Below are 138,212 nucleotides of genomic sequence, written 5' to 3' on the forward strand. Positions count from 1 at the left end.
GACCTCTGGAACTTTCTCCCCACCGGGCCCTCCCCGGCCTCGGGGCTCTGCTGAGCGGGAGGGTGGCCCTGCGGGGCTCAGTGACCCGAGAGGTGGTGACCAGGGCAGCCAGATGGCCGCCCTGCCGGTGGCTCCCCTTGGCCCTTTCCCGGACCCCGTTCTGCAGCGTGAGGGGCAGAGAGGGGCCTAGCCTTCATGCCCCAAGGCTTCCAGAAAGTTCTGTGGGCTACATGTGTCCTGGAGCTTTGAGAAGAACCGGGCCAGGCTGCAGGTCAGCTGGTCTTCTGCCCCAGGCCCTGGGGTCGGCTGCGGAGGTCACCGCCAACCACCCACAGCACCACCGGTCTGCGCCCGGGGGGCCGCCACGGGAAGTCTGCAGGGCTGAGCAGCCCGGCGGCACCGGCGTGGCCCAGCGGTGTGGGCCTGCGCAACGCTCTCTGCAGTTCTGGGGGGGCTGGTGGCCGGCTTGGACCCCAGGGGCTCCCGAGGGTCTCGGGCTCCCGTCCTCAGGCTTGCTTCCTGGCTTCGGGGGCAGGGACTCGTCCCCTGTCCAGCTCCCCGGCCAACGGACAGCAGGGGCATCGTCTGCTTCCTCTCAGTGGTCTTTGAACTGTTCGCCTTATTTCTACGTCCAGAAATTTCTCTTAATTTCCCTAGGAACTGTCACCTAGGATTACGATTAATGCTAATTAGGATTAGGCTCCGGCCTTGCCTAGCCTCCAGCCAGTCATTTGTGACTGACACAAATCCTGAACAACCAAATACTCACACTGGCCTCCCAGAGTCCAGAGAGAGGCTGTCCGGGCTCGTGCGTGGGCAGCCCCGTGCCGCAGGGGCCCTGCGTCCTCCCGTCTTGCCTTCTGCTGTGCCTGCCTTCTTCCTGCAGGGCAACACGTGGTTCAACACGGCTGCTGGAGTCAGGCCATCACACCTGCATTCCGGCTGACAGAAAGGGGGTATAGGAAAGAAGGGTGTGGCTCTCCCTTTATGGTCAAGTATCAGAAATGACACAGGCCACCTCTGCGTATGTCCCATTGCCTAAGACTGGGAGGTGAAGTTCTCATCTGGGTGCCAAGTGCTGGCTAAACCAGGGGTCGATTACTAAGAAAATCAGGGAAAGGTTCCCCCGGCCCAGGCCCTGGACACAGTAGGGCTCACGCTGCCCCCGGGCCCTCCCCAGCCGGGCCACAGCTGCGAGCAGTGCTGAGGGCAAAGGGCACCCTGCCCAGGTCTGGGCCACCTGCCCCACGCGAGCCTGCCAGGCTCTTGGGGACCCCTGCCAGCCACACCCCACCCCTGCTCCTCCCGCCACCCCCGCCCTGCACACAGCCGAAGCCACCAGGGTCGGGCCACGGTGCACCGGCACCATCTCTCACTCGCCCCTCCGTCAGCGGGGACACTGAGGCACAGGGAGTGTCCCTGGTCGGTGGCACGTGCAGGGGCCTCGTGGCCCTGGACTCCCTGGCCGGGATGGAGGTGGGGCTGGGCAGGCCGCAGATGGGTCTGCGCAGCTGGGGGGGTTGGTTGGCATTGGGCAGCCGGCAGGCAGGTGGGGTGGGGCGGCACTTCCAGACCCCAGCCTCGCCCAGGGGTGCCGTGGACGGGCCCTGGGAGGGGGGTGCCGGAGACCCTCCTCTCCGTGGGCACGTCGGCGAGGGGCGGAGTGGCCGGCGGGTGAGGGCCCGGCGCTGCCACGTGCCGGCAGTGGCTCTGCTCTTGGGGGGCCGGAGTTGGCAGCCAGGCCCAGGGCACCCGCCTGGTGGCTCCACAGAGGAGGAGCCCGACAGTGGGGGCGAAGGCTGCTCCCAAGAGCCCTCCGTGGTGTTTCTCCCCCAAGCCCCAGTGGCGGGCGGGACACGGGGCAGGCGGGGGCTCTAATTCTGTGGGCAACTCGCTGGACGTGGCTGAGTAAAAACACGCCAGTCCTCAGTGACTTTCCCGCCGAGGAACCTGGCCCCATAAAAGCGGAGAGGCGGAGCTAGCACCGCGGGCCGGGCGGTGGGAGCCTCGGGAAAGGTCCCCAGGGTTTGTGATCAGAGCCCCAGACCCGTGTGGGAGTCTCCGGCCACCAGGACAGCCTGTGGGGTGCATCTCTGGGGCCGCTCTGTGCCGAGGAGGCAGCGAGAGACGTCTGATGCATATTCCACGCACCTGTCAAACCAGCGCAGCTGAGAGGCAGCTCCACGTCAGATGACCCTGCAGGCCTGGCAGCCCCTCGGCAGGGAAAGCTGCAGCCCGCGAGCCCAGGGAGGGCCCGGCCTGGGGGCCTGAGGGGGCTGAGGGGTTTGAGGGGCCTGAGGCGTTTGAGGGAGCCTGAGGGGCCTGAGGGGTTTGAGGGGTTTGAGGGGCCTGAGGCGTTTGAGGGAGCCTAAGGGGCCTGAGGGGTTTGAGAGAGCCTGAGGGAGCCTGAGAGAGCCTGAGGGGCCCGAGGGGTTTGAGGGAGCCTGAGGGGCCTGAGGGACCCTGAGGGATTGGAGGGTCCTGAGGGGGTTGAGGGGCCTGAGGGAGCCTGAGGGGTTTGAGGGAATCTGAGGGGTTTGAGGGGCCTGAGGGGTTTGAGGGGCCTGAGGAAGCCTGAGGAGTTTGAAGGAGCCTGAGGGGTTTGAGGGAGTATGAGGGGTTTCAGGGACTGAGGGGGTTGAGGGAGCTGAGGGAGCCTGAGGGGGCTGAGGGGGCTGAGGGAGCCTGAGGGGGCTGAGGGGGCTGAGGGAGCCTGAGGGGGCTGAGGGAGCCTGAGGGGGCTGAGGGGGCTGAGGGAGCCTGAGAGGACTGAGGGAGCCTGAGGGGTTTGAGGGAGCCTGCGGGATTTGAGGGAGCCTGAGGGAGCCTGAGGGGGCTGAGGGGCCTGAGGGAGCCTGAGGGGGATGAGGGAGCCTGAGGGGGCTGAGGGGGCTGAGGGAGCCTGAGAGGACTGAGGGAGCCTGAGGGGTTTGAGGGAGCCTGCGGGATTTGAGGGAGCCTGAGGGAGCCTGAGGGGCCTAAGGGAGCTGAGGGAGCCTGAGGGGGCTGAGGGAGCCTGAGGGGGCTGAGGGGGCTGAGGGAGCCTGAGAGGACTGAGGGAGCCTGAGGGGTTTGAGGGAGCCTGAGGGAGCCTGAGGGGCCTGAGGGGCCTGAGGGAGCCTGAGGGGTTTGAGGGGCCTGAGGGAGCTGAGGGGCCTGGGAGAGCCTGAGGGGTTTGAGGAAACCTGAGGGAGACTGAGGAGGCTGATGGAGCCTGACGGGGCTGAGTGGGCCTGAGGAGGCTGAGGGGGCTGAGGGAGCCTGAGGAGACTGAGGGGGCTGAGGGAGCCTGAGGAGGCTAAGGGAGCCTGAGGAGACTGAGGGGGCTGAGGGAGCCTGAGGACACTGATGGGGCTGAGGGGGCTGAGGGAGCCTGAGGAGGCTGAGGGAGCCTGAGGAGGCTGAGGGAGCCTGAGGGATTTGAGGGAGCCTGAGGGGGCTGAGGGGGCTGAGGGAGCCTGAGGAGGCTGAGGGAGCCTGAGGAGGCTGAGGGAGCCTGAGGGGGCTGAGGGAGCCTGAGGAGCCTGAGGGGGCTGAGGGGGCTGAGGGAGCCACAGTGGCCTCAGCCAGGGGTTTGGGGAGCAAGCAGGGACCCTGCTCCTCAGAACAGCTGTGCAGCAGCCTCACAGGTTCATAGGTGGGGAAGGGGGCGGGGCCCCAATGCCTTGTCCCCGCCCACTGCCAGTTCCACCCTCTGCTCTGCCCCACTCACTACCCCCACCTTGCTCCTCCCTTGGCCCCGCCCACCCTCCCCTCCAGCCTTTGGCCCCTCCCACCATCAGCTCCACCCTGCCCCACCCACCACCATTGGCCCCACCCACTGCCCAGGCTCTGGCCATCACCATGTTGAGTGGCAGGCCTGGGAGCGCAGCTCTCCAGTTCACAATCATCAACATCACCGTCGCCATCACCACCATCATCACCATCACCACCATCACCACCATCACCACTATCATCACCATCACCACCATCACCACCATCACCACCATCATCACCATCACCACCATCACCACCATCACCACCATCATCACCATCACCACCATCACCACCATCACCACCATCATCACCATCACCACCATCACCACCATCACCACCATCACCACCATCACCACCATCACCACCATCACCACCATCACCACCATCATCACCATCACCACCATCACCACCATCACCACCATCACCACCATCATCACCATCACCACCATCACCACCATCATCACCATCACCATCATCATCTTCACCATCACCATCGTTACCATCGTCATCATCACCATCGTAATCACCATCATCACCTTCACCATCGTCATCATCACCAGCAGCCCAGCATCTTCCCAGCACCTTCTCGCCCACAGGATCAAATGAAGACTGTGACTCCCAGGCCTGTTTCTTTGGCTGTGCTCCTCCCTGGGGCTAGGGGAGCTGGAGCCAGGGCCAGGAGCTGGGTATCTGTGCTGCACACCTGCGCCTGCCCTGGCAGAGGTGCCAGGCCCTGGGAGGCTACCAGGGCTGGGAGCTCCCAGTGGAGCCAAGTGTTTCCATGCGGCCCAAGAGCCCTGGAGAAGTTCCCAGTCTGCTGTTTCCACTTAGTCTGAAGAGAACAGAGTCCAGCAACGTGTCCGTCTCAGCCAGACCTGCATGTGACCAAGGACTGGAAGACAGTGGCGCTCGGACATACGCAGACCTGCACTTCTTGGATCATTGCACTCAGCACCTCCCATGATCACCTGGTGTCATCGTGAACCTGGGCTGTGCCACCAACGTGTGCCCGTCCTCTGCCCTCAGAAAGGCAGGCTCAGGGGTCTCGGGATGCCCCTGCAGTCCCAGCAGCAAGCCCCAGAGCCAGGCCTGTGTCCTGCCCTCGCTCTCCTCCAGGTGGCGTGGCTGGGCCTCTTCCCCAGGGCTTTGGGCTCCCTGGGGAGGTGAGTGTGCCCCCACCCAGCCTGTCCCCTGCCCACCCCCTAAATCCCCAGCCCAGCCTCAGTGGTGGCAGCAGGAGGAAGAATTCCTCCTCTGAATTTTGGAGCTTCTGGCCACAGGGAGGGTGGTGGGTGCTCAGCCGCCCGGCGGCCCTGGCTGGAGACGTCCACAGAGCAGGCACCTGACAGCCTGCAGACCATGCCCCGAAGGGGCTGCACAGAGCAGGGTCTCCCAGAAGTCTTGGCACTGGTGCCAGGCAGGGGTGCCCAGAACCTGAGCTGCCTGCCCACCCCCGACATGGGCCTCGTTTGCTTGGCCTCTGATTCATGAGCCTGGGGTCAACGCCAGACCCCCTTCTCCAGGAAGCCTGGCCCACCGGGCCTGGACGCAGTGGCATCTGCTTGTCCTGCTCCAGGCAGGTGGCTGAGAGCCTGCAAGGGACCGCACCTCCTGCTGAGGTCCTCGTGTGCCCACAGGGGGGGGGGCCGTGCCTTGTGCCCACCCCGGGCTCCCGCCTGGCCTGGAAGCCAACCTCTGACCCCCCCACACACACACACACCTGGCGCAGGGAGGGAGGGGCCTCGGGCGTCCTCGGCGAGCCTGGCCGCCCACTCTCGGCCCCTCTGGAGCGGGCACTCCGGCAGCCTCCGTGGGCGTTGCCTTCACCCGCAACGTTAGAATGCTTTCCCACAGAAAAAGGATTCAGGCCTCGCCCAAGGAATTGGAAATAAATTAAAAGAAATGGATACAAGAGGAAAAATAAGTGAACCTAGGAGTACTGTTTCCCCCAAAGTGGTTGACTTATCACCTGCTACTGAGAAAATTGACAAAATACCAGGTCACAGACCGGCAGAGCTGGCAGTTCCTCAACTGCTTCTCAGAGCCCTGGGTTCCCAGGAAATGCCCCAGAGCCAAGGGGGCGGGGGCTGCAGGGATGGTGGGGGGCGCAGGGCTGGTTTAGGGGTGCAGGGCTGGGAAGGTGCAGAGCTAGTTTGGGGATGCAGGGCTGGTTTTGGGGTGCAGAGATGGTAGGGGATGCAGGGCTGGGGGGGTGCAGGGCTGGTTTGGGGGTGAATGGCTGGTAGGGGATGCAGGGCTGGTGGGGGTGCAGGGCTGGGAGGGTGCAGGGCTAGTTTGGGGGTGGGACTGGTGGGAATGCAGGGCTGGTTTTAGGGTGGGGCTGGTTTGGGGGTGCTGGGATGATTTGGGGGTGTGGGGCTGGGGGTGGCACAGGGCTGGTTTGGGGGTGTGGGGCTGGTTTTTGGGTGCTGGACTGATTTGGGGTGTGGGGCTGAGGATGGCAAAGGGCTGGTTTTGGGGTGTATGACTGGTTTGGGGTGCAGGGCTGGTTTGGGGGTATAGGACTGGTTTGGTAGTGCGGGGCTGGCGATGGCACAGGGCTGGTTTTGGGGTGCGGGGCTGGGAAAGGGGCAGGGCTGGTCGGCCTGACCCAGAGCCCTCCCAGCTGCACCAAGGCAGCTCTGCCTCCCTCTTTATAAATAGCCGTTCCATCAGGTGAACTTTCTTTGAAGTTGAGGCCTGTGGACAGGCAGCGTCAGGAACACCGTTGGGGCCGTGGCCTGCGGTGCCGAGGCTGCCTGTCCCAGATACCGGCAGGTGCGGAGACCCCAGGCTGGGCCAGCCAGTGGACTCCAGAGCCGCCGAAGGCGAAACCTGCCCAACCTCTGGACGCGTCCCGGGGACCAGGGGTGCCGTGATCTCAGGCCCTCGTCCTGGTTGCTGAGACGTCCCCCCAGCGAGACCCTGGCACTGCCTCTTGGGGGACCGGGGAGGCGCTTGGTCCCGCCCGGGCTCTCCCCCTCCCCCACCCGCCCACCTCCTCCCTGGAGGCTGCACCCGGCAAGCAGCCTGGGGCAGCGAAACTCTGTTGGAACCCTGGGTCTCTCTGAGTGGCACTTCTCTGCCTGCCTGCAAGCCTGCACCCCTGCACCAGAGCCTGCGCCCCTGCACTGAGCCCGAGGGAGAGGAGAGGAAGAGCCCACACGCCCGCTCAGCCTGCGGGCCTCTCTGCGGGAGACAGAGAAGAGCTGCTGCTGCGGGCAGCGGGGGTGTTGCAGCTAATTAATCCACGCAGAGCAGTGCAGGGACCTTAATTAGCTGCATCCCGTTCCATCGGGAGGAAGTTTGACTGGGGTCAGGAGGGCGGTGGAGGCAGGGAGAGCAGCCGGGCTCCTCCTCGGGGACAGCCCCTGCAGGGCACAGCCAGCTCAGGGACCCTCCTCCTTCCCTGCAGGTGAGCAGCCCGAGAATCTGGACTCCAGGAGGAAGTGCCCTTTAAATGTCCTCTGGTTCTAAGACGCAGGACTCTGGGTTTGCCCAGGCCTTGGGGACCCCAGCTCCCTCCAGGGTGGCTGCCACAGGGGGGCCGGCACCAGCCTGGTGGTGACGCCCCCATGGGGGTGGGAAAGATCAGCCTGGAGTTGGGGAGCTCTGTCTCCAGCTCTGCCCTGAGCCGGGCCTCGACCTTCAGCCCTGAGGTCTTCCCGGCCAAGCCCTGGCGTGTCCCCCCGCCCAGCCCAGTGGTCCAGGCCCTGGCTGGGGTCGGTTGCCGCGGTGGCCTCCCCAGCCGTCCCTGGCCCCCCTGAAGGAGCTGCTGGTGTGCTTGGGGGCCCACCAGGCCCGGCTCCCCTGTCTTGGGCCCTTTGGCCGTCACAACTGAGCGCTGGGCACTGCTCCTCCCACTGCCTGGATGGGAAACTGAGGCTCACAAGGTGGAGGAGGCTGCGCACCCAACCTGGGGGGCGGCCTAGCTCGGTGCCCTTGCTGCATCGATTGCCCCAGGCCAGGCGGGGACTCAGTTTCCCCTGGGGTGAACTGAGGGCCAGGCCAGGCCCCACGGAGGGAGGCTGGAAGAGGTCCTCATGGGGAGCAGGCGGGTGGCCAGGAGCCCCCAAACAGGCTCTTCCGGGGGTGCTTACCAGGCCCTGGGGGGCCGTCTCGGGGTCTAGAGGATGACCCACGGGCCAAGCCCAAAGGTGCAATGAGAGCAGGCAGGGCTGGGGGCTTCGCCTCTCCCCGCGGTGCCGCCAGCCAGGCACTCCGCAAGTGAGTCTGAGCCCCGCCGCCGCTCGAGGCAGCCCAGACCGGGGCTGGACTGGAAGGCGGAGCTGGCATCCACCGCAAAACCTCGGGCCGCCGCTGCACGAGGGAGGAGACAGCTCCCACCCAGCCGGCCGGGGCTTCCTGCGGGCTGGCCGCCTTCCCCGAGCGGGACCCTCCACCGGAGGCCAGGCCCACGCTGCTCTCACGCCTGCACAGCCAGAGCGCGGCCTCCACCGGCCTGCGTGGGCCAGGGGCTCAGGGGCCGGTCCCCGAAATGCGCACTCGTCACAGCCCTGGCGGCGAAGGAGCCTCTTGTCCCCCCCTACCCTCGAGGAGCCCTTCCTTCAGCCACGGCGGGGAGGTGTCCCGTCCCCGGGCTGCCCTGCGCTCGCCGCCGCGGTGGAGAGTGGCCGGACTGGCCGCCCTCTGCGAGGGGCAAGGGGGCCTGTTCTCGGCCGTGGGCTCCCGTTCAAGGCCGGGACGGGGGCAGCCAGGGCGCCAGGGCACAGGCAGAGGTAGGGACAGGTGTGCAGGGAGCAGCGAGGCGTCTTTGCGGTCCCCTTGGGCCAAGGACGGAGTCGGGTCGTTATTCCAGTTGTCCCTTCCCCAGGTGTCACCCTGCAGCACGTGCCCGCTGCGACACCCGAGGGTGGATCTGCTCAGCTTTTGTTTCCTGTGCGGCTGGCAACACGCCCGGGAGACGTTTGCTGGGTTTAATGGGATTGGGGACAGGACAGCGGTCCTGAGTGGGACGTCTCGGGCTCTGTCCCCAGTGGCAGCCCGCTCTGGGGTCCCTGCAGACCCGTCGTGTGGCTGGGGGCCTGGCCTGGGTCTCCTGGCCTCCAGCACGGGTGTCCAGCCGCAGGGTCTCTGGACCTCTGGCAGCCCCGGCGGTCTGCGTGCGATTCCGTTTTTGCAGAACCCAGAGCTGTCCTTCCCCGGGATGCTGCTCGCTCACCTGCCCTGCTGGCTGCCCTGGGCCAGGAGTGGTCCTCACGGGCCCCAGCCCCTCCGCCACGGCCCCTTACCCAGAGGCGAGGCCAGGCACTTGGGGTGCTCGCAAGGCTGCGCCTCCAGGTGCAGCCAGTTGCCGGCCGCCCCTCCCCAGGGGCCCAGCCCCCTCCTCAGGTAGAGCCTGGACCCCCCCCACCAGCACAGGGCATGGGGTGTTGGGGCCCCGGTGCCTGGGCAGCTGCTGTCCCGGGCTCGGCTTGGTGCCCACAGCTGAATAAGGAGCCCCCGGCCCCCTCGGTAGTGGAAACGGCCGTGCCCGGCGGGGCTTGGCCAGCGGGAAGGGACGCGTGCCAGCCGCGGCCAGATTTGTGTTTCCAGCGCCGGGGAAACACATTCACACTCTGCAAACGGACGTCGGGGTAATTATCCCCCCAGGCCTGGGATGGGGTCCAGGACCTCCCCGGGAACAGGACAGGGACATGTCGAGCGCTCCAGACTGAGCTGGCGCCGGGACAGCCGGCAGGGAGGGAGGTGGAGGCACCCCCATCTGCTGGAAGCAAGAGGAGGCCGGAGGCGAGGGGCGCAGGGAGGCCGGCGGGAGGAGCCCAAGGGGAGCGTGGGCAGCTCAGCGTCCGCCCCGGGGAGGCCAGAGGCTCGGTCCAGGCCTGCGTGTCCCTGAGCCCGCCCCGCCCAGGTGGCCCCCCCATGTGAAAGGACGGTTGGAGGCTGACGGAGGAGCTGTTTGTGGACATGGCGTTGTCGGGGGGACGCGGGCAGGTTCGCAGGCCTGTCCTGACCAGACGCAGTCCCGGGGCGGCCTGGGGGGCGCGGCTTTCCTCCAGGTGGGGGCTCGAGAGGCCGCCTGGTGTTGGGCCCCCGCACGGAGTCGGGGCGCCGGGAAGCTGTGATGCGGCGGGGAGACCCCGCACTCGTGGTCAGGCGGGACCAGGCCCCTCTCGCTACCCAGGCGACCGTGGCTTTGCCATCGGGGTGCACACAGAGGGTGCCACAGAGCAACAGCGTCGCCCCAGTCGCCGCGGCACTCCCCTGGTCTGCAAGTGAGAGAACACACCGGAACCGTGGAACCCCCCAGAGCTATGCCGGGGCTGCACTCAGAGACCCAGAGGAAGGGGGCTCGAGTCCCCTCCCGCCGGCACCCGAGAGCTGCCTGGTCCACAGAGGCGTGTCCACCGGGGTCCCCGACAGTACACACCAGCGCCGTGCTCACACACAGCCCAGGTGTGCACACACGCTCTGTGTACACCCACACCCCAGGTGTGCACACACGCCATGCACACACACCCCTGTGCACACACACACTATACCCACATACCTCACACACACCCGTGCACACACACACTATACCCACATACCTCACACACCCCTGTGCACGCACACACTATACCCACATACCTCACATACACACCCCTGTGCACACATACCTCACACACCCCTGTGCACACATACCTCACACACACCCGTGTGCACACATACCTCACACACCCCTGTGCACACATACCTCACACACACCCCTGTGCACACATACCTCACACACCCCTGAGCACACATACCTCACACACACCCCTGTGCACACACACCTCACACACACCCCTGTGCATACATACCTCACACACCCCTGTGCACACATACCTCACACACACCCCTGTGCACACATACCTCACACACACCCCTGTGCATACATACCTCACACACACCCCTGTGCATACATACCTCACACACACCCCTGTGCACACACACCTCACACACACCCCTGTGCACACATACCTCACACACCCCTGTGCACACATACCTCACACACACCCCTGTGCACACATACCTCACACACACCCCTGTGCATACATACCTCACACACACCCCTGTGCATACATACCTCACACACCCCTGTGCATACATACCTCACACACACCCCTGTGCATACATACCTCACACACCCCTGTGCATACATACCTCACACACACCCCTGTGCATACATACCTCACACACCCCTGTTCATACATACCTCACACACCCCTGTGCACACATACCTCACACACACCCCTGTGCATACATACCTCACACACACCCCTGTGCATACATACCTCACACACCCCTGTTCATACATACCTCACACACACCCCTGTGCACACATACCTCACACACCCCTGTGCACGCACACACTATACCCACATACCTCACATACACACCCCTGTGCACACATACCTCACACACACCCCTGTGCATACATACCTCACACACACCCCTGTGCACACATACCTCACACACCCCTGGGCATACATACCTCACACACACCCCTGGGCATACATACCTCACACACCCCTGTGCATACATACCTCACACACACCCCTGTGCATACATACCTCACACACCCCTGTTCATACATACCTCACACACCCCTGTGCACACATACCTCACACACACCCCTGTGCACACATACCTCACACACACCCCTGTGCACACATACCTCACACACACCCCTGTGCATACATACCTCACACACCCCTGTGCATACATACCTCACACACACCCCTGTGCATACATACCTCACACACACCCCTGTGCACACATACCTCACACACACCCCTGTGCACACATACCTCACACACCCCTGTGCACACATACCTCACACACCCCTGTGCATACATACCTCACACACACCCCTGTGCATACATACCTCACACACCCCTGTTCATACATACCTCACACACCCCTGTGCACACATATCTCACACACACCCCTGTGCACACATACCTCACACACACCCCTGTGCACACATACCTCACACACACCCCTGTGCACACATACCTCACACACCCCTGTGCATACATACCTCTCACACACCCCTGTGCACACACACACCCCTGTGCACACATACCTCACACACCCCTGTGCACATATACCTCACACACACCCCTGTGCACACATACCTCACACACACCCCTGTGCACACATACCTCACACACCCCTGTGCATACATACCTCACACACACCCCTGTGCACACATACCTCACACACACCCCTGTGCACACATACCACACACACACCCCTGTGCACACATACCTCACACACACCCCTGTGCACACATACCTCACACACACCCTTATGCACACATACCTCACACACCCCTGTGCACACACACACCCCTGTGCACACATATCTCACACACACCCCTGTGCACACACACACCCCTGTGCACACATACCTCACACACCCCTGTGCACACATACCTCACACACACCCCTGTGCACACATACCTCACACACACCCCTGTGCATACATACCTCACACACACCCCTGTGCACACATACCTCACACACACCCCTGTGCATACATACCTCACACACACCCCTGTGCACACATACCTCACACACACCCCTGTGCATACATACCTCACACACACCCCTGTGCACACACACACCCCTGTGCACACATACCTCACACACCCCTGTGCACACATACCTCACACACACCCCTGTGCACACATACCTCACACACACCCCTGTGCATACATACCTCACACACACCCCTGTGCACACATACCTCACACACACCCCTGTGCATAAATACCTCATACACACCCCTGTGCACACATACCTCACACACACCCCTGTGCATACATACCTAACACACACCCCTGTGCACACATACCTCACACACCCCTGTGCACACATACCTCACACACCCCTGTGCACACATACCTCACACACACCCCTGTGCATACATACCTCACACACCCCTGTTCATACATACCTCACACACCCCTGTGCATACATACCTCACACACACCCATGTGCACACATACCTCACACACACCCCTGTGCACACATACCTCACACACACCCCTGTGCACACATACCTCACACACCCCTGTGCACACATACCTCACACACACCCCTGTGCACACATACCTCACACACACCCCTGTGCACACATACCTCACACACACCCCTGTGCACACATACCTCACACACACCCCTGTGCACACATACCTCACACACCCTGTGCACACATACCTCACACACCCCTGTGCATACATACCTCACACACCCCTGTACATACATACCTCACACACACCCCTGTGCACACATACCTCACACACACCCCTGTGCACACATACCTCACACACCCTGTGCACACATACCTCACACACCCCTGTGCATACATACCTCACACACCCCTGTACATACATACCTCACACACACCCCTGTGCACACATACCTCACACACACCCCTGTGCACACATACCTCACACACCCCTGTGCACACATACCTCACACACCCATGTGCACACATACCTCACACACCCCTGTGCACACATACCTCACACACCCCTGTGCATACATACCTCACACACACCCCTGTGCACATACACCTCACACATCCCTGTGCACACATACCTCACACACACCCCTGTGCACACATACCTCACACACACCCCTGTGCACACATACCACACACACACCCCTGTGCACACATACCTCACACACACCCCTGTGCATACATACCTCACACACCCCTGTGCACACATACCACACACACACCCCTGTGCACACATACCTCACACACCCTGTGCACACATACCTCACACACACCCCTGTGCACACATACCTCACACACACCCCTGTGCACACATACCTCACACACACCCCTGTGCACACATACCTCACACACCCCTCTGCACACATACCTCACACACACCCCTGTGCACACATACCTCACACACACCCCTGTGCACACATACCTCACACACACCCCTGTGCACACATACCTCACACACCCCTGTGCACACATACCTCACACACACCCCTGTGCACACACACCTCACACACCCCTGTGCACACACACCTCACACACCCCTGTGCACACATACCACACACACACCCCTGTGCACACATACCTCACACACACCCCTGTGCACACATACCTCACACACACCCCTGTGCACACATACCTCACACACACCCTTATGCACACATACCTCACACACACACACACACACACACAAGCCTGGGCACACACACACACACCCCTGTGCACACATACCTCACACACACACCCCATGCACAGACAGCCATGTGCACACACGAACCACACACACAGAGGTGACCTCTGCTTCATGCTGCCCTCTACAGGCCTCTGGGCCTGCAGCCGCCCCCTGTGGCAATGCCTGGCCCGCCAGGGCTCCTGTCCTGCCTGCCGCTGGGCCTCAGCCAGCTCTGGCCCCAGGGAGACCCTCCCGGAGGTTGCAAGGCCAGGCGGCCATCCGTGTCCCACAGCTGTACTGGTGAGGGGCTGAGCCGAGAAGGGTGGGGCCTTGCCCAGAGTCCCGTGGCTCACAAGTGCCCCAGAGGGACCCTGAGATACCCAGCGAGGCACATGCCTGGAGGGGGTCGCTGGGGAGGGCCCAGCTCTGCTCAGGGTCTGCAGGGAACAGCTCTGCCTGGGCTGCCCACGCCAGCAGGGGCCCCACGCCGTCCACGCCCCCGAGGCAGTTGCGCACTTTCTGGGGAGACCAAATCCAGGAGGGGCCCCTCCCTCCCTTGGAGGACCCTGGGAAGCTTCTCGGGCAGGGCCAAGCCCTGGTCTGGGCAGGACGGGCCTGTGAGTGCCCAGTCCCTCCTGCAGGGTATCCAGTGACCTCTACCCATGCCCTGTGGAGCGGCCGGGAAGCCACCCTCTGCCCGGGGGAGACAGACACCCACAAACCAGCTGCGTGAGCCCCTCGTTGAGAGCCTTGCACCCGGCACTCCCAGAAGAGAAGCCCCCAGGGGGTCTGGAGGGCACCAGAGTGTGGGGGTCTCAGCAGACATGACGAGCCCGGGGATGGGGGCTCGGGCCTCTCGTGAGCCAGGATCTCACCTGGGGCTTTGGGCCACGCCCGGCGAGGTGCCTCCACTGGTCCAGAGGGGCCCGGCTGAGGGGTCTCACGGCACCAGCAAAGCTCCACCCAGAACTAAAAATGGGGAGGTCTCCTCTACTTGGGGCAGGTGTGGGCACCAGGGAGGGCGAGGTGGGTGCCTCGGGGGTGGGGAGGAGGAGAGAATGTCCCTGCAGGACGTGCTGCTCTCCTTGGAGGCCACCGCACGCACGGCTGGGTCTGCATGTCCCGGCTCAGCCTCTGCAGCTCTGCCGCCCGCAGCCCCCCCCCCGCCCTGCCCCCACGGGGACGCTGCGCCTGTCCCTCCCCAGAGCTGCATCGACCCTCGCTGGACGCAGAGGTGGCTTCTGAAGTGCTCAGGCTGGAAATCACTGGCCGGCAGTAGCCAGCCAGGACAAAGGGCTTTTCTGTGCAGTGGCCTGTCAGGACAGAGCCGCAGGGCCGCTGCTGGGGGGCTGGGCCGGGTGCGCCCATTGAGAGGTGGATTGAGAAAGGGCCCACCTTGCTGGTGGGTGGGGCGGGGAGAGGCGTGGAGCAGGGTTATGGGGCAGGGGCTGGGAGCTGGGTTTCCCGGGGTCTCTCCCGGGGCTACCGGGTGGGACAGAGGGTGCAGCAGAGCAGGGACCCTGATGGCCTGGCTGACGGGGCAGGAGGAGGAGGGAGCCGCGTGGGGTGGGGGCGGTGCCTGCAGACTCTGCGCCCCCTCAGCCCACGATGGCCCCCCATCCGTGGGCACCAGCCAATGCCCCCCCCCGTGCTCCCACCTTTACTGGAATCCTTATTTATGCTGACAGTCGGTTGCCATGGCAATGTCCTTGGGACAGGTGGAAGGAGAGAGGGCAGAGGAGAGGACCTGTCCCTGCAGAGATGACTGTCACTCTGGCCAGCGACAGTGTGGGGCTGGCAGTGACTTTGGCGGGGGTGGGGAGGGGCAGGTGTCTGCCAGGACCCCCCTCCACATCTGCACCCCCAGGCACCCTCGGGGGACTCAGGCTGGAGAGTCTGGCCCCAGCGCTGGTCCCCTGGGCCTGTGACTTGGGAGTTTTCATTTCCTTTGAAACTGCAATTCTGGAGCAGCAGGAGGGGCCTGGGTCTGGGGTAAGAATCTAATTCAGCAGTTGATGGCTGCTGGCTCCCATTCCGGAGCTTTCCAGGGGCGCAGGTGGGGCGGGAGGGGCTGAGCACATTAATGAGTTAGGCCTGATTAATCTTGCCGCATTAGCAAATCTGCCGGAGAGGCCGGCAGGGCCGGACAGATGTGTGTGAGCGTGCGCACTTGGCCAGGGCCCCCGCGCACCACGCTGACCCCAGCCTGGCCTCTGGCTCCGGGACCCACGGCTGTGGCCTTGGCTGGGCTCTTGGGGTGAGGTCACCTGTGGGAGCTCCCCAGCGGGAGCCACCACCCTGAGCTGGCTGAGCGCTGGGCACAAAGCCTCAGTTGCGGCCAGAAAAAGCGAAGCAGGAATGGAAAAGACAGAGCCGGCCCAGCCCGGCGCTCCAGGCTACTTGAGGCGCCCACAGCCCGTCTCCCCGAGTAGACTCGGGGCAAGTTCCCGCACGTCCCCAAGGCCAGGACGCCAGGACTGAGCCCCGGCCAAGGGTGCAGCCCCTGCCTGACCCTCCATGTTCACCGGGGGCCAAGTGGCTCTAAGTCCGGCTCTCAGCCTGTGGTCTGGGGCTCCCTGTGTCAGAGCTGCCTGGCGACGTTTGTTCGCAGTCACAGATGTGGGGCTCACTCCAGAATCCGGACTTTAGCAACCTCCCCAGCTGACTCCCTGGTCCCCCGGCTGCATTCCTGTGTGCCCTCCTCCCTCCACCCTGACCCCAGCCTAACACTCTGCCTCAACCTTTTTTTTTTTTTTTTTGAGACAGTCTCATTCTGTCGTCCCAGGTAGAGTGCTGTGGCGTCATCATAGCTCACTGCAGCCTCCAACTCCTGGCCTCAAGCCATCCTCCCGTTCCAGCCTCCCAGAGTGCTGGGATCACAGATGAGCTGCCGAACCCGACCCATTCTGCCTCAACTTTAACCTCAGGGATGAGACCGTGAGCCTAAATGCAAAAGCAGGTGGGCACACCCCCCAAAGGAGTCTCTGGCTGTGTGGAATCATGGGACGTGGCCCCCCTCGGTGTTGAGGGATGTCATGGGACGTGGCCCCCCTCAGTGTTGAGGGATGTCGCCGCCGTGTCAGCCAGTGACACCTGTTCATGCCTCACCACCCCATCCCCCGCCACCCCGGGTTGCCAGAGTAACTGCTTTGCCGGCTGCTGAGGCTGAGACCATTGGAAAAGAGACGTCTGGAAGGGGTTGCAGGGTGGCCGGCCTCTGTTAGCAATAAAAAAGTGTGGAACTGGCTCTGCAAATTGCATTGTTCTGTGGCAGCACGAGTCAGGGGTTCTGTTCAGGAAGGGCGCGTCCGACAAAGGCTTCAGCTGCAGGAATCGCAGCCCCACTGCCCTGCCCTCGCCTCTCCTCCCTGGGTGGGGAGGGACAGCCTGGGAGGGTGCCAGCCAGCAGGCACGCAGACCTCCAGCCCCTCTGCCCTGCCCCCCACGTCGGGCCCCCCATGTCCGAGTAGGGGCCGGTCCTGGCTGCAGAACCCCGGCCCCGGCAGCGCAGGGATGGCCGCTGGTCTGACGCTCCTGCAAAGCAGCGGCATGCTCTCCAAGCCCAGAGAGCTGCGGCCGGCCGCACAAAGCCCTCCTCCTCGGAGCACCTGCCCTCCCTGAGGGTGGGGTCCTCCCTGGGGACACGCGGGGCGTCTGTCTCCACCTCAGTGCTGGCAAATTCTTCAAGGACGGTCGGAGCACCTGGCCCCGAGACCCTCTGTTGCTGGGCCCCCACATGGAGCCGGGACGGGGCGCCCAGCTCCCCCACGCAGCCACGGGGCACAGGGGGAAGGGGCTGGACCCTGAGCCCGGGCTGGACCTTGAGACAGAGAGAGGCCGCGTGGCGTTAGCGCCCTTTTCCTCCCCAGAAGGCAGCCAGGGCCTGGCCCCCACTGGGCGCTTCTTCCCGGACAGCGGACGGAGGCCACTCTCCTGAACGGCTGGCGCGGGAAGGCGACCCGGAGACTGGAGATTTCCCAACTGCAAACGCTACCCTCGGGCGGGGGGTGGAGTTAGCCAGCTCCCTGGGGGGCGCCCCCTCCCCCAGGGCTGGGGACCAGACGGGGTCAGACCGCCCGGATCCCGCAGCGGCAGGCTGCGATCACAGGGTCCCCAGCCCCAGCTCCGCACATACAAAGCCCGGGAGGGCAAGGAAACTTTACCCCGCGCGGGGCCAAGCACGGCCGCCTTCTCCCCCTCCTCCCCTCCCTCCGCTCCGTCCTCCTCGCTCCCCTCCCCCTCCTCCCAGCCGGCTGGAGGCGGGCAGGGCCGGGCGGGGCCGCGCCACCGAGCCCACAGCCCTGCGCTCCGGCACCGCTGCGCCGCGCCCGGGAGGAGCTGCGAGCCGGGCGTGCGGACCGAGCGGCCCGCGAGGCGGGGGCATGAAGTTGGGCGCGCGCGGGCCTCGGAGGGAGGGCGCGGCGGAGCCGGGAGCCGCCCGCATCTAGAGCCCGCGAGGTGCGTGCGCCATGGAGCTCGGGGGCCCCGGGGCGCCGCCGCCGCTGCCGCCGCTGCTGCTGCTTCTGGGGGCCGGCCTCCTGCCGGGTAAGTTTGGGGGCGCTGGGAGGCCCCCTGTCGCCCCGGTCCCGGGCAGCCCCGGGCGCCCGGAGCCAGAGGCGGGAGAGGCTCCTGACTGCGGTCCCGGCCACGGGTGCGCGCAAAGGGGCGGCTGCGGAGGCTCCCCCATCCCCGGGACGCACAGGCTGCCTTGGGCCAGGGCTGAGGCAGGGGAGAAAGGAGTTAACCGGCCGCCAATGGGGGAGAGGGGCTTGGTGGCCGAGGGGGAGTTCCAGCTGCTATTTCAGGAGCTGGACCCAGGAGCCCAACTTGGGTAGAGGTGGGGCCCATTTCTCCCTTTCCCCATCGGCCACCTTTCCCTGAAGACTCCCCCTTGCCCGCTTCTAGCTTACATCAGAGGACTGTCCTCTGCCCTGGAAGGCCCCCACCCCTCCTTTTCTGCTCCCCCAGGCTCAGAAGGGGAAGTTCCAGCTTTGCCCCCCATCTGGGCAACCACCCAGAGCCCCCACCCTGTCAGGGGCTTTGAGGGGGAATTTAACCCCTTGGGTTCCCAGGGCTGCACCTCACTGGTCAAAGGGCCCAGGAAGAGCAAGGTCGGGTGGGCTCTGGGCTGGGAGTCAGGGGCCCCAGGGGTCTAGGACTGACCCCCCCAAGGTCCTGTCTGTGGGGTCTCCCTTCACGCTCCCCAACTGCCCAGGGTGGTGCAGCCCCAAGGGAGGCTGGGAGGTCCCAGACCATGTGGGCAGGTGCTGACGGGGCACGGATGGTGGTGGCCGGGCTGCTGAGGGACTCCTCTGCAGGCAGCTTGCTCGGTTTCTGCCCACGAACATGGAGCCGGCGGCGGCTCCGAGGGTGCTGGGCCGGTGGTCAGGCTCTGCCTTAAACCCCCTTAGGCATCAGACGATGCCGTCACACAGTTATCGGCTGCAGGACACAGGCTCTCTCAGTGGCCCCTTGGTGGCCTCATTCCCTCCCTCCACGGCCCTGCCGGGGCCCCACACCCTCTGCCCGGTGCTGGCCGCTGGAGGTGCAGCCCGTTCCCTGGAGGTCGCTAGCTGCTGTGGCCACGGCAGAGCCGGTCGGAGCCGTGGCCTGGTTTCCCGGTGAGGAGCCGGGGGCTAGGAGGGCCTGCCCTGGCCTGAGGTGTCTGGAAAGCCTTCCCTGAGGCCGTTCCCTTTGCACCCCAGGGTAGAGGGGAAACTGAGGCCCGGATGGGGCAGAGAAGGCCACGGGGTGGGGTGTGCCATGTCCTGGGGTGGAGGTGGAGGCAGGGAGGTGGCTGCGTGTGGCTGGCATGAGCCTCGGCAGCCTGGGTGGCCCGAGCCTGAGCGTCCGCCTTCCTCTCCTACAGTGGGCGGCCACGTGGAGACCCGCGCCCACGCGGAGGAGCGGCTCCTCAAGAGACTCTTCTCCGGCTACAACAAGTGGTCGCGGCCAGTGGCCAACATCTCGGACGTGGTCCTGGTCCGCTTTGGCCTGTCCATCGCACAGCTCATTGACGTGGTAGGTGGGGCCTGGGCCGCCACCCAGGGACTGAGGTCGCCAGCAGGGAGCCCAGAGTCTGGGAAGGAGCCGCATGCCGGCGGCTGGGACGGGCACTGCCAGCTCCGGCCCACTGAGCCCGGCAGAGGATGGTCTGTGTCCCACCCGGCCCTGCCCTCCCCTCGAAATAGATTCACAAGTGGCTGGGTTCTCAGCAGTGAGTCAGGGCACCTTCAGGAGTAAAGAACAGAAGAGGGCACTGAAGGTAGGGGGCAGGGGGCAGTGCCTGGGCTGGTGAGCAGCAGAGTATGGGGCTTTTGTGGGGCAGCTGCGCAGACAGCCCCACAGCGCCCTGGCCGCACCCCTGAGCTCGGGTCGGACCGGAGGCCTCTCGTCTCCTGATGTGGGGCTCGGGGTCTGGGCGAGTCTCAGCCAGGTGCTGTGTGCCTGAAGTGCTCACCTGCCTGGGACCGGGCCTGGGAAGCTGCTGAGAGGACTTCGGCGTCCAGCCAGAGTCCCCTGTAGCGAGGGCCAGTGTTTGTGGAGCCCTGGGTGGGGGCAGAAATGGAGAGACAGCTTCGAGGCTCGGAGAACCAAGCACAGTGGAGATGATGGGCTGCCAACCCAGAGCCTGAACCAGCCCACGGAAATCAAATCCCGCCCTCCTCGCCCTCTGCCCATGCTTATGGCTAGAGGCCAAAGCCCTGGTGGCTGCGCCCCCCCCCCGGGGGGCTGTGTCTCTGGAGGGGCTGGGTGAGGGCCAGTGGGGACAGTTCTATGTTTTCTGGCCAGCCTCAGTCGCTCCAGATAGGGTGGGGCCATCCTTGGTGTACCTGCTGGGGGGGGGGGCGCATAGCCTGGGGGTCCCGCTCCCAGAGTGTGGGCTCCAGCCTGGGTGGGGGGGGGTGGCCTCAGGGGTCTGGAAGGGCTGGATTCATCCACACGGTGCCCGGCCAGCTCAGCCCCCGAGCCCAGTCCCAGCTCCCTGGTCCCAGGCGGAGCCCAAATCTGGGGAGGGGATTTATCCCCCGGGGCTGCAGACAGCCCCCCAGGCCCACCCACACCTGCCAGGACCTCAGCCTTGGTCTGCTGGCAGGGGAGGGGCCGTGGTCCAAGAGAGGTCCTCTGTCTGGGCGGGGCTGCACCCGGGCTGGGCGTGTTCTCGTCTAGGAAATGGGTGGGAGCTGCTTCCCCGTCCCCGGCTGAGTGGGCCACATCAGGGGCTCTGGCAGGTGGGGACTGTGCCACAATCCCACGCGCTGACTGCCCGAGGTGGCACCGGGCTGTGCGTGGAGACTGGAATAGCCCACCCTGCCGGGAGCCGCCTAGCTCGACACCCTCAGGTGTCCTGGAACTGGCCCGGGAATGGCTCCCGGAGAGTGTCCCTGGCTGGGGCGCAGCCAGAAGAGAGCGCAAGACGTCAGGCCTCATCAACTCTGCTGAGGTTTGCAAACACGGTGCAGAGCGGCGGCTGGCAGAGGCGGCCGTTGGCGGCTGTTCAAGGCTCCGGGTTTGTGCGCCAACACCCGTGGCCCCTGTGAGCTCGCTGGGGCTCGCTCCCCTGTCCCGCACTGCTGCGGTCCCCGGTTCACCCCGAGACGGTGAGGACTGGAGCACACCTGGTGCCAGGACCGTGAGGGCCCTGGGGTAGCTCCCAGCCTTGCTCTCTGCCCTGGAGCTGGCTGAAGACACATGTGAACATGCACACGTGTGCATTGACAGCTCTGAGGTGCTGGCTCACGCATGGCCACACCTGTGGTAGCAAGGGCATGTGTCCCACTCTGCCGCTCCCACCAGCGGCTGGAACCTGGCTCCCCCCACCTTGGTGCCCGCCCACCTGTGCCCACTCTGTGGGCTTGTGTTCCAGTGGCCGAGGTAGACGCTGTCACGGGGGGTCTGTCCAGGAGGGGCTCCTGTGCTGTGTGGGTTCAAAGCCCAGCATGGCTGCCACGGAGCCTTAGGATCCTCCTGGGTGTCCCGACCCGCGGGGCTGGTGCCGAGTCCTCCTGAAACACCCCGACATGCTTCGGTGGACACGTGGGAGCACTCAGGGCACGTGGAGACCTGTCCTGTGGGACTGAGGTCTCACAGGGACAAGGTTGTGCAGGCTGCACAGGGCCAGGCAGCAGCTCCGTGCTCTGCTCCGAGTTCCACCTACACCCAGGCGGCCGGTGACCTGCCCCGGTGGCTCCGCTGGTGGCAGGACCTAGGGCAGGGCCTGGGGCCCTTGGGGGACGTCGGTGCTGCCCTCACGGGTTGGGGCCTGTCCCGGGGAGCCAGCGAGGGCGGAACCGAGGGCTGTGCCTGGGGACAGGAGTCCCACTGCCACCCCGTCACGTTTCCCACTTGACCACTGAGATCTGTTTGTCTTGAGCAGCTTTTCTAAGGGAGCCTTTGTCCCTGGTCTGGGCTGAAGAGACAGTTGGGCTATGGGGCGGGGGGGAAGCCACGTTGCCAGGATGCTGCCCCCAACGTCCTGGACCCTCCTCCAGCAGGGGGACAGCCCCTGCCCCTTGGACAGCTGCAGGCACCTGAGGGCACCTGTGCTCCCCAGACTGTGGGGAGGGAGGTCCCTGCCCCTGCTGGGTGCCCGGGGACAGGGTGTGGCTGTGGACTCCCGGCACCCACAGAATGGGGGATTCCTGTCCCTGAGGACCCTGTGCCCTGCATGGACCCCATCAGGAAAGGGAGGGGTGGATCTGTTCTCCTGGCCCAGCTAATGGGGTACTCATGGGGTGGGGTGGGAAGAGACTCCCAGGGTGGGTGGTGCAGCCCCGACAGTGAGCAGCTGGGTCTCCCAGTCCCACCTGCCCTGGCCAGCAGGGCCCAGGGCCTGCCAGCAGGGGAACCGCAGGAGGGAGCAGGTGCGTGATCACTGGGGGCCTGGTATGCAGAGGGGCTGCCTCTGGGAGGGAGGTGGGCGGAGGCCTTCAAGGAGGTCAGGGAGGGGTTCCTAGGAGCAGCCTGGAGCTCCCGTCCCCACCTCCCCGTCCTTGAAGGCAGCCTAACCTGCTTAGCTTCCTTCTGGAGGGGCTTGTCCCCACCTCCCTGGGGCCCTCGGGGCTTGGTTGCCTCCAGGGACGAGGCAGTGCCTCCCTCCTGGGGTGGCTGGCTGCGTCCAGCCCGTCCTCGTGCTGGTGGCTGCGGACAGAGTGAGGGAAGGGAGAATGTCCTGTCCTGGGGTCACACTCTCTGTCCTCTGTGCTCAGGACGAGAAGAACCAGATGATGACCACAAACGTGTGGGTGAAGCAGGTGAGTGGGGGACGCCGCCCTGCCCCTCCCCTCCCCCCCTCCCCTCCCCCACCCCTCCCCCTCACGGAAACCGCCCTGCAGGAGTGGCATGACTACAAGCTGCGCTGGGACCCCGCCGACTACGAGAATGTCACCTCCATCCGCATCCCCTCGGAGCTCATCTGGCGGCCAGACATCGTCCTCTACAACAAGTGAGTGGGGGGGGGGGCTGGCGCGGCCGGAGGGGAAGGAGCAGGGGCAGAGGAGGCCTCGGGGTATCTGAGGGGGGAAGGCCACGGGTGTCCTGGGGCTGAGGTCCAGAGCTGCGGTCACAGGGGTGCCGTCCCTGCCTGGACGGGCCTGGGGCACTGGGGTGCCGTCCCCGCCTGGACAGGCCTGGGGCACAGGGGTGCTGTCCCCGCCTGGACGGGCCTGGGCACTGGGGCTGGTTCTCCCGGCAATGACTGTGGCCCTTTGGGCTGGAGTGATTGTCACAATTGGCCCCATCGGGGGCACGTCTCTCCCTACACGGCCGTCAGGTTTGGGGGAACGGTGTGGCTGCAGGGTGCTCTGGGGGCGTGAGGAAGCCCCGGGGGTGGACGCCCCCAGGCCACCAGGGCCGGTACCTTGCAGCAGGCCGGGCGCTCGGCTCAGCCAGGCCCACCTTTGCTCCTGGGAGCTAGGCTGGGGCCACTCAGGTGCCAGGTCTCTGTGCTCTGAAGCCAGAACGGCATGTCCAGGGATTGCCCGGCGTCCCTCACCTTGGCCTTCCCGGGGACGACCCTTGCCAGTGTCCCTGGCCCGTCCCAAGGCCGGGGACAGCCAGCTCTCGGTGCTGAGTCCACCCGGGCAGGAGTCCCCGGCAGGCGGGGCCGGGCTGCGGCTCCTCACGCTCACAAAGCGGCGAGGGACACCCTTCCGCCCGGCCACCAGCTGCCACAGCCCCTCCAGGCCCAGGGCGTCCTCCTGACCTACAAACGCTCCTGCCTGATGAAGAGCGACCGCGCTCCTCCTCCAGCCTAATTGGTTGTAGAAACGGCAGCAGGAAGAGCCTCGGCCCAGAAAGGTCTGCGGAGGTTCTCCAGGGAGCCTTAGGGGGCGGCCAGTGGCCTTCCCGCAGGACGGGCTCTCGGTCCCCTGCAAGCCGCCTGTTCTGACTCGGGGCCCCCGGAAGTCTCCCTGGCAGCCCAGACTGCCCCCACCTCCAGGACCTAGCATTGAACACTCCTCCCTGTTTGACCCGTGAGAGCGTGTGTGTTTCAGGGAACTGTGAACTCTCTGGGTGGGTGGGCCAGCCCGCTGACACGCTCTGGGATCCGGTCTGCAGCCCCCAGGACCACAGTGCGGGAGAGCATGGGCTGCCGCCACCCTGGCCCCCTCCCTGCAGGGCCTGTGGGGGGCAGTGGGTGGACCCGGCTTCTCTGCATGCCTAGGGGTGGCGCCGAGGCCCATGGACAGGACTTGGGGCTGGGTGGGGGCTGGGAAGACCCCAGAGCAGCAGCTGATGCTGGTGTCCGGCCATAGCCCCCAGGGAGGCCCGTCTCTGGGGCAACAGGCAGCTGTGCTTGGGCACGGCCGGGGTTGGGCCTCAGCCCTGCCCCTGGCTTTCGGGAGCCCCTGGTTCAAGGCCCTGCTGTCCACTTGGGCCTCCCTAAGATTGGCCCTTTGGGGCAGGAGCCCAGAAACCCCGGACCTGGTGCGAGGGTGGGTGGGCCGGGGTGTCCCAGGGCCTCTCGCCTCTCACGGGCTGCTCCCCTCGGGCGGCATCGTGGCCCCCCAGGACGGGCTCCTCAGGCCCACCTGCCCCCAGGCCGAGGTCTGTGCAAGTTCAGACCCAGCTCAGGGCCCAACAGTCCACCAGGCGCCTGCACCCGGAGGGCTGGGCGTGGGGTGTGGGACGGGAAACTGCTGGGACAGCGCGGGAGCCTGTGGAGGGAGAGGCCCCCACGACAGTGACGCCCGTAGAAACTGCCGCGTCCCGGTGCAGGGGGGTCGCCCCTTCCGCCCTCTCGGGGGCCCTGCCAGGGCAGGACCCTTCCGCACAGGGGCAAAGCAGCACAGGGCCCTGGCTCCCGTGCCCCGCCGGGTCTTGGCCACACCAGGCGGCCCCACCAGCCCACGGGTGGAAGACGAAGGTCCCGGCGCCAGGGCGGGGGAGACCGGGCCCCAGCCCCGCCACCCAGACCTCCTCCTTCCTCAGGAAGCGTGCGGGGCGGGCGCGAGGTGCCGCCTGGCTCAGAAGCGCGTCGTGGGGTCCGAGGCGGGGTTCAGAGGGCGAGCCCGGCCAGCGGCCTCCTCGGGGCACCCCGGGAGGGCGTGTGGCCCGGCGTGGGGCGAGGGGGGCGGCGGGGCGCAGAGTGCGCCGGGAGGAGACGGACCGTCCCCATCGTCTGCGTGGGCCAAGGGCCCTGGTGCGTGCGGACCCTCCTTGGGGCTGGAAGGGCGTGTGCTGCCCAGGATGCAAAGCGCCGGAACATTCCCCCTTCCTGGGGTGGGAGTCGGCCGAGACCCGACCCGAGGGCCTTGTCCAGAGCGGCCTGGGCCTCCCCACCCCCCAGTCAGAGGCTCAGGCATCCTCTGCCGAGTGTCTGGTGAACGGAGAGCTCCCCCTGCCCCAGGAGAGCACTTTGTGCCTTAGAAGCACAAGGCTCTGATTTGGGGGAGGCGGGACTGGGGGGCCTGATTCTACACGACAGAAATAGGCGGCAGGGCCTGGCCCCCGCCCAGCCGGCGCCACCTCTGCCCTGCACCTGTGCTCTCGTGGGATCCCCCTCCGTCCGCGTGGCCGTGCCGTAAGGCGTTGGCCGAGTCAACAGGGAGGGCAGAGGCCGGGCTGGGCCCCGGGGGAGACTGTTGGGGGCCAGGGCTCGGTGACCCTGAGGGCACCACAAAGGGAAGGCCCCTGCGGGTCCCTGCGGCCCCGTGGCCTGTGCAGGTCGGGACCTGGCGGGCGGGGCAGGGAGTGGGAGTGCAGGGCAGCAGGGCCATCCCTGCCCAGGACCGCGGGAGCCCTGGCCTCCGAGCTGGGCCTCGGGATGAGGTGAGGCAGGACAGGCAGAGGCCAGGCAGCTGGGGTGAGGCAGGAGGTGCCGGGGGCAGGTTAGGGGCTGTGCCCTGGATGTGCCGCAGCCGCCATGGTGCCAGGTGGGCGCTGGGCACGTGGTGCCGTCACGGGCAGGAGTCGGCCTCAGCTCATTAGTGCAGGACTTGGTTCCCCTCCGTGTTTCTGAGCCAAAGCCAGCTGGGCGGTCTGCGGGTGCTGGCCCAGGTCGGAGTGGGCAGCCTGGTGCTTGTGGGGAAACTGAGGCATAGAGTGGCACAGCAATGGCCCAGGGCACATGGGGGGGGGCCTCAGGCCCAGCACTTCCTGCGTGGGGTCCTTCACTCCGTGACATTCAGGGCCAGGCTGGGAGCTCCGCTCGCCAGGAGCAGTCACCTGCCTGGGCTTGTGGACAGGACAGCCCTGTCCCTGGGGCAGAGGGAGCGGCAGGCGGATGAGCAGATGTGGCCCTGGCGTCCTCGTCCTCACCATGCAGGGACGTGGCCTCTGGGCCCTTGGGGGTACGTGGCGGAAGTCAGGGTGAGGGATCCCCACGGCGGCCCGGGAGCTGCTCAGGGGTGCAGGTGCCTGGGGACACCCTGGGCCGTGAGGAAGAGCCAGGAGGCGGCCAGGGTCCCGGCTCCACCCCACAGAGGCCAACAGTCACCACGGAGGGTGACCTGCCTGCCGCGTGTCAGGCGTGGCACAGACAGACCCCTTCCGTGCCCTCTGACCACTCGCCACCCCCAGTGCAGGGAGAGCAGACCAAGCCACACAGGTGAGTGCTCACCTGGGGCCAGCGCCCTCCCCGCGTTTCCCCGTGCTCGGCCCCGAGGCGGGCGGCGTCCCCCGCCTTTCCGTGCTCGCCCATGGCTCGGGGGCACGGCCGGGTGGGTGCGCCAGCAGGTCTAACGCCCTCCCTTCTCGCTCTCCCCGCCCAGCGCGGACGGCGACTTCGCGGTCACCCACCTGACCAAGGCCCACCTGTTCCACGACGGGCGGGTGCAGTGGACGCCCCCGGCCATCTACAAGAGCTCCTGCAGCATCGACGTCACCTTCTTCCCCTTCGACCAGCAGAACTGCACCATGAAGTTCGGCTCCTGGACCTACGACAAGGCCAAGATCGACCTGGTGAACATGCACAGCCGCGTGGAGCAGCTGGACTTCTGGGAGAGCGGGGAGTGGGTCATCGTGGAGGCCGTGGGCACCTACAACACCAGGAAGTACGAGTGCTGCGCCGAGGTCTACCCCGACATCACCTACGCCTTCGTCATCCGGCGGCTGCCGCTGTTCTACACGGTGAACCTCATCATCCCCTGCCTGCTCATCTCCTGCCTCACGGTGCTGGTCTTCTACCTGCCGTCCGACTGCGGCGAGAAGGTCACGCTGTGCATCTCCGTGCTGCTGTCACTCACCGTCTTCCTGCTGCTCATCACCGAGATCATCCCGTCCACCTCGCTGGTCATCCCGCTCATCGGCGAGTACCTGCTCTTCACCATGATCTTCGTCACCCTGTCCATCGTCATCACCGTCTTCGTGCTCAACGTGCACCACCGCTCGCCGCGCACCCACACCATGCCCGCCTGGGTGCGCCGCGTCTTCCTGGACGTGGTGCCGCGCCTGCTGCTCATGAAGCGGCCGTCCGCCGTCAAGGACAACTGCCGGCGGCTCATCGAGTCCATGCACAAGATGGCCAACGCCCCGCGCCTCTGGCCGGGGCCCGAGGGGGAGCCCCCCGTGCCGGGCGGCACCCACAGCCGGGGCCCGCCGCCCTCCCCGGCCTGCCCTGCCCCGCCGCTGGACGCGCCCGCCGCACCCGAGCCTGCGCGGGAGTCGCCCTCCGACGCCCTGCCTGCTCCGCAGCCCGCCGAGGAGGCTGAGGAGGCCGAGGAGGCCAGCCCCCGCCCCCGCAGCGCCCGGGCCCCGGGGCTCGCCAAGGCCAGGTCCCTCAGCGTGCAGCACGTGCCGGGCCGCGGCGAGGCCGTGGAGGGCAGCGGCCGCTGCCGGTCTCAGAGCATCCAGTACTGCGCCCCCCGGGACGACGCCGCTGCCTTCCAGGCAGAGGCCCCAGCGGCCAGCCCCCCGGCCTCCCGCGGGGCTCCCCCAGCCGAGCTCCCACCCCCAGACCAGGCCTCTCCGTGCACCTGCACCTGCAAGAGGGAGCCACCGGCAGCGTCCCCAGACGCCACGCTCAAAGCTGCCCCCGTCAGAGCGCCGGCCCTGCCCCTGCCGCTGTCGCCGGCGCTGTTGCGGGCGGTCGAGGGCGTGCAGTACATCGCAGACCACCTCAAGGCGGAAGACACGGACTTCTCGGTGAGTCCCTGCACCCTGCTGCGGGAGGGCCCGGCCCACTGGAGCGAGCGGGTGGATCTCTCCACGGCTGGCGGGTAACCGGGAGCCTGGGTCCCGCCCTCGGGCTGTGCAGTTTCGGGGTGTGCACCCCGGTTTCACAGCAGAGCCTCTTCCCAGCAGTGCCGTCCTGGGCTGGGGGGCAGGCGGCCCACGGTGGCCGGAGGGGCGTGGATGGCAGTGCCTCCCCTCCGGCGTCGGATGGGGCGAGCTCAGCAGCTGGCAGCGGGAGTGCCCGGCACCGTCTTCCAGCAGGACACAAGGGCTTCCTCGGGGTGTCCTGGGGGCTGGTGCCGCAGGGCTTCCTTGGGGCGTCCTGGGGGCTGGTGCCACAAGGGCTTCATCGGGGCGTCCTGGGAGCCCCTGCACAGCGCGCCGCTTCCCCAAGTGCAGCGAGGCTGCGGCAGCTCCGCGTGCCCCGTGCTGGCTTGTGGCCAGGAGCACAGCCCTCCGGGGGCCAGGACCAGGAGAGCACAGACGTGATGGAGCTAGGTGGTCTTCGAGGCCTGGGAGGAGGAGAGACGGGGGCAAGGACACTGTCCCACCCCTGGGAGCCCCTCCGCCGAGCTGGGGGGGAGCTGGGGAGCCCCGGGTGAGACGCTGCCCAGGGTGTGCGGACCTAGAGCCGGCTCTCCCGGCAAGTGCGGCGGGGGCTGGGCCAGCCCCCCTGCTGCCCACCCCACACACCCGAGTGTCAGCAGGACAAAGGCTTTAGGGACAGTGGGGTCCCTCTGCTCCGTCCTGTCACACAGAGGGGGTCACACAGCTCTCGGGGTCGCACCCCCAGGTCAGCCGGGCCCTTGAGGGTCTGGGAGGGCTGGCCGGGCGTCTGGGGCTCCACCTGGGAGGGGTGGTGCGGGTGGCTGGGCTGTCGTAGCCGCCCACCTCGGGCCTCTGCGGTCACCTGTGATGTCCACTCAGCACCGGTCCTGGCCGTCTGCCCCTCGGCCGGTGCCAATGCCCCCGCCGACCCTCCTCTCGTCCCCGGCTCCCGTGTCCCCGAGGACCGGCCCTCTCTGAAGGGGCCGGAGCCCCCCACATCTGACGGCCTGGATGGGGGCTCCCCTTCACACCCGAGGAGGGAGGGAGAGGCTCGCCCTCATGATCACCCCACTGACTCCCGGAAAGCTGTGAAGCCATTCTGCGGGTTTCTGGAACATTCCAGGGTCTTGAGACGAGCCTGGGAGAGGCTCTGGGACGCGTTTTGCTGTAGTCTGAGCCCGTGAGAGGTGTTTGTAGAAGTTCAGTCAAAATTGTAACAAAACCCGGCCGTGCGGGGGCCGCCTTTATCTGCCTGGCAGGTTGCGGGTCACGCGGCCGCGGGGGACAGCAGGGAGGGCTTTGGTCCGCGCCGCGCTTCATCTTGGGCGGGAGCTTTGGGCAGGGCGGGGAATCAAAGCAAACTGGAGAATGAGGCGCAGGAGGCCGCGCTGCCTTCCCGGGCGAGAGTCCCAGCTGGGACTTTCCATTTATACGCGGCCAGGTTTCCCCTAAATAAACCGGCCGTTTGGTTTCAAAGCCACCAGCACACCTGTGAGGACTTCAAAGAATCCGAGCGAGGCCGGGCGCCGTGGCTCACGCCTGTAATCCTAGCACGCTGGGAGGCCGAGGGGGGTGGATTGCTCAAGGTCAGGAGTTCGAAACCAGCCTGAGCAAGAGCGAGACCCCATCTCTACTACAAATAGAAAGAAATTGATTGCCCAACTAGAAATATATATATAGGAAAAAATGAGCCGGGCACGGTGGCCCATGCCTGTAGTCCCAGCCACTCGGGAGGCTGAGGCAGGAGGATGGCTTGAGCCCAGGAATTGGAGGTTGCTGTGAGCTAGGCTGAAGCCATGGCACTCTAGCCCGGGTGACAGAGTGAGACTCTGTCTCATAAATAAATAAATATAAATAATAACAAATCCAAGCAAGTGCCCCAAAGCGAGAAGCCAGGCTCTGCCTCCAGTCCCTCAGTGGCCTGCCACGTGGGCTAGCCACGTCCTCACCGGGCCACTCCCACATCCACGGGCCTCAGACTGGGGGCGCCCCCCGTGGCCCACCCTGGGGGCAGTTCTGATGGAGCCCAGGGCGCAGTCGAGGTCCTTGGGGACAACTGCCGCCGTCCACACGGGACAGCCGGGGCGCTGGGGACGCGCGGTGGCCCTGGGGCCTCGGAGCCGGGCGGGGCGGGGATCCGGACAGCAGCTGCGCAGGGGTCTCCTGCCCCGCTCGAGCCGCCTCTGCGCATGCGTGCGCAGGGGGTGCCCGCGCCCACGGTCGGGCAGGAGGGTGAGAGGACGGCAGCGAGGACCTGCCCCGGCAGTACCAGGTTCCAGAAGGTTCTCTGGCTGCCCGGGAGGCCGAGCGCCGTGCGGGTGTGACCCGAGTCTGCTTGGTCTGCTTGCAGGTGAAGGAGGACTGGAAGTACGTGGCCATGGTGATCGACCGCATCTTCCTGTGGATGTTCGTCATCGTCTGCCTGCTGGGCACCGTGGGCCTCTTCCTGCCGCCCTGGCTGGCCGGCATGATCTAGGCGAGCCAGGCCCCCGCGCTGGCGCCCGCAGGACGAGGCAGTGTCCACGTCGGCGGGCCCGGGGCTGCGCCGGCTCCTCTCGGGACTCAGAGGGGCTGCACGTGCCCCCATCTTCCGAGTCTGCTGAGAGGCGGCCCGGAAAGGGACGTGGCCTCCTGGAGACAGGAAGCGTGGGCGCCGGCCGCGGTTGAGCTGCGGCCCGTGGACCTTGCTTCTGCCCACGGGGACAGTGTCGTGTCCTACCCAGGTTCTCCGGAGCCCGCGACACTCAGACCTCCCGCTGGCCTGCAGACAGGCTCTCGGCAGGTGACTGACCCAGCAGGGCCCCGTAGTCCCCGGACCAAGAGACCTCCCACCCTTTCCACCCCAAATGCCCTCCCTTGGCTGGGGCCTGGCCGCCGCTCCTGCCCGCCACCCCGCACCCCCCGCCCGCCACCCCGCTCCCCCCACCACCCCGCTCCCCCCACCAGCCCGCACCCCCCCACCCCTGTCCCGCCCGCTCCCGCCCGCCACCTCGCACCCGCCCGCCACCCCGCTCCCGCCCGCCACCCCGCACCCCCTGCCCGCCACCCCGCACCCGGCCGGCCAGGTCCTCCAATGCTCGGGCTGCCCTCTGACCCCATAGAGGCCAGTCAGCGATGCTCATCTCACGCCAGGAGTTTAGGTTTGGGGTGAGTTGGTGAGGACCCAAGTTTCATGCCCTGAAGAAGGGGGCTGTGTGGACCTGGCCCCCTGGGAGGAGGACCTGGTGGAGGGTGCCACACAGGTGAGGGGACGCCAGTGCTATGGGCGGGCAGTGGCAGGCGGCCAGTGCCAAGCGCTTCGTGGGGCCCGGAGTCCCGCCAGGCCCTGGGGGCTCTCGTATTCTGTGGTTTCCCAGGGCTGTGAGGGAACCCGGGCAGTGCCAGGCCTGGGCTCGGGGCTCCCCCGGGTACCCCGTGGGTTTCTGCCCCTGCTCACATCCCAGGACAACCTCTCTGGGGCGCCAGATAGACTCGAGGAAGGACTTCCTGCACAGCAGCTGTGGGGGGGCTGAAGATAGCTTCCCTGGAGACGCTGGGACCCTCGGGCTGGGAGTGGGACCCCCTGTCGGGCTGGGACCCACAGCCCAAGAGTGCTGTGGGGGGAACCTCATCCTCCGGGGCCAGCAGAGCCTCAGGCAGTAGAGGAGGCCCGGCGTGTCGCCTGGCGCTGGGGACAGAGTGCCCGTGGCCTCCCGTGTCCCGGGGGTTGGCACATGATTCCAAGCATCCAGAGGAAGCTTCCTACTGAGGGGCCCAAATCCCGCCTCTCCCCAGACCCCGTCCAGCCCCATCCCAGAGCTGGGGTCTGCGTCCGCTGCGCAGGGCCTGGGGCTCCAGGTGGCTGCGGGAGTCGAGGAATAACTCAGCGAGCTCAGAGCGGACGCACTGGATACCGCCACCACCTCGCGGGTCCGTCCCCTGGGCCGTGCGGTGGGGGAGACTCTCGAAGCTGCTGCTCACCGTCCTGGGGCGCCTGAGAAAGGGGCCCTGGTGGAGGCTCCGGTGCCCGGGGTGGTCACAGACCCCAGGCCACTCCCGGGTAACCCCAGCCTCCCCGGGTCCCCAGGGCATCGCTGAGCCTGGATCCGCCCCTGGCCGCCAGCCTGGGCGGGAGCTCGCGGGACGCTGGGAGATACCCCAGGCGGGCAAGTTCCCCCAGACCCAGGGCCCAGCGGGGCCTCAGGGAGGAGGGAGACGGACGCGGATTTCAGAGGAGCTCCGGCCGCCACATGTGTGGGCGGCCAGGATGTTCTTTTCTGGGTCAGGAGGGTGCAGAGGAGCCGGGCACTCCTGCAGGAGCAGCCGCTCAGCGGGGTGAAGACTCCTTCCCCTCTCCTGGGTTTCGTGGGGCTTATTTGAGAGTTAGAAAAGTATCAGAGTCCAAAAGAACAGCGACCGCCCCGCCCCGAGTTAGCCGGGCAGTGCCGTGGGCACCCGGGCCCAGTGCTGCTTTTCTAGATTGAAGTAGAATTTCCACGTGGCAAAACCTGTGGTCTTAGGCCGCAGTGGGGACCCCACGGACCCAAGACCCCACTCGAGGCATAGGACGCCCCCAGGACGCCCCCGGCCCCTCCCGCCTGCACCCTGGCGGCGGCTCTGGCGCTGCTGTTCCCGCCGCATAAGCAGAGCCACGCCGCCAGTCTGCTCTCTGGCTTCTCACGAAACACGTGTTGCTGTGACTCGTCCGTGGTTCTGTGCGCGTCAGTAGTTCATTGCTGTCTGTTCGTGTGTTTTAAAGCGCTGCAGTGTTCTGTCTGAATAAACTGAAACCTTATTACCGTCACCTGTCCAGGGACTGTGTCCAGTTTTTGGTCATCAAGGATGAATGCATGTGCGGTGTGCATGCGTGTGCGTGTGTGTGTGCAGACGTGGGCGTCTGTTCTCACTTCTCTGTATTAATCGTGGTTTTTTTTTCTGTGTATTTACTGTTTTGACACTTGCCCAGAGCCCACCTTTCCTGGGCAGACCCCTGCTCAGGGCTGTCCCCCGCTCGGTGACTCGAGGCCCCTGCCTGGCTCACAGCCGTGGGAGTGACGCACGGGTCAGCCCTGCTGCCCGCCCGCCCTGCCGGCCCTTCCTGAGGAAGCCCCGACCGGGCCCTGGCAGGTCACTCGCCCCTTCTGCCTCCCGCGGCTCCCGCGTGGCCCTGCTGGGGTGACGGGCCCTCCCGGGGTGCACTGAACGTCCTTCGGTGGCACCAGCCCCTGGCGCCGTCCCCCGGCCCCCTGCGAACCACGGCCGGCCCGGAGCAGTGTTGGGCGCACACCTGTCCAGGGCTGCAGGGCGGCAGGCGCGTGGGGAGCGGCAGCGTCACAGTTTCCTCGGTGGCTGCTGCTTTCCCTTCGCACCGGAAGTGTTTGCGCCGGTCACCCCACATCCTCGGCCGCCCCTGGGGTCGCGGGCCCAGCTCAGCCTCGCCGGCCCGGTTCTGTTACAGGCAGCCACCTGCGGGTTTCTCACCGCGGCCACGGAGCAGAGACTTCACGTCTGGCCTTTCGTGGGAACCGTTTGCCGGCGCCGGGCCACGTGCCCGGCGCACACAGACTCACACCGCAATAAAGGCACCTTGGCTATGCGCCGCGTCTGCAGTTTTTATTCCGGCCTCTTCTGTTTCGATCTGCAGAAGGTGCTGGTCGCAAGGCACCAAAGTGACCTCCTGCCCCTCGGCTGGGCGCACACTGCCTGGGGGGGGGGTGCCCAGCAGCGGAGTCGCCCGGCCCCGAGGTTTTATCGGGTCTTAGGAGATAATGCCCGGGGCCTTCCCTGCGGGCTAGTGTTTGCACTCCTGGCTGCAGACGGAGCTGCCGTCGCCGTAATCCTGCTGACATTTGCTGGCATTTGCCTGGCGGGGCGGTGCGCACACAGCACGCACGGGCCCTGCCGGCGCGGCTCGTTTTCTTCCGCTGTCTGAGCGCGCTGCACAGCCAGCACCGGTCCCGCCAGCCGCAACCCCGCCCTTAGGGAAGCTGACGCCTGTGACCAGCTCCGCCTGGCGAGGCCCACGCAGGGCGTGCTCTTGCGCCGCTTCCTTCCCCAGCCTGTGTGCGGCTGTGTCCGTCCCTTTGCTACCCACGGCACGGCTCTGCAGGCTCCCGCAGCGTGCACACACACCTGCCGTGGGCGGTCCAGTTGTTTCCAGGTTGGGGCTACGGTGAACACATTTGGGCACACAGACCTGTGTCTCTATCAGACACAAACCCGGGGGCACACGGCTCGGGGCAGGACGTGCTGTCGTCTGTGCTCAGCCGGAGCCGTTTGCTGACCTGGGCTCAGTTCTCCTCCCTCTGCCGGGCTCCAGCCACCCCGTCCCCCCTGCCGAGGGGCTGGACTTTCGCCAGCCTGGAGGGAAGACGGTCTCTGCTGTTTAAGTGGCACAGTCAGGTGGGACCTCTTGTCTTGTGTTGATCGACTATTCAGGTGTCTTGGGTAAAATGCCTGTTCTCATCTTTTGTCAATTTTGGGGATCTTTATTATCGATTTCTAACTTCATTCCTTCGTAGCCAGAGGATTGTTCTGTTTGATTTCAATCCTTTTGAATCTGCCGCACTGGTTATCAGGCCGAGCAGATGGGCTTAGCTGATGTTCCACACACACCTCGAAGGGGTGAGTCCTCCGCTGCGTTTCAGGGACTGTTCCGGAAATGCCCGCCAGGTCGAGCCGGCCGCGGCTGCCCACGTCGTCTGTGTCCTGCTGACTTCGGGCCACTTTCCCTGATGGTCCTCGGGAGGGAGAGTCCACGTCTCGGGGTAGCTGTGGACCTGGCCACCGCCCTGCGGCTCTGTCTGGTTTTGCCTCGTGTGTCTGGAAGCTCTGTCGTGTCATGGCCAGAGGGCTGTCCCCGAGGTCGCTCCCGGGCCACGTGCCGTCCTCACGGTGGCCGACTCCAGGTTCTAAGCGGCTCTCGGATGACAGCGCAGACGCTGCCGCTTTGACAGTGTTCACTCCGCCCCAACGGCGGCATTTCGTCATCATGGGAGGGTTTCTTGCACACAACACGGCTACCGCATGGCTGGGTCCAGAACGTCCCCGTCACCCCAGAAAGCTCCTTGGTGTCCCTTCGTAGCCAAACCCCCCGTGCCCCAGGAAACCGCTGGTGTGGTTTTCATCACTGCAATCACGTTTGTGTGTTCCGGAACTCGTGTAAGTGGAATGCGCCCCTTCACGTAAGGTGCTCTCGCTGCCTGCGATGTTTGCAGGTTGATCCAGATGACATGTGCCTGTGATTCATCCATTTTTATGGGTACTCCACAGTGTGCTCATTGGTGACCATTCAGATTGTTTCCAGTTATGGCCGAAGCTACAGTGAACGTGCACGTACGAGTTTTTGTGTGAACCTCTGCTTTTGTTTCTTTGGGCAGTTATCAGCAGCACAATTCTGGGTCAGAGGATGGTTGCGCTTTTATCTCATGCGGAAGCAGCACACTGTGTTCCGGGAGGCCGTGCGGCCCTCACATCTGCTGACATCCGCACGCTCGGAGCACTAAGCCGCCGTGCACAGCCAGGCCCTGGGGGCCACCTCCCAGGCCACCCAGTATGCCCCGGGCAGGACAGCACCTTCTCCCTCTCTCGCTACACAGAGGACCCCTGCACACGCCTGTAGGCTGCTCAATCCCAGGGCGCTCGGCCTGCCCCCCCTAAGAAAGCCTGCCCAGCCCCTGACGCACCGGCCTGTCCACCCACAGACTCCGAGACCCCTCCTTCCCGGAGCAGGGCCCGGGACAGTGGCCAGGGCCACGCAGCAGGGAGCTCGAGGCACCGGTCCCCGTCCCCAGGCGTCGCTGTGCACGGCCCGCAGTGTCTGGAGCCGGAACCGCAGGGCCGTGGAGCAGGAGCAGCCGGACTCGAGGCCCGGACAGCCGGGCCCAGCCCGCCCGGCAGGACGAAGCCCAGGTGCGGCGAGGCAGAGCTGCTCCGGGGGCCCCTGGCCTTGGCCGCCAGCATGACAAAGTGGGCGACGGGTGGGCTGCCCACCTCTCCTCGGGCCTCCCACCACTAGAGCCTGACCCTGGTGCAGCCCACAGCCACGTGCACCTGGGAGACACAGGAGGTTCCTCCACGGCCCAGGCCACGCCCAGCTAGGGCCAGAACGGGGAGTAAGTGCCTCTCGCCTGGGGCCAGGGGCTATGAGTCTGGCTCCACTGGGGTCTCCTGGGACCCTGGGAAAACCCACCTCACTGGGCCTCAGTTTCCCTCCTGTGGAGGGATCAAGGCTGCCTGCCGCAGGTGTCTCCCAGGCTGGTGGGACCCAACAAGAGGGACCCTCGGACGGGTCACCCAGGGCAAAGGGGTGGTGGGGACAGACCCCGAGCAAAGTGGCTGCCCCGAAAGAGCCAAGGAGAGCCAAGGACGGAGCCTGAGGGGACCTGCCTGCGGAAGGTGGCCCCTGCCTGGGGAGCCCGCAGCCCAGCCCGGAGGCTGAACTTCCGCAGAAGCCCACTGTCCTGGACGGACGAAGGTGACTGGGCCTCCCTCCCACCCCCCGACTGCCAGGGCGACATGGCACCATCCAGCAGGACCCTGAGGACATCCTTGGCCACCACCTGCCACAGCGAAAAGACCTCTAGGGGCATCTCAGGGAGCAGGCTTGTGAGAAAAACCAAGGCGTGTCCTGGTGGGAGCGCAGCCAGTGGGTGTCACTGCGGAGGGGACAGAGTGAGGACAGAGCGCGGCCAGCGGGTGTCACTGCGGAGGGGACAGATCGCGGCCAGCGGGTGTCACTGCGGAGGGGACAGATCGCGGCCAGCGGGTGTCACTGCGGAGGGGACAGAGCGCGGCCAGTGGGTGTCACTGCGGAGGGGACAGGAGGCAGCTGGGCGAGGCGGGGACGAGCGTTTCGCCCAGGCTCCAGCCTGCTTCTGAAGCTGCTCTGCTGGCCACAGTGGACCCCTGCACCTGCACGTCCTTCCCGGCCACAGACCCAGCACAGAGGCCATCGGCTCCCTGAGAGCCCAGGCTGGTGGAGCCACACAGCTGGTGTCCGTGAGGCCAAGCTGGGATCTTCCCGCCTCAGTTTCCCCATGAGTGACATGGGTGTGTAAAGGGCGGGACTCCCGGGCTACCAAGGTCGTCAACAGAAGTGCTCAGAGGCACCGGCCAGGCACACAGCCACACCGAAGTCACCCCAGGACAGCCCAGGACACCCAGGGCCTCGTGGCACACAAGGTCCCTGGGTCACAGGACTGAGGCCCCACAGGGTCGCTGCCCGGGCCACACCCACAGACTTACTGAGGGGCAGGGCAGGGTCTCGGGTCCCCTGATAAAATTGTCCCCAGTGGGCTGGGCATGGTGGCTCACGCCTGTAGTTCTAGCACTCTGGGAGGCCAAGGCGGGCGGATTGCTCGAGGTCAGGAGTTCGAGACCAACATGAGCAAGAGCAAGACCCCGTCTCTACTAAAAGTAGAAAGAAATTAATTGGCCAACTAAATATATATATAAGAAAATTAGCTGGGCATGGTGGCGCATGCCTGTAGTCCTAGCTACTCAGGAGGCTGAAGCAGGAGGATTGCTTGAGCCCAAGAGTTTGAGGTTGCTGTGAGCTAGGCTGACGCCACAGCACTCACTCTAGCCTGGGCAACAGAGTGAGACTCTGTCTCAAAAAAAACCACAAATTGTCCCCAGTGGCTACAGCTTCACGATGTGGCTTTCCCTGGATCCTGGGATAAAATCTGAGCGTGAGGAAGACCCGGCCCAGCCACATTCCTGCAATTCTGGGAGCCTTGGACCAGCCTTGGCGCTGGGCTCCCTCCTCCAGGTGCCTCCTGCCCCCTAGGGGCTCTTCCTCCTCCGTGCCCTCCTCGGGGAGCCTCCTCCACCCCACCACTTAGTGCCTGGGGTCCCCTTCAGGGTCACACCTGTGCTGGGTGAGCATGCCTGTGCGGGGTGGGCGAGCGCACCTGTGCTGCGTGGGCGTGCCTGTGCGGGGTGGGCGAGCGCACCTGTGCTTTGTGGCCACACCTGCAGAACCATCTGCCCCCACTTGTGCAGTGAGTGCCAGAAGGGCAAACACAAAGCGCCGGCCACTGGAGAAACGGACGACGGTGGGAACAGCCGTGGTGGCGCTGAAGGACCTGGCCGCCCGCTCCACTCGGGGTCTGCGGGGAGCTGTGTTTGCGTGAAGGGCACAGACTAAGGTGGAAATGGGGTCCCCGAGCTGCTCTGGCCCAAGGAAATAGAGACCCTACCTGTCCCCCTGCAAAGAGCAACCAACCAGATCGGGCTCGGAGGTGCGGAAGACACAGGCTGCAGCCACCTGCACAGATGGTGGCCCCTGTACTCTGCCCTGAAAGGGGATGGAAATGGGACGGGTCTAAGACCGCAGGAAGCCAGCCCAGCGCTGAGCCCGGCCGGGAAGCGTGCAGGGTGGCTGGACGCACTCACGCCACGCCTGTCGCAGCAGCGCTGAGCGAGCTCCTTGAACGTCTATGTCCATAGGCCTGACATCGCCGGGAGAGTGTGACTCGCTGGCGTTGTGTGTTCAGAGACGGGGTCTCGCTCCGTCACCCAGGCAGGGTGTGGTGGCTTCTCACAGTTCACTGCAGCCTCGGCCTCCCGAGCAGCTGGGGGGCAGGTGCCACCACCATGCCCGGCCGTCACCTTTGTCACCGAAACCGTTTTAACTTAAGGAGAAATCACACTGTGTACATTGCAGTTCAGGTTCATGATTAAAGATGCTCCGTATCTGTTACTGGATGGAGGAATCTTCCCAAATCTCTCTGGAGGCTGGTCACAAAGCTGTCACTGCCCGTAAATCTAGGACACAGGCAGCTCTGCCTCGTCACGTCAAAGCGCAGAGGAGAAGGCCCCTCACGGGAGCTACCATGGGGCTCCCGCACAGAGCTAAATGCTGGCCAACCCTGGGCCACATGGACAGAGACCCACACGTGGCTGCAAAACCACGCCAATGGGGACGGCCGCACCCCACCCACAGGAGATGTTACTAATCTGCAGAACTCCGATGTCCGACGCAGCAGGCTGAGCTGAGGCTGCCAGTCGCTGACACAGAGCGTAGGGGCCACGCCTCGCACGGAGGCTAGAGCCTTGTCCACCAGGCTGGCCACCATCAGGTCAGCCCCTGGGGGGACATGGTGGGCCTGACCTAGAGACACAGACTTGTCCCTCGAGACTCAGGAGGACACAGCGCTGGGTGGCGGGGCGGAGGGGAGTGTGGCGGGAGCCGCAGGGCGGGGTCTGCCGGGCGGCCGGGCAGGGGTCCGCTTCAGCCCTGGGCCCGGCACCTGCCCTTGCCCAGTATCTTGCACATTGGGGGTGCAGCCGCCCCCGGCCCCTGCCCCAGGCCCGATGGTGCTGGGAAGATGCTCGGCCATGTGCTCCAGCTCAGGGGGCACAGAGACAGGTGGGCTGCACCCCTCAGCCCCCACCACGGGCCCGGGCCCTCACCATCCCTCTCTGCACCGACACCCCCAGGCCGTGCAGCTTGTTTCCACCCCCAAGGAAGACACTGTGACTGACGAGTTCCCCTTTGCCACACACGGCGGGGTTGCCGCCCCCACGCCCCACACGCTGAGGACCGGCAGTGGCCCCGTTCTTGCCCCCCTTGGGCCCACAGAACTGCAGCTGCCAGCTCGGCCCTCAAAGCCCCAGCGCGAACTGGCACAAAGTGAAGGGTGAAATCTCATTACGCGGGTGCTTATCAGAGCTGCCAGCAGGCCCCGGGGCGCAGGCTCCAGCCCCTTCCAAGGCCTGATTCCAGTCAGCTGCTCTCCATCCTGCCGTTCCGTCCTGCCGTCCCTGCCTGCCCCGTCACTCCCGTGTCCCCAGCAGACCCCCAGCAGACACAGCCCGAGGGGCTCACTCACTGGGGCCTGAGGTGAGACCCGCCCCCACACCCTTGGGGCAGAGACCCCTGCTGGGCGAGGGTCCACCTCTCAGTCCCTCCCTCCGGGAAGGGCTCAGCTCTCAGGCCCATAAAGTGAACCCCCAGGCCCAGCACCTTGCACCCTCAAGCCACAGACACCCTTGCACAGGGGCCGGAGGGATTGGGGTCCCACAGCCCTGCCACATCCTGGCCGTGACCTTGGACAAGCCTCAGCACCTTGGCCTGAGAAGCAGGACTAACGCCAGCCTGCCAACCTCGTGGGGACCGTTCTGTGGAGGTGCAAGCCCTGCCCAACGTCATTGGTGTCCCCATGATTGGGGGGGAGAGAGCAATCAGGGCAGAGTGCTGGGCAGGCTGCAGAGGGAGACACAAGGACGCTCCTGGGTGCGGCCTGGCCTCCCTTGTGGTCCCCACACCTCTGGGACAGGGAAGGGGACAGAGATGGTCCTGCTACCTCTGGGACATCACTGACAAAGAGGTCCCCACCTGCCCTTGCAGAAGATAGGGCCCAGCAGGGCCAATGCCAGGGGTCCCCCTGGTGCCTGTTCACCCAGACAGAAGTGCCCCAGATGGCAGGGCCAGGGCGACTTGGGGATGTGCGCTGTTCTGGGGACACAGAGTCCCCCACGGCCAGGTGCACTGCAGGTGCTGGGAGGCAGGAGCTGACACGGGCCATGTGAGCAGCCACTCTCCCCTCGAGGGGGGAGCACACCCAGCCGTGAGAACCCCAGACCCGAAGGCTTCGAAACAAGCAAGACCCTACAGCGGCCACAGAGGGAACTGGGGACCAGGCTGGAAGCCTGTGAGGGCCTCCCCAGAAAGCGCGACGAATTGAGCGAGGATTATCTTTGGGGAGTAAGAAGCATGTATCCCTCACAAACCCTCAACACGGATGAATTTCAAATGCACTACCCTGAGTGAAAAAAGTCAACCCCACGCTGCGACTGTGCACTCCTGTGTGTGACATTCCGGAAAGAGCGAAACGGGCAGGGAATGGGCAGGTGGTTGCGGGGTGGGGGCGGGGCTAACTGGGCCGGTGATGCTGTTCTCTGCACCCATTGTGGCCGTGTGACAGGACGGAGTGCCTGTGCTAAAACTCACAGGACTACGCTAGCGAAAGGTGACTTTTCTGCATGTGGATTACGCCTCGATAAACAAACACCAGGCGCAGCGGAACACCCACCAGCAGGGCGCGCAGTGCCAACACCCGTGTTGGCAGAGATGTTGGGTCAGGCCCCCCTACCCCGTACGCTGCTGGTGGGAGCACAGACTGTACAACCACTTTGGAAAATAGCTACATCGGCCGGGCACGGTGGCTCACGCCCGTAATCTTAGCTCTCTGGGAGGCCGAGGCGGGAGGATCACTTGAGGTCAGGACTTTGAGACCAGCCTCAGCAACCCTGTGTGGATTCAACCTCAATGTTCAAGACGTTTCTAAAGGTAGCGCCGTCGCCGTGTCCGGAACGTCCTGCGGCTGGGCCTGTGCCAAGGCTCCCCGGGCACCGTCGTGGCCTCGCTCCATAGAACCAGGTCAGCACGTGGGCTGGCTGTGAGACCGGCCAGGCTGAAAGGCCACAGGGCACTGACGCCTGGGGGGGGTGTCTCCTTGCCCCTTCTTCTGCAGGAAGTGCACACCGAGCGCCCTCTGACTGCGGCCTGCGGGGGACTCAGCGGTGGGGACCTGGTCGCTTGTTGGGGACACACGTGTTAGCGGGGCAGAGAGGACAGGGATGCAGAGACTCTGAGGGGGCTGGAGGTGGGACACAGGGCTGGTGCAGGGGAGCGGCCAGCCTGGGCAGGGCCCGGGGACCACCTGCAGTCCCAGCAAAGGGGAGGGAGGGCAGGCCCTCACCTGCCCTGGGGTTCTCCTGCACCAGGTAGCCGAAGCCCCGCCCCTCCAACCCTCTCCATTTCATCTGGAGCCAGTGCCCCTGCAGCATGGACGGCCTCACGTTGCTCACTGCAGGAACAGACAGGGTGGTCACGACAGACACCGGCGACCAGCCAGCCTCCTCCTCAACCCTACTGCAGCAGGGGGCCTGAGGAGGACGCGGACACGGCCCCACTTGGGGGGAATCTCGGGGTGGTGAGACCCCGTCTGGCGGCTGAGGAGAACCTGGCCTCCCACAGTCCAGGATCCCCCAGGTGGCTTCTGTGAGGAGGCCCCTGCCGGGAGGGAGGCACCGGCCAGTGGCCAGGAGGGCACAACCACCCACTGGTGCCCAGAGGCGTGGAGCCAACGCCGCATGCAGCTGCCCACCCGCGCAGGCCTTAGCAGCTGACCCGGATTCCCCAGCCGAGCCCAGGCCTCAGGAGCAGCAGCTGCCCAGCTGCGCATGCCCCCCAGCTGCCAAGGGCATGCTAGGTTGACGTGTCCACGGCAGGGAGTTTGTGTGGAGAATTCCAAATGGGAAGTGTGCGTGCGTGCACACATGTGTGCAGCTGTGGCTGTGCTGCCTGGGCCCTTGTGCTCGGGGCTGACTCCTGCAGGCGGGGGCAGGAGCCCTGAGCCGACCCGGGGCTCTGGTGGAAGCTGGGGCTTGGGCGGGGCTCTGGGGCGGCTATTTTGGGTGCAGAGCTGGGCTTCTTTGGCTGCCCTACTGAGCGCCGGGCTGGGGGCGCTGGGCGGACAAGACGCCCCATTCAGAGCGGGACGCAGCTGAGCCGGGTCTCTGGGTCCCCAGCTGGGGCTGGACGTGTCTGGCCGGGGTGGAGGCTCCGCAAAGCCAGCTGTGGGCCGGCTCTCCTGCCCCTCCACGCTGCCTCCCCCAGCTCCCTCCTTGGGGGACAGGCCGTCATCCCGGGAAGGGCAGCCCCAGCCTCCCGTGCTGGGCTCAGTGCCCCCGGCCCAGCCCAGCCCTCCTTGGGGGCCTTGTGAGGCACGGCCCCACCGTGCTGGACCCTGAACTGGACGGAGCGAACACCTGCCTTCCCTGAGCTCAAGTGGTTCTGTGGACTCCCCTAGTGGCTCCGGTCACCCTGGCACCACAGGCTGCCACCGCGACCAGTTGCCCTCTCATGCTCAGGGGCAGCTGGGTGGGCCAGGTGCCACCCTGGAAGCAGTTCCCTTGAACCCAGAGCCGCAAAGTGTGCCCTCTGACACGGAGGTTCCCCTTCCACAGCGACCCACGCAACCTGTCTCAGGGAGAGCCTCGCAGTAGACACCCCCGGCGCCTCCTGTCAGTTTCCTTTGGGGGTGCCACAGATGACGCTGCCCGGAGTCGCCCTGACGGGAAACCACCTAAGGGTCCCAAGAAGCGGCCTGTCGACGGGTCCCTGGTGCGCGTGGCGTGGGCTCCCAGGGACAGGCACGGAGCGCAGTGCTCTGCGTGAAGCACAGCTGGTGCAGAGGAGCCAGATGTGACTGGCGGAAGCTTGGGGACAGCAGGTGGCAGAGCCTCCGGGGGCAGCGGGCGAGAGGTGCTCACGGCCGCTATGTTTGTGCCGCTGGAAACCACGTGGAAAAGGCGCCGGTGCTAACGCCAAGCAAATGTTGATGTGACAGAGAATTACGTGGACAAGCAGGTTAGTAACTGTTTTTTAAAAACAGAACAAAAACAAAAGCATCCCAGAGGGCAAGGGTGGAAGATGGCAAGGCCAAAGGTCAAGACCAGACACCCCACCACCCTGTCTGCCTCGTAGGAAGTCAGGACGTGGGGACCAGAGGCTGGAGAAGGGGCCACACCAGCCCCCCCCCCCGCGTTCGCGTCCACAAAGGCTGCCGAGGGGCAGCAAGACCTTGCCTGCCTGCTCATGGGGGCCAGGCTATGGGGATCAGGCCTCGCTGCAGGCCAGAGGACTGCCAGGCTCGTGGGGTCCCGGCCACCCCAACCTCAACCCAGAGGCAGCAGGGAGACCAGAGACCTGGCTGAGGTAAGCAAGACATGCTGGTGAGAGTGGGAGGCGGCTGGATCTGGGGGCACTAGCGGAGGGTGTGGGGTGTGTGCAGTGGGCAGGGCGGCCGAGGGAGGGTTGAGTAGCCCGGGTCCCTCTGGCAGCCTCGAGGGCTGGGGCAGCAGTGGACCCAGGGAGTGGAGCTCAGATTCAGGATGCAGAGACCAGGGTGACCCAGTGATGTCACTGTGGCAGGGAGTGGTGGGGGTGTGTTGGCCACCAGGGACCCAGTCCTCCTGCTGTGCCCAGGTCTTGGGCAGGAGGTGGACAGAGCACCCCCCAGCTGGGCCCAGGCCCCCTGTGCACTGAGACCCCCAGAGGCCTAGTGACTGGGCAGCCAAGCTCTCCTGCCACCCCACCCTGGCATCCTGGTCCAAAAGACCTGAGCGGATGCCACAGTGGCCACAGGTGAGTCACCGACCTCTGCCTGCCCGCAAGACAGTGTCCCTCACACCCCTGGGTGCTCTGTCCATTCTGGTCCTGCTGTGGCCACAAGAAGGCTGGAACTTGTAAAAGGCCCAGATGTCAGGCCACCCCCCACCCTGCCTCGCTCAGCCCGCAGGCCTGGGGTCAGTAGGACTTGGTCTCTCCCCCTGCAGGGCTGCTCTGGGGACAGACGGGGACTCCGTCTGTCCACAGGACCACATCCCTGCAGACAGTAGGCACCCCGCATTCTGCTGGGCCACGGGGGTGGCTAGTGGGTGCCCTGGGGCCTCCTGAGCTGCCCTTCCCTCTGAGTACCGTCCCCAGGGGCTGGGGCATGGCTATCCCTTGCCAGGAGATGCCTGGGAGGTTACACATGGCCCCCAGCTGCCCCTGGCCAACGACTGGGCAATTCAAGGGTGGGACAGCCCGGCCTCGCTGCATAGCCTCTGGTGCAGTCCTTCTCCCAAGCTCCAGGTGGGTTACCTGCTTCTCTGATGCCCAGCTGAGAGCATCCAAACTCTTGTGCCAGCCTCTGTGTAGGGACCTCGATCCAAGCCACAGTGTCTCAAGGGTACTTCGGGGTCACTGAAGGCGGCCATCAGCCCTGCGAGCTCAGCCTCCAAAGCCCTGCCAAGGGAGCCGCTCCCCTCAAGACTGCCAGCCCCTCCGGACCCCTGCTCTGAGCTCAGCCTCTGGAGGCAAGATAGGCACCGTTGGGGGCGGGCACAGCACGGGAGCCCTCAGCCCAGACGCTGGGACGCTGCAGAGCTGGTCTTTGCACCAGCCAGCAGTCTCTGCGGTCCTGCACTACAGCCCGCTAAGGGTGCCCAGCCTGGCAAACAGGGCACACGCATGTGCACACACACAAGCCAGTGTCATCACAAACCCGAGCTCCTCAAGGGTGGGCCCATCCGTCTGCCTTCTTAGCCCCGTGCCTGCCCTGGGCCCCACAGACTGCCAAGCAGCACCCAGGCTCAGGGCTGAGGAGCTGCAGGGTGGAGCCTGGGCCAGCCACTGTCCTCATAGATGACTGGCGTGGCCATAGGCCTGCGGAGCCCACTGCACATTGGCCCCTTTGGGTGGGGGTCCAGAGGTCCCCTTCCCCCAGTCCCAGCAACACAAGGTGACAGAAGGGCCTCCAGGGGGCTCTGCAACGCTCCCTCCCCTCCCCACAGTCTCAGCACTCTGGGGGCCAAGACCCCCACTCGTCAGCTGGGTCAGAACAGAGCAGGGCCAGTTCTCCCGGCTACCCCCCCCCGACATGCCTCGGAGCCCCTCTACCAGCAGGCAGCAGGCGATGGAAGCTCTCCGAGCAGGGTACACCTGGCTGGAACGCCCAAACAGGGTGACAGCTAAAGTGAATGGGTGTGAAAAGGGGGTGGCCCGGAAGCTCAGAATGCATCCTGCTAAAGTTCCAGAAAAGGCAGGGCTGGCCTGGAGAGCGCCCACCAGTCAGGTCTGTGCCTAGGGCAGGGGTCTGGGGCATAGGGACGTCAGAGGCCAGCTTGAGAGGTGGGGACCAGCGGCAGATAGTGTCTCCAGGGTGATCAGCCTGGCCTGGAGCCAGAGTCTGGGTGGACCTGCCCTCAGGCAGCCTGGGCCCACAAAGCCTAAAGTGCTGCCCAGAACACGGAGGCCACCCCGGGGGGAGACGGCTGATGCTGGAACCTCCACTGGGCCCCTAGCTTGTCACCCTCTGTCCACAGGTGGCACCTTGACTTTTCAGGACACGGCTGGATGGAAGGCAGAGGCCACGACACCCACAGCATTCCTCACACAGCTGCCCTGCTATGGGGCTCGCACTGTCTCTGGGAGGACACAGGGCCCTTCTGAAGCCCAGGCCTTGGCACTGTCCACAGGGGCCACTGCCCCAGCTTGCTGGCCACCCAGAGTACACCGGGGTCACCCAGCTGTCCACGCCCAAACCTCCAGTGTGTGCCCCACCCCCACTGGCTGCACCTGCCCTGGTCCCCTCATCCCCCCAATGCCTGAGTGGTAGGGGGCCCGTGGGGTCTGCCAGGCACCCCCGTGCTTCTGTACTTCAGTGAACACTGGCCAGTGCCCCATAGGCTCTGCACACACCGGGCCTGAGAGGCTGGGCACTGCATCCCAGGCCCCACCAGCCAGCACCTCAGAGGGGAGGGGCCCACTGCTTGCTGGGGTTTGGGCCACCACACCCCCACATTCCACAGTGGCCCGGACCCTCTGCTGCAGCCAATTGCAAAGTGCAAGCCCCCTACTCCCTGCACTTGGTATCTACGGGCTCCTGGGGCGGGGGACCGCCCTCCAACACAGCCCTTGGCTGGGCGGCTGCCTGCCTCCCAGCCGTCCTGACGGGCAAGGGCGCTAGTGTGGAGACAGGAGCAACGGACTGGGCCCACCTTCCTCGGACCACCCCTCCTAACAGGGGCCCAAGCAACCAGAGCTGAGCCCCTCGAGCAGCAACACGCAACCTGCCTCATCACGTTCCATCTCCTAATCCTCAGTTCGAGAAAGTCATGGCCCTGCCCAACAGAGACCCCCCTCCTCGGTCCTCCTGGCTGGTCCACTGTGACACCTCCGTGCTGGCTCTCATCACTCGGAGCCTCTGGCCGCCGACCTCAGACCCAACCGCAGCTGAGGGCACCGGCCCCCCATGCCAGCCACCAAGGGAAAGCAGCACCAGGACCCCTTGTATACGGCCCGTCATGCTCGGAGGAGGCTGAATCCCAGGGGATGAGCCCAGGAACCCAGGCCCAGACCACAACACGCCCCGCACATGGCGACAGGGTGCAGCGGACACAGCGCAGCAGCGGCAGAGTGGGGCGGGGACAGCATGCACACGTGCACACGCACACACACACAGGCGCGGGGTGCATGAGCTCCTGTGAGAACCAAGGTTGGCAGGGAGGGTGCAGGGAGAGGCGCCATGTGCAGCAGCCACGCCAGGGTCCTGGGAGGCAGGGGGGCCACTCGAGCCATGTTCACGCAGCTGCCTGCAAGGAAGCTTAGTCACATAGTCCACAGGCTCTGGGCAGTCAGAGACTCAAATGACAGAAGACAGGGCAGTGTGACAGGGACAAAGCCACAAGTGTGGCTACGACCCAGGAGCTGGACCCTCCACAGCACCAGGCAGATGCTGAACGGCAGCCCTGCTCGGGCAGGGCTCCAGGGAGAAGGCTGCTCGATGCCCCAAAACCTGGGGAGCGGCCCTGGGGGAGCACAGCCTCCCTCACACCTGCCCTCCCCTCCCCAAGCCCCCTCCGAGCTGCACTTCACTCCTGCTCCCTCCGGGTTCCGGGACCACGGAGTTCAAGTGCTGAGAAGGGCCGGGTGCCGGGCACGGCCACCAGAAGCGAGTTTGTCTGCTGAGATGGAACTGGCAGTGGCCACTGAGGGCTACAAGCTCGAGTTTTACAGCAAAGGCCAGGGAGAGGAGGGTGGTCAGACGGCAGTGTGAGCTCTCGTATTGCTTTTGGTGTTTCCACCTTTAAAACTCCAGGCATTTTCTTCAAAAAGAAAAAATGAACTAGAGCAAACCTTTAACGGTAAAAAAAAAAAACACAACATTTCAAGGGAAAGCAACGACTCTCGTCGCTGACACCATTGCACATGACGTGGTCCCAGCCCCCGGGGATGCTTCTCGGCGAGTCGGCTGCCGGCCGGTCCCAGGGCGCTGTGCCGCACCCACTGCCTGGCAGCAGATGGCGCCGGGTCCCGAGACCCAACGGAATCCAAGGAGACGTGGGGTGTGGGATGGGCAGGTGTCCCCCACACAGCCCTGGAGGGCGAGCCAGCCCCACCTGGCCAGATGGCACCCGCCCGAGTCCCCAGGGCCCCGCCTGTGCGGCCGTGGTGGCCATTTCTCGGGTCGGATGGAAGCGGGAGGAAGGGCAGAGTGCAAACGCAGGGACCCACGGGCGCCAGGGTGGGGCGCGCAGGGCCCTACCAGTTCTGGTTGTCCCAGCCCTCGTCCGCAGGTGCGGACGGCGCTGCCTTCTTGGCGGCCTTGGCCCTGCCCTCCCCGCCAGCGCCCTCCCAGCTCTCCCAGCCGTCGCTGTTGCTGTTCCGGTGGTTGGACTGGTTGGACGCCGAGCCCCACACCTCCCAGCTGTCCGAGCTCCTCCTCTCCGCCGAGGTGTCAGCGCAGGTCCAGCTGTCGCTGCTCGGGGACTTGCGGGCCTTGGAGGGCTCAGCGCTGCCGAAGCTCTCCCAGAAGCTCTGGTCTATGGTGCTGCTCTGCGAGTTGTCCCCGCCGCTGCTCTGGTAACCGTGGCCCTCTGGGGGTCTTGTAAAAGTAGGAGGACTCTGAGCAGCTGCTACAAAACCAGAAATCACACCGAGGGGCCCCGCCAGCCTGGGTAGCTCTCGGCCCATTGGCTGAGAACAGACTCCATGGCCAACAAACAGAGCCCAGGAGTCTAGCCCCTCACTCAGAACCCCGTCCCCCGGCAGCTCTGCGGGGCCTCTGCCAGGAGAGTGACCCCAGGCCGCCCTCGGCAGACAGGAGCTGTGTCTCTGTCGCTTTGGAGCTGAGGACATTGCCAGAGAGCCAGAGCCCACATCCCACTGATCACCCCCGCCCCAGGACAATTTGGAAGAAAAATTCCTTTTCTATCAGCTCCCAACTGTGGTGAGACCAGCTCAACAGGGCTGCGTGGCCTGGCACAGGGACAGAGGCTGGGGACGGGTAGGACCCGCCCTGCTCAGCTGCAGCCACACCACTGCCTGCACACCCAAAGGAGACGCCTCTGCCATGCAGGGACGGTGCGCCGACCTGGAACTGGGCAGCGTGTCCTCCAGGGACCTGTGAGGCCCTACCCACACGGCCCACCCAGGCCTGGAGACAGTGGAAGAGCAGACAGGGCCCCCCTTGAGAATCCCCCAAACCAGCCTGGGAGGTGGTCGCTCCCGTGGGACCCACAGAGCAAGCAGATGGGCCTCTCTGCACAGCCATCCTGGCCCCACCATCGGTCCACCTGCCCAGCAGGAACGCCGCTCACCTGGAGCCCGTGGGAGGACCGGGGGCACAGGGCTGGGCTGGGACACAGCTTACCCATCCGAGGGGTCCTCTGCCTTCCCCGAAAAAAAGGTGGTGACGTCCCGCCATCCCTTACTGCCGACTCCCTGGACCTGGAAGGAGATGGGGACAGGGGCTGCTCGCAGAGACCCCAACCCCAAAGCCAATTCACGCCACCCTGCTGCCAAGACCAGCGTAAGATCTAGAAATAAGAGGAGCCTCACACACACAGCACACAACACACACAGCACACAACACACACAGCACACAACACACACAGCACACACACACACAGCATACAACACACACACAGCATACAACACACACACAGCACACACACACAGCACACAACACGCGCACAGCACACAACACGCGCACAGCACACAACACACACAGCACACAACACACACAGCACACAACACACAGCACACAACACGCACACAGCACGCACAGCACACAACACGCGCACAGCACACAACATGCGCACAGCACACAACACGCCCAGCACACAACACGCACAGCACACAACACGCACACAGCACACAACACGCACACAGCACACAACACGCACACAGCACACAACACACAACACACAGCACACAACACGCACAGCACACAACACGCACACAGCACACAACACGCACACAGCACACAACACGCACACAGCACACAACACACAACACACAGCACACAACACGCACACAGCACACAACACGCACACACAACACACACACAGCAACACAGCGGCAGTGCTCAGGCAAAGGCGACATGCTACAGCCAGGACAGCCCCGTGTGCACGCCCACGCACGCCCACACGGGAAGAGCAAGGAAGCCCCTGCAGACACAGCCTGCTCCTCACAGTGGGCACAGGCCCCCGGGCTTCCTCCCACCCACACAGCACCCCCTGCTGGAAACAGAACGGAACGCAGCCCCGAGCAGCCTGTGTAGGCACAGAGACCACAGCAGCTCCCGCCGGGCGCCGGCACTTACCGAGGGAAAGGCCAGCGGCAGCGAGAGGGGCAGAGGGAGAGACAATAGTTAGCGGCTGGCCAGCCCCGGCGCAAGCTGTTTCCACATCCCTCAGGCCTCCGGGTAGCGGGCAGCCCTCCTCACACCGAGGACGCGCCCTGCGCTCCTGCCCGGTGCAGCCGTGGATGTGGAGACTGGCTTGGCCATGCCCGCACGTCGGCAGGGCCTGCCCTACCTTGGATGCCAACTGAGAGACCCCGCTGGACACATCGTCGAAAAGCCTCCCCTCCTTCACCTGCGCAGGTTGAAACTCAATGTCAGCTGGGGGCGAGGGGCCGACGAAAGCCTCAGAGCAGCACAGGGAACTGCCGGCGTGGGAGGACCTGACACAGCCATGTGGGCAGGAGGACCCCGTCACGGCCCCAAAAGCTCTACAGTGGCCCCAGAGTGACTTCACCATCATGAGACTGTGCCACGGTACGGCCTGGAAGACGTGGCACCTGCTGGCCATTGGTGACAGATGATGACTCGTATCACGGATGACCCCAACTTATCTGGGGCAGGCTCCCTGGGGGCCCTGCCACCTCCCTGTTGTGCTGAGGGGACGAGCCAATGGGGCCGACACCTCCCGGGGACAGGCTGCCACCACCTGGTCCCTGTGCACACTGCAGCTGGGGCGGGGCAGAGGAGCGGGCGCCGCGCCAGGCCAGGCCGAGTCTGGAACCTGGGCGATCCAAACTGCTGGACGGACGACGCGCCCGGCCTGGCACACGCCCACACAGCTGCCGCCCGAGGGTAAGATCAGGGCGGCAGCGCCCGTTACCTTCTCCTGCGCAGGCTTGAGGACGCTCTCGCTCAGGCTGTGGCCCAGCTCCGAAGCCTGCGGGGAGGGAAGTGCATGAGCCCAACACGCAGCCTTCGCCGCGGACGCGGCAGCACGGGGCCAACAAGGGCAGCTCGAGCTTTGCCAACAGCAGGGACGGCAGCGGGATGCAAGCACATGGGAGCAGGGTCACATTTCACCGGACTCCCCGATGCGCACACAGCTGCCATGGGAGAAGGCCAAGACCACTGCCCGCCCACACTCGCAGGAAGGGCCCACGGATGCAGGGGGCGGCTGGCAGGAGCCCATGAGCTCTGAGGACCCGAGTCGACAGCAACCCCCATCTACCAGCCGGCCCCGGAGCCCAGCCCACACGAGCGGCGGTCAGTGGGTCACTCCGCACTGAAACAGGTGTGTCCCCTCCCTCCCTGGAGCGGCACTGAGCCCACCGAGAGGGAAGGGGCAGAGAGACCGGCCAGCCGCAAGAAGTGGGTGCTGGGGACGGAGTTCGGCCTCTCCTGACGCTGGTGCCCCGCAGCATAGGGGCCTGGGGACGTGGCATGAGGGGCCCCCCTTCCCCACAAGGCCGGGGCAGGCACGGTCAGAGATTTAAGGTGAAGAATTCCGCAACACAGGAAGGAGCCTCCTCATTGGACGGAATCCGTGCAAAGCAACTATAGCACGAAATGAAAATCTCGCCGAGCAGCCCCTGGCCCTGGGCCCCCAGGCCTGGCCAGAACCTCCATGGGCAGCACCCAGGTCCTGGATCTTAAAGGAGCTGCGGCCGTGACGGGCCAGGGAGCAGGGTCTGTGCACACGCAGGCGAGGAGAGCCGGGCAGCTGAGCACATGCGGAGCAGGCACCTCGGGGCACGGGCAGACTCGGGCTTTACCGGCTCTGGCTGCTGTTTGTGACCCCAAAACTGTGCCGCGGTGGCAGGGAGACAGGAGAGAGCAAGGTGGGAAGCAGTGTTAGTGACACCAGGAGGCACCTCCACGTGCACGGCGGGGTGGGGTGGGGGTCACACAAGGCGGCTTCAACACCAGCCGCTCCCCACCTGCAGCCCGACTATACTTCTGTTCCAAACTGACATGTTCCAGAACCGCCTAAGCCAACGCAACTCAGGGGCCTGGAACAAAGCCAGGCAATGTCCCTGCGACCGCAACTAGCGGCGCGCGAGGGGGGGCCCTCTCAGGTGGCGGGACACAACCTGAAGGCCACTCGCAGCTCCACGCCTGGAAAGCCCATGTGGCCGCTGCCTCCCGCAGGCGATTCTGACCCTGAGCCCTGCAGAGGTGGGTCCCACACAGCCCCGGCCACCACGTGGGAACCGGGGGCCACCAACCAAGCTTTGAAGAAGGAAAGAAGGCCAAGGCCCGAGGCCGCCACGGCCGGCAGAGGGAGGACGAACCGACCACAGCGCAGGGCTGACGGCTGCCAGTGTGGCTCGACTGCTGAGCTTGGGGGTCCCTCTCCCAAAGGGATGGTCACCGCACGGTGGCCTCACACCTGTGCCAGCTGCCAACGGCTGGGGAGACGAGTTGGCCTGCAGGGCCCGAGCTGGCACAGCCCCGCACTCCCCTGCCAAGTGCGCAGACACACGAGGTGATGGCGCCGATGCCAGGAACGTCCCTCCCTCTTAGGCTGGGACCCAGGCCCTGTGCGTGTGGCCTGAGAGGGGGAACCAGGCGGCTTCTGGACACTCCACGTGGTGTCACAGACTCAGGATCTGAGCTGGAAAACACGCTGGAGTACGAAAGCTGCTCCTACGTTACCTTTTGACTTGCTTGGGATCCAAATTTTGTAGCCTAAAATAAAAACAAAGATAGAGCCCTTTAATCGAGTGTCTCGCACTGGCCATGAGGCTTCTCTCCTTTGGTACTCGAGAGACTCAGTTCCCGCACTGCCTCCTGCCTGGCAGCAGCTCCCACGAGCCCAGAGGAGCCATAGGCCATGCCTGGGTTAGCACAAGCGCCAGCCCAGTGGGGACTTGGGCCAGGGCATGCCTGTGCTGTGCCAGGCCTGGGGGACAGGGGGCCAACACTGTGCTCTAGGCTGTGGCAGGACCAGGCCCCTGGTGCAGAGGACAAGGCCGGGGCAGCCCAGGGCCCAGCACCCTGATCGCCTTCACACGTGAGGAAAGGAGCAGAGGCCTGGCCAGGGACACCCAGATGGAGGCTCCTGGAGTGTCCCGGCTGCAGGCACCCTCAGACATGAGGAAGCAGAGGCCCTGGGGGGAACCAGCAACAGCTAAGTGGCAAAGCCACGGTGCTGCAGGAGCTGCACCCTGGATGCCTGGCCACTGCCCCTTGCAGGGCCCCCTGCCCTACTCAACAAGGACTCGGACCCCTCACAGGGGAGAGCAGCAAGAAGGGCCTGTTAGGCCGTGGGGAGCACCTGGCCAGTGTGCGCTGACTTTCACTCATGCCAAGACCACCAGGGAGGCTTCCAGTTCGTTGCCAGGGCAGCTCCAGGCGCTCGGGGCCATCACAGCAGGCCCGGCCCTTGGCTCTGGGCTCCCCATCCCCTCCTGGACCCCTCTCCTCTCACACCACAGCCACGGCCCAGGCCCGCACTTCCCCGGGTGTCAGGCCTGTCCCTCACTGGCCCTGCTTGCTAAGTCACTGCCTCACACACCACAGCTGTCCTGGCTGACCCCAAATCCTCCTGTCCTCGGGCCCAGGCAGGCAAGGGCGAGGCACAAAACCCGACCATCAAACCACCACTCTGAAGACCCAGAAGTGGACACTTAAGGGGCACAAGGTGCCCATGAGCTATTTCACCAGGCCAGACCAGGGCCTGGGGACGAGTCGGGGCCACACCTGCCCCCGCTCCCAGCGGGCAAGGCCACTTCTGACACGGAGGGGGACACCAGCCACAGCAAGAACTGCTGTGTGGTCCTGCAGAGCCGTCCAGGCCCAAGGACCTCCCTGGCTGGGGGACTCAGGCCCGTGCACAGAGGGCTGGCACTCCCAGGACCCCCGTCCACATGCCCCCACAGCTCCCAGAACCCCAGGCCAGCAGCGGCCATCAAAACACTGGGGACGGTTACTTACGCCCTCCTTCGCAGCCGAGGCAAACCTGCTGGCTCCGATAGTAAAGCTGCTCCAGCCCTGAGGGAGGCGAGAAACAGCCCAGGTCACGCGTGGCGGGCGTGCTCTGCCCAAGGCCCAAGTCTAAAAGGGTGACCGCGCAGGGGGTGCCTCAGACACCTCTGCTGTTCCTGCTTCTGCCACGGAAACGAGGCTCATCTCACAAGCACCCAGGTGGCACAGCGTCCGCCCTCGGCCCATCTGCAGGCCCCGGAGCTGGCGCCCTTCCCACCCCCGCCAAGAAGCAGATGGACAGCTGTGGGCGGGGCTGTGGCTGCCACGGGGCCTGCTGCCCGTCCATGTTCAAGGTTGCCTTCTCCTAAGCCTCCAAGGTTAAGATGCAGACATTCAGAAATGTAAACGTCTCATTTAAGTCACCCCTTACTCTCTCGCTCCTAAAAGAAATGCAGAGGCCCCTCCACTTTGAAAGATAACTAAACTCAGCTGTCCCTGGAGAACAGACATACAAGAGAAACCCTACAGACAGTAGCTAAATTCATGCTTTTCTTCCCTAAAGAAGGTCCAGCAACAACTGTGAGAGAATGCGACCATGGCTATCCTGAGCAACGGGAAGTTACACGCCCTGGAGCTCCTGAGATCCACTGACAGGGCTCTTGGAGATGAAGAGATACACTTACATAATTGTTGAATAGAAAGTTCACTCATTTTTGGAATGATGAATGTGCACGGTTCAAAGATGGTGCTGGGCATATCCCTGTCGTGTGGTCAGCCCAGACCACGCATGGCTGTCTGCCCAGTGCCTTTGCGTGCACACACAGCATGAAAACAGATTCCTGTGCCACCCTTTCTCACACGCCGTGCCCACCCTCCATGCCTGCAGCTGCAGGTTGCCGTATTGCTACTGAAAACCTTCGTCGTCCTTCACATGGCAGCATCTGAACGCTGCCCTGGCTCCATCTAACCGGCCTCACTAGCAAGGCCTGCAGGTGGTTTACAGTTATTGGTATTGCAGACAGCAATACTGCAATGAGCAAAACCGTTCTTAAAACATAGTAACAATACTCTTGAAAAGTCAAAGTCTGACAAAATTCATTTCCCTGACTGGAAAATTGGCAGCCAGCCCAGGGTCACACCCTGACACTTGCCCTGAGGTCAGGCACCCTTAGGAGGGAGGGGTGAGGCACCCGGTCCAGGCACTGCCAGCCTGGAGAGGGCAGCTGTACCCATGCAGCTCCCTGCTTGGTCTCTGCCACGGAATCCCCGCCAGAGCTGTCTGCCAGCCACGCTCAGCACCCTCCTCGAGAGGAGGTGACGTGGGCTCCATAGGAAACCTGCTCTTCAGGGGAATAGACGCAGTGAGGTTCTAACTATACGTTTTGTGCCAAAAGTTAGGAAAGTGACTAAATACATTTCAGATGTAAATAACTTAAGCCACATTTCAGAAGAAAATTTCACTGACGGTAAGGGGACCGCACACCGGAACTAAACAGTGTCTCCAAGACTGCCGGCACTGCCCTCTGTGGGTCCCCCCATCCGTGGCTCCAGGCAGCCCCTCACACCAGGCCTGCCACGGGAGGTGTGCGCCGCAGGGCCCGAGCCTCCTCACCGAGTACAGGGACGACATGGCGTTGTTGAGGAAGTCATCTTCTCTCTTCTGCGGCGGTGGCGTGTTCCCAAACCCCACGTAGCGACTGCCCTGGGCCCTGAAGGCAAAGCACCAAAAGCAGCAGCTGGCGTGAGCCCTGCGTCACTATGGGCACTGGGACCTGGGACAGAGGAGGGGCTGGCCCCAGAGGACCTGCCACCTCCACCACAAACAGGACACACAGGTGCACCCAGTGGGGCGTGAGCCTCTGCAGCTCAGCTCAGCATACCGAGTGCTGCCCTCTCTGCTCGTTTAGAAAGACCCCTGGCCGTGTGGCCATTTGATCCTCTGCAAGCCCTGAACCCTGGGTGGACAGTTACTGGGAGAAAGGTTGAAACAGTTTACGTAGCTTTGGGGATAAAAATTCATCTGCCTATCAGGTAGATTCCAGGAGAAAAATGTATAATTTTTCTCCTAAGCATTAGGTCTTTTCTACACTCAAGACCCCAATTCAAACCTGGGCTGGCCAGGGCTGGCCACAGCTGGGCCCCACGCAGCGCACGCTCAGCATCTGCATCCGCTGCGCACAGGAAGGAAGCAGTCCCACCCCACAGTCCGAGCCCGGGGGGGCTGCCTGCCTGAGCTGACCCGTCTCGAGAGGCCTCACCCTTGATAGGAGCCGAGGTCATCACTCAGCCAGTCTTCAAAAGCCTTGTCGGAGGAGGCAGTCACGTTCTGCGGCTGGCTGGGACCTCTGAAACCAAGAGCCAGAGGTTGGTGATGCCAGTGCTGGGTGGAGGGTAAGGCAGGAAATGGCCGGCACCACGGCAGCTCCACCAGCGCCCACTGGAACCACGTGGTCCCCCTGGGAGGTGCCCTCCCACCACCGGAGAGCACCCGAGGCCAGGCCAGCCTCCGGCTCTGGCCAAAAGGATGCTCGGGTCACAGCCGCTGAACTCCCGGAGACACTCAGCCAGGGATTCCCAAGGGGCCTTGACGGCGGCTCTGTGCCTTCCACACTGGCGGGGAGGCAGCTGGGGATGGCGCAAGAGGGACCAGGGCTGGGAACAAGCAGAAGTCGTAAACGGTGCCAGGACCAGAAGCCCCTGGACATGGACCCGGCAGCAGCAGGAAGCAGGGCCATGGGCACGAGTGAGGACTGGGGGGGGGGGGGGGGGCCTGGGCACCCAGTGCACACAGGGGTCCTCTGGGACCCAGTCACTCCCCGCCACCCTCCATAGGGACACTCCCTGCAGCGGGAGCAGACGGAGACAGGGAACACCGTCCACAGCTCCACGATGCCACGATTCGCGTAGCTGCAACGCATGGTGCGTACGCTCTAGGAGAAGCTGTGTGGGGCTCGCCCCTGCAGACCAGGGAGGAACTGTTTTTTATTTTAGATGTGTCTTTTTTTATTGGTTGAATCTTTACTAAAAGCTGTTTTTCCCCCTGGCTTTTGGGAAGGAACAGCTCACAACCGTAGCTGTTACAATAGCAGGAAATTGAGGCTTCTGTGGGGACCCCGAGCTATGGCTAAGATCAGGGCTTGGCAGGGAGCAGGGCTGAGGCCTAACTCGCAGGCAGGGGAGCAGCTACCGGTGGGTGGTGGGCGGCAGCGTCCTGGGCTGAGGCGGGATCCAGTTCTGGGCAGGCGAGGACTCCGCAGACCACTCTCTGCCGTCAGCCAGGGTGGCCACCTGACAAGGGGACACAGGTAGTTAGCACGGACTGTCCTGTGCCACCCGTGGACCCATCTACTCAGGCACAGCCAGCCACAGCTCGCCCAGACCACCACCACACGCAGCCTCCTCCCCGGCCTTGGCGGCCACAGGCTCAGATCTGCACAACAGGTCTCCCTGGCCGTGATGGACGACTGCATTAGTGAGCTCCTGAACAGTGAGGCCCCAACTTCAAACCCACAGGAACCACACATGTGGCCCCTGATTTCCAAAAGTATCGCAGCCATGGCATCATGGATCACAGGCCCTTCGCCTGGAGTTGGGGAGGTCTCGTTCGTCTCTGTCAACTACGGGACACTTGTCTCTCCTCTGAGAAGAAGACGCTGGCTTGGAGGCAGCAGGGGCCAGTGTCCCTGTCTGCACCCGAACTGTGCCCCGATGGGCATGTCAGAACTGATGGAAGATTCTAACTCCAGAACCACTGAATACCACGGCCCAAGTGCCACAAGGGGTGGAGCAGGCACCACACCGGCGAGTGGGGGCTGGTCATTACCTTATCCCTGAATAACGCTGCGGCTCTGCTATTGTACTTCTCCTGCAGGGACCAGCAGGGATCGTAATCCTCCTGGGACTCCAGGAACTCCCGGAACTTGGCGTTCCCACCAGCCTTCATCTTCTCAAGCTCGAGGTCCTTCCATTTGTCCATGGTGACAGAGCGCACGAAGCTGGAAACCAGAGGCCTGACCTAATCACCAAGCACTGGGGACTCCCAGGGCCTCCCCGCCAAAACCAGGGCTGTGACTCTGACAGCCTGAGGAGCTGCATGGAGCTGAGTGCCAGCCGGCTGAAACCCTGCGCCACGGTGTCCCTGGAGCAGGCCAGGTTAGACATGGGATCCTGCAGAGGCTGGACAGCAGGACACTGACCTGAGGTGTACCCCGAGCCCGCGGTGTCTCCCCGAGCACTCCAGGCAGATCCAGATGCCGTAGGTCACACTAACCCACTGGGGATTGAACGCGCCACACTCAAAACAAACCTGCAAAGGGCCACAAACAATTTGCCGGGTGGCTCAGGGCAGAACCCAGGGACCCCCAAGGATACAACAGGTGACCCCTAGAGAGGCCAGGCAGCAGGAGCTGGCCCTGGACAAGAGCTCGCACAAACAAGCCAGTGGCCAGACAGTGGGCCGGGGCGAAGCCTCAAGGGAAAGAGCCTCCCAGGCGATGCAATGTCTGAGGGGAAGACCAGGTGGACACGCCCTGAGAAACGTGGCAGGAGCCCCCAGCCCCAGCAGCCAGCCCTGGTGAGCACCAGAAACAGCCTCTTCAGCCATCAGCTGCTCCCCCCAACCCGCTCAGCACGGCCATGCACCACGAGTGCAGCTATTCCACGGAGCGACACGACAGCCGTGCGCTGCTCCCTGGAGACCAGCCAGCCCTGGGCAAAGCGTGGACGGGAGGCAGCGCTCACATTGTTTTCATCTTGCACTCGGACTTCTTTAAGCACCTTCCTGGTTCGTGGGCTGGCCATGCTGCTGCAAAGGAGAAAAACAAACTTTTTAAATTTATGAACAGATAATTTTACAAGGAATAAAATAAACTGTCCCTTCAAAAATACTATAGGACAGGTAAGAAAAATCCCACTGAGCTGCTTAGGAGAAGCTATAGAGATACTTGGCAACGATAGGGACCCCCGCTGTAGGGCCCCCCACCCCACCCCCGCCCACGCTACGGTACTCCCAGGCCACGGCCATTGCAATGATTCGGAACACCACATAATTACTGGGATCTCCTTTACATAAGCATCATGTACCACCAAAACTGTATAATTCATAGGAAATCCTGTTTTCCAATGGTGAAATCCACAGCAAGTAGCAGTCCTTATAGAACACACATACATTTCACACTTAAAAGGAAACACATCCGACTTGGGCTGGTCACTTCTGGGGACCGTGCATGCTAGCCCTCCCCTCCACCTCTCCAACATGGTACGGGGGGGGGGGGGGGCTCCCGCCTGGGCCGGGGCAGAAGCAGAGCCCCCGACCGCTGTGTATGAAAAGACCAGCCTGCTGGAGCATCCACGGAGGAGCTGGTGGCTCCTCCATGGAGCCACCCTGGGCATGGAGGCACCAGATCCTGTGGCCACAGCAAGACAAGGACTGCCGCCTATGGGCCACCAGACCTGCCACGATACCTCACAGGGACACTGGTGGGGACAGCGGCAATGAGGCTCAGGCTGAAGAGAAAATCCACTTCCTCAGGGATCTACTGGCTCCAGCGGAACTCAGCTTCAGCTGATGGCCCACTTAACCCACAACCAGGAAAGTCAGTATAAAGAGACTCAGAGCCGGAGAAAGGGTGTGAGGCCAACCCCAGCGTCAGCTGCGAATGAACACACATGGTGGTGTGTGTTGCCACCTGAGTTAGGGGAACAGCTCACAGGTCCAGCACACACCGCAGAGCAGACGTAGGACAGAGCGTCCAGCCTGGAGGCAGTGGAACTGGACCTCAGGCCACCTGTACCCCTGCCGGCCACAACTGCGCGCTGGCTCTCTGACGCTCACCTGCCTCTCGGGATGAACAGAGCTGTGGGCTGTTTCCCCAACTCACACGGCAACACGCCACTGCGTGAGGAACACAGCACCCTAGAGCTGGGAAGCTACACACGTGCACTGCTGTCCTTTCCAGCAGCATCCCTTCCTCCTTCACTGCTGTATTTAAGGTGATGGTTTAGACCAACCAGCTTTTCTACTAGTGGCACAGGGGGAGCTTCACTCCACGTATGGGTTAAAAAAAAAGTTTCAGAAAAACTCTGTCCCACACTTGGCCTTCAGTCTTAAATGTGCAGAGATGAGGCATCCCTGAGGGGGCCCTGGCTCTCCAGGCAGCCAGACCCTCTCAATCTGGCAGCCTGTGACTTCATATGCCCTAGCCCCTACCTTTGAGCTACTTGAGGTTAGGAGATAAACACCGGTTCTCTGTGCCACAGGTGACGGCAGTGTCCTAAAACCGCAGGTTGTGATGGTTACTCCAGCCCACAAGACTCGGCCTTCCGTGACCCATTCAGGAGGATAACTGCCACCCACAGCACTGAAGGCAGGAAAGGGGCAGAGCTGCACTCTGGGTTTGAGCTCTCACAGCCACAGCACAAGGGCCCAGGCAGAGCTGGTACACGGGACAGGCACACAAACGACTGTGAGCCGAGCAGGACCTGTGTGGGGCGGGCAGGTGGTCACAGCTGCCCTGCTGCAGGAGACCAGTACCGGTCTCCACTCTCAGTCCTGTTTCCACAGCACCACTCCTGCCCTCAGGGGCTCACATCTCAGTCAACTGACAAACAAAAGTCAGAACCCTAGTGAGACAGCTCTGAATCTGTGAGTAAAATAAGCAGAAGGATATTCCCACAACTACCGCAGGGAGAAAACCTGGGGAAGTGAAGGACGTGGCGTGGATTTTAAAAGGAACTCCACCATGTGACCAATTCTGGATGTTTGAGAGGCTGAGTTCTCTGAAATACTAAGTCTAATAACACGAAAACAAATAACTCCTAACTTTCAAAAGCATAAATACAGTCTATCTTAAAAAACAATCCAAGAACTCTCAACACTCGAAACCAAGATGATAAAAATGTACCTCTTTCTGCAAGTGGGCATAACCTCAGTAAACGTTGGACCAAGTGGGGGCACTTTTCCTTGGTTAAACCACCTGGAACACTCTCAACACACGCGATCAAAAGAGATAATTAAGGACACCACTTAGTCCCCAGGGCTGTAACACAGGTGGCAGGTAGATAATACTAATCATCTTTCTCAGAAACTGTCCAAAGCACCAGAAACACCCATCTCTGAGAACAGCAGCCCTTTCTCCTTCTAAAGCACAGACTATTTCTGAGCTTAGCAGGGACATGGTTCCCTAAAAGGACGCCAAGACGAACCCAGGAGCTATGACAGTCCCGGACCACCACTAGAGCCCTGTTTTGCTGCTCTCACCAACAGCGCAGCGGGAATATTAGGCCTGCGGTAAACGAGAGCAATTATTGCTCAGACTGGGTGGTTTGCGACTAAGTTTTCACCAGGGCAGGCAGGACGCACAGTTCCTCTAAAGGCAAGCAAACTGAAAAAAAGCTTCAAAAGCCCCTCCTGGTTTTCCTCCCTCCCACAAGACCACCACCCGCGTCAAGGGTAGGCAGGGACAGAGCAGGCTGCGGCCGTGTCTCCGCCGGGGCTGGCTCCCCGACGCCTGCCGGACACCCTAGCCCCCCGGCTGCGGAAGCGGCGGGGCTCGGGGTTCGGGGCCCCACGCCGGGTCCTGGGTCCGAAGGAGCTCGGGAAGAGGGTGCTGAGGGGACTGGGCAGGGCCCGGCTCGCCCCAGGGCTGTGGGGGGGGAGGCCCCCGGCCCGGGCTGGAGCAGCGCAGGGCGAGGGCGGCGGGAGCCCCGCGCAGGCCCACACTGAGCGCCGAGGGGCGCGCGGCGAGCGAGGCGGACGCGGCCGGACCGGGCGGAGGAGCCGCGGTGCGGCGGGTCCCGGGCGGGGGCTGCGGCCCTGAGGGGCCGGGGGCGACAACGCGTCCGCGCCGCCGAGTCGCGCGCTTACCTGGCGGGTGGGGCTGCGGGCCGGGCCGGGTTGGGGTTGGGATCCGGGTCGGGCCGGGCCGGGGTCGCGCCGTCCAGCTGCACAGAGGCTGCGCGATGCTCGCCCACCGGCCGCCACCAGCCGCCACCAGCTTCCGGCTACGTTGCGCTTTGCAAGGCCTCACGGGAGCCGGCAGGGGCGGGACTTCCGCCTCGGGTTCGAGTCCGGAAGTGCGCGCCCGCGCGGTTGCCATGGAGACGCAGCGGTTCAGGGCCCACGACGCGCGGACTGCGCAGGCTGCGCCGGGGACCTGCAGGGCAGGGGCAGAGGGTGTCGAGCGGGGTCGCCTCCGGGAGGCCAAGGCAGGGACTTCGGTTTGTTTTTACTGGTTGCTTTTCTGCCTACCCCGCATGTTTTTCATTGATGGATGTGACTCTAGAAATAATTGAGAGCAAGCATTTTTATCGAGGTGCCACTTTTGTACAGTGAAATGTACAGTTCTGAGAGTTTTGCATCCGCCCGTGTAACCCTCAGTCAATTATAGAACACAGTCGGTTATAGAACATTTCTAACAGCGGCAGCCACTCTTTGCTTCCCACCCCCATGTTTTAGTGTCGTCTGTTCTAGAATTCGGCATGAACAGCATCATGCAAAATGTACTCTTCCGCGATGTCCTCTTTCACTTATCATGTGTTTGAGATTAATCCACGCTGTTGTGCGTTATCAATAACTGGTTCCTTTTCATTGCTAAGTAGTAGTTCATTGAATGAATATGCCTCATTTGTTCATTCACATGTTGGACACTGGAGTTGTCTCTAAGTTTTGGCTATTGTGAACAAAGCTTGCTTGAAATTCAAGTATTTTGTGGGCATTTTAAAAAAATCATTTCTCTTGGGTAATTACCTAGAAATGAAATTTCTGGGTGATGGGATAAGTGCATATTGAACTTTTTAAGAAAGTGCTAAACAGTTTTCCAAAATGGTTGTACCATTTTATACTTCCGCCAGCAATATGGGAGTTCCAGTTGCTCCATATCTTCGTTGACACTTAACATTGTCAGTCTTTTTATTGCAGCTAGTGGCTACAAAGTGGTGTCTCATTGCAGTTTGTTTGCACTTCTCTACATGATCGTTTGAAAGCTCCCCTGGGCACTCTCAACTTCCCCACAATTCCAGCCTGCCTAGATGAGCATTCCCCTGCAGCCAAGGGAAGCCCTTGGGAAGGTGTTGGGGGCTGATTCTGGTGGTATACCTTATACTAATCATTCACTATAGTCTGTAATGTCCATGTGCTGCCTGACACAGCAGTAGTCAGCATTTTCTTCAGACACGGTTGCTGCCTTGTGACTTGATAAAAGGCCTGAGTTGTTGCACATAAGCAAATGAACAATGTTTTTGCACTAAAGCCAATAAACACTTTAAGGTCCCGTCCTTTATACAGGGTTCAAGACCCCCCAGGGTTCCAGACCCTGCTCAGTTCAGGGTTCAAGACCCCCCAGGGTTCCAGACCCTGCTCAGTTCAGGGTTCAAGACCCTCCAGGGTTCCAGACCCTGCTCAGTTCAGGGTTCAAGACCCCACAGGGTTCAAGACCCTGCTCTTATTCCCAAGAGTCTCCTGTCAGATACCACTTACCATTAGCAGAAGGGGTAATCCTCTTGGTCTCAATCTCAGGCGGTGGCTCCTCCCAGGCCCCCACGGTTGTGCCTGTTTTAGGTCGCCCCCCTCCATGGGGAGTCTTACCCATCATTAACTACCAACCATCAATCGGGGGCCAGTTCTTGGGAGAGTTCTTCTTGTTCTTGTTCTCATGGCCTCCAGACTCCCACCACGGGGGCCCTCCGTGTGGGAGTTGGGAGCATTTGCTTATGTGCAACAACTCAGGCCTCTTATCAAGTCACAAGGCAACGACCATGTCTAAAAAAATGCTGACTACTGCTGCATCGGCAACACACGTACATTACAGGCCATAGTAAATAATTAGTATAAGATATAACACCAGAATCAGCCCCCAACAGGAGGGAGTCACTGGTTCTTGTGTAAACACAGAACCAGCCCACTCTTTGTGTAATAAAAATAAATCTTTTTTTGTGTGAGTTATTTTTCAGTTGCCATGAACCCCAAGATTGCAGGTCACATAAGCTGAGCACCCCTAGATGAACTAGTGGGCCTGATTTGTGACCCTGGAGCCAGGGGGAACTAAAAGGTCAACCACAGGAGGAACCAAAGTGCTCAGATCAAGGAACAGGGACAGAATTAAGACGTGAACCTCAGCATCACTTCCTGGCATGCTCCAATCAGATCGCTCCTCATAGCTCTCTACAGGGCAGGGGTAGGGAGGGAGCAGATTGGATCATTGCCTCCTGTGTCCTTGCCAGTTCACTCTCAATAAAGCTTTTCTTTTCCCAAAAGCTGGTGCTATGATATTGGCTTCTATGTGCTATGTGTGTTGAGCAGCGAGTCCATGACTTGCTTGGTAACACTTGAGTAGGAAGCCATTGACGTGCACAGAAGGGGGTGGGTGAGGTGACGTGGACAGGCACCAACAGCATCTACAACAGTAGCAATATGAACAGTGTAGACTTCAGGACAAGAAATTCTGTAGTCAGGACTGCACAGGCTGCATGAGTTCAGAAGTGGGAGCTGTGTGCTGAATTAGTCACAGTGGGCTTTCTGGAAGAAGCAGACTATGAAGGAAAATAAGTTGAAAAGGGGAGGGAAAGGGAAGCAGTCCTGGAAAGGGCACAGCTGGAGCCAACATCTGGCATCAGGTAACTGAACCACTAGCGGAGGCTGAACTTCCACTTTTCTGATTAAAGTCGTAGTGCTGCCTTATCAGCCAGCCCCAGCCAGGCTGGGGAAGGCCTGGGGCTGCTTCCTCGCCCAGACCAAGGCCTGCCTCTCCAGAGCTAAAGACAGGTGTGGCCCTTCCCAGGACAGGGTGAGCCTGCTGCCTCTGCAGTCTTGAGGCTCATCCAGTGACCACAGAGTGGAGAGGAGAAGACATTCGTAACGGTGTGGAGTCCGGGCAACAAAGAGGTGAATGGTGCAGAACATGAAGCCACAAACAGAAAACTTTGTATTACTGCATCTAAAGTATTTAGATAGTTTGTTTTTCTTTTAGAACCAACCACCACAGTCCATTAGTTTTCAGTCACAGTAATGTGCTCATCTCTGTGGCTCCAGCCTGAAGCTCTGGAAGTTCTCAGTGAGAATCGAATGGAGCACATGAACACAAAGGTGAAACGAGAACCTCGGAGCAAATGGCTGCGTGGAGAAGGGCTCCCAGCAGCCACCTGGACATGTGCAGGTGAGCAGAAATGACACTGCTGCAATCCAGGCAGCAGTCTAGGTCACCTGTGAAGTCACCGTGGACACAAAGCAAACTGTTGCCTCTCCCTGGACTCAGTTTTCCCATCTGCAAAATGAGGTATCTCCAATGTTCCTTTTGAGCCAAGAGCCCACACTTCCTGAGCACTCATCAGAACTGAGGCCCTGGGATTGCTGAGGAAGATCTCACTAAAACCTCGTGACAACCACACATGTTCTTTCTGATATGAACCCATTGTTCAGATGAGGAAACTGAGTCACAGTATAATCCAGTAAGTAGTAGAGCCAAGGTTTGCACCCAGATGTCTGTAAGGTCCTCCTCAGAGTAGGAGAAGGAGGGTGTGTGGAGCCAGAATTGTCCTCTGATGGGGAAAGCCACTCCTGGTCCCAGAGATGGCAGCCACAGAGCTTTCATTCTAAACACAAGGAATAGACCACAGGCAGGGCTCTGAGCAAAGGTCCTCTGTGACCCTGGGCAGGCCCCAAAGCCAGGTCAGCCCTGTCCAGAGGGCCCAGCCAGCTCTCAGCAGGGGTGCCTGAGCCTGAGAAAACAGCCAGAGCTACACAGGGCTGGTGCGTGTGTGTGCATGTGATGTGTGTATTGCTGTGTGTGGTTGTGTATGTGTGTATAAGTGCAAGTGTGTGCATTGGAGTGCATGCCGTTTGTGTTCATATGCATGCACGCATGTATATGCTTGTGCGTGTGTGTGCTTACATGTGCATTTGGTGTGCATGTGAGTGGTGCATATGCATGCACGGGTATTGCATGTGTGGGCACATGCCTTCAAGCTTGTCAGCTCAGGACAATTGTGCTGGGCCCCCCATCTGCACAGTGACAGCAGGTGTGGTGATGGGGTGCTCCCAAGGGCAGACGCCTGCCCAGGGCTTCCTTGCAAGGCAGGTCCTGCTGTGTTCACCTTGCACAGCTGCCAAGGCCGTGGCTCAGGCCTTGGACAGATGGGCCTGGGTTCCCCCAAGCTGTGGCAGCAGCACACGGATGCAGATGCAGGCCTCCCCCACCCCAGAGGACCCTGGGCCAACCTTGCCAGAATGCCATCCAGCAGCATCCTGGCCCACACCCCCAGCACGGCCATCGGGGTGGGGTCCCCAGGCCCCACATTCCTTCCTGTCGGGTCAGCCTTCCGTGGCCCCTGCAGTCAAAAACGCATTCCTGCTCTGGCAATGCAGGCAGCTCTCGGGGAGCACCACTGCCCGCATCTAGACGTGAAGCCAGCTAGCCTGCCGGCCGGCCAGCCAAAACCCAACGAGCATCTTGAAATGACTTCTTTTTTTTTTTTTTTTTTTGAGACAGAGTCTCACTCTGTTGCGTAGGCTAGAGTGCCGTGGGGTCAGCCTAGCTCACAGCAACCTCAAACTCCTGGGCTCAAGCAATCCCAAGTAGCTGGGACTACAGGCATGCGCCACCATGCCTGGCTAATTTTTTTGTATATTTTTAGTTGGCCAATTAATTTCTATTTTTAGTGGAGACACAGTCTCACTCTTGCTCAGGTTGGTTTTGAACTCCTGACCTTGAGTGATCCTCTCGCCTCAGCCTCCCAGAGTGCTAGGATTACAGGCGTGAGCCACCACGCCCAGCCTTGAAATGACTTCTAATCCTATCAGCTGGCCAGGGCTCTGGGGCCCCCAGGAGAGCCACATCTGGGCCCGACATCACCAGACCCCTTAGTCTACCTGGTCTCTCAGCTCACCTTGAAAACACCCCCATGTTGGGCTCAGCCAGGTCCCACGGCTCACTGTCCAGGGGTGTTTCCCACTGAGCTTAAGGGGCGTCTGGGGCCACGCAGGCCCTCGCTGCCCTCCAGCAAGCAGTCAGACCCCACGAGGCTCCACGGAAGCTGCTCATCCTTCCCATCTCCTGAGAACTGTCAGCAGAAAGGTTTAGAGGCAGCAGCGGGAGCAGGACGGCAGGGAGTCGGGAGCCAGGCAGGGTCTGGGCGCATTCGGGGCCACGGCTCTTGTGGGCAGAACCTTCCCTGGGTTTGGAGTTGGAATTCCATGGAGTTGGAATCCCATTCCTGAGCCTTCCGTGGCCATAGGGTCAGGGGTCCACGGGGCATCCCACAGTCAGAGCAGAGCAGAGATGTGCTCAGAGCCGCAGCTCCCAGCCCCCAGCCAGCCTCAGCCCCCCTCTGCCTGATCCCAAAACCGTCACTTAGACCACGGCTGGGCGCCTGCAAGGCCACTATGCTCAAATCGGTTCGAGGCAGGAGCCAGCCCAGGGGTTCAGAAAGGCATTAGCTTTGCCCAGCAAGCACCTGCCAGCCCAGCTCCAAGGTGACTGATGTCTGAGAACACGATGGGGGTTGAATGGCGAGCGGGCAGGGCAGGGCAGGGCACAGCCCCCACCAGGCTGGGCGGTTGGATCCACTCAAACCCTCTAGCTGGAAAGTCTCGAACCATTTTTGGTCCGGGAGCTAGTTTAGGGCTGTGTCCTGCTCCGGGCGGGACCCCTCCAGCTTGCTGTGGGCGCTGAGATCCCGCAGGACTCCCGCCCAGGCAGAGCCTCCACGCTGCCCTGGGAGCCCAGGGGGTCCCCTGACCCCTTCCAAGCTGTGGGCCTGGAGCAAGCGCAGGTGGGCACTGCAGCCCTGCCCACCACGAAGGGCAGGTGCTTCCCTGTGACAGTGGGAGGGGGACCTTGGGCCAAGGCTCCCACGGAAGCTCCAGGGACAGTGGAGCAGATCCATGGAGGGACAGGCCAGAACTTCAGGAGGGTTAGGGTCAGGGTTAGTCCATCCCAAAGTTCTTAAGACACAGAAAAGATAAGAACAGGGGAAGGGAAGGGAGTTGGAAAGGGGGTGTCCTCAGCAGTGGGCTGGTGAGGAGAGGCTGTGACCAGCAACCTGTGACCTGTTGGGGGACAGGGAGGTGGCCGCGCTGTGCAACAGGTCACTGAGCACCACCCAGGGGAACCCCCCACTTTATTTATATTCAGAAGCATCCGACATAGGTGCAGTAAGACCACCCCACCACCACCACGTAGGCGCTTCCTTCTCTGTCCTGGGCTGCAGTCCAGGAATCGGGCGGGTCAGGGCTGGACACCGGCTCCTCTGTGCGCAGCAGAGCCCATGGTCTGCAGGGCTGAGAGGGGCAGGGTGGCCCCAACAGTCCATCTGGGTCTGGCTGCAGCACCTGGAAGGACAGGAGGAGGGAGGGTGATCACTGCTCTCCTGGGGTTTGTCCACGGCCCTGGCACTTTGTCCTCCTGGGGACAATCACAGTCCTTTGAGAGGCCGCAGGGAGGGCAGGGGGGCGTCCCACCTGCTTCTCTGATAGGTGAGATTCCCCATCCGTGCGTTTTCCCGGCCTGGGCTCCCGGGTTGAGATCCAGGCCCAGGGTCTCCTGCCCCTGCCCTTCCTGTATTTCCCTGCACGCGTCCAAGGCCATCTCCCCTCTCCCTGGCCCGGCTGCCACGCTGATCACCTGGCTGACCACTGAGGGCAATCGAGGCAGAGGAGCCGGCAGGTGTCACACGATGCACATGGCTGAGGGGCTCGGGGCGCTCACCTGTGCTAAGACAGGAAGGTGCGCACGCGGCTGTGGACGGGGGCCCGGCAGATGGGACACAGCTGCAGGCTGGGGGCGCACTCCGCACAGGCCAGGTGGCCGCACGGCACGAAGACCACAGACACGGCCCGGTCCAGACACACCTTGCATGTCCTCTCCTCCCGCAGCTGCCTCAGTTCCTCCTCCACAGCCCTGGCTCCTCGCGGCTCGGGAGCCCACCGCACACTTGGCCTGGGCTCAGCCGGTTCCTCTAAGGGGGACAGGCCCATGAAGTGTCCCCAGGCCTGGCCCCCCATTTGGGCCGGTGGGGAGAGGTGGGCTGTGGCCTGGCCCAGCCCCTACAGGTGCCAGCTGCCCTCCCACCCAGCCTCTGCCCCTGGAGGGTCTCAGGCCTGCACGTGGCTCCCCGGCACCTTCAGTCTGGGCCTCTCTCCTGGGCGTGAGCTGCTCAAGGTCCTGGTGGACAGGAGCTGTGGGCAGTTAGGAATGGTCCTGAGGCCTGTCCTCCAGGGTTAAGTGAGGCCCAGCCCAGAGACAGGACCAGGGGCTGGTGAGGTCTAGTTCGCACCAAGGGAGGTGCCAGGCGTGACTTCGGGTGCCCTTGTTGCCGGGCACCTTCCCTCCCACACCTCCCACAGCACAGCAGGAACCAGAGGCTTCCTGGGGGGCCACCAAGAAGCTGCCCCTTGGCCAGGGCTCGGGCAACTGCTCGGGCAGTGGCCACAGACGCTGTGAGCCAGACACTGCTGGGGACAGCAAGGTGAGGGGAGATGTGCCCAGAGGGTGGGCCGAGGGAGGAGCAGGATGGCAGGTGGGCAGCGTTGGGGTGGGACCCCCTCTGGTCCCTGCTGGTGTGCAGCACAGTCCCCGTGAAGCCAACCCGGGCAGCAGCTACCTATGGCACAGGCTGCAGGTGCCGGGAAATAGCGCTTCCATCGGGGCTCTCACCTGGCGGGATAGCGAGGGCGGCATCTTCCGGCTCTTCCCATCGGTCCTGGAAGGAGGCTCTCGTGAGCAGAGGCCCTCCCCAGCCCCCGGAGCCCGCAGGAGAGGAGAGACTCACCCAGGAGCCCCGCAACCGGGGACGAGCCTCCCGGGCGCTGTGCACAAAGTCTCTTCCCTTTGACTGGAGCAAGAATCGACACCTGAGGACAGTGGGTTCAGAAACCCACAGAGAGCGGGTTGGGGCTTTCTGAGCCCCTACGTCAGGTCCAGGCCCTGGAGGGTCCTGGCCTCTGCTCCCCGCCAGCTCTGCAGACAGCCCAGCGGAGTGTCGGGAAGCAGCCTGGGGCGCAGAAAAGGTCCCTCTGCCCATAGCCCTCCCCGAGGCCTGGCGTGCCTGCCTGGCCAGAGCACCATCCAGAAGGGGCCTCCCCCGGGGCCACAGGGACAAGGAGACCCGGGGTGCAGATCTGCCCCCCCCCACGGCTGTTACCTGGGGAACCACTTGGCATGCTCGGTCCAGGGGTCATCCCCTTGCTTCCAGTTCTGCAGACCTCCGTAGCAGAAGAAGCACCTCACCTTGTCCTGCTGGCCTGCGGCGCACAGAGATGCTGGCCCTGGCTGGGCCCCGGCCAGCCCCATGACCCCCAGCCCCTAGGGTGGCCCCTCCAAGGCTGCGAGGGCTGGGGGCTCCCTGGGGGGCCCTGCCGAGTGGCTGGGCGAGTGGTTTCACAAGTACCTCAGTGGTGTCAAAGATGGAATGAGGACAATGTCGGGGCACTTGCCGGGATAGATCCAGAACGTTCCGGAAAGGATTGAGCTGGCATTCCCATTGTCCACAAAGCCACTGGGTGGGGGCAGGCCCCTAGGGCCTGGAGCGCCTGTGGCCCTGGAGCTTCAGGGGACCAAAGGGCCCCTCCCCAGGTCATGCCTCCCCAGGACGGATTCCCAGCTCGAGGAGGGGGGCTGTCCTCAGATGCCAGCCCAGTGTGGGGCTCCAGGGACTCAGCCTCCGACCCCCCTCCTGGCGGCCCCCCCAGATGGGGCAGCTGCCTGCAAAACCTACACCGTCCTCTGAGCCCTCCCTGGGGGAGTGGGGAGCTGGGGCTGCCAGGGTGGGTCTGGACAGTGTCCGGAAGGCAAGCACTGCCCCCCGAGCCCACTGGTGACAATGACTGCCACTGTGCCAGCGCTTACAAAGCCCCTGAGAGGGGCAGGCCCCAGGACGTGGCCCAGACAGAGCTGCAGAACTCTGACCCCTCCTCAGCCTAGACTCTCCCTGCTGGGGGGATGGGCTCTGTGGAGCATAGTGCCCATGCGCCCAGCAGAGGGTCCCCGGGACTCACCCGTGTAGAAGAAGCCAGCAGCGGCCAGCGGCTCAGGCCGTACCCCAGTGGTCGGCGGCCAGTCATAGAAGGAGGCCAGCCGCATCTCCTCCGAGCCCATGCCGGGAAAGGCAGGCCCCTCTGGCAAGGGGGCCCCGGCCCCCTCTCCCTCTTCCTCCTCAGCCAGGGGCTGCAGCTGGCCCAGGATCTGCCCGTCCACATGGTCCTGGGCTCCCCAGGGGCCACGGCCCCGGACGTGGCTGCACAGACAGGGGGGTCTACAGTTGTCCTGCGGGGGGCTGTCGCCGGCTGCCCCGTGGCTCAGCTCTGGGCTGCAGCACGAGCTCTTGGCCCTGTCTTTGGGGCCCATGGAGGAAGCACCAGCTCTGACCAGGTCAGAGGCAGAGATCGGACCCGGATGGCCAGTCCTGGAATACGTCCAGCTAGCCTGGCTCGGGCTCCTGGATCCTGGGCCCTCCCTGGGACAGCGAGGGCAGGCACAGTCTGCCATCAGATGCCCCGGGTGGGGGAGTGTCCAGGGGTTGCTGCTTTCTGGAAGGGGCCGAGCAGGGTCACATGTGCTCTGCAGCCAGAGCAGGTCACGGGGCGGCAGGGGCCGCTGTGAGGGAGGGCGGTGGTGGGGGCCGCAGGTCCTGCTCCCCTGCACGGAGTGGGCAGTGTCTCTCGGAACAAGGGGGAGGGAGCTGGCACGAAGCCCCTCCCTAGGCATCCTCCCCGGGACCTGGGGGTGGGGGCAGGGGCGGTGTCTGATGTCTGATGGCAGATCATTGCTGCCCAAGTCAGGATGGACAAGCACGGTGGGGGGGGGGCAGCACCCCCTTGCAGGGGTGCTCTGGCTGCACAGGTGCCCAGTGCTGGCCAGGCAGGTCACCTGGGCCTTCTCTAAGCCTTGGGGCTGGAAGAGGCCTCTGCAGGTCTAGGAACTTGTGCTCAGGCCACGAATATCTACCCCTGAGTGTCTCCTCCCTCCCCTCCCCTCCTCTCCCTCCCCTTCCCCTCCTCTCCCCTCCCTCCCCTTCCACTCTCTCCCCTCTCCTCCCTTCCCCTCCCCTCCCACTCCCTCCCTTCTATTTCCTCCCCTTTTCTCCCAAGTTTCACAGAAAACAAACTGACAAGAGGCAGGCTAGTGGGAGGAAAAGGCATGTGCATTTATTAACATAAGGGCCACAGGAGAGTGAGCACCCAGTGACCCAGTGGGGCACAGGTGCTCAGACACCCTTCCTCGTGGGGAGGAGCAAGGTTGAGGTTCTTCCCAACAGCCATGAAGGATTATTAGGGAGAACAAATGGACTGGACAAAAACTACTTGTCAGTGGTTCTCTGGAACTCTGAGCCCTAGAAGCAGGTTCGCTATCTAGTGGAAACGTCCTCGGGGGTGGCTGCAGGGCTCAGGGGAGGATGCTGAGGTCTCAGGGAGGGGTGGGGCCTGTCTTAAGGTAGATGCTGCTGGCACCTGCCAACCTTCAAGGGCTTTCCATTTAAAATGGGCAGTGTACCAGGGTGCCACATTTGGGGAGCACCGGCCACGGGGCAAACACCTGGGCATGTGTCATTCTCCAGGCTGAGGCCGTGGTGGGCATTGGCTCCCGGTGGGAAAGAGCTAGAGGAGCCACCAGCAGAGTCGCCTGAGCTGGACGCTAACCTGGGCGTGGGACTCAGTCAGGACGGTCACTGTTCCTGAGTGCAGCGGTCTGGACCCCACCTTCAGTGGGGTTTGTTAATCTGATTACTTCCTGGGCGTGCCCGGCCTGGGCAGAAAGCCTGGCTCCTGCCTGCCCCTTCCCACAGCCCCACGCCCGGTGAAGCTGAGCTGAGAGGCTGCCTGGGGCCAGCGACGACCGAAGGCACCTGGGGATGGGGAGGGTGGGCAGCACGGCCCTCTGTTCCCACAGTCCTGCAGAGCCCAGCAGCCACCGCCAGCCCTGCTGCCTGGAAACAGGAGAGGCCCCATCTCTGCCCCAGATTCCAGCCTGGGAATCCAGGAGATTGTTGGGTCTGGCTTCAGGAAGGGCTGAATCAGGGTGCTCTTGGCCACAGGGAGGACTCTGGAGAGGGAAACAGGAGCAGGCTCTGGGGCAGATCTGACGGTGCACACCCCAACGCCACGGGGCAGAGTTGGAGGGGTGCAAACCTCACTAAGTGTCCGGCACACAGGGAGGCCTCGGCTCACCGGAGAAGAAAGGCTGCCCTGGAGGCCAGTTGAACAAGCAGGTCACCAACCTGCCCCAGGGGACTCAGGGTCCTCTGTCTGTGGGGCTGGACGTGTGTGTTAGTTGAAGCCTATGGGATACAGAGGACCAGGCTCCAGTGTCCCTGCCTGGGGTCTGAACTTGGGTGTCCAGGACGTGAGCCACCAGCCACGTGTGTCTGTTGAATTTAATGAAAATTAAACAAAATTGAAAATGCAGCTCCTCAATTTCACGTGTTCAATAGCTACGTGTGACTGGTGCTCACCGCATTGGACGGTGCCACCTAGAAGTTAAAGAAGGCCCGGCAGGTGATGGCCACCACACCTGTGGGGTGAGCACCTCTGGCACTCCCTTCCCAGCTGCTCCTCAGCTGGGGAAATCGAGGCAAGCGGGTGGTGGGGCTGGGGGACACGTCAGCCCCAGGCTCCTAACTCCTGGCTCAGAGCTCCCTCTGCCGATGGAAGGAGACAGCACAGGCGTAAATGTAGCAACCTAGTGTCCCAGTGGTGCCTGTAGTGAGCACAAGATTCCAGGGAGCCACAGGAGGCTGCAGAGACTAGGAGCAGCTGAGGGAACGGCAGGTGTGGGGGCGTGTCAGGTGTCTGCGAGGGTCTGCCTTCTGACCACCCAAGGGAGCGTGACCTTAAACAGCAAATAAAAACACAGGAGGGAGGCCCAGCGGACAGGTCAAGAGAGGCGGTGGCGGGAAGGAAAGGTGCAGAGCTGTGCTCCTGCGTTTTGAACAAGGGCTCTGAGTGTTCATCGTGCCCTGCTGGGACCACCTGGCTGACAGCGGCCCTCCGGTTGCCAGGTGAGGCCTTTCCTCCCCAGAGCAGAACTGCAGGTGCCTCGGGCAGCAGCCTGCATTGCTAGGTTGACGAGGGTCGAGCCACCTGGGGTGGGGCAGTGTTGCAAGAGCCACATGGTCCCTGCAAGCCCTTCAATCCCCGGGGCTGCATCAGCGGGTGAGGCCAAGGCTTTGTAGCAGACCCTCGGGAGACGCCAGCCCGCACCTGTCCTTACTGTGGTGTGAGAAGGCGCCCCTGGAGTTGAGACAGCCGACTGCGATGCCTGCAGGGAGCTGAGGCCTGCAGACAAGCAGCCCTGGGGCCAGCACGTGGGTGTACCACCCACACTGGGCTGCTGACCCCTCTTGGAAGTTGTGCAAGGGGCAAAGCCTCGGCGGGGCAAGTGCCAGGGCTCAGCTGTGGCCTCAAAACCCCTGGGCCACCTGGAGAAGTTGCCACAGCCCTCTGACCCATTTCTGCCCACAACATGAGTTGCTGCCTGTTCCTTGTGAGGGAGAAACAGCTGGCCCTGACACCTGGGTGCTGGGTGACCTCCCTTTCCCAGGCCAGGAGCTCCAGCCCAGGCTGGGGCATGGATGTAGGCCTGGGACGTTGAGTCAGAGTCCGTCACAAATGTCCAGCGTCCAGGCGACCAAAGGTCCCCCCACACACATCTGGTGTTGAGGTGGCAATGCACCCCACCTGCCAGGACTATGTTTCAACTACAGAAAGGCTCTGAAGTGCGGGGCCCGTGGCCCCGTGCCCACACCCACCCGGCTGCTCCTGCAGGCTGCAACAGCGCAGGGGCCAGGCAGGCAGGGCAGCAGCAGAGCCTGTTGGTAGCAGCACACACCTCAAGGCCGGCTCTAGCACCGTTCTGAAGCACCAAGCTAGGTGGTCAGTGTCGTTCAGGGGCCCATGGCCCCTGGATCTCCTTGTCTTGCATTAGCTGGGCAGAGGGTGCAGATGTGGCCCCCGTGGTTGCAGGCAGCTGGGCCCTGGTCTCCTGGGACCCCTTCCTGGGTCCTCAGGTTTGGCCAAGGTAAAGGCTTTCCCTGGGGCTCTCAGCCTCTCCTGTGAGTGCCACAGCTGGGGCGCTTCTGTCCCCTGCCAACCCAGACTCCGCTGCCCCCACTCTGGGCAGCTCTTGCTCTCCCTGCCTGTCAGGATGAGCACGGAGCCGCCTGGATTTTAGGGCTGGCAGGGCGGCAGCCTGGGGTGGGCCCGGGTGGTGACTACTGGATCCCACCTGTGGGGGCCAGGCTGGTGTGACGGCACCTCCTCAGGCCTCATGCTGTTCACATCTGTGAGTAGGACCCATGCAACCCAGGACTCTTCCTCTCCAGAATCTACTTATTGGCATTACTGTAGACACCCCATCAGTGAGCCCAGTAGTGGGCTGGAAAGTGGCCCCCCAAATTCACATCCACCCAGTGAATGTGACCTTACTTGGAAATAGGGTCTTTGCAAGCATCATCACATCAAGATGAGGTTATCCTGGCCTGGGCAAGCCCTAAGTCCAGTGGCAGCGTCCTTATCAGAAGGGACACGAAGGCAAAGTGGAAAAGGCATGAGCAGAGGAAGGTGGGGATGGCCAGCCACCACCTGAGGCTGGAGGCAGGAAGGGTCCCACACCTGGATTCCAGCCCAGTGATGCTGATCTCAGGACTTGGAGAGAACAAATTTCCATCGTTTTGAGCCACACCCAGGGCTCTGACTCCAGTGCACAGCTGTCTCAGAAGTCACCTAAGCTTTCAGGGGCCACTTCCTGCAAGATGAACGTGGCCTCTGTGACTGCTTGGGCGTTTGTGGGTGGAGCGTTTATGGAACTGGGCCTGGTGTGCAGTGCTGCGTGCACACTGTTGTCTCTCATGTCCATCCTTCCAGAGGGGGGTCATCACCCCACACAACAGAGGAGGGAAGGAGGCTGGGGGTGTGGGTCAAATGAGCCATAACTGGCTCTTCAGCTCCAAACCCCACTGGGCACCATCCTGCCGGAGAGGTGTGAGCTGGGGGAGAAAGGCAGGGGCTGAGTGTCCTCTCTGACCTCCCAGACAGGCACAGCTGCCCAGCCCTTCTCCGCCCTTGAGGGGTAGGTACACAGCCCCTGCCAGAGTGTCCCAGACTCATCTCACAGAGGCAGGGGTAGGGCTCTCGGCCGGCCAAGGGGACTTCTGGCCTTTGCTTAGGGACGGACGGCCCATTCCTGGCTGCAACCTCGTGCAGAGAGCGCCCGCTGGTTGTGTGCTGAGCCCTCCTCCTCAGGAACTCGGCAGCCAGTGCGATTCTACTCGTCTGCTACCCTGCTGGGCACACACCGTTCATTTTTGGACCTACCTCAAACGCATAGACTTCTTCTTGGCATGCGCTGCCCATGGCCCAAGCATATCAAAGTCCCAGTGGGCCCAGATTTGTCGTTGGGGCGTTAGAAGTCCCTCCCGGCCCTGAGCCAGAGGAAACGCCCAGCCTGCTTTCCCCACTTGAGGCAGGTAGGGCCCTGGGAGCCAGCAATGAGCGACCTGGAGCAGGTCCTCCCCAGGGCTGAGCGGCTGCCAGTGCCGCTTCCCCTCACCTGCAGTGGCGCCGGTCCACCTGATGCCCAGGCTTGGAGTGTGTCCTGGGCTCACCGCGGCCCCTGCTGCCGCCGTCCGCCCGCTCAGTGCCTCCGCCCGGGCCCGCCGTGGGAAAACTGCCCGAAGCCCGACACCCACCCTGAGCCGCAGTGCGGGGAGCTCGGCGGGGCGGCCCCAGGCGGGGAGCCTGCGACCGGGCTGCGGGCACGAGCCGGCTCTCTTCGCGCGGCGGGGCCGGGAGGGCCGCAGTCCCCGGCTGAGGCCGAGGTCGCCTGGCCCCGCGCGCGGAGACGGGGAGCAGGACGAGATCGGAGACGACCCGGCGGCCGAGGAGGCCGTCCCCGAGCAGTCGTCGGGGGCGCGGGGACACCTGCCGGGCTCGGGCTCTGGGGCTGGCGCGTGAGAGGCTGCGGCCGGGCACGGGGCTGGGGGGCTGGGGACGGGCGCGCACTTGGCGGCGCCCCTGGCCGCTTCCCGCTCGGACCCTCGGCGCCGCCGGACACGCCCCACGTGACTTCCCAGGCTCGGCCCTCCCCCCGCAGCGGCCCAGGCCCGGCCGCGCGCGAGTGGGACCCGGGCGCGAAATCCTTCCCGCAGGGGGCAGCGCGCAGGCGCGGTGCGTGGCGTCCCGGCGTCGTTCCCGGCCTGCCCCGCGCGCGCTGACGTCGCGCAGCCTCTTCCCCTCCGCCGCCGCTGCCGCTGCCGCCGCCGCCGCCGCCGCCGCCATTGGAGTCGGTGCCTCCTCAGCGCGTCTGTGTCCGCGTCCCGGCTCGCCGCTGCCGCCCGCCTGCGCCCCGCGCGCTCTGCAGCCGCCGCCTGGCCAGCGCCCGGGAACTGGGCGGCGGGGTCCGGGGCCGCGCGAGCGGAGGTGACAGGCCCGGCCTCGCGGGGAGGCCCGAGCCGGCGGGCGCCTCGGCCCCGCGCCGCGCCGCGCCGTTCATGAAGCATGTCGGCCACCAGCGTGGACCCCCAGGTAGCGGGGCCGGGCGCGGGCCGGGCGGGGTCTCGGGACCGTGGGCCGGGCCGGGGGCGCGTGTGAGCGCGCCGCCCGCCGCGGGTGCTCTGGTCGGTAACTTTGTGTTTCCTCCCCCGGTGCGTGCGGCTCCCGCGTCTCGGCCCGCGGCGGTGCAGCGAACAAAAGGACAGGATAACAAAGGTGAGCGCGGCCGCACTCCGGGCGGGAGGGCTGGCTGGAGGGCGCGGGGAAGGCCGCGTCTGGAGCGGAACCTCGCTAGCTCCGCGGCTACGGGACGTGAGGCGGGAGGTTTGACGCTTCCGGGAGGTTTGACAGGTCGCAGACAGGGCCCTCAAGGAGAAAGAACTAGACGGGCGCTCGGGGTGGTGCTGGCCCTTCTCCGCAGCCAAGGGCCTGGACTGGATGGGGCGGGGAGGAGGCAGGGACGGCCCGGTGGACGCGGGGGACAGGGCCACAGGGCTGCCCGACCCGGCTCCTGCCGCCCCGGAATGCTGCTCGCCGGGAGAGGCCGCTGGGCCCCGCATCCCAGCTGCACCGGGTAGTTACAGCCCTGTTTTCTGAGTCTGTCATTTCTTGTGGTATTTGGACTTGGGGTAAACCCCCTAAGCTCACTCCGGGAGTGACTCTTCATGTTTACTTGGAAGACTGTTACCTCCGGTGTAACTAAGCACGGTGCATGATGTTTTTAAGATTGGAGAAGGCCCGGTGCTTTATTTGCCCTTCTTTTTCTAGCCGAGCGCTGTAACAGTGCAAGGGATGAGCCGCAAAAGGTCGCTCCTCAGCCCTTCCTAGCCATCACCCGGCCTCGGTTCTCCACACGTGTTTGGGCTTTCGGAGGCTCCACCCTCCCTCTGCAGCAAGTACATCTTAGACCGTGTCGATTTCACCACAGTTACGACTTCCTTGCGTTGTTTGGGGCTATACTTTGTCAATATCTCACCAAATTGTGATTATATCACTATTAAAAATGTAGCCTAGTTTATTGAGAGTTCTGCATCAGCATTCTGATTAGTTTGTAAACATCTGTTCTGTACTGATTGTGCCCATTTTAAAATAAAAGCACAAGTTTTACTAGAAATGGATGGAAGTAGACTTTACTTTGATTTCCATGCTTAAAAGTGATGTTTAGATTTGAAGGTAATATTTTGCCAACTTCTTGTTCTAGTACAAAATGGTTCTTTGCATCAGAAGGATACAGTCCATGATAATGACTTTGAGCCCTACCTTTCTGGACAGTCAAACCAGGTGAGTTTATTTTGTTAGCATATTTTATTTTTAAATTGGTTTTATTTGTTTCGTAACACACGTTTACTATCACATTCTGATTTTTAAGTCATTCTAAACAACCAAGAAGCAGACTGTAAAGTGTTAGAAGTGGTAGAGCTAGCGAACTTGCTTTGGAAACTTGCCTCTTGTTAAATTTGGGCATGAGTGTGATGAAGACGGCTTTCTTTCGGGAGGAAGTAACATCCCACGGGCTGGATGCAGACACTTCTGTTTGGCTCCAGTCTTTGTGGGTCAGTGATGTGGTACCTTTGGCAGAGTGGAGGTATGCTGTTTTTCTGAATCTTTATGGGGTGTTATTTTTAGATCTGTGTGATTGGAATTCTGGTCTGGGAGAGCAGCTGAGAGCTGGACTGTGGAGCCAGATGCCCTGGGTTTGAGTCTTAACTCCACCACTCACTGACTGACTGTGTGACCTGTATCAGGTGGCTTGCCTTCTCTGTGCCTCAGTTTCCTTTTCTGTGAAACACAGATAGTAGTAATTTTCTAGAATGGTTGGGAGGATGACCTTGGATGGTGCACATAAGGCACTTGCCCACAAAGTACCAGTACAGGGTCCAGTGGGTTGACAGTTCTGTTTTCTTGGGCAATTCAGGGTTTCTCTGACTTGGCACTAGGCACATTTTGGACCAGAACATTCTTTGTTTTGGTGTTGTCCTGTGCATTGTAGGGTGTTTAGCAGCTGCCTTCACCTCCACCCACTAGAGATCATTTACAACTCACTGTCCGCACTCCCATGCCCAGTTGTGGCTACCAAAGATGTCTTGGCAGATGTTTCCTGGGGAACAAAATTGCTCTGATTAAAACCACTGGGCTATTTGGTTTAGGACTTTAGGTTTGACCATAGTATCTGCCACCTTAGAAATGTGCCAGGCATATTCACCTGCTCTCTGGTGGAACTAATCTGCCATTTCCTTGCTTGTCTGCTAAGTTTTCTACATCTCTTAGAACTTCTTGGAACTTCTCTCCATCCTTCCTTCTAATGCACTTGGTAGGTCAGCAGCTTAGAGCCCAAGAACCCCTGTGCACACAGAGCCCCCCCAACCTCCCAGGCTCTTAGTCACCCTCTGAAAATAAGCCCCTCCTCCGGGCAGGACAAGGCCTTGCTGAATGGACTTGGTAATGGCAGGAAATTAAATGGACCTATTTTTTTTTTATTTTTTTTATTTTTTGAGACAGTCTCACTTTGTTGCCAAGGCTAGAGTGAGTGCTGTGGCGTCAGCCTAGCTCACAGCAACCTCAAACTCCTGGACTCAGGCAATCCTGCCTCAGCCTCCCAAGTAGCTGGGACCACAGGCATGTGCCACCATGCCTGGCTGATATTTTTTTTCTACGTACATTAATTGGCCAATTAATTTCTTTCTATTTATAGTAGAGATGGGGTCTCGCTCTTGCTCAGGCTGGTTTCAAACTCCTGACCTTGAGAAATCTGCCTGCCTTGGCCTCCCAGAGTGCTAGGATTACAGGCATGAGCCACCACGCCCTGCCTGGACCTATTTTTTTAAATGTCTTATTTTCTACTTACATGATGTTAATGCTCCAGCCATATTATATACTTAATTTTAACCAAGAAAGGGGGAGGGCAGTGGCTTCAGTACACTCAAAATGTGTTTTTATAATGTAGGAGCTTTTGTGTTACATGGGAGGATTTCTTTTAAAGTGGAATATGTTAATTTTTGATGTCAGTGGGTAGTCTTATTTCTGTTTCACCCTTGGGGAAACCATGGGGTAAGACCATTGATTGAATGGCTTTAAAATGGCCTTTAGTTTGTAAAGATGTGCATTTTTCAGCAAGATGATTTAATTGGCACATTATGTAAGAGTAAATTCATGCTCATGATTGATTGATTGATTGATAGTAGGTTTCCCCAAAATACCAGCTGAAGTGGACAGTAGAAAGCATGCAGTGTGGGAGAGATCTCCAATTTTCATTTTCCTGATCCTTTTATTCATAGATGAGGGACATGAGGCCCAGAGAGGCCATTGTTAGCCCAGGTCATGAAGCTCGAATGTGGCACAGGGCTCACTGATTGAGGGGAGTGTTTTTTTCTCCCCCCCCCCCCCAGCATTCACCAGACGGTGCCTTTTTGTCTTTGTGCTACTCGTTTCTTCATATAGGGCCATGATGTCATTTTACCTCTTTGCCTTCAATTCTCCTTGTTTTACTGTTTCAGCCATGAGTCATTTGGGAATTGCTATTACTGTATTTTTCTATGTTTAGATATGTTTTGACACATAAATACTTACCATTGTGTTTCCGTTGCCTACAGTATTCAGTAGGCGCCTGCTGTTCAGATTTGTAGCCCAGGAGCAATAGGCTGTACCACACAGCCTAGGCACGCAGTTGGCTTTACCATCCAGGTCTGTGTAAGTAAACGCCAGTGTTCACACAGTGATGAAATTGCCTGGTGACACATTTCTCAGAAAGTGTCCCTGTGCTTAAGCAGCTCATGACTGCTTGGTTGTCAACACACTCAATTGCCCAATTATATGTAATAGAAACAGAAAGTAGCGAAACTAAACTTTTTTGCTTTTCTTCTTTAATAATTCAGTTGTGTTGTAAGTGTGATATGAAACATTTGCTTTCTAACACAGTTTCATGAGTTTTCCTGTTTGGGGTTCCCATGCTGATCATTTGTAATTAGTTGAAGTCTGTTTCAAGTTCAGGGTGCCCTAGAGCTTCAGCGTGGCCTCACTTGAGAGCCTCCGTGGCATGTCCTCCCTCAAGTGTTCGTTGTGTGGTTCGGGTGACATTTGTGCCTCTCTGCTTTCTCTGCAAGCAGCTGCTGGCCTTGAGAGTTACAGCTTCACTGTGTGTTACTGTTGGGGTTTTCAAATGACCTAGGGATAATAATCACTGATTATTTAAATTTTCTGTTGACTCATTTGATTGATTGACAAGGTCTTGTTTTGTTGCCCAGGCTAGGATGCAGTGACCTGATCATAGCTCACTGGGCTCCAGCAATCTTCCTGTCTCATCCCCCTGGCTAGCTGGGATTACAGGAGTGCACCACCATGCCCAGCTAATTTTTTTAAGTGTTTTGTAGAGATAGGTTTTTGCTATGTTGACCAGGGTGGCCTTGAACTCCAGGCCTCAAGTGATTCTCCTACCTTGCTTCCCAAAATGCTGGGATTACAGGTGTGAGCCACCATGCCCGGCCTAAAATTTCTTGAATGTTTTTGTTTGGAGTGTCTGTTTATCAGCTTTGAGTTCACAAGGAATAGCGTTAAGAATCCAAAGTTGTGTTTGCCTTTGTCAGCAGGTTCTAGTTTTGTGAGTCCCTAATTGTGCCAGAGGGGCCACATTGAGCAGTCGGGACTATGGGAGTGTTCAGCAATCTTCTGAGGAGGCTGTTGTGTAGTAGCAGGGGAATGCTTCTACCTGCATTGTCCTTAAAAGGGTTTGTTCTGTGCCGCTCCTTTTACCAGAAGCAAAAGACACTTACTCAGAGGTATTAATGTATTAGGAACAGGCTTTGGATTTGTTTTTGTAACTTTAGTGTGTGCAGCTATGTTGCTGATAAATAAACTTTCACATTCATAGCTTTTTCCCCGTGGAGCTGTGGGGCCGAAGAACGTTTAGGTTGCAGCACATCTCGACTGTGAGCTCCACACTGCGCTTGCCTGTGCAGGAGGCAGAGGGAGGCTGCAGGCTCTGAAGGAGGCTCACTGTGTCAACCGTGTGTGCCCAGCACACGTCTGGAGTAAATCGTCGTAAGATTAGACCAGAACCGTCATCCCTACGCACTGTAGAGTGTGACCAGGGAAGGCATGGAGGGCAGCCTGCAGCCTGAGGTTTAGCTTGTACAAAAAGATTCTTGGTTTCTTGTGTACAGAATGACTTATTTCAAATAGCTTTACAAATTAACTTGCTTTATGTTTAGAGTTTTGAAGGAAATGTGGCAGATATAGTAGAAATTGAGTGGTCGACAAGATCAAAGTAAAAATTGGAATTGGACCCCTAGTGCCTCAGGGCTGTGTCACCCAGCGAGTGTGGGATGCATCAGGAGGGTGTGGGGCTGCCGGCAGAGCTGGCCTAGAGTGGGGTTCTCCTTCCATGGCGCGTGGCTCCGTGAATGGCAGTGCTGGATGGGGATCTGGCAGAGGGAGGGTTGCTAGTCAGCGTCGGGACAACTGCTGGTAAGCCTGCAGCCCTTTGTCAGAGAACACTTAGTAACTTACAACTTTTTTAGCTAGGAATTTGAAATTAGGAATCTTTTTTTTCCCCTTTGTTATATGAACTTCAGTGTTTAAAAAAGATCTGTCGTCCAAATATTTTCATGGTTTTTCAGTGAGCTGTGACTCCACTGTGGCTTGTTTCACAGGGCCCACCCCATGTGGCAGCTCGGGAAGAGGACAGGGTAAGGCTGCTCAAGGCTGCTGCCACGCAGGTTGCCCGGCCACTTCTTTCCCCAGCCCCTGGGCGCCTCACTGCCTCAGTCTTGCTGTGTGTGCGCATGCACAGGAATGCCTGTGCGAGTATTCTTACTTGAACTTGTGCGGTCTGTTGTCCTTGGCGGGGCTGGTTTCTCAGGGTAAAGATAGCTAAAATCTTTGTGTCAGAATCAGAAAGGAGCAGGAATTCCAGTATCAGGGAAGGGCTCACTTGCCAGGTTTTGGCTGAACCCACATTACTGGGGAGGAGGGACTTAGAGGGGATGGGAGGGGCTGCTTCCTCTCTCCCAGCAATTGCTTTGGCAGGAAGCACAGCAGGTAGAGCGGGAAGCTTGATGGGTTTGCACAGCGCCACGTCTGTGTGACCCGAGTGCTGGATTTATCTGTTTAATATTCAAATGGATTTTCAGGGATATTAAATGTTTAACGTAATGTGTATTTTCTCATGTTATGTTCTGTTTTAGGTGAGGCTCTCGTCAGAAGTTGCCCTGGGCATCTCTGTGGCCTCACCTCTGTTGCTCTGGTTGGTTTTGTGGCCCTTTAGCCATGAGGTGGTCTCTTCTTCCATCTGCCCTTTCCACATGTGTGGGGTGTGTTGATGTGACCAGAAGGCTGCTAAGGAGAGGGTCTAGCTGGTGGGAGGGGGAGGGCTGGCCTCCCTGTGGAAGGACTGTCCCGTTGTCCTGATGTCTGTGAGTGCAGCTGCAGCCACTGCCTCCCAGTGCCTGACCTGCCCACACCTCCCTGTCAGTTTGCTCTCCCTCCTGCCTGGCCCTGAGGGACGGCTACTTCGAGGGCAGGGTTGTGGAGGCCCGTCCACGGGAACGGTTGCAGCAGAGGGGCCAGGGTCCTTGACATCTGTTGTCATGCTGGTGTGCCCAGGCTTTCTCGAATACAGCATATCAGTGGCTCCCATTTGTCTTTGACCCCAAGAATCTCAAAGATTCTGTTACAGGGACACAGTTGTTCTGTGTTGTAAAAGGTGATTCTGAAGTTGTCTGCTGGCAAGTGGAGCATTCCCCAGAGAGGGAATTAGGAAGGGATCTGGTTCCCAGAGCCCCAGGAATTTGAGGGTAGGTCCAGGAGGCAGGAAGCAGCAGTGGGGCTGCTGGGTCACCACAGTCTGTGGCATTGGCTGGTGTTGAGCGGGGCGCTCTGAGGACCAGCAGTGACTACGGGGAGAGTTGTTTCCTGTCAGCAGAGAAGCGGATCTGCCACACCGTCTGGGGTGCCAAACCTGCCTCACTGCCCCTGACTGGCTGTCAGTACCCAGGACACCACTGTCCTTTGCAGTGTGGTCTTTGACCACACGTGGGGTAAACATGGGAGGGCAGCGGGTCTTGCTAGAAGAAGCTGTAGGTCGGAAGAGGAGGTCTCTAGTAGAGCTTTCTTTATGTAGAACGTTCTGGTTACTTAGGGGACTTGAGGAAAGGGATTAGGGGAACTATTTAAAAATGAGAAAATCCCACTCTATTTTCCTTAATGGCATTTCTGCATGCTTAGATGGACTCCCCTGGCAGGAGCCTTGGCCACTCCTCTGCCCCACACAGACACGCACGGCTTTCATGCTCGGCAGGAAGCCATCTGGAGTTGCCTCAGGCGGTGGTGTAGGTGTGGGTGCCAATTCTGACCAGACCCTTGGGTGAGTCTCCCTCCAAGGGGACACCTTCAGGGACCCATGTGATGAGGCACTCATTTCCTCTGCCAGGCCTTGCCTCATGGTCCAGGCACTTCAAAACCCCTCTCTGAGGTTCCAGCCTTTGTATAAAGGTTATGTTCTCAGTAAGGCAGCCCAGGTGAATTGGCATCCAAAGTGCAGGCTCCTCTGCACCCAGAGAGCAGAGCTCCCACACTTGGGGTGCCTGCCCTTGGTTAAGGAGCTGGAGTAGCAGGGCCTCTGTGCTGCCAGGCCCGCTTTGGGAGCCCAGGCTATGTCCAGGAATCCGTTGGAGTGGGAGAGGGCAGGACCTTCTTGGATGCAGAGAAGGTGCGTGGATGGGGCCTGAGGACAGCTGCCCCGAGGCCTGGGTGTGGGGGATGAGTTCCAGGAGGGTGCCAAGGCCCAGGGCTGGGTGAGTCATGCAATCAGCGAGTTGAGATCAGTTTGCCTGAGCAGCCTCACGGCCCTGGACACCCTGGCTTGCTGTTGGAAACATCTCGCTGCCTTTTAAAGCTGTTTTGTGCTCTGCTGTGCTGTCAGTATCCGCCCTAAGCCTTGTTGCCGGCAGGAAGAACAGGGCTTCCTTCCTGACTCTGGCTCCCTTTAAATGCTTCACCTCTGGAAGGTAAAGGCAGAGGGAGGGTTGTGGCTTGGCTCAGTCTGTAACTTAGCTCAGATCCTTCACATGATGCTTTGTGTTTTGAGAGTAAGGTCTGGATTGTGTTCGTTATTAACTTCTCTCGGTCTTGACTTTGTCCTCGTGTTGGTGACCTTAGCATTCCTTCTGGAAGGAATAGTCCAATGCTGTGTAAGTCTTGCTTGTGCTTAGCCTGTGCCAAGTGAGAAGTGGTTGGCATTGCAGTGTCTCCGTGTGCTGTGAACACAGTCTGACTTGTCCCTGTTTGTCTCTGCAGAGCAACAGCTACCCCTCGATGAGCGACCCCTACCTGTCCAGCTACTACCCACCATCCATCGGATTTCCTTACTCCCTCAACGAGGCCCCGTGGTCCACGGCGGGGGACCCTCCAATTCCATACCTCACCACCTACGGACAGCTCAGTAACGGAGACCATCATTTTATGCACGATGCTGTTTTTGGGCAGCCCGGGGGTCTGGGGAACAACATCTATCAGCATAGGTTTAATTTTTTCCCTGAAAACCCTGCGTTCTCAGCATGGGGCACAAGTGGGTCTCAAGGGCAGCAGACGCAGAGCTCCGCATACGGGAGCAGCTACACTTACCCGCCAAGCTCCCTGGGTGGCACAGTGGTCGACGGGCAGACGGGCTTTCACAGCGACACCCTCAGCAAGGCCCCCGGGATGAACAGCCTGGAGCAGGGCATGGTCGGCCTGAAGATCGGGGAGGTCAGCACCTCTGCAGTCAAGACCGTGGGCTCTGTCGTCAGCAGCGTGGCGCTGACTGGTGTTCTTTCCAGCAGTGGTGGGACAAATGTGAGCATGCCGGTTTCTAAGCCGACCTCCTGGGCTGCCATCGCCAGCAAGCCTGCGAAACCACAGCCCAAAATGAAGGCCAAGAGCGGGCCTGTGATGGGGAGTGCACTGCCCCCTCCACCTATAAAGCATAACATGGACATTGGCACCTGGGATAACAAGGGGCCCATGCCCAAGGCCCCAGCCCCACAGCAGGCACCGTCCCCACAGTCTGTCCCGCAGCCCCAGCAGGTGGCTCAGCCGCTCCCAGCTCAGCCTCCCCCTTTGGCCCAGCCACAATATCAGAGCCCTCAGCAGCCCCCACAAACCCGCTGGGTTGCCCCTCGCAACAGAAACGCAGCATTTGGGCAGAGTGCAGTGGCTGGCAGTGATAGTAACTCTCCCGGAAATGCCCAGCCTAACTCTGCCCCCAGTGTAGACTCCCACCCCGTCCTTGAAAAACTGAAAGCCGCCCACTGCTACAATCCTAAAGAGTTTGATTGGAATCTGAAAAGCGGGCGTGTGTTCATCATAAAGAGCTACTCCGAGGATGACATCCACCGTTCCATCAAGTACTCCATCTGGTGTAGCACAGAACATGGCAACAAGCGCTTAGACAGCGCTTTCCGCTCCATGAGCAGCAAGGGGCCCGTCTACCTGCTCTTCAGCGTCAACGGGAGTGGGCATTTCTGTGGGGTGGCCGAGATGAAGTCCCCAGTGGACTACGGCACCAGTGCTGGGGTCTGGTCTCAGGACAAGTGGAAGGGGAAGTTTGACGTGAAGTGGATTTTTGTCAAGGACGTGCCCAACAGCCAGCTCCGGCACATCAGACTAGAGAACAACGACAACAAACCGGTCACAAACTCGCGAGACACGCAGGAGGTGCCCTTAGACAAAGCCAAACAAGTGCTGAAGATCATCGCTTCCTACAAGCACACGACCTCCATCTTCGACGACTTTTCTCACTACGAGAAGCGCCAGGAGGAGGAGGAGGTGGTGCGCAAGGTGGGTCTGGCTGCCCAGGTCCTGCGGTGGGCGGCCACATCGCTCAGGCTCTCCCCATTGAGGTCACTGGGAGTGACTTGTGCTTTCAGGTGAAAGTCTCCAAATAACTTTTGACCATATCCCAGTTTCTAAGGAACGTGATACCTGGCATCACAGCGCATCCATGGGGCGCAGAGCCTGCTGCAGGCAGTGGCCTAGGCGCGAGGCCCTCTCACTGAGGCTGGTGCTTTGCAGGGCATTGCCCCTCGTGGTCAGGAGGCTCTGGTCTCTGATGTAGAGATTGTTTTTCTTTTGAAAACCTAACATCCTGTGGTTTTTGGAGATGTGATCAGTCTGACCAGGTAGTAAAGAAAATGCTGGGGATGAGTAGTTTGGAATCCAGACATTTTATGATAAATGAACACACATATTTAGATCCAGTAGCAGCAAACCTTTGATTTGGTCTTTTGGCGATGGTCTCATTTCCTGCCACACTTTAGCAGAACTGGAGTCTGAGCTGTCCTTTCGCAATGGAGTTGAGTGTCTCCTCTTCAGAAGAGTTGGGCTCAGGGGGCTGTAAACTGGCACCAGAAATGGGAAAACAAGGACACTAACATACGTCATAAAGCTCCCTTTATGTGAGAGGGTCTTCTGAGAGTCTCTCCTTTTTTGGTGTTGTCCTTTCTTTCATAAAATGTCAGTTGGTAACAGGTGGGTTTTGGCCAGGCGCGGTGGCTCACGCCTGTAATCCTAGCGCTCTGGGAGGCCGAGGCGGGCGGATTGCTCGAGGTCAGGAGTTTGAAACCAGCCTGAGCAAGAGTGAGACCCCGTCTTTACTCTAAATAGAACGAAGTTAATTGGCCATCTAATATATATAGAAAAAATTAGCTGGGCATGGCAGCGCATGCCTGTAGTCCCAGCTACTTGGGAGGCCGAGGCAGAAGGATTGCTTGAGCCCAGGAGTTTGAGGTTGTTGTGAGCTAGGCTGACGCCATGGCACTCACTCTAATCTGGGCAACAAAGTGAGACTCTGTCTCAAAATAAACAAAAACAGGTGGGTTTTCAGTCGTTTTTTCAGTCCTCTTTACTACAGGAGTTAGTCGTCCGTGACATCAGATGTCCTGAAGTGTTTTGAGCAGAAGGGCGTGCACGTCGGGTATACAGTTGTGCTACCAGCAGTCTTACCCGTATTACAAACAACTCAGGATTTGCAAAAACGTTGAGAAAGTGTTGGTCCCTCTTTCACTCTTATGAAGAAAAGAGGATGTCATTTATTTCCAGTTACTGAAATTCTGTATTTTAGATCTTCCAGACATAAAATACTGAATTGCAGAATTTGCAGGGATAGAATAGAGATAATTGCTAATGAAACTTTATTTTCTTGGCTGGCTTTAAGCTGGCAACAGGCTGGGTCACACGTGTGTGTACATGTGCAAATGTGCAGTTTTTCTTCTTAAACCCAGTTATACTCGGGTTTTCCTGAGTGCACTGGGTCCTGAAGGTTTGTTATGAGCTTAGGGAGAAAATTCTAGTGTCTTAAAACTTGCATTATAGGCCGGGCGCAGTGCCTCACGCCTGTAATCCTAGCACTCTGGAAAGGCCGAGGTGGGCGGATTGCTTGAGATAAGGAGTTCAAAACCAGCCTGAGCAAGAGTGAGACCCCGTCTCTACTAAAAATAGAAAGAAATTAATTGGCCAACTAAAATTATATATAGAAAAAATTAGCCGGGCATGGTGGCACATGCCTGTAGTCCCAGCTACTTGGGAGGCTGAGGCAGGAGGATTGCTTGAGCCCAGGAGTTTGAGGTTGCTGTGAGCTAGGCTGACGCCACAGCATTCACTGTAGCCTGGGCAACAAAGTGAGACTGTCTCAAAAAAAAAAAGAGAAAAAACCAAACTTGCATTATAGCCGCTCAATCCTAGGACACCATTTTTGTGTCAGGTCTTGGGTTGAGGTTCTGGCAAGTGACCTGCACCTGGGGTCTGGGGTGTTCCTTGTACCCCTTGGAATGCTCCCGGGGAAGCCGACAGGGATGCAGGGTGAAGCTTCCTAGGAAGGGGGACCCCAGCCCCAAAAGCTCTTGGCTCAGGAGCGTCAATGTTGTGTTATAATTTGTGTTGTTGAAAGTGACCAAGGACAGCCCTGACGTGCTTGCTGGGCAGCACAGAGAGGTGGGTCTGATTGGTTCTCAGCTGGATGGCCTGGCCGGCCATGCCGGGACTATACAGGGTGCTCTGGTCTCCGCTCTTCACTGGCCGGGTGGTCAGTGTGTTCGCGAGTGGGTCTGAGGAGTTGTGGAGTTGAGACTCCTGATTTCCAGCGGGGAGTTGGGGTAGTTGGGAGAGTGAAGCGTGCCGAGTAGAGAGCAGCGTGGTTGACCTGAAGCCGAGCTTGCTGGGGAGGCCCCAGTGGTTTCCTGGAGGTTCTCTGGACCTCTGTGACAGACCCGCCTTTGGTTCCTCATGTGTCATTAGACGCTGTTGCTTTCAAATGCTCATAATTTTAAGAATCTAGTGTTTTAGAAGTAAAATATGGTTAACATTTTGCAGATTGTCATCCAGCTATGAATTTGGAGACACTGATTTCTTAGGAGAGCAATAGCTTTTATTAAAGGCAGCCGTGCTGGACCAAGTCCTAGATTGATTTTTTTTTAAATCTTACACAGTCACTGTGTAGGGTGCTTGAGACAGTGGAAGGTGTGAGTGCTCCAGGCAGGGTGCGTCTCTGCTCTGGCCCTGGCCGTAGGTGTCCTGATCCCTGGGTTGTCCCTGTGTGAACACAGCCCAACCCAGCAGAGTGACTGTTCGACTTTGGAAACTGGGTAAAGGGGAGAGAATTCTAAGCGCCTGGGCCTTTGTTGGTGAGATTCCTCTACAACAGTGGTCCCCAGCCTTTTGGCACCAGGGACCAGTTTCATGGAAGACAATTTTTCCATGGACGGGGGGTGGGGAGGTGGTGTGGGGCTCAGGCGGAGATACTCTGCCCATTCCCTGACCGGCCACGGACTGGTACTGGGCTGAGGCCAAGGGTTGGGGACTGCAGCTCTAAAGTATGAGCTGTACTCTCAACTGTTTTGAGAAATTTTATGAGTAATAGTACTTTTTTTTAAAGAGCACATGGTGAACTTTGTAGCAGCTTATAAAGGTTAAAGGGAGACAGGACCCTGAGAAGTTTCCCTCCTGAATGGCTTTAACCATTCAGGAGGGAATGGTTTGGAATGGTTGGAATGGTTTGTAGCAGCTGTTTGACTCAAAAGAGAGATTGGCATCTTTTTAGGAATAGCAATACTTCTTTTTTTTTTTTTTTTTTTTTTTTTGAGACAGAGTCACACTCTGTTGCCCAGGCTAGAGTGAGTGCCGTGGCGTCAGCCTAGCTCACAGCAACTTCAAATTCCTGGGCTCCAGCAATCCTGCTGCCTCAGCTTCCCGAGTAGCTGGGACTACAGGCCTGCGCCACCATGCCCGGCTAATTTTTTCTCTATATATTAGTTGGCCTCTATATATTAATTTCTTTCTATTTGTAGTAGAGACAGGGTCTCGCTCTTGCTTAGGCTGGTTTCGAACTCCTGACCTCGAGCAATCTGCCTGCCTTGGCCTCTCAGAGTGCTAGATTACAGGTGTGAGCCACCGCACCCGGCCAATACCTCTTTTTAAATGATACTTTATAAAAGAGAATTTTTAAGGGAATGCAAAATATCCAGTTTTTAATTTTTCCAGTTTTACCTTTTAGGGTAGGGAGGAAAGGTCGATTTTTAGAGCTGTGGTTGTCTGCCCATCGCTTTAAATACTCTGGAGCCTTCTCAGGACTGGGGAGAAGCCCCCACTGTTGAGAAGCCCACCCTGGGTACCGGGGCATGTTCCACGTACAGCACTGTGCAAGGTGTGGGTGAAGTTGTCTGACTGACCTGAAGGCACTCGTTGGTTTTAGCAAAGAGGGTTCGTTCAGATGCTGGGTATCTGCCCCGCAGTGTTCTCACTAGTTTGAGTCTCTCTAGAGAAAGGGCAGGAGGAGGATGGGTGTGCCCGGGACACTTCTTTACCAGGCGGTGCAGTGTGTGCTCCTTGATGGAACGTTTCCACGTTCAGTTGCCACACTGTGAGGACAGACTGGAGTGGCCTCTAGACCCTACTGATTAAAAGCCAGGCAGACAAACATGGGAGAAGATTCAGCTGTAAGTCCCAAACTCGTGTGTCACACATACTCTGGAAAAGGTTATTCTCTTTACGGAAGTGGAAGATAAATGTGGCCAGGACACCTGACCTTGTGTAAGACCATCTACGGGGCCGTGGTTCTCTGTTTGGTGTCAGCGCAGAGGAGGGTGGTGGGAGGGCCTGAGCTGGTCTCAGTGATGCAGAACTCGCTCTCTAGCCTGTGGGGAGGACTTCACTGTCCTCCAGGCCACTGAGAGGTTAAAGTGAGATAAAATACAGCAGAGCAGCTCCCTGTACCCAGCACACGTGAGTGCCTGGTGCATACAGACAGTTTCACGTCTAGTGTTTCCCATGCAGAGTGATGGTGGCACGGGAGGGCAAGCCAGGGACAGGCAGCAAGGTCTGCAGCACACGGGTGACCCATGCGACTCCAGCCCTCGATGCTTTTCTGCTTGTAGTGAGGGCTCTGGGGTGGGATTGGGACCAAATGCCATGCCCCGCGTGTGGATGGTCCCCACGGCCCCGTCTGTGTGCTGGTGTGGTCTGGGTGGCTGAGCAGGGAGCGCTGCGGCTGCAGGCACCTTGGGCGCGCTCCTGGGAGGGGTCCATCTGGTTCCGTCTGTTAAACTCTTTCCCTCTCTCTTACAGGAACGGCAGAATCGAAACAAACAATAAAGACAAGCTGGTTTCTTATTTGTTCTAACATTGGACTTTGAAAAACAGTTTTAAAAACGTGTGCTTGGTCAGCTCCAGCATGTTGTCCTGTGCAGAGGTTGAGTGTTGCATCTTTTACCTTCTTTGTAGTTTATTTTTGCCCAGATGAATCTGCGTTCGTTTGTATTTTTTCTATGTATTATGATATTGTAGAACTCACTAATAAAGGAGTATTTTTTTTGTCAGCTTATCAATCAGACTGACCTAATGGGAAATATAAATATCCTTAAAAACAAAGCAAAACAAAAATCTAATATATCCCAAAGATTTTTTTTTATTTTGGCAGAAATTATGTTCTTACGTCCACAGTCATTTACTCTCTCTCGATGAGCCCCGTACTTCTCACCCTTTCTTGCTCATGCAAACGTAAGAAACCATGAGTTGTTTTGACCTGTTAAAATCTCTTGAAGTACTGAAATCAAAAGGTTAGTGATCACCTTGTCCAGTTGGTTTGCCATTTTTATTATCTGTTATGTCTGAAATGCTAATCTGCCCATTTGATTTTTCTACTAGACAGGTAAATTTTAATTTTTTGAATCTGGTGGGCACATTTTGTTTCCGTGGAAAGCCTGTGGCCCACACCCTGCTGCTGCTGCGTCCCGCGCTGCCCTGCGCCGGAGCCGCCTGGTGCTGGTGGGGTCCGCCGTGCGGGTCGGAAGGAGTGTGAGGTCTGGTTCAGTGTTCAGGGTTCCTCGTTGTTTGCAGATCGTTTTAATTTCCCGTCCTTCAGCTGAGAATCCTAGTGCCATTTTCACACCAGGAATGCTGCACTTTACATGTAGGGTCTGGTGGGACGGAGTGTGACGGATGATGCTGCCGATTGTAAATTTCACCATGCGTGTCTAATTCCTTTTCCTGTTGAATGGGTAAAAACAAAACAAAAAAAACCTTTTAGAAAATGCTGTCAGTGTTTTGTGGAATGAGGGACTGTTGAAGAAACCACCACTGGAGTTTGAGTTGAAGCATGAACATGGTGCTCATGCCCGACGCTGCAGCGCCCACCCGCACGTGCCCGTCGTAGAGCAGCTTCGTCCTAGAGCAGACGCCTTCCGAACCGCGTGCTCCAAAAGACCCTCCGAGTTAGAGTGTAAGCTGTACCATTTAGACTTGTATTTAGAGCGTATCACTTCCTCTGAACTGTCGCTGCCTGTATGGAGTCGCGGACGACATCGGGTGACTGTCCTCTAGGAGATACGAGCCTTAATAAACACCTGTTTAGCCAGTCTGTGTTGCTTCACTCTCACCCCTACTTGATGGGTCAATGTGTTTTGGGTTTTTGTGAACTGCAAAGCCGTTAAAGGAGTCACTATCAAAAAAAGCCTGCGTGTTTCTGGAGGCCTGGGGTCTTCGTCCTTTTGTTGCTGGTGGAGTGAGTTAATAAAGACTAAACCGCATGCAGCTGCACTCACGACTCGTCATAATGTGCAGACGTGCGGTGAGTGGAGACCCGTTCGCCCCCTCCTTCCTGGATGGGCCCCTCCTGTCCCCCGTCCGCCCGTCAGTGCCTCTCGTTCGATACCATTTCACATTGCTGGCACCAGTGCATCCCCTCTAAGTAATTCACACCCATCAACGAGAGTTTAATGTTCAGTTTATTTTCCTTTTGAGGTAAGATTTACAAACAGTGAAATGCACGAACCTTAGGTGCACATCTGCAGAGTTGTCACATCTGTGACAAGTGTGAGATAATGTGGAAGGGACCAGTGTCACATCGTCCTAGATGGTTCTCTCTCACCCTTTCCCAGGCAGTCACCGCCTCCGCCAGAAGCTATTACTATTGGTGCAGGAAGATGACAAGGACAGGAAACGAGCCTATACTCTGCAGGTCAGTCGGGTGCGACGTTCTTATTACCTGCATCTCCAAGTTGCTTGTGTAATTTTACTTCAGAAAGTGCGTTTGAAGCCATGAGTGGTTAATTCCTTCGTGTTTGTGCCATTTTCTTACATGTGTGCCATCACTGGGCTCCTTTAAAGTTTAATTCCTGTCTGTTAGGGTGGTAGGCCAAGAGGTGGGCTGGGAGGTAGCTTGTGGTGCAACAGGGCACTTTGCCTTTTGTTCCTGTCTGCCCTGGGAGGCGGTGGAAGGCATGGGTGGTGTCGGCTGGTCGCCGCAGTGCAGGAACTGCCCAAGAGGACTCAGGCTAACGGTCACTGACTGGCCTGTGTCAAGAATGAACAGTGAGTGCAGCCTGAGTGTCACACGCCCTGAAGGCGTCCTACACACAGGAGGGATTGGTGGCTGCCCCTCTGCCCACACGAGACACTGGGGAGCAGGCGTCAGGTCTGGGTTGATGTGGGGCCAACTCACACTTGTTCCTGGCACTCTGTGATGCCTGCTCTCAGCTGTGTACCTGGGAGGAAGTGGTCCCTGGGCGCCACCTGGATGTTCCTATAGGAGACATGTGGGGTGGGAGGGGCTGCCACAAGCCAAGGGGCACCTGGAGCCAGAGAAGCTTGACAAAACAGGAAGGACCCTCCCCTGGGATCGCAGGTTTGTGATGTGACAGCTGGAGGGCGTCATGTTTGCTTCCTGAAGAGCTGTGGATTCTCAGTGTTTCCTGCCTTTGCCTCCCAAAAGCCAACCCAATAGCTTTTTCCCTCTGCCCCTCCCAAAAGCACCCCATGTTAGGATTTCTACGTTTCATGGTGAATTCTAATGGGAAAAGCCTTTAGTTGGATTTGCCATGTGAGGTACCTCTGGCTCTAGAAGTTTCTTTGGAGGGCCTGGTAGCTGAGGTTCGAGCGGAGCATCCTGTGGCTCTGTGGCCAGCTGACTCTGCGGGTTGCTCCTGTGCTGGGTGCCGAGTGGTCCGACTGGGGGTGGTGTGGACGAGACGTGAGGCTGGCAGTGCTGCTCGGTGGCCCCAGCCATCCAGGGTGGACTCACTCTTCTGTGCTCTGAAAGGACAGAACTAACTCTGGCCAGACACCAGCTCTGAGCCACGGCTGTGAGAAAGAAGCCAGCCCCTGCTGCTCCCAGGCCGGAGCTGTCTTGCCGCTGTGACTTTGGGTCACCAGACCTCATCCCAGAACCCCTAGTGAGCTGTGGGGGGCGGTCTGGGCACGGCGGAGACCCTCCCTCACGGCAGCATGAGGCAGACGTGCTGTCCTCACTGAGGCCATGCGCCTGCTCCTGGTTTGCTCACGACCGAGCCGCTTCTGAGGTTGGCTCGACCCACTGCTCATTGAAACCAGCATGTTAGAAAAGCCAGTCGACAGCGATGGGACATCACATGTTCAACATGACTTTCGTCTGCGACCACACGTGGTGCATATGCTACTGAGCTGACACAACACAAGGGTCTCCCACAACTCATCCATGTTCCTACAAACAGCACCAAAAAGAGGACCCACTTGCTTGTGAGCAGTTGTGTGATCCTGTGATGTGGAGGTCTCTGACCCTCCCCTGGTGTGTAGTTGTGTGTTCCCATGGTGTGCAGTTGTGTGATCCTGTAGTGTGAGCGTCTCTGTGCCTCTTCTGATGTGTAGTTGTGTGTTCCCGTGGTGTGGAAGTCTGTGTGCCCTCCCATGCTGTGTAGTTGTGTGTTCATGTGGTGTGGAGGTCTGTGTGCCCTCCCGTGCTGTGTAGTTGTGTGTTCCCGTGGTGTGGAGGTCTGTGTGCCCTCCCATGCTGTGTAGTTGTGTGTTCATGTGGTGTGGAGGTCTGTGTGCCCTCCTGTGCTGTGTAGTTGTGTGTTCCCGTGGTGTGGAGGTCTGTGTGCCCTCCCGTGCTGTGTAGTTGTGTGTTCCCGTGGTGTGGAGGTCTGTGTGCCCTCCCATGCTGTGTAGTGTGTTCCCCTGGAGTGGAGGCCTCTGTCCCTCCCCTGGTGGTCATGTTCGGGCAGGCTACATGTGTGTGCTTTCCCACTCAGCCTGGCTGTCGGCCTGGGTGCAGTCAGGGTTGTTCTCTGCCTGTGGCACTCGCAGGTCATGCTGACGTGCAGCCAGACTTGTGGAGTCGCATGTTGAGTGGGCCCTGGGCCATGGCTTCTGGTCTGTGGCCAGTGGAAAGTCCCCCCCACCCCCCCGGCCTGCTGGCCTCCCCATGGTGTCAGTGTCAGGGGTCATCCCAGAGGACTTCTGCAGCAAGGCCCCGTCCCCTCTGGGTTGGGGGGTAAGGCTGGCCGGGGTCTTTGTGGTCATACGCTCTTCCCAGTGTCCAGGGCACCTAATCAGAGAGTGACCAACTGTTGCCAACGTGTGGATGGAGCCCAGGCACCTCGGTGTCTTGGTCACTCCCTATTCCCTCCAGCCCAGGCCTCGGGGAGGGCCAGCGTTACAAGATCAGGGCTTTGCCTGTTCGAAGCCACATCCCTTCACATGCATGCCATGTCTCTGAAGATGACGGGGCAGCTGATGCTCCCTGACTTCCTCGGAGGAGGCGAGGCGTGGTGATTACTGATGCAGAACCGAGCGGGGCTTCCTGGGCTGCTGGTGGGCTCTGGTACTGCTGGCCGTGGCAGTGGGCCGTGGCAGCATTGCTGGCGGGTTGCGTGAAGGATCTCCTCTGGGGTGGGGCTGCCAGGCGGTGCTGGGCTGCTGTGGCCCACAGCACCGTTTCTGACCAGACCACGGGGTCAGGGGCACAGAGGTGATAAGGCTCCTTGGGAGGCTTTGGCTGCTGGGAGCATGTCCCCTTGGCCCTGCTGCCAGGTCGGAGAGTGGGGACTTTCTGTGGAGGGAGCTGCCTCTCCAGGGCAGGGTCCTGCCAGGCCCAGGCCCGAGTTCAGATTTGCAGGGTCCCCAGTGTGGCCACGCTGGGGTGCAGGGTGTCTCGCCGGCGGTGGTGCTGCCTGGTGCAGCCCCTGTCCCTGTGGAAGGCGTGAAGCGGCTGGGGTGGGGGCAGGTCCCAAGCCCAGCCCTGCAGATCCGGCTTCTGCAAACTCCTCCACCCCCTGCCGCTGCTCCAAGTGCCCTCCTCAGCCTGGTGGGGAGGTCCCCTGGGGTCTGACCCCTAGCCCGGCCATCCTCTTATCACCTCACCTCAAGTTGTCCTAATTTGACAACTAAGGAGCCTCAACACACAAGTTGCAGGATAAAGGGGACGCCGGGGGTCACTGGGGCGTGGCAGGGTCTGAGGAGGGGCTACACCAGCAGGGGGCCCTTGTCATTGCTGAGGGGAGCATTCCCAACATGGGTGTCCACAGAGAAGACAGGCTGGCCGAAGGCACGGTGGATCCAGCATGGTTGGTTTGCAGGCCATGGGTACACCTGGGTGACCGCCTGGGGCGAGTGGGTAGGGGCGGCTGGGGACATGGGGCTGGGCTGGGGCATCCGGGGGAGGGCAGGCGGTGGAGAGGAAGCTGTCTGTCCACCTGCTGGGCTCCACGGCTAGGGAAGTGGGGTGCTGCTGGGCGGTGGGGTTGGGCAATGCCAAGGGGTGTGTGGGGCCCCGGAGGCTGCTGCGGGTACAGGGCGCAGTGGGTGCGGGCCACAAAGGGGCTGTGGGTGTGGCCGGGTGGCCTTGAGATTTGTGCCCTGGAGACCAGCCTTGTGGGGCTATCTGGCCTGGCTGGCAGTTGCTGTCTCAGGCGGAGCTCCTCTCTGTGGCTGGGGAAGCCCCATCCAGCAGAGTTGCTGGACGTGGAAGTGGCTTTAGTCCTTGGAGGTGCAAAGAGGACGGGGCGCCTGGACGCAAGAGGCCCTGGGTGCTGTCTCCAAGAGCCGGGTATCCTGGGCAGCCACCAAGAGGTCCTTCCCACTGGAGTGCAAACCTAGGGTGGTCTCCCAACTCGGAGACCTACCAGTTGGGCAGGAGGCCCCGCAGCTGAGTGACAGTGTTGTCGGCGCCCTCACTCCAGTGTGTGGCAGCTTCTCCGCACCTGCCACCTGCCACCTGCCGCAGATGCATGTTCCCCTGGGCCTGAGGACATTCCCTGTGCTCCACGCCTGCGCTGCGCAGTCCCACAGGGGCTGGTGTCCTGCCTGTCCTCAGGGCCGGTGTCTGGGTTTCTTTCCAGCCCCAGGAGAGACCCAGAGTGGAGGTACCGCCATGCCCAGCTGCCACTGAGAGTGCCCCCTTGGGTCCTGTGGGTCCTCCCACTGTCCCCCAGCCAGACTTACATGGAACCTGGAACTCAGTTAATCCTCTGGGGCTCTGGTCACCACTTGGCTACCTTCAAGGGAGACAGGGTTGGGTGGCTGTCCCTGTCATTAAGTGCCATGGGCCATCTTGGGGAGAAGCTCCCCCAGGACGATGGAACAGGGTCTGAGGCTGAGCAGGGGCTGCTGCAGGACTCAGAGGAAGAAGGAAGAGGCTGGTGTGGACGGGCATGAGTCCAGGAGGCCTTCCCTGTGGAGGGGAGGGTGCACGAGGGGCCAGGCTGGGAGGGCTGCTAGGGCCGGGGCTGGGGCCAGAGTCTGTGGTCTCCCCAGCGAGCAGTCGTTGGGCGCCCGACAGGTGGGAGAGGGGTGACTGGGTGATCTCGGGCCTGGCTTCTCAGGCAGGTGCAGCCCCAGAGAGGGCAAAGTGCCCTGGCTGGCGGGGCAAGAGGTGAAGGGGCTTTGGGGTGTAGGAGGGGGGTGGGGGCAGGGGAGGCTGGGCATCTGTGTGGGCAGGTCAGGAGCAGCCCAGGGCTCAGGGTGGTGGTCTGAGTGGGACTCGGTCAGCCCAGCATGTGAGGAGGCCGTGGATGGGAAGGTCTGTGGTTGTCCCCAGAGAGACCTGGATACCTGAGATCTCTGTTGAGTGTCTGAGCTGCACCGGGGCTGTTCCTTTCCCGTGCCACAGCCCTGCCCCATTTGTCTACCACCTTCTGGGGGACTTCTTGACACTCAGGTTGGCCGTGATGTTCCGACACAGGCTGGAGCTGCACCGTGGGTGGGGGCCCAGGGGCCAGCACACTGGGGTGGGAGTAGATGTGAGTCTTGCCCAGAAGATAAAATGTACTACCTGACCTTCCTGGGATGGTCCCCCAAGGGTGCCCCCCAGGGCAGTGTGGGGAGTGGCTGAAGTTTGGGTTGGCACGCTGAGCCACACCCGGCCTCTGCAGCAGGTAGGCTGGGCAGTGTCCTCCCCCGCTCACCCCGGCAGCCTGGGGTCCCTGGGAGTGGCAGGGTAGAGCCAGCTCTGTTCTCACCTGCATCCACAGGACAGATGCCATCAAGTGGATGTCAGAATGGGGCTGGGGGGGGCGGTCTGCCTGGCCTGGAGGGGAGAGTCAGTTTGGAGAGGGATGTAGACCACCGGCAGCACTGGACAATGAGACCAGTCCTGGTCCAGCCTCCCCTGGGTGTTACCCTCTCTGCCCATTGAGATCCTGTTCCCTGCAACCTTGCCCAGACCTCTCAGCACTTGTGGACCCTGGGAGGGGGCTCAGAAATATTTGCTGAACGAATGAATGAATGAATGAAGAGCATCCAGGTGTGCAAGGGCCCCTATGTGTTGCTCCTCCCCTGATCTGAGGTGTGCAGGGGCAAGGGACAGTCTCCCGGTGTATAGGGGCTGCCCAGTGTCATTGCTTATGCAGATAGCCTTTGACGTCCTTGTGATACTTGGCGTCCCTCTGGGCCTGCTTCTGCCATGACCCTCACCACTGTCCCGGTGCAGGACCCTGCAGCAGCTCGCGGTGCCCTCGTGTGGTGAGCAGAGGCACCTGCAGGAAGCCTTGCTGGGCATACCCAGGTGTGTCCCTGCACGATGCTTGTGGCTTGCCTGGCTGTACTTTGAGACTTTACTTGAACTTGGTCTGTGTGCTTTGTGGACATCCCTGTCCTGTCCCCGCAGAGATGTGCCCACCGCAGAGCGTTGACTCTGTGTGCAGTGTAGGCCCGGAGCCCTCTGGAGCCTGGTCTTTGTCATTCATTCACCTGGGGCTCAGACTCTGATCACAGGACTGCACTTCTCTGGGGTCATGCACTCCTCAAGGGTCTTTGTCCCAACTGGGGCTCTCAGCAGGGCCCAGAGTGGTCACACCCCAGAATAGCCCCCCCACCGCCCCCAGCACCCAGAGCTCGTGGCCTAAGCGTGTACGGCAGAGCCACCCCAGGACCAGGCTGGAATGCCGAGTGCCCGTGGCCCTGGGGGAGCACTCGCTGCGCCACCCATCAGTGTCTGGAAGTGGCTCGTGTGGGATCCCTGCTGAGCCACTTCTGGCTTCACATTCACCAGCGTCGGGGACTGCTCCCACCCCATCCTCCTGCTGCAGCTTTCTGGGTGGTGAGGGCTGCCTTCGTGGTCGGCCTGGCCCGCTGGGGTGGAGGGTGTGGAGCTGCAAAGGGCAGGAGTGTGGCCACCTCTGTGGCTGTTATAACATCTGGTCCGAGGCTGAGTCTGTGCAGGGACAGGACAGCTGTGGGAGTGCAGGTGGAGGGGAGGCACCTGGTCCTCTCCCTGCTCCCCTGAAACATGGCCTCAGCCTTCCCAGGCAGCCTCTCCCTGCCTCTCCCCTTTGGCCCAGCCCCTGGCCCACCAGTTGCCTAGGCAGCCCAGGGAGATGCGCTGCTTTCATTCTCCCCGTAGACCGGAGGAAGAAACGCACCAAGAAGAGAACCTGATGCTGAGCAGGGTGGCGGTGGCTGGACAGAGGGGAGCCTGGGCCTCCATCCAGTGGTCAGTGTCCAGCCAGGCCAGAGTCTGGCTGGAGGTTGGGGCTGAGCAGCACTGGGAGGTTCCTGCCGCTGGGTCCCACAGCCCCTTTGTGGCAGCCCTGGGGACCACAGGAGCTGAGGCTGCAGGTGTACATTGTGTGCATGAGTGTGCGAGCAGGGGCGCACCACTCCTCGGGCCCCCCTTGGGGTGAGGACCCTTCCCCATTTCTCTCATTCTCTAGCAAGTTGGAGGGAGTAGCACTTTATCACAGTTTTTTTTTTTTTTGAGATGGTCTTGCTCTGTGGCCCAGGCTAGAGTGTAGTGGTGTCATCACAGCTCACAGCAGCCTCCAACTCCTGAGCTCAAACAATCCTCCCACCTCAGCCTCCCAAAGTGCTAGGATTATAGGCATGAACCACTGTGCTGGGCCATATTCATTTTTTTATTTTTACTTCCTTCCCAAACATTATTCCCTGTACCCCACCCAGCTTGCTGATAGCTCCTGACACCCCAGCCCAGGGGTGAAGGTGGGGTACGAGAGCCCAAGCTCTCTGGGGTCACCCACTGCCAAGGCCCAGGCTCAGGGGCACAGCCAGGGGCATAGAGGCCAGAGAGCCCAGCTCCTAACCTCTGCACAGGCCACTATGGGGTCTGTGGTTGGGGATAGAGGTCAGGGCCTCCTGGATATGGCCACGCAGGGAAGCTCTGCCTGGAGGTGAGGTCAGGGCAGAGCCCGGGGCTGACACAGGGGCTTGGTCCCTACAGCTCTTCCCTCCTCTGCTGGCCACATTGGGTTGGGAGTGAAGGGTTCTGTGGGAATCTGGGGGGCTGTGGGCCCAGTGGCAGCAGCCTTGGGGGCTTTGTTAGGTTTTATTGGGAGCAAGAATGTCCTCACCACAGGGCTGGACCCTGGGGCCAGGCAAGGTCCCCTCTGGTTCCCTCACCGGGGAGCCCCAGGCTGGCCCCACATCCACCGGCACGAAAGTACGGCCCAGCTCTGCCTGGTGGAGTCAGGCGGTCTCCATGTGTGGGATGTGACTGTGTGGGTGTGCATATGTGAGCACGTCTGTGACCATGTGTGTGAGCGTGTGGCTGTGTGTGTGAGCAGCTGGAAGGGTGTCTGAGCTTGGACACACAGGGCCACCCACATTGGGTGCAGAGTGCAGTGGTGGCTCCTGGCCCAGGGCCTCTCATCAAGGCTGGCGGCTCAGCCCACAGGCCGTGCTGGGCCCTGTGCACGTGGGGCCTCCCCGCACTGCGGCAGCCGGTGCAGCAGCCCAGCCACCGCTCCGCCTGCTCCGTGGAGGCAGCGCACTCGGGCTCTGCAGCCCACGAGCGCCCCCACACTTGCTGGGCAGCTCCAGCACCCAGCCTGGGGTCTCAATGCCACCCTGTGCCCCCCTGAGCTGGAGCCCCAGGAGCCACAGGCCTCCACTGGGGGAGGGCACCGGGAGGAGGAGCTCCCCACTGAGGTAGAGCACAGGAAGCTTTTCCCAGGAGACCCCCCCCCCAGCGTGGCCAGCCTAGGGACAGTGCCAAGGGCAGTTTGCCTGTGGGACCACCCCCCCAGCTCTTGAGTGTCCCCCCAGGCTAACAGCACAGAAGGTCCCTTCTGGTCAGGAGCCAAGTCTCCAGGAAGGGGGGTGAGGCTTGAACATCCCCAGTGGCAGGGGATGGGGGAGCAGGGGCTGAAGGTCAAAGGTGGTTCTGAGCAGCCCTGAGACAAAGTTGAGGCTGTGCTTGGGCCACACCCCAGACCCTTCAGTGCTGTCCTGGAATGGCCCCAGGGCCCTTCCGCTTCCCTGGCACTAGAGGTGCTGTAGGGGTTGCCGTCCCTGCCCCCTCGCAGGAGGAAGGAAGAAGGGGGACGCTAAGCCCAAGGTCAGTGCCTGGTCAGGCCAGGGCTTGCTGGGCCGCCTGGCCACCTCCCCATCCTCCAGGGGCAGGAGGCTGGCAGACTCTGTCCTGGGCTTTGCAGGGTTCTGATGCGGGTGGGGGTGGGAAGATGGAGGAGCCAGTGGCTTCTGCTTGTGCCCGCAGCATGTCCCAGGGTGCAGGGGCTGGGGGTCTGAGCTGAGAAGCAGGGGGACCCAGGGTTCTGCTGCGTCCCTTGCTGGCCCACAGCTGTGCAGGGGGTGTTGGGGGTGGGGATGCCACTGCCTGAAACCCAAGTGGTCCCTTTTGTCCTGGTTTTCTGCTCAATACTAGGGCCCAGGGCGGGAGGACTTGGGAACGACCAAGGTCCTTGCCCAAGCTTGGAGCCTGGCTGGAGGGGCTTGTCCTCGGCAGGGTAAAGCTGCAAAGCTGGGTCGGGGACTTGCCCGAGGGGAAAGGCGCAGGGTCCTCTTCCGCTGACCCTCACCCCTTGCTGAGGCGGCAGCAGGGCAGCGGTGAGGGGTGCAGAGGCGGGCGCCCGGCGGGTGGCGCTGGCTCCGAGCGCCGAAACAAATCCTTGCCGCAAACCTGAGTGGGTGTCAGCGCCGCTGCAGATGGCGGGGGGAGGGGCTTGTCATTCTCCCCCGGCTGCGGGGCTCACGTGCCTCGCGTCCCGCATAGCCCAGAGCGAGGTCTGGGGGCGGGATGCGGTCTGGCGCACCCACCCGCCCCCGGGACCCCGACCCAGACGCGGACCGACCCCTTCCCCCATTGGGGCCGGCCCTCTAGGTGCGGGGACTGCTCGGGAGCTCAGCGGACGAGAGGCCTGAGGACGAATAGACTTTGCAGTGACCTCGGGTCCTGCCCCACCTCCTCCCTCGTTGCCGTGGCAACTGTCCAGGGCGCCCACGGTGGGGGCGAGTGGCACTGGGGACACAGTCTGCCCCGCGCCGCGGCACTGCCATCCCGCGGGGCCGCCCCGCCGCCAGCACCGCGGACAGCGCCCGGGCCCGCCCCGCGGTTGGCCACCCTGCCGCGACCCCCGCCCCCGCCCGCACGCAGCCGCCCCCGGTGCACCCCGCCCGCCGCCCCCGCGGGCCCGCCCTTTGTCTCCTGGCCCCCGCCGCCTCTGCGGGCTCCTCGGTGGTCCGCGCTGCGGACACACGTGGCCTGGGCCGGTTGCCGCAACCCCCGGGCCGCAGGCTTCCCCTCGGTCTCCCCACCCGCCCCGCGACGCCGAGGCGTGCGGGCCCCTTTGTGTCCCGCGGCCAGATCCCGGCCAGGCAGCTGGGCCGCCCTCTGGGCTGGCGCATTGTTCGCCGGATTTGTCCGCGGCGCGAATGGCCGCCGGGGGCCGGGCTCGCCTTCTTCCCGCGGGAGGGGCGCCGCGCCGGCCGGGCTCGCGGGCCATTTCCATGAGAAAGGAGCGGCGGAGGCGCCTCTCTTGGCATTCACCGCGTGCCTTAATTGTATAGACATTAAATCAAGGTCCGCTGTGAACACGCAGAGGGGCCCTCAGGGCTGCGGCGGGCGGCGAGAGGCCAGGCCAGGTCCGGACGGCCGCTCGGGCTCTCCTGGGGTCCTTGCCGGAGGGGCGCGAACGCTCGGGCTCCTCGCCGCGGGTGGGCAGGGCGGGGGGCCCTGCGCTAAGCCGAGTGTGCGGGCCTAGTCCGCCCCCGACGCCGAGGAGCCCGCACTTCTCCTTCCGCAGCAGAGAGGGGGCCGCCAAGTAAGTCCCTCGGGGCGTGCCTGGAGCTGGAGCCCCGAGAAATCCCGGCCAGGGAGGCGCAGGAGCCAGGGTGGGGGTGAGCGAGCGCGTGCGCGCCCGGCCGCCTCCCGCGGCGCTCCGAGGGGTGCAGAGCCCGTTCCGACTGGGCAGCACGGGCTTCTTAGCAGCTGCCCTTCCCCCGCCGTTCCCCCTCCCCGTTCCGACCCTGGAGCGCGCACTGATTGCAGTTAAAATAAAGAATCTCGATGCTCAGAGATGAAAACTAGTCTTTTTTTACAACCCAGCGAGCTCGTCCTCCCCTGTTCGTGGAGAGAAAGGCGGGGGGACCCAGGCAGGCCGCTTGCCGGGCTCGTCCCAGCCGGCCCCAGCACAGTTACCCGTCCGGGCGGGAGCCGCCGCCGCCGCCGCCGCCGCCTGCTGCTCCTCCGCCGCCGCTGCCTCCGCTCCCTGCGCCGCCCGTTCCGCCTGCTCTTCGGCTCCCGCGGGTTCCGCACGCCGCTGCCCCGGGCGGAGGAGGGCGCGAGAACCCCGCGAAAGGAGCCTGGCAAGTCCCGGAGCACCGCGGACTGGCCGGGAGCCGAGTCCGCAGGGTCCGCGCTGCGGGAGCCCAGCTCCTGTTCGCCGGGACTGGCCCCGAAGCCACCGTCCTCGCTCTCGCCGCCGCTGCCGCTGCCTCCGCGCGTATCCGCGCTCCGCTCCAGTACCGGGCGATTATCACTGGGGCGCGCGGTGACGTCACCCGGACACCGGCTCGGCCGCCGCCTCCCCGAGGTGTCCTTGAGAACTGCGGGGCACGCGCGCCGCGCACACGCGCACACACGCACTGCGCGCCCGGTGCCTCCCGCGCACTCGCGCCGCGTCCCGCCCCGCGCGCTCCTCCGCTCTCACCGACGCGGCCCTCAAGCGCCCTCGACCGTGCTCGGTGCACGCGGCCACCCGTATGCCCACGGACACGCCTCTCTCTCACACCCAAACCCCTCGCACGGCCCTCCCGCACCCACGTGTGCGGCCCACCGGCCTCAGCCCTCTGGCTGCGCGTTGACACCCAGCAGCCACACCCCGCCACGCGCGGGTCTCACCACGCTAGCCTCGCCTGCACGCAGCCCAAGGCACCCGGGCCCTGGGCGCGGGTTCGCGTCTCCTGTACCCCCGCCCCATGCTCAGCTCCTCCACAGAGTGGGCGCCCAGCGGCCTCTCCAGCCCTCACTCAGCCATTCAAGGACCGGAAGGGTCCGCACGCCTCCCGCTGGGGGCCCTGCTGGGCTCTGGTGTGGAGGAGGGAATTAGAGGTCATCTCCCCGCTCCCCCCACATCAAAGGCTGGTCCGCTTTCTCGCTGTTTTCTGACTAGGGTGAGCAGCTCTTTCCCGTAGCCACCACGGAAGCACAGGCCACACTCCTGCCCGGACTGCAGTCAGTGCCTGCTCCCTGGGGTCCTCCAGGGCCAGGGATCAGCGGCTCCCCCAGCCCGACCACCCAGGCCGCCCCGCAGGCCTTTGTTCCCCGTGCAGAGTGCGGAGGGGCCACGGGCCCAGGGCGGCCAGCAGGCCTCGGAAGCCAACCCGGCCCCTGCGCCATCTGCCCTCGGAGCGGAGTCTGGCTGACCCGCCCTGGGTGCAAGTCTGGCTTCCTCCTTTTCGACATGCTCCAGCCCTGCCTGAGCCCTGCCACGGGTGCTGGCCGGGCAGGGGAGTGGGGAGTCGGACTGGCTCTGCTCCCCACCCCCTCCGCGCGGTGCCTTCCTCCTCCGGTGCGGCTTCCCCGGGCCCTCCGCAGCCTCAATGCCCAGCCCTTAGCAGGTGTCAGGGACACCCTCTCTCCGATGCACAAGCCCCGCTCCTGCACCTCCGAAGCGGAACCTTCACCCGTCCCCAGCCCAAAGCTCTGGAAGCCACCAGCCTGCGGGGCCGCAGACACAGCCCGCGCGGGCCGACGCTGGCGCGGCTGGGGCGGGGGCGGGGGCGCTGGGCTGCGGCGGCCTCCGCTCCGTTAGAGACTGTGGCCCTGGGCCTCAGGCGGCCAGCGCGACCCTCGCCCGGTCGGCGGGGGTGGGTTCGCTGCGCGGTGCCGGCTCCGCCGCCGCGGGGTCCGCTGTCCATGGTGTTGAAACCGATCCCGGAACCTGGGTCTCGCCTCCGACTTCTCACCCGCTTCTCCCCTGCCGACTCCGGCCCCTCCCCTTCCGTCCCGCACCCGGCGGCTTTCAGCCTGGAGCCCGACTGCGTTCCAAGGGGAGGATTCCACTGCACCCGCCTCGGCGCCTCGGGTCACAGACCCCAAGTCTCCCTCGGCCCCTCGCAGTACAGCACCCCCACCCGCTGCCCGGCAGGGGCGCCGCCCGAAGATCTGCTCCCTCCCCGGGCGCAGAACCCCCTTGCCCCGCTTGCCGCAGGCCTGGGGCTTCGGCAGGCCCGGGCGGCGGGGAGGGACGTGGGGTCGCGCCCCTTCCCAGGCTCAGAAGGTTTCGTCAAAGTCGACTTACCGCCGCCGGCTCGGCCAGACCCGTGCGCTCCCGGGGCCCAGCCTCGCCTCTCTCCTCGCTCTCGCCGCCGCCTCTCCCGGGCACACCGAGAATTTGTGCTTGTGGGTTTATTTATTTGCCAGAGACGGTGGGGGAGTGGAAGGGGCGCGAGGACGGGGGTGGCGCCGTGGCCCTTGCAGCTCTGGCTCCGGGGTCCAGGCGGCCGCCTCGGCGCGCACAAAGGCCCGGCACTCGGCGCCCGCAACTTCCAGACGGGTCAGGTGGCTCTGGCGGGGCGGGGAGGAGGGGGGGCCGCGGCGAGACCCCCTCCCCCTTCCCTCCGGGCTGCCATCCGTGAAGGCCTCCGAATAGTGTGGGATTAAACAAATCAACAGAAACCCGTGCAGCGCCCCTCCCTTTCCGATCCTTTCCCTCGTCACACCACCCCGCCCCCTCCTCCGCGGGACGCCTGTCATTCCTCCAGAACGGGGAGGGGCCATGGCCCACATCTGGGAACCGCTGGCTCCTGCCCCTGGAGCCCACCCTCCTGCGGAGGCCGGGGGGGGGGGGGGCAGAAATGGGGCCAGGGTCTAGAGCTCCGCGGGCCCCTGCAGCGTGCAGGGGTGGGGACGGTGTTGGAGGCGAGATGCAGGGGCGCCAGGACAGCTGTGCCGGCTACTGCTCCTGGGCCTTGGCGGCCTCCGAAGGGTCCAGGCTTCCTGGTTCCAGCTTGGGGGGAGGGGGTCCAGGGAGCCCAGGGGCCCCCACCCAGTGCCTCACCCAGGGATGACACAGACCTCAGTCTGGCTCTGCAGGAAGGCCCGGGTCCCCCCCCAGCCAGCACCAGTGACCCCAAACGTCTCCCCTGTGGGTGGCCTGTCCCTCAGAGGACAGAAGCTCTGGGTGGGGCCGATGCCTGATGCCAGAGGGGAGGACCCCCTGCAGGCCCATCCCACCCAGGCTGGGACCCTCTTCCACCCCCAGGAGCTCCAGGGACACTCTGCCCAGCTGCTCACCCTATGACCAGGGGGTGCAAACATGGCCACTGCCCCCACCCATGAGCTCGGAGGCTGGGGTCTCCACCTGGAGGTGCCCCTTCCCCACCTGTCCCTCGGGCTGGATGGGGCCAGTCCTCCCACGGCCCCTGCCTGGAGGTCCTCCCCTCCTGGTCTAGCTCCTCCTCGCCCTTTGTAGTGGGTGAGGGGACCCCGCCAGCCTGCACACTGAGGGTGGGAGCCACCACAAAGGCAACAATTGTGAGCCTGTCCTGGCGCACAATGGGGCAGGGGGCAGGCGGGTCTGGGGCCCTCGGCATGGAAATGAGGCCATGGCCCCTTTCCCTCTGCTCCCTGCCTCCCTCCCTCCTCCTTGGCTCAAGCAGGAAGGAACTGACCGACCTGGACAGTCCGGGAGGCGGAACTCTCCTTGTCAGGGGACCCCTGCCAGAGCTGCTGGGCTGCAGACCCAGAGCAGAATGGTCACCGAGGGAGGCCAGGTAGGCACTGCACCTGGCTCAGGCCAGAAGGGCTGGAGGCCAGTTTGGCTGTCTCCCGGGGGCTGCCCAGGGCGGGGTGAGGAGTGAGGGGCTCGGCTGGATGCCTGTCCCATGGCGGGAACAGGCCTTTTGTTCCCCAGGGACCAATTTTTCAGTCTGAGGAGTGTCCCCCACTGGTCCCGGCCACCACTGCCAGTCCTCCATGTTCCAGACAGTTCCCTGGCCACCCACCATGGCTGAAGAAGCAGAGCCTGGGCCGGTGCCCCTCCCACCCCCTGCAGCCTCCCAGCCCCTGCCCCGGCTAATGCCTCCCCTTTCCAGGGGCCTGAGTCTTGGCTTTGGGGCAGCAGTTTCCTGTTGTCTCCAGGCCCAGCCTTCCGTCCCAGAGGGTGGGAGGACCTAGGCTGGCCCCCAGTGGCTCCAGGGGGCCTGGTGTCAGGAAATTACCCTAGGAAGCCAGGTGTGAGTGGCTACCCTCAGTACCGCCCTGCAGAAGGTGTCCAGGAATTTGGGAGCAGGGACTTGAGGAAGGCGCTGGGATCCGGTCTGCTCAGATTTCTTTAGGGCCTGCAGAGCCGACTTGCCCAGCCTGAGCAGTCAAAACCCTCCACTTGGCTACCAGGCCCATCTAGGTGGGTAGGGCCCCACGGGCTAGGATCCCCTTGATAGGCACTTTCCTTTATGAACCTGAGCCTCAGGGCAGCCTAGACCAGGCCCCTGCAGAGCTCGGGCAAGAACCCCTAGAGCCCTGGGGTCTCCCTCATGGGACCCCTGCCCCCTGTGGGGTCAGGCAGAGACAGGAAAGCTTGGTCCAGGGCCAAGGGCCCTTTGTCCCTGTGTCTGTCTGCCTGGGTGGGGGCTCTGGTCTGCCCAGGTGGTGGTTCTGGTCCACCCAGGTGTGGGTTCTGGTCTGCCCAGGTGGGGGCTCTGGTCTGGCCAGGTGGGGGCTCTGGTCCACTCAGGTGGGGGTTCTTGTCTGCCCACGTGGGGGCTCTGGTCCACCCAAGTGGGGGCTCTGGTCTGCCCAGGTGGGGGCTCTGGTCTGCCCAAGTAGAGGCTCTGGTCTGCCAAGGTGGGGGCTCTGGTCCACTCAGGTAGGGGTTCTTGTCTGCCCACGTGGGGGCTCTGGTCCACCCAAGTGGGAGCTCTGGTCTGCCCAGGTGGGGGCTCTGGTCCACTCAGGTGGGGGCTCTGGTCTGCCCAGGAGGGGCTCTGGTCCACTCAGGTGGGGGTTCTGGTCTGTCCAGGAGGGGCTCTGATCTGCCCAGGTGGGGGCTCTGGTCCACTCAGGTGGGGGTTCTGGTCTGTCCAGGAGGGGCTCTGATCTGCCCAGATGGGGGCTCTGGTCCACTCAGGTGGGGGTTCTGGTCTGTCCAGGAGGGGCTCTGGTCTGCCCAGGTGGGGGCTCTGGTCCACCCAGGTGTGGGTTCTGGTCTGACCAGGTGGGGGCTCTGGTCTGCCCAGGTGGGGGCTCTGGTCTGCCCAGGTAGGAGTTCTGGTCTGCCCAGGGTGGGGGCTCTCTGCTGCTCCTGTTGCCCCCTCAGCTCACAGCCTGACCTCTGATGGGGAGCAGGATGTATCTGACCCCCAGGCAGCCCTCCCTCCTCTGTACCCGCTCCTCCCTCAGTTCTCAGAGGCCCCGAGCCCAGGGCCCCACAAGAGGGTCCCTCACAGTGGCCCCTGTGAGGGCTGAGCCAGTCCAGACTGGATTTGGGGAGATGGAGGGTCCTGAGACAAAGCTGGCTTGGGCAGGAGCAGCAAGTCTGTTCTGGGCTGAGCTGTTGGGGGCCAGATGTAGCCAGGCCGGGCATGGTCAGGGGGTGGGGCTGGTGTGGCCGCTGGCTGCATCCCTCCCTCCAGGACACACCTGCCAGCCCTTGCTGTGGGTCCAGGTCCCAGTCTCCCTCTGCACCTATTGTCTGTCCCCTCCAGGCCTCCTCACCCCTGTCCCGTCCATGTCTGGATCTTCCCCTGCAGGTCCCTGTGCCGCAGACTTCCCCTCCTCTCCCTCTGCACCTGTCGCCCCTCTCAAGGGACTTGAGCAGGAGAGGGGTTCTCCAGGGGGTTGCTCAGACTGCCACCTGCTCCTCCCCCAAGTCAAATGCCACGGGGTGTCCACTGCTGGGAAGAACAGGGAACCTGCACCAGGACACCCTGAGGAAAACCACCCCTTGTCTGAGGGGGACCCAGCCCTGTGGAGTACAGGGTGGTGCCCGCCTTGGGTGTCAGGACTGGCTCAGGAAGCGGGAGGGGTCCCTGGGCTGAGCAGAGAGAGTCGACCCCTCCTGTCTGGCCAGTGCAGCCCCACAGGGAGGGCGTGTGAGAGCTGGGACCTGCCACCATTTGTGCCGGAGTGTGGGTGTGTCATTGTCACTGCAGGAAGGGGACACTCTGGGAGGAGGCAGGAGGGCAGAGTCCTGGGGTAGGGGCCGAGGGCTGTCACTCAGGGGGTGCAGAGGGAACCTAGGGGTGCTGACTCCTCTTCATCACGTCTCAGACACATGACAGGTGTCGGTGGGTGGGGGCGAAAGCCTGTGGGTTGTGTCGTCCAGGGTTTTGTTTATTTAGGGCAAGCGATGGCGATTTCCCACTAATATCGGGAACAGAAACTCTCTTTAAACACAGTCACTTAAACAGCCGATAGCAGAGAGGTCTTTGGTGGGGAGAGCAGCGAGTGGGGGTTCTGTGGCCGGGTGGGGGGGCACTGAAGCTCGGGGCCAGGTGGCTGCACTGGGCTTCCATGCCCTGGAGGGCCTCACGGTTTCTGCACGGAAGACTTGTATCCAGCGTTGGGATTCGAATTCTGATTTGTGAGTTTTGAAGAGCTGCTGTTCCTGCCCACACCCCGCCCGCTCGGTGGGAGGTCCGCCTGGGCTGGCATGGCGTGGGGGTGGGTCTGGACAGGGAGGGCGCACCGGGCCCACTTGGAGGCCTGCAAGGAGGGAGATGCAGTTGGGTGCACGTGCTGCGCAGGACGGAGGCAGAGAGTCCACTTGGCCATGCACGTGGTCACTGTCACACTGAGCCGTGGCTGGTCTTGCTGCCCTTCCAGCCTTGTCTCTCCCTGCACCTTCCTTTGGAAGTGTCTTAGGCACGGTTCTCACTGAGGATGAATGTCTCCTGACACCTACTGTGTGCATCCCTCCTCCTCCGGCTCTGCTCTGGCCACTGCCTGCAGGCCGCTGCTTCCCGGGCTCTGGCTGTGGGAGCCCCTGCAGGTCTGGGGGCAGCGGGAGAGTGAGTGTCCCCCCCCACCGCCTCGCAGGGCTGCACCCTCCAGTCTGGAGGGGTGGGCAGCCCCATCTCCCAGCCCAGGACGCTGCCTGTCCCTGGGTCCCTGCACATGCCCTGCCTCAGCTGAGCGCCCCTTACCAAACTCCCCTACGTCCTTGTCCTTCACTGGAGGGGCCATCTGTTCCCTGCCAGCTGGCTTTACCTGGAAGAAATGTGTCCAGGGCAGGCCAGGCCAGGAGACGGCACAGGCCAGTCAGTCCCTGCTCAGGTCAGATGGAGGGAAGGATTCCTGGTGGGGACACACCAGGGCCAAGTCGAGGAGGCCAGGCAGGGGTGGGGTAGAGTAGAGTGGGAGGCAGGGGTGGAGGACCCGAGGACAAGGACAATGGGAGCCTCCTGCAGGAGGGAGGGTGCAGCTGAGAGATCCCAGTGCCTGGGAAGTGCCGGGCCCTGAGGTGACTGCAGAAGGTTGACCTAGGGGCCAGAGGGAGCAGCTCTGAGCAGAATGGTGATAACAGCTGAGGAGTCACCCAGTTCCTGGGGGACCCTGAGAGCTTTACAGAACCCCCAGCTTCGGGGGGATGAAGGGAGGGGAAGGACTGGAACCCTAAGGGCAGCGGCTGCAGAGCCAGTGCCGGCTCACCCACTGAAGGCCTCTCCCTGCAGGCCCTGCAGGCTTTGAGAGGACAAGCCCCTCCCACCTCCCTCTCCTGGGAGCGCCTGTCTGCCCAGCCCTGGGAGCAGAGGCCTCTAGAGAATGGAGCAGGACCCTCCTGCTCCCAATGCCCAGGCCCCCAGCCCCCGGGGGCTTCTCCTCTCAAGGGGATGCCCTGACGTTCCCCCACCTTCTGTCCAGCTGTCCTCTGCTCCCCAGGCCCGGCAGGGAACAAAGCCACCTCCCCGTCCCATGCCTGGAGTCCACAGACTCTGCCTGGGGCAGGTGCGGCCCTACGTGGTGAGTGGGCACATCTGTGCCTGGCCTGGGAAAGGGGCCCCCACCCTTGGAGCCTTGGAGACACCCACAGGGCTGGGCTGGGTGCTGCACTGGGTCACCTGGAGGCCTGGGGGCCATGGGACATCACCCTCTGCAGGTGGCAGAGCCTGGCACAGCCCCTGGGTGTGGCAAGGTGGGTGGCCGCTGGGGAGTGAGGGGACTGTGCCTGCAGGCCCAGCTCCTGGCTGGGGTGGCCTGTGGAGGTGGCACTGCTGCTGCCAAGCCGCTGCCCACAGCTGGCACGGGGTGTCTCTGGGTCCCCAACTGGGGCCTTCGGAGGCCTTGGTAGGGGGGTCTGTCGAAGGCCCTTCCCACGGCCATCCTGTTCATAATTTGGCTTAATTTAAAATAGAAGCACCCATTTGCCCCACTTCCCAGCAGTGGGCTTCGTGGCCGGCCGTGGTCAGTGGGTGGTCAGCGGGCCTGGCCGACTACCCTGCCTCAGGAGCCGCCTCAGCAGAGCCTTGCTGGGGTGCAGAGTCTCCCCTGGAGATTTTGGGGTCTCATAGTGCAGGACTCCCCCTGGGGATGGTGCTCGGTCTCAGGGCCGGGGACAAGAGTGCTGGGCTGCACGTGTGAGCTTGGGGCACAGGGAAGGGGGTGCAGCCTCGGCCGCAGGGCAAGGGACTGGTCACTGTCCACCTCGGGGCACCTGCTCCCTGGCCTCAGGGGTCCCCCTGGGGCTGCAGGTCTCAGGTGGTCTCAGGTGCTGCCTGGCTCGGCGTGTGCACCCCTCACTGCTGCCGCAGGGGCCCTGAGGAGGGGCTGCGCTAGTGGCCCTCTGGACACCACCTCCCCCGGGGGCTGCCCAGGACCACTGTGTTATCTCCTTCCCAAGGCAGAGCCCCTCAGCCACCCCCACCCAGGTACCTGCCAGGTGTGCTTCACGCCAGGTCAGCCCGACTTCTGACCTCTGAGCCCTGGAGGAAGCTGGGCAGAGGCTGGGGGAGGGCACAGAGCTTCACAATCCAACAATGGGCAGGGCTTTACTCGGGGTCCAAGAGAGCACTTACAGCCACCGCCTCTTCCTCCGAGGACAGTCCCCGAGGGTCCCCACCCCAACTCTCACCCACACAGCCCTTGGCTCTCCGAGGGGTGGTTTGTGGCGGCCACAAGGGCCACCCCCAGAGGTGAGCAGGGTCTAAGGCACATGGCTCCGTTGGAGTGAACTAAGCAACACCCCCATGCACAAGATCTCAATGAAGGGGAGACCGGGGTGCTGTCTGGGGGGCCCTTGCACCCTGACCTCAGCCCCCGAAGGCTCCGATAGCCTCCTGGCACTCGCTGTGGGCCAGCTGGGTTCTGGGCTGCAGAGCAGGCTGAGGCTGGTGTCAGTGAACATGTTAGTGCCAGTCACGGCCGGCGAAGAAAGAACCAGGATGTGGTGGACGTGCCTTCTTGTTGCTGCAGAAATATTTCCCTGTAAGTCATCGCCGCGGGTGGGAAGGGTCCTGCCCTTGGGGTGAGAGGTTCTTCCCCGTTTCAGGAGCCCCCTGCCTGCAAGGGGACCCTGTCTGCCTCCCACCCCTGCTCGCCCTGCCTCCGATTCCTGTTGCTTCTGGAAGGTTCTTGCTGCTGGAGCTGGGCCTTGGGCCCCCAGGACCTCTCCACCCCCACGGGCACTCGGCCTCCACCAGTGGGTGAGCGCCTGCCCGGTTTCCTCCTGGAGACGCCCCAGTCGTCCCTGCGGGTGTCCGGACGCAGGCAGGGTTGGCCCCGGCCCGGGCGTGGCCATCTCGCTCTGCCCTATCCTCCTCCACAGTGGAGGCTCGGAGTCCTCTGATGAATGGGGACAGTGACAGCCCCCGCCCCAGCTGGCTTGCAAGGGAAGTTAGGAAGGATGTGGCCAGGACCCACAGCAAGGGAGGACGAGGAAATGATGGCAGCTGTGTCACTTTTGTAGCGGGGGGCATTTTGAAGTAAAACGGTCCTGGGAGGTTTGTTCAGAACCATATTCTCCCATTTTATTTTATTTTATTTTATTTTATTTTATTTTATTTTATTTTATTTTATTTTATTTTATTTTATTTATTTATTTATTTAGACAGAATCTCACTCTGTTGCCCAGGCTAGGGTGCCGTGGCGTTAGCCTAGCTCACAGCAACCTCAGACTCCTGGGCTCAAGCGATCCTCCTGCCTCAGCCTCCCGAGTAGCTGGGACTACAGGCATGCACCACCATGCCCAGCTAATTTTTTCTATGTATTTTTAGTTGGCCAATTAATTTCTTTCTGTTTTTAGTAGAAACGGGGTCTCGCTCTTGCTCAGGCTGGTTTCGAACTCCTGACCTTGAGTGATCCTCCCGCCTCGGCCTCCTAGAGTGCTGGGATGACAGGCGTGAGCCATCATGCCCGGCTGAGTGTCACTTTTTTTAAAAGGAGCATTTTGAAGTAAAACGGTCCGGGGTAGTTTGTTCAGAACCATTTTCTCCCGTTTTAAAGGGCTCAACCTCAGCCACCAGAGCCTGGCCTTTGCCAGGACTGGGGGAGGGGCAGAGAAAGGAGATGTCCAAAATGGGCCACCGGGTGGTCCTAGAACCTGGGCCGTCAGAGGCCTGGCAGCGTCAGCAGGGAAGGGCGGAGGCACAGCTGTCGTGGCCTCCACCGTGCAGGTGGGTGGTGGCCTTCTCCTCCCAGCACAGGCACCCCAGCGACACTGGCTTAACCTGGCCTCACCTGGGGCAGAGGTGCCGACAGACCCTCCCCCAGGGGCGGGAGGAGAGCCAGGACCCCAGACGGTACGGCCTGCCGCTCTGCGCCCAGTGGGGTGTCCTGCCGGCCAGGTCTGGCCAGCACGGGAAGAGGACAGGGTGGTGGGAGCTGTCCGAGAGGAGAGGGTGCACACAGAGTGTGGGGGACACTCACCGGGGTCTCCGGCCGGCCCTGTGACCTGGGCCTGGACTCCAGGCAGCCCTGCAGAAACAGGCAGGGGACCCCTGGTGAGGGCAGGTTTCCAGCTTCTGGGAAGTACCTGGGGCGACTGTGGAAAGTCTCCCCCCTCCTCTGGCCGGCACTGCGGGCAGGGCCTGCTCTGTTCCGGGCCTCTCGGGGGCTTTCTGGGGCTGTCCACGCTGCCTTCCCCACCCCACCCCACCCCAAGGCCCGCTGAGCCCCAGGTCTCCCGCTCAGACCCCGGCTGGCCTGGGGCTTCCCATGCTGCCAGTGGGTGTCACCTCTCGGGGGCCTCCCTCCACCCCACCAGGCCCAGCACTGAGTTGCTGTCTCCTCCGCACCGTGGCCTCCCCCTCCCTGCCGGGCTCCCCCTCCCGCCTGGACCTGGCAGCCCACCTGCCAGCCAGCCCTTCCCCTCAGTGACCTCCCACCTGCAGGATGCAGGACAAGCCCCATGTGCCACCATCAGCCCCGCTGTGTCCCCTGGGCCCCCGCCCTGTCTTCACCCCAGCGTGGGTGGGGACGGTTGGGGTGTTCACCTGCTTAGCATCTCCTTTGCCCTCACACTGGGGGTGCCAGAAGGGTGGGCCAGGTGGGCCTCATAGCCCCAGGGCGCCAGGTTGGAAGGACTGATTTTCAGGAGACTTAGAGCCACGAGAGCTGCAGCCGTCCCTTGGCCTGAGGGTTGAGGGAGGGCAGGGTGTCGGCAGCATCTGGGGGGAGCGTGGCCAGGTCAGGGGCTGCGGGCAGGTGCGGTGGGAGCCGAGGGGAAGAGGCAGGACACAGGGACAGCAGGGGAGGCCACAGTCCTGCCTCTCCACTGCCTGGGCCCAGCTGGAGTCCTGAGGGCCGTGGAGCCTGACCCTGCCCGGAGCTGGACGGTGCATAAGGGAGGGGCATGCAGCTACCAGGCACTCAGGTGGGGCTCAGGTAGGGGAGCTTAGTAGGGCACAGTTGGGACTCAGGTGGGGGCTAAGGTAGGGGCTCAGAAAAGAATCAGGTAGGGGGCTCAGGTGGGAGCTCAGGTGGGACTTAGGTAGGGCACAGTTGGGACTCAGGTGGGGGCTAGGGTAGGGGCTCAGGTAAGAATCAGGTAGGGGCTCTGGTGGGAGCTCAGGGGGTAGCCCAGGTGGGACTTAGGTAGGGCATAGTTGGGATTCAGGTGGGGATTAGTTGGGGCTCAGGTGGGGCTAAGGTAGGGAGGCTCAGGTGGGACTCAAGTCGGGGGTCAGGGGGCTCAGGCAGGGCTGGGGGGAGCTCAGGTGGGATTTAGGAGGGGCTCAGGTAGGACTGAGGTAGGGGTTTAGGTGGGGCTCTGGTGGGACTCAGGTAGAGCTAAGGTAGGGGGCTCAGGTGGGACTCAGATGGTGCTCAGGTGGGGCTCAGGTAGGTATTTGTGTAGGTCACAATTTGTTTTCTCTTACCTGTGTCAGGCAGAGCAGTGACAGCCCATCCTCACTGTGGGAAGGTCCCAGTGTGGTCCTTGCTGAGGAAACCGGCTCTAAGACGACAGTGACCACTCGGCTTAAGACTGGTCAGGGAGGTCAGGGCTGGGGCCCAGGGTGACTGGGGTGTGGACAGTCCCCCAGCATGGAAGACCAGGCTGGGTGGCGTGTGGCCTTTGCACTCTCCGCCCCACGGCGCTTTTTCTCGCCCGAGCTGCCGTGACTGTGGGGTTGTCTGGCGGGCGTAGGAGGCGGGGAGCGGCAGCGCGGGCAGGCTGGCTGCTGTGGCTGCGTGCTCTGAGCCCACTGCACCCCGCGCTGGCTGCGGGTCTGACTCTGGGTTCGCTGCACCCTGTGGGCAGCGGGGAGGGGCGGCTCGTCCAGCCCAGGCCACCGACGGTGCAGCTGGCATCTGGGGGGCACCGTCGTCCTGGGGCGGGGCAGGCATTGCTCCGCTGGGCGGCCGTGCCGGACCTGCACACAGGATTCTGAATCCAAACGAACAGGGTAGGGATCTGCCACGGATATCAAACACGGGGGTGGGAAGGGCACCTCCCCTGACCGCCTGCTGACAGGGGCCAGCGGTCCTCACGGTGGAGACAGCCAGGCTGGACGTCTGGACGTCCGCACCTGCTCCGTGAACACAGGGCAGCGGGGTGTGATTGAGCCCGAGCCCCAGCCCTGGCTGCGAAACGAGTTTCCTTGTCCCATTTTACAGACCCTGTCCCATCCAGCCTGGAAGCTGTGTGGCCCAGGAGCGCCTCCAGGCCGGCGGGGGAGGGGCCGCCTGTCCTCAGCCCTGGGATGTGGCTGAAGGAGCAGGTGGGAGCTTCAGGGCCCTCCTTCCCCTCTCGCCTCTGTTCCCGGTGCCTTTCCACCTGTAAATGCGCCCACTCTTCATGGCGAGAGGCCGCTGTTGACCCAAGGCCATGCTGCCTGTCTGACCTTTCCCAACAGTCACCTTCCGGAGGCTCCGGGGCCAGGGAGGTCAGTGGGCAGGGCAGCTGTGGCCCAGTGAAGCCAGGGACAGAGGGCCTGGGTTCCCCTCCTCCTGCCCACCACGCAGGAGGGGGCTTGCTCTGGGCAGTAGTGGCCTCGCACGATGACTTAAGGGGCTGTTCCCCACCCCCACTGGCCAGGTGTCGGATACACCTTACACCCCGAAACGAGGCCATCGGCTCAGAGCCCGATTCGCCCAGCGCCCCTGCCCACCACCAGCCCCCCTGGGCCGCCCGGGGAGGTTTCCACGGGCCGAGGGGCTGTGCACAGCCAGCAAATATTGCAGCCTCCCTTTTTTCTTTTTTTTTTATTGACGTGGAATCCACATAACATATAATTAACTCTACAGATTGTGCAATTCAGTGACATTTAGTACTTTCACAATGTTGTGTAACCATCACCACTGTCTAGATTCAAGATTTTTTTGTCATCCCCCAAAAGTACCCTGTACCCACCAAGCAGCCACTCCCCGCTCCCTCCCACCGGCCCCTGGAAACACTCACTCTGGTGTCCCTGGAGCTGGTGTCCCTGGAGCTGCTCTGGTGGAGTTGGAGGCCTGTCCGGCGTCCCGCGCTGGCTCATTCCAGCTAACAGCAGGTCCGTCCTCCAGGCTCACCGCGTGTGGCCTGTGTCGGCGCCTCCCACCCGAGGCTGAGCGCCGTCCCGTGCGTGTGTGCCGTGTCTTACCCGCTCGTCCTCTGCGGGCGCACGCTCGGGTTGTGTCCACTCTGGCTGTCATGCATACACCGTGTGAGCATCTGTGTTCAGCTCTCCGGGCCACCGCAGGTGGGACTGCTGGGTCACGGGTTCCGCTGCTTGGAACCACCGGGCTGTTTTCCTGCAGCCTCCTCCCTCACCCTGGGGTTCCCCGTCCTCTCCTGGAGGGACTCTGCTCTCCCAGCCGCACATCTCGCCATGGCCCTGCCACCTGATGTCCTTGTCCCAGTGACACCAAGACGGGGTGCACCCCCTCCACCTCCCCCGTTCTCCACGCCTGGACAGAGCCCTCAGGCCCTGGGGTGACTTCGCCATCTTCCCACCTCTCTCACCCTGCTAAGGAGGTCTGGGGGGTGTCAAGTCCTGGGCCCCCGATTCTGGCCTGGCCATGGTCGTTCCCAAAACTCAAGGGCAGGCCTGGCACGGTGGCTCACGCCTGTAATCCTAGCACTCTGGGAGGCTGAGGCAGGAGGATTGCTCAAGGTCAGGAGTTCGAAACCAGCCTGAGCAAGAGCGAGACCCCATCTCTACGAAAAATAGAAAGAAATTAATCAGCCAACTAAAAATACATAGAAAAAATTAGCTGGGCATGGTGGTGCATGCCTGTAGTCCCAGCTACTCGGGAGGCTGAGGCAGGACGATCGCTTGAGCTCAGGAATTTGAGGTTGCTGTGAGCAAGGCTGATGCCACAGTACTCTAGCCCAGGTGGCAGAGTGAGACTCTGTCTCGACAAAAAAAAAAAAAAAAAAAAAGGTCAAAACTCTAGGGCAGCCTCGGTGGCAGGACACTGTCGGCTCCGTGTCCCCAGCGCCCTGCCTGGCACCCATGGAATCAGTGTGTAGGGCCCCGAGGGGCACTGGCCCAGCTTTAGGGGTGAGCAGCCTCTGATTGCAACAGTGAAGCGTCTTGCCCGGTGACTTCTGGAAGCAGAGCCGAGGGCCCGCTCCTGGGGGAGTAGGCAGGGGTGGTGCCCACCTGCCAGGAGGGCTGGAGGGGGCACAGACGCCTGCCTGGATCCACGCTGGTCTTCCAGCTCCACGAGCTCCCTGGGGCCCAGCTGTGGCTGGTGGCCATCAGCCGGTCCTCACTAGCACCCCGTTTCTTAGTCCGGCCCCTCCAAATCCTGCAGCCAAAGGCTGTGGCCCTTGTTGTGTGTGAACGGGTCCAGCTAGCGAGCATTTGCCGAGTGCCTGCTGTGCACGAAGCCCCAGGCCAGCTGTGGGGTCCTGAGGCTACCTGGCTCAGCCCAGGATAGACGGCGGCCCCAGGTGAGGCGGGAGGCACCAGGCCCAGCTAATCTCGGTGACAGGTGGCCCCAGACCACAGAGCCTCTCACAGGGAGGTGTGGGCTGCCCCTCCCACGCCCCAAGGGGGCCACGGGCCTGAAGGCTCCCTGAGGACCTCGCCCGGCTGCCGTGGGGGCCGTCCTGCAGGCTGAGCACAGCAGGGCTGGCTGGACCGGGCTGGGGGCTCTGACCCACGGTGGCCACGCCCAGGCCTGCGGAGTGTGAACAGGCGCTGGCCTCTGCCCCATGCGCGGTCTGCCTGGAGGTCGGCCTCAGGGACTCCCACCGTGCCCGCCCCAGCGGCCGCCCAACACCCATGAGTCTCTGCCCCAGGTCCCGGGGCCAGGACCCCATGGGCTCTGTGGCCCTCCTGGGACAGACATCGGTTCACCAGGGACTGGGCTATGGCCGAGGAGGGTCTCCTGAGGGGCCGGTGGAGCGCAGTGCTGGGTCCCTTCTTGCACGGACCCCTCCAAGAGCCCGCACACAGTTGCTGTGGGCCCCCCCCCACAGAAGGGCGTGGGGGTGTCTGGCCTCCTCCCGCCCCTGCACGGGGCACTAGTGGCAGGGACGTCCCTCCTCCAGGCACTGGCAGCAGATCCAGTTTGGAAACCGCCACAAGGGCTGCGCACGCTTCGGGGCAAAATGGGATTCTCAAAATGGCGGAAAATAATGAAACGATGGAAAGACGTGACCCGGCTGGCCCCTGCCTGGAGCTGCGTGCCTCCAAGATCAATGGTGTGACCGAGTTTTGCAGCCTGTCCAGGAAGTTCTTTGGAGGGAGGAGCTCCGACCAACACCTGATCACGGGGGGAGAGAACCTGCCGCAGAGCCCAGGAGGAAGATGCCGCCCAGCCCTGGCACAGGCTGACCCGGAGCTGCCGCCCCCAAAGCCACTTGCACCTAGAAACTGCCCGGGCCGTGAGGTCACCACACAGATGTGTGTCTGCCTTGCCGGGGGGTCACTGCTTGGTCACTGCCAGAGCGAGTGGCCGAGGGGGGACTGGGCCACCTCTGGCAGCAGCGCCCTGCGCAGGTGGCCAGGGGTTCAGCAGGGGTGGCGCAAGAAGCACCTGGAACCGGGTCAGGCCAGGACCTGTTGGGAAGCGCCCAGGGCCAGCAGGAAAGCCGGGGCCCTATGCTGCGTCCGCCAAACGGTTAAAAGGGAAGAACGGAGTCCGGGAGAAATCAAGGCCGTCAAGTAGTTAATTGACTTTGCCTCAATCAGCCCAATGAATATTCATAAGGCTGCCGGTCCTCCGTGGGCCTGTGAGCACGGTGGTGCGCTCCTCTTCCTCGAGCTGACATGACATCCTCACGCCTGCCTCCGCCAGCCTGCCGTCAGCCCTGATTGGCCCAGCCGCTCTCTTGAAAATGCCATGGTAACCCTGGCTGTTGCCTAGCAACTTTTCCTTCCTTTCCTTCCCCCCCAAAGCCCAAGCCGGTAATCCACAGGCTTAGGGTGGAACGTCTTTGTGCCGTGGCGCGTGTGTGTGTGTGTGTGTGTGTGTGTGTGTGGGTGGGTGGGTGTTCGAGTGTGGGTGTGTGTGCGTGAGAGGAGGGAGCTAGAGGGGACCACCCTCGCCAATAGCACCCCAAAGACTCGGAGTGCATCTGCCAGGGGTAGGATGTGGGGCACAGACTCCTGCCCCGGCGTCCTTGGTGCCCACCACAGCGACACCCACCCGGGTCCCCGGCCCGACCTCGGAGGGCCCCAGTGGCCACGCGTGCCCTGGGGCGCAGGGCCTGCCTTCCATCACTGGGCTCCTGGTGCCGGAGCCAAGCTGATCTTAGCGCCAAGGCCCCGCCCAGTGGGAAGGGTGGTGCTGGCCTTCCGCCTGCTCTTCTCGGGCCAAGTGGTGCTGCCGGGTTCACGACGCTGGGTGGCTGTGACGGGCCCAGATGTCCACCGCCTGGGCGCAGCCGCCAGGGGGCCGTGCCAGGCGCAGGCAGGACGGCACCACCCGGCCCGGCCCCCTGCCATCCCTCCTGCACGGGTCCAGGTCTCTCTGCTCGCTGTGTGCGGTCCTGCCCCCCCAGGTGTTTACGGCGGACGGGTGTCGTGTTTGTGCTCTGGGAAGATTTGAGACTTTCAAACCAGGAAGTCGGCAGTGCTGCCGGGTGAGTCTCACAGTTCTCACTCGAGATCGAGGGACCAGGTGGTGCCGGCTGCATCCCGGGGAGGCCTGGGCCCGCCACTGTCTTCCTGAGCGTGGTCTCCATGTCCGTGGACCAGGGGTCAACGTGGGCCCCGAGCAGGGGGTGCCTGGGCAGGCAGTGCCAGCTTAAGGGTGTGCTGGCCATGAGGGGCGCCCCGTGGGGGCCAGTCTGGTTCCCAGGAAGACACGGTGGAAGGACCGGTATCCTCGTGGGAGGAGGTGGGTGAGAAATGGCCCCAAACACTCCAGAGATGGCACAAATCTCTTTTATTTTGGGATATGAGGAACTTAACTCCTTGCTTTGATGTTAATGGCACGTCTGGATTGAGAAATCAAGTGAATTGGGCCCAAAGTCAACCACTGACATTTAATCAGCTTTGCAAGACAGAAAAATAGAGAAAACCCCCCAAAGTGTGCACAGATAATTCCCGCCTTTCCCTGAGAAGGGGCATCTTAAGGCCCTGTCTCCTTTGGATAGTGTGTGTGCCCATGTGTATGTGTGTGCATGCGTGTGCATGTGTGTGTTGTGGGTGAAAGCAGCTGACACGGACACCCTGTGTTTTCCACCAGTGGGAGGGAAACCACTGGCGCCCACGCTGCGCTCCCCCGCCCTGGCCTCCCTGTTAAACACAGCAAACGTGCGTCTCCAATAAAGAGCTACACAGCAACTTAATCTGCGATCGATCGCGAGGAAAGGAAAATAAACCCTGCTCCCTGGGGCCCGGGGAGCCTGGCCGGCGTTGCTTCTGATATAGAATGTGGGCAACAGGTCCGTGAAATATAGATGGAGACGTGGGAGTGACATGCCCCCACTTCCGCTGGCTAATTGAAAGCCCAGCCAAGGTCTGATTAATGGGGAGCGCCTCGGGGTGGCAGGGAGGCCCTAAATCACCGCCCGCCGGACGCCCTCTTCCCAGCTGTGGGGCCCTCGGCCTGGGGCGAGGCCAGGTCAGGCAGTTGGGGACCCCTGCCCCGTCCTGGGATCCCCCCACATCTCCTCCCTGTTTGTCGCCCATAGCCGACACTTGGTTCACCGTGTTCAGAGTTGCTGGAGAGAAGGAAGCAGCATCGTGACCTCCGGCGGGGCCGCGTGGTGCTCTAGGCGCGGCGTGGAGCCCAGAAGTGGCAGCATGGGCGCGTGTCAGCCCCGAGCGCCCAGCTCCAAGGTTCTTCCGTTCACGTGCCCCACTGCTGGGTCCTGGCGCGCGGATGCCATGCCGGGAGGGCGGTGCCGGGACGAAGGGCCTGCTCCTGCAGAATCGCTGGGCAGACCGGGGACAGCGGACAGGCTGAGCTGTGACGGTGACCACAAAAGCACAGGCATTTACTCTCCCCGTTCTGGGGGTCAGAGGTCTGAGGTCAGGGTGTCCCCAAGGCCGCCCCTCCTCGCAGGGCTCTGGGGGAGGAGCCTGCAGCCCCCAGGTGCTGCAGGGTGGACAGCAGCTGGCCAGCTGTTGGGGCCTGGGGCACACCGTGCTTCTCTGGTTCCCCAAGGGCCCCGGGTGCCAGGGCGGGCTCTGGGATGGGGCTGAGGGCTTGTGGGGTGCCCGGGAAGGGCCCGCCGCCGGGGGTCAGGCCCCACCTGCCCGAGGCAGGCATCCGCAGAGGGGGCAGCAAGGGGCTCCCCTGCCCTGCACAGGACTGGTGGGCTCAAGGTGTTCAATGCCAAGGCAGGGAGGCCGGGCTCGGCGGCCACTTCACGCCCTCCTCCATGGTATGCCTGCCAGGCCTGCCCCAGAAGCCGGGAGGGAAAGAGGCAGAAAACCCCAAGCCCGGTGCCAGGACCCATTGTCATGGAAACAAGGCGTGTTGGGCGGTGGCCCCTGATGGGTCTGTCCTGAAGGCTCGGCCAAGCGGCCAGCTCTCAGGGTGGACAGCAAGGGGGTGTCCTCCCGGGTGAGGGGGGGCGTGTCTTTTACCACTCCATCCTGGCCAGAGGGGCCTGGGGAGCCCCTGCTCGTAGGGGGGTGCTAGCCTAGACCCCAGGGCCCGGTGGAAACTCGCCCAGGGTCAGCCCTGGGGCCGTGCCGTCCAGCTCCTGCAAGCCCGTCTGAAGCCATCGTGTGGCTGCACAGGACGGGGGCTGCAGGGCCCAGGGCCTTGCCACCCCACCCTCCGAAGGCAGGAACCACGGTGCCCTCAGGCCTCAAATCCAAAACCAGGTGACCTCGCTGTGCAAAAGGCCGGGCCCAGGGCCGCAGAGGGCCCCGTCTGGTTTCCCGGCGCTGACTGGAGCCTCAGCCCAGGGACCCAGAGAGGAAGAAGCAGGTGGGCTTGGCCGTCTCGCTTTTTGTGATTCAACACTCTGTTTTGGTAACAGCTTTATGGAGATGTGATTCACACCCCCTGCCCTCCACCCTTGTAAGGTGCCCCGTCCAGAGATGCTAGCGTTCGCAGAGCTCTGTGACCACAGCACACACTCCCCGTTAGAGCATTCGTCTCCCCAGGAGGAAATCTTCCACCTCTTCTTCCACCTCTGTACACGGGTGTACACATATCTGTGTGGACGTATGTCTTCACTTCTCTTGGCTGGTACCTAGGAGCAGAGTTGCTGAGTCACGGGGTCACTCTGTTTACCCCAGGAGATTGCACCCCAGGGCACAGTGAGCCTCACCTTGGTGCATGTGGAGGCCCCAAACTGATGAGCCCTTTGGAGGGGCCTCACAGCCCACCCCAATCTTTTTTAGTAATTGCCAGACTATTTTCTTTTCTTTTTTTTTTTTGGAGACAGAGTCTCACTTTGTTGCCAAGGCCAGAGTGTCATGGCGTCAGCCTAGCTCACAGCAACCTCAATCTCCTGGGCTTAAACGATCCTCCTGCCTCAGCCTCCCAAGTAGCTGGGACTACAGGCGTGCACCACCATGCCCGGCTACTTTTTTCTTATATGTTTTTAGTTGGGCAATTAATTTCTTTCTATTTTTTAGTAGAGACAGGGTCTCACTCTTGCTCAGGCTGGTTTCAAACTCCTGACCTTGAGCTATCCTCCTGCCTCGGCCTCCCAGAGTGCTAGGATTATAGGCATGAGCCTGGCTGCCAGACTATTTTCTTAAGTGTCTGTACCATTTCACATTCCCACCCACAGGGTGAGAGAGTTCATCTTGCTTTACAACAACATCCTTTTCTTACTCTCAGGACACTAAAGCCATCCATCCACCCACCTAACCACCTCACTATCCACCTGTCCCCTCATTCATCCTCCCACCCACTCACCCACCCACCCTCCTACCCATCCATCTCCCATTCACCCACCCACCACCCACTCATCCATCCACCCACCATCCACCCACTCACCATCCACCCACCATCCACCCACCCATCCATCCATCCTCCTACCCATCCATCTCCCATTCACCCACCCACCATCCACCCATCCATCCACCCACCATCCACCCACTCACCCATCCACCCACCAATCCACCCACCCATCCATCCATCCTCCTACCCATCCATCTCCCATTCACCCACCCACCATCCACCCATCCATCCACCCACCATCCACCCACTCACCCATCCACCCACCAATCCACCCACCCACCATCCATCCTCCTACCCATCCATCTCCCATTCACCCACCCACCACCCACTCATCCATCCACCCACCCATCCATCCATCCTCCTACCCATCCATCTCCCATTCACCCACCCACCATCCACCCATCCATCCACCCACCATCCACCCACTCACCCATCCACCCACCAATCCACCCACCCATCCATCCATCCTCCTACCCATCCATCTCCCATTCACCCACCCACCATCCACCCATCCATCCACCCACCATCCACCCACTCACCCATCCACCCACCAATCCACCCACCCACCATCCATCCTCCTACCCATCCATCTCCCATTCACCCACCCACCACCCACTCATCCATCCACCCACCATCCACCCACCCATCCATCCATCCTCCTACCCATCCATCTCCCATTCACCCACCTACCATCCATCCTCCTACCCATCCATCTCCCATTCACCCACCTACCATCCATCCTCCTACCCATCCACCTCCCATTCACCCACCCACCACCCACTCATCCATCCACCCACCATCCACCCACCCATCCATCCATCCTCCTACCCATCCATCTCTCATTCACCCACCCACCATCCACCCATCCATCCACCCACCATCCACCCACCCATCCATCCACCCATCCACCCACCCACCCACCATCCACCCATCCATCCACCCACCATCCACCCACCCATCCATCCACCCACCATCCACCCATCCACCATCCATCCTCCTACCCATCCATCTCCCATTCACCCACCCACCATCCACCCATCCATCCACCCACCATCCACCCACCCACCATCCACTCACCCACCCACCCTCCTACCCATCCATCTCCCATTCACCCACCCACCATCCATTCATCCATCCACCCACCATCCACCCACTCACCATCCACCCATCCATCCACCCACCATCCACCCACCCACCATCCACCCACCCAACCTCCTACCCATCCATCTCCCATCTCCCACTGACCCACCATCCACTGACCCACCATCCACCCACCCATCATCCACACCCACCATCCACCCACTCATCCATCCACCCACCCATCATCCACCCACTATCCACTCACCACCCACCTTCCTACCCATCCATCTCCCATTCATTCACCCACCCACCATCCACTCACCACCCACCTTCCTACCCATCCATCTCCCATTCACCCACCCACCATCCACTCACCCATCCACCCATCCATCCATGAATCCCCAAGCACCTGCTGAACCCCAAGCCTGGGCACACATGCAGCATTCGTGGTGCCAGCTCCCTGCCCCCAAGTGCTGTGAGGAGTTGTTGGCCAGGGAGTGCAGTGGTGAGCACCTGCACCCTTACCCACAAGTGTGGGCACCTGCCTGGGGGTACCGTGCATGTCCAGAGGCCTGTGCTGCGGCGCTGGCTGCACCCACGCTGTGATGTGAACAGTGGGACTCCAGGCCCTGGGTTACGCTCCGGCTCGGGGGCCATCGCTGCCTGCCACACGGCTCTACCCATCTGCAAGGGCCCCCAGTTCCAGGCCTGGCTTCCCCCAGAAGCCTACCAGGGCTGCAGCAATTCTCAAACATAAACGGGGGTCTTGTTAAATGCTGACTGGGATTCAGGAGTCTGAGGTCAGTCCTGAGCTTTGTTGCTAACAAGCCACGGGGAGGGCAGAGCTGCTCTGCTCCGGGAACCTCAGACACCGGCACTCGGGGCTGCCCTCCCCGAGCCGGGCTGTTGTGATGTGCATTTCACATCCTCGCCTTCCTTGGTGGCGTCCTACTCTGGCACAGGTGGCTGTTATCTCTCCAGCCGGATAAACCTCCCTGAGGGCGGGAACCTCCCTGGCAAACCCGCCACCTGAAACCTGGTGTCAGCCCGGGGTCTGCACCGCAGATGCGCACTGCGCCGCGAGTGGGACATCGCCGGGCTGGGCGGGAAGCACCGTGGGGGCTGCTGAAGGGCCCCTTGGCCACTCCCCAGCTGGCACCAGGAGCGCGGTCACCGCTGTCACTGGAGCCACCGAGGGGCACCTGGACCCTCACTGGAGCCACCGAGGGGCACCTGGACCCGAGAGAGAGCCGCAGCCACCGCCCACAGGCCTTGCTTGCGTGGAGGGACCGCTCTGGTGGCAGGAGCACGTGCCACCCGAATCCAGAGCTGGCGTGTGCGCCCGAGAGGGCGTGTGCGCCGCAGGCGCAGCTGCAGCCTGCCAGAGCGGGCAGCGGCCTGTAATCCCCCCTGGCCGTCCCTGAGGAATTAGTCCTCACCCAGTACCGCGCTCCCCGCCACACCGGCTGTGTCCTTGCGCATAATCCCGCTCGGAGAGGCCAAGGTCGGGGCAAGGGCCGGCGGGGGCATGCAGGGGGGGGGGGGCGCTGACTGTCTCCTAAGCGGGAGGAAGGTGACAGGGACGCCAGCTTTCCCTGCAACCTGGGGCTGCGCAGGCAGGGCGCGGGATGGGGCCATGGCATGGGGGCAGGGGCGGGGGCGGGGGCGGGGGCGGGGCAGTCTGTCGACACCGACACCGTTGGGGGGGCGGCTGTGACAGGGAGAACATGGAGCCGCAGCTGGGGCCGCGTCCTCCCCTGTCCGCAGGACAGACGGCCGGGCCTTTCCCAGCCCCCACTCTTGGGTTTCCCGCAACGCGGGGCGGGGCCACAGATGGGAGGGGCGTCTGGGGCGGGGCCGCAGGTGGGCGGGGCGTCTGGGGCAGGCCCACAGTTGGGCGGGGCATCCGGGGCGGAGCCACGGATGGGCGGGGCATCTGGGGGCACAGATGGGCGTGGCCCATGGGGCGGGGCCGCAGGTGGGCGGGGCATCTGGGGCAGGCCCACATGTGGGCGGGGCATCCGGGGCGGAGCCACGGATGGGCGGGGCATCTGGGGCACAGAGGGGCCGGGCGCCTGGGGCGGGGCCGCAGGTGGGCGGGGCGTCCCGGGTCCCGGGCCCTGGTGAACTGGGCCGCTGGTGGTTGTGGCCGGGCTGGGGGCGCGGGCCACAGGCGCTGTGGGCGGCAGGCGGGTGGGCTCCCAGTGCAGACGTCCTTCGTGCCCCAAGATCCGTAGGGTCCGCAGCCCCGGCCTCTGCGTCCGGGGCTCTGGTTCAGAGCCGCCTGGGGCTGAGCTGGGTCAACAGAGACCCGGGCAGGGTCAAGGCTCGGTGGGCTGGTCTCGCCTCCGCCCTTCTCGCCCTGAGATGCCTCGGATGGGCCTGGGCGCAGCTGCCTCCCAGGGGCCTGTGCGGGTTGGCGAATGCGGAGGGGACACTGCTGGGCGCGGGGCCTGGGCCTATGAGACTCCCTGTGGGGAAGACGAGGTGGGAAGAAAGGCCCTGAGCGAATTGTGGCCCTCCCCTCCCCCTTCTCTGCTCCATCCACCAACTCCAAGCGCTGGTCTAGTCTGGGACACCCCCTCCTCCTACACCCCAAGGGCACTGGGGGAGGGTGGGGAGGATGGGTGCTCACGCGGGCAAAGCCCGTCTGCAGCAGCCTCTGTTCCCGAGACCTCGGGTTGCCTTTGTCTCTGCGCGGACGTGGAGGGGGTGTGCCTTGCTCTTCTGTTTTCAGCAGCGACTTCTGCCCTGGTGTGTGTTTTGGAAACCTCCTTGTGTCCTCATGTCAGAGCAGAGAGCAGGTCTCTGCGGCCAAGCACAGGCCCCTGGGTGCTGGGACCAGGCCTCCAGCAGCTAGCGGGTCGGAAGGGGCAGGGGCCAGAGACCGTGGTGGTCAGGATCCGATCCACTCCCCCCGACCACTTGCACTAGATCTTTCCGCCCAGTGACACCCTGTGCTCCCCCGGGTCTCCCTCTGTCCCCACCCCAGCCTTGGGGGGTCCAAGGGCAGCAGCGGGGGCAGGCACACCCTCACCCTGTGTGAGGGTTTCTGGAGTCGCCTCGGCCTGTGGGAGGAGCCGTGTTCTAGTCATGAAAAGAGCTTCATATCCATCCAGAGTTGTGGCTTTTTTTTTTCCTGAGACAGAGTCTCGCTTTGTTGCCCAGGCTAGAATGAGTGCCGTGGCGCCAGCCTAGCTCACAGCAACCTCAAACTCCTGGGCTCAAGCGATCCTCCTGCCTCAGCCTCCCCAGTAGCTGGGACTACAGGCATGAGCCACTATGCCCAGCTAATTTTTTTTTTTGTATATTTTAGTTGGTCAATTAATTTATTTCTATTTTTAGTAGAGACGGGGTCTCGCTCAGGCTGGTTTCGAATTCCTGACCTCGAGCAATCCGCCTGCCTCGGCATCCCAGAGTGCCAGGATCACAGGTGTGAGCCACTGCGCCCGGCCAGAGAGTTGTGGCTTTTAATAGTGATTTCATAGATCCTCAGATGTTCTCGTTCATTTCCTTTGATTATACTTTGGTTTAAAATCCAGGCTCATCAGCTGCTATAGAAAGAAAGCCTTGCACAGGTAGCACCTTTTATACGGACACAGTGATGACAGGCACACCTTCAGCGTCACAGGCCCGGTGCCTTGGGAGGGTCTGGCTGTCACAGCACGCCGGCCTTTATTACTATGTTAATTTGGAAAACAGGTCATCGGAAATTAAATTGCTTAAAATAGGTCACTAATTATAACTCCGCATTCTGTGAAAATGGGAGCATCAGAAATCTTTATTAGTTTATTGTAATTAAAGGCAAACTATTCAGAGTTGAATTATTGCTACTTCTGTGTTTCGGTCTTGGTGGCCTCACCTCCCGTGGCAGGTGCGGTGGAATGTCGTTTGGAGGGACCCCGCCACTCTGGGCATCCTGACCAAGGCCTGTGTCATCGTTTTGTGGTCCCAGTACTGGCAGGATAGATGACGAATGAATAATAAACAAATTCTTTAGTCACTAACAAAAACAAGAAAAAGCTTTATCCATTAGCCAAGTAGGATCCCTGCCTCGGTTTAATTCAGTCCTGGGAACACAGACCCTCCTGTGGCAAGGACCCTGCGGCCGTTTCCCCGTGGCAGCCAGGAAAGACCTGGGTAAAAGCCCCCTCTAGACGACTCTCGTTCCTCCTCCTGCTTGACTTCATCTGCAGGCAGCTCCGGAGTACAATACAGCTATCGTATTCCCGTTTTGCAGATGAGTTGACTAAGGCACAGAGGGGCTAAGGCACTTGCCCAAAGTCACACAGCGAGTCGTGGGGAGCTGGGGTTTGAGTCTGGCCATGTGACTCCATGTGGCTACAGAGTCTGTGCCTTAGTCCCTTGATACTGTCCGCGAGAGGATGTGCAAGTGTTGTTTCCCCAAAACACGAGTCCTGTTCGCTTCCCAGGTGGGGCACTGTGAGTCCCTCTCAGCCCGCTAACCCGAAGGGGGCCAGACCGGGTTCTGTGTCCTCCCCGGGAGGAAGAAGCCTGCTGGCCCGGGACACAGGCCGCGGGCTCGGGCGCTGAGTAAAGCCAAGCCTGGTCCTCTGAGGACTGCGTCCCTGGGAGGCCGAAGCCAGCACCCCTGTCCTGCATGGCCTCCGGAGCGGGTTGTGGGTCAGTCCATGGTCAGTCCATGGGGCCCATGACCGAGGCAGCCCCCCAGCACCTTGTCCAGGCATTGAAGGGGACAGGTAGGAGAGAGGCGGCTGTGCCCCGCCCTGTGCCCCACACGGCCACTCCCGAGAAGGGCAGCCCAGGGCGCCTCCCACTCTGCTTCTCCCGGTGGCTGGGGTTCCTGTGGGTATGAGCAGGGCCCGGCGGGGAAGAGCTCACTGGGCAAAAGACCCTCATTTGTCCTCTTGTGGCCAAGTTCAGATCCCAGCTCCCCGCACACTTGCTGTGTGTCCTTGGGCAGGTTCCTCAGCCTCTCTATGCGTTGGTCCCCTCTTAGTCCCAGGCTTCCTGCTGAGTGGCTGCAGCTGCGTCCCAATCAGCAGCCCGGATGCGTCCAGCTCCCAGGCCTGTTAGTCGCTATTAACTGACCGCACCGAAAACCCCAGGCAGAGCCCAGGAGAGCAGGGGCTCCCGGGAGGAATCCGTCTGTGCCCCGCTTGCCCTCACAGACTCCAAATCTCCGGATTTAGAAAGACGAGGCCCATCCCCCGCCCCCCCTGCCCCCCAGCCCCCTCCCGCCAAGCTTCTGTCCTGGGGAAGGAAGTTCTGAAGCAACAGCCTCCGAGCTGGGGGCCTTTGTGGTCTGCCCTGCAGCCGACCCGTGCTGGGGTTGCTGTGGAAGATCATTTTGCACTTTATTTTGAACAAAAGGACACTTTGCGGAGTGGGCTCTTTGCTGGCGGGATTGCGCTATTTTTATCGCAATTTACGTATGTGGCTGTGATCCCGAGTTAAAAGCACACTCTAAAAATAAGTGCTGCTCTCGAAACCGAAACCCGTGCTGAGGCCGAGCTGCCGCTGGGGTGGTGCGCGGTTCCTGCTGGCCGGGAGTGGGCGCTGGGCACCCGGAGGCCCTGAGAGAGGGTGATCTCCCGGGACACTGGGGCCGAGCTCACTGTTCTCCCAAATGCTTTTCCTGCTGGGATTTCCTCAAGAAACAGGGCGGTGGAGTTTGGCCTGGGCACCTCCTGGGCCGGGCCTGGATATGCCCACAGCATGACGCGCACACGTGCCTGCCTGTGGCCGGGCTCACGGCAAGTGCTCCACGCACAGAGAGCGTGGCTGCGGCTGTCGTGGCCGTCCCAGCAAACAGCAGCCCGGGTTCCGTGGGCTTCACCTGAGCCCCGCTCAGGCCTGGGGCTGCCTGGGCAGAGGAACAGAGGGAGAGTCTCCCATTTGCTGCTCAGATTCTGGGGTTGGCCCCAGGTCCTCCAGCCGGCAGAGCTTCCCGAGCGGGCGCACAGTGGGGCAGAGCACTCGAGCGGCCGCCAGGCGCTGCCGGCCCTCTGATTTGCAGAGAGAAGCCAGATATGGCGTGTGCACCTGAGTATTCGAAATCCATTGGATTTCAGCCGCCAGGCCAGCGAATCCCTGCCTGGGTGTGTTCACTGAGATCCCAGGAGCATCGGGGCTGCAGCCTGTGACCCGCGTCTGCAGCCGGGCCTGGAGGGCCGAGTGGGCCCAGCTCACCCCAGCTCCTGGCACGGCTCTCCTCCATGGCTGCCCTGCTTAGGGCTCTGGAGAGGCTCCTTGAGAACAGAAAACCCCATTTCTGAGGCTGCAGGGACACTAAGGGCCGGTGCCCACGGGGTGCTCCCATCCCCGGCCAGACACCTGTGGGCGCCCACCGCCTGCCCCAGCCCCTGCGTGTGTCTCCTCTGAACCCCCTCCCCAGTCCAGTGTGGCCAACGATCCTGCGAAGTTCTACCTCCAGCTGAGTTCCATTGTGGGACCTGGGTTTGCCCCTGGGTGTGGCTCCTCTCGGGCGATTCGGCGGCTGCAGACGTGGCCTCCCCTGCGCTGGTCTGAGGACCTCCCCTGCTCCTCTCCCCTCTCCAGCCTCAGGGAGCCTCTTATTTTTCATCTTTTTCTTGCAAAAACGTGCCACACCAAACCCAGCTGCGCTTCTCTGGCTCTCCGTCTGTCTCAGGGCAGTCTGCGTGTCCCACGCCTGTGCCTGGAGGGACTCTCCTGCTGGGGGTGTGATTCGAAGGCGGCCTCTGCCGGGGGCCCTGCCGCTGGGCTCAGTCTGCTTCCCGGTAAAGTCGCCCTGAACCCATGGGCATGGGTGGGGCGGAGCCGAGCAAAGCTGCGCTGACCATGAGGCCTGGGCCTGGGCAAGGACCCGGAACCGGAGTCGTCCTGGACCCGGACCCGGGGCCGGTCCCTTACCACAGGGGTGGGTGGGGGCTGACGCCGCGAAACACGCAACACAGGATGTTACGTGAAAGGAGCCAGACACGGGAGACCACGTATAGACGGCTCTGTTCGCTTGAGCTGTCCAGCACGGGTGAATGGATAGGGACAGAAAGTGGGTCAGGGGCTGTGGGGCACTGGGACAGGGTTGGGGCCTCCTTGATCTACGACGGGAATGTTCCTAAACTGGTCTCGAAGACGGTCTCACGGCTCTGTGAATATAGTGCCCCGAATTGCACTTTCACTAAGTGAGTGGCTGCATGGAATGCGGCTTTTATCTCAATAGAGCTGTTAAAATTAAAGACGAATATGTTTCGGTACACAAACAAGAACGAAAAGCGATGGTGAAGACAGAACTTGAAGTGACCCAGTTGCCTCGATCTGCAGGCAGGGCCCGGAGTGGTCGCTATAAATGTCTCTGGGGGTGAGATGAGTCCGGGCAATCTCAGCAGAAGACAGAGGGAGTTTCACTGCGGGGTTAACAGCAGGAGAAGAGGTTAGGACGTCTGAGGACGGATCGTCTGAAATTTTCTAGCGGGACGAGCAGACCGGGGCAGAGCCTTGGTGTCTCGTGGGCTGATGGAGGCCGCGTGTTGATATGCGGGATGAGAGAGCAACTGTTCCGACATGCGTGGAATTAAAATCCCAAAACCAAGAGGGAGAGAAAGAATGCAGCACAAAAAGTCTTCGAAGAACTAAAAGCCAAAGACTCCCCAAATTTGGTGAAAACTGTTAACCCACAGTTACAAGACACTGGACAAATACAGCAGTGAAAATGCCAAGACCAAAGGGAAAAGAAAATCTCAAACGCAGTCAGAGAAAAGGGACGAGTATGCGCAGGATGACACGGCTCATTTTCATTTCAAACAAAGGATTCTTGAAGACAATGGAATAATACCTTAAAAAGGCTTGGTTTAAAAAAAAATTAAGCTTGTTGCGGGGGTAGTGGCTCACGCCTGTAACCCTGGCTTGCAGGAGGATCGCCTGAGGTCAGGAGTTTGAGACCAGCCAGAGCAAGAGCGAGACCCACCCCATCTCTACTAAAAACAGAAAAATCAGCCTGAGGTGGTGGCACCTGTAGCTCCTCGGGAGGCTGAGGCAGGAGGATCGCTCGGGCCCAGGAGTTGGAGGCTGTGGTGAGCTGTGATGAAGTCACTGCTCTGCAGCCTGGGTGACAGAACAGGACCCGGTCTTAAACAAAACAACAGCAAAGAAATAAAGCTTGTAAATATATACAAGGAAAATTATCCTTCATAAATGAGGGTGAAATAAAGATATTTTGAGATTTTTTTTTTAAACTGAGAAAATCTGTTACCAGGAAAGATGAGCTATAAGAAATACCGAAGGTCTCCAGGCTGCAGAGGAAGGGAACCAGGTATGACTCACGCCTGCAGGAAGGCACGGAAAGCATGGATAAGATAAATATTTACATGAACAGTGTCAGGCGTGGAGCGTGTGTGTGTGAGAGTGAGGGCGCGTGTCCACGCCAGCGAGGAAGACACAGAACTGCCCTGTTGTGAACCTATGTTGCGTGGGAAGTGAGTCCAGACTAATGCCAAGTGGTCTGCTACACGTCAAACACGCACGTGGTAACTCCTAGAGCAACCACTAAAAAGGGTTCATTTACCATAGATCACTAGAGGAGGTAAAACAAAATACTATTTTTTTTGGGGGGGGGACAGAGTCTCACTTTGTTGCCCAGGCTAGAGTGAGTGCCGTGGTGTCAGCCTAGCTCACAGCAACCTCAAACTCCTGGGCTTAAGCAGTCCTGCTGCCTCAGCCTCCCAAGTAGCTGGGACTACAGGCATGCGCCGCCATGCCCGGCTAATTTTTTCTATATATAATAGTTGGCCAATTAATGTCTTTCTATTTATAGTAGAGACGGGGTCTCGCTCTTGCTCAGGCTGGTTTTGAACTCCTGACCAGTCGAGCAATCCGCCCGCCTCGGCCTCCCAGAGTGCTAGGATTACAGGCGTGAGCCACCGTGCCCGGCCAAACAAAATACTATTTACCCACGAGAAGGTAGGAAAAGAAAAACATGGGTTCAAAAAATATGGAACACAAAGAAAACAGCAAGAAGACGGACCGAAACCCAACCGTATCATAAAATCACATTTAATGCAAATTTCGGAGACAGAAATTGTCACCCTGGGTCAGCGCTGGACCCAGCTCTGTGGCAGGCACCGGGGACACACTGTCAGCGTGGAGACCCAGGCGGGCGGAGAGGACAGGGACAGGAAAGGCAGGGACGATCGTGGGCTCAGGGCTGGACGAAATTTGCCGGCTCCGTCCTGACGACAGGGCAGGCCGAGCAGCCGGGCGGTGGACGGTCCCCGCAGTGGTCCTGGCAGCTGCTCAGGGGCTTTGCATGTCTGCTTGCTGGAAGGGCCAGGAACGAAGGCGTCTGCCGACTGGGAAAGTGTTTCGAGAGCCGTTTGGTCTCCGCCACCACGCTGCTCGCGCCTCTCACACGCCCCCGCCTCACAGTCCCCATGGGGCTCCTCTAAGTTCTTTGTTTCCTAATTTTAGAAAATCTTGGCCGGACACCGCGTGGCTCACGGCTGTAATCCTAGCACTCTGGGAGGCTGAGGTGGGAGGATCGCCGGACCTCAGGAGTTCGAGACCAGCCTGAGCAAGAGCGAGACCCCATCTCTACTGAAAAAAAAAAAAAAAAAAAGAAAGAAATTAGCCAAACAACTAAAAAATATATAGAGAAAAAATTAGCCGGGCATGGTGGTGCATGCCTGTAGTCCCAGCTACTCAGGAGGCTGAGGCAGGAGGATCGCTTGAGCCCAGGAGTTAGAGGTTGCTGTGAGCTAGGCTGATGCTACGGCACTCTAGCCGGAGCAAATGATTGAGACTTTGTCTTAAAAAAAAAGAAAATCTGGCCGGGTGCGGTGGCTCATGCCTGTAATCCTAGCACTCTGGGAGGCCAAGGCAGGCGGATTGCTTGAGGTCAGGAATTCAAAACCAGCCTGAGCAAGAGCGAGACCCTGTCTCTACTATAAATAGAAAGAAATTAATTGGCCAACTAACATATATAGAAAAAATTAGCTGGGCATGGTGGCGCATGCCTGTAGTCCCAGCTACTCGGGAGGCTGAGGCAGGAAGATAGGAAGATTGTTTGAATCCAGGAGATTGAGGTTGCTGTGAGCGAGGCTGACGCCACGGCACTCACTCTAGCCTGGGCAACAGAGTGAGACTCTGTCTCGAAAAAAAAAAAAGAAGAAAATCTTTATGCATCTTCCTTCAGTTCAGCTGTGGCTGAGCGGTGTAGTCTGCTCCAGCCGGTTAGTCGCCACTTACCAGAGTCTCTTGACCTTGCTGGAATTTGTGATGAGAAATAAAATTTATGTTTTCCATTTTTATCTTTTAATTCTATTTTTCCACGAACTTTCTGAAGTCCTGCGGTGTATCTGACGAGGACCAGTATCCGGATACGCAAATTACTCCTGTAAATCGGAACAAAGAGACAAACAGCTCAATCAAAAAACAGGCAGAAGACTGACGGGCGCTTCACAGAGAAGACGTAGGAGGCGCGGGCTCAGCGTCGGGGAGGCGCGGGCGGGACCAGAGCGCAGGCCGCCGCCGCCCGCCAGGATGGCAGCGTGAGAGCGCGGCCAGAGGTGAGACAGCCCCACCCGCACGCCCGCACTCGCATCCACGCAGCTGCCCGTGGCGACCTCAGAGGGCACAGCCCAGGTGCTCCGTCTGGGGGCGGGTGACCAAGTCGCTGCCGTGGCTCCTCTGCACGGCGGGCGCATTCCAGGAGAGAAAGGAAAGGACCAGCGTTCGTTCAGCCAAGAACGGGACGGATCCCTCAGACACGGCGAGTGGAGAAGGCGGAGCGGCGTGGCAGGTGCAGGTCCGGGCAGGCGGGACTAGTCTCTGGGAAAACAAATAGGAAAGTGGCTGCTGGGTGCAGGGGCCGTCCAGGAAGTGGGGGGGCTCTCACGGGGGGCTCTCTCGGGGCGATGGTGCAGTGTGTGTTCTCGGTGGGGTGTCGGCACGCGGGTGCGCACCTTCCCGGACACGCACAGAGTTGGGGGCTCCGTGGCTGTGCGTTTGCCTAAGCGAATTAATCAGGGCAGAGGGAACTCCGTGCGTGGCTTCCACTGATCTTCAGGTGAAGCCCGAGAGCCACCAGATCTGGATCTCTGGGAGGACCGGGAGAATGAACCCCAATAATGGAGTCTGGCCCCATCTTAGAGGGGTCTGGGCTCCCTCAATCCCTCTCGGAGCCCGGTGTTCAGAGGCAGCTGGAAACCAGCCCAGCGGGCGTCGGACCCTCCACGTGGACCGTGTTGCTCCGGTGACCTGGCCTTGGCAGGTGTCACCCGCTGGGCGTGGCGTTTGCCAGAGGCGGGGATGTATCTGGTCCAGGTTTCCCACTGATGAGGGGACCGCCCCCGACCACGTCTCGGGGTTCATGCTACAGAA

At 61.7% G+C, this 138,212-nt stretch overlaps 4 protein-coding genes across 10 annotated transcripts; 2 read left to right on the forward strand and 2 right to left on the reverse strand.

Annotated features, from left to right (window-relative positions):
* Positions 1-18,405: 18,405 nt before the first annotated feature.
* On the forward strand, positions 18,406-31,076 carry CHRNA4 (cholinergic receptor nicotinic alpha 4 subunit). The gene is made up of 6 exons (XM_012773073.3): positions 18,406-18,481; positions 19,806-19,957; positions 23,146-23,190; positions 23,272-23,381; positions 27,151-28,522; positions 30,951-31,076. Exons 1-6 carry the CDS (start codon positions 18,406-18,408, stop codon positions 31,074-31,076), a joined length of 1,881 nt encoding a protein of 626 aa, XP_012628527.3.
* Positions 31,077-48,260: 17,184 nt separating this feature from the next.
* ARFGAP1 (ARF GTPase activating protein 1) lies at positions 48,261-62,613 on the reverse strand. 7 transcript variants are annotated; one of them, XM_012772944.3, is made up of 14 exons: positions 62,459-62,613; positions 59,335-59,395; positions 58,791-58,900; positions 58,418-58,589; positions 57,782-57,882; positions 56,853-56,939; positions 56,207-56,303; positions 54,604-54,660; positions 53,323-53,355; positions 52,440-52,469; positions 51,548-51,604; positions 50,960-51,019; positions 49,792-49,868; positions 48,261-49,023 (listed from the first exon to the last, which is right to left on the reverse strand). In XM_012772944.3, exons 2-14 carry the CDS (start codon positions 59,392-59,394, stop codon positions 48,681-48,683), a joined length of 1,284 nt encoding a protein of 427 aa, XP_012628398.2. In that variant the 5' UTR covers position 59,395; positions 62,459-62,613; the 3' UTR covers positions 48,261-48,680. The 7 variants fall into 7 exon arrangements, with proteins under 7 accessions (XP_012628398.2, XP_075866921.1, XP_012628396.2 ...); XM_076010806.1 differs by having other exon boundaries at positions 49,792-49,862; positions 59,335-59,398; XM_012772942.3 differs by having other exon boundaries at positions 59,335-59,398.
* A 6,685-nt stretch (positions 62,614-69,298) lies between these two features.
* On the reverse strand, positions 69,299-71,930 carry BIRC7 (baculoviral IAP repeat containing 7). The gene is made up of 5 exons (XM_075993342.1): positions 71,582-71,930; positions 70,729-70,828; positions 70,357-70,438; positions 70,242-70,287; positions 69,299-69,543 (listed from the first exon to the last, which is right to left on the reverse strand). Exons 1-5 carry the CDS (start codon positions 71,928-71,930, stop codon positions 69,299-69,301), a joined length of 822 nt encoding a protein of 273 aa, XP_075849457.1.
* Positions 71,931-77,790: 5,860 nt separating this feature from the next.
* YTHDF1 (YTH N6-methyladenosine RNA binding protein F1) lies at positions 77,791-93,947 on the forward strand. The gene is made up of 5 exons (XM_012772938.3): positions 77,791-78,103; positions 78,262-78,286; positions 79,272-79,351; positions 86,360-87,880; positions 92,660-93,947. The coding sequence occupies exons 1-5, from the start codon at positions 78,077-78,079 to the stop codon at positions 92,684-92,686; spliced, it is 1,680 nt and encodes a 559-aa protein (XP_012628392.1). The 5' UTR covers positions 77,791-78,076; the 3' UTR covers positions 92,687-93,947.
* The last annotated feature ends 44,265 nt before the right edge of the window (positions 93,948-138,212 follow it).

This window comes from Microcebus murinus, chromosome 16 (genome assembly GCF_040939455.1).
Source record: "Microcebus murinus isolate Inina chromosome 16, M.murinus_Inina_mat1.0, whole genome shotgun sequence".
Lineage (NCBI taxonomy): Eukaryota > Metazoa > Chordata > Mammalia > Primates > Cheirogaleidae > Microcebus > Microcebus murinus.

Coding starts and splice junctions, on each gene's coding strand:
- BIRC7 (XM_075993342.1), bottom strand. CDS start 71,930: ATGGGCCCCAAAGACAGGGCCAAGAGCTCGTGCTGCAGCCCAGAGCTG. Junction 70,439..70,728: donor CATGCCAAGTGGTTCCCCAG/GTAACAGCCGTG, acceptor CACTGTCCTCAG/GTGTCGATTCTTGCTCCAGT. Junction 70,288..70,356: donor CCCGGTTGCGGGGCTCCTGG/GTGAGTCTCTCC, acceptor GCCTCCTTCCAG/GACCGATGGGAAGAGCCGGA.
- ARFGAP1 (XM_012772944.3), bottom strand. CDS start 59,394: ATGGCCAGCCCACGAACCAGGAAGGTGCTTAAAGAAGTCCGAGTGCAA. Junction 58,590..58,790: donor GGGCTCGGGGTACACCTCAG/GTCAGTGTCCTG, acceptor TCTGGTTTCCAG/CTTCGTGCGCTCTGTCACCA. Junction 49,869..50,959: donor TCTCTCAGTTGGCATCCAAG/GTAGGGCAGGCC, acceptor ATCTCCTTCCAG/GTCCAGGGAGTCGGCAGTAA.
- YTHDF1 (XM_012772938.3), top strand. CDS start 78,077: ATGTCGGCCACCAGCGTGGACCCCCAG. Junction 78,104..78,261: donor CCACCAGCGTGGACCCCCAG/GTAGCGGGGCCG, acceptor GCGGCGGTGCAG/CGAACAAAAGGACAGGATAA. Junction 79,352..86,359: donor TTTCTGGACAGTCAAACCAG/GTGAGTTTATTT, acceptor TTGTCTCTGCAG/AGCAACAGCTACCCCTCGAT.
- CHRNA4 (XM_012773073.3), top strand. CDS start 18,406: ATGGAGCTCGGGGGCCCCGGGGCGCCGCCGCCGCTGCCGCCGCTGCTG. Junction 23,382..27,150: donor GACATCGTCCTCTACAACAA/GTGAGTGGGGGG, acceptor CTCCCCGCCCAG/CGCGGACGGCGACTTCGCGG. Junction 28,523..30,950: donor CGGAAGACACGGACTTCTCG/GTGAGTCCCTGC, acceptor GTCTGCTTGCAG/GTGAAGGAGGACTGGAAGTA.